The sequence below is a fragment of the Lactuca virosa genome, chromosome 9 (genome assembly GCF_052849685.1).
Source record: "Lactuca virosa cultivar CGN04683 chromosome 9, Lactuca_virosa_CGN04683_v6, whole genome shotgun sequence".
Lineage (NCBI taxonomy): Eukaryota > Viridiplantae > Streptophyta > Magnoliopsida > Asterales > Asteraceae > Lactuca > Lactuca virosa.
Genome location: NC_136434.1, coordinates 235,646,177 through 235,790,355, shown reverse-complemented (window position 1 = coordinate 235,790,355; position 144,179 = coordinate 235,646,177).

Genomic DNA, 144,179 nt, shown 5'->3' with positions numbered 1-144,179 from the left:
GAACAACAAGTAACCTTCTTGCTGTTGTTTCAGGACAACAACCCTACAATGTTAACCTTGATTGACCCGACCACTATTTAGAACATGATTTAACGTCAAGTCTCTTATGCATTAGGGAATATCAAATCTAATAAGGACGAGGTAAGCAGTAAGAAAGGTAGTCAAATGACAAGAACCTATCAGGATTTTCTTAACAGTAAGCCAAGATCTTTTTATGGAGACAGGGGAGTAGATAGTTTGATCCACTGGACAAAAGAGATAGAGAACAAGTATGCTAGTGAACATAGAGTTAAGTTCGCAACATGTACGTTCATGGGAAGATCTCTCCTCTAGTGGAGTATTCAGGTCAAGGCTTTGGGCATAGAAAAAGCCTATGCAACTCCATAGGAAGAGTTAAAGAAGCATATGATAAATGAATTCAGTTCTGGAAGACACGTGGCATGAGCAGCGCATAAATTCAATGATCTGATCACCAAGGAATCACGCCTAGCTTTCTATACGTTAAACTTTGAGTACCTAGTCACCACATGACCTCAGTTAGTCAACTCAAAGATCCAGAAAATCAAAGCATATCTCGAAGGGTTAGCTCCCCATATCAGATTCGAGGTTCAATCACACTAGCCGAATACCTACGAGAACTAAATATTAAGCATTCAGTATCAAGGACCCTGTGCCCCAGAACCCAAGAAGGAGTAAGAAGAAGTAAAAAGAACGTAAGAAGAGGTGGGAAGGAATCATCAAGGGCAAATCTAGTCGACCCTTGTGGAATGAAATAGAAGAAAGGAAGCCTCGTAAGAGATCACTCACTTCACCAAGGGGATACTTAGAAAGACTCACATTGTGCAGTAATTGCGGGTTTCATCAGGGAAAATTTCAGAAGTTTAGGTGTAATAACTACGGAAGAGCAGGGCACATCGCCAACATCTGCAAGAATCAACCAAGCCAGTAGAAGGAAATATTGGGTGTTAAAATAAAGAGGTTTAGGAAAATGTCTCATAGGAACGATTATATTTAAACATGGGAATTGGAAACCCTTGAAATTATATTCAACATTATTATATATAAAGATCTACTTTGAATACATGTAGAGATAGACAAATAATCATAAAAATCCTTCCAAAAATCCACACTAATATAACGATTTAAGGTTTAGGTTTCCTATTGGTGTAAAATAAGGATAAAATCAAATTGGATTTCAAAAGACAAATATTAGATTCTAATGATAAAGTTGACGAATTAGAAGTATGAAACTAAAAAGGAAATTTAGTTGTACAAATAATTAAGAAAAATAAATCGATTCCTAATTAAGAAATTGGTCTCCCCTAATGAGATCTTCATAAGGTCCGAAATTCGGGATTAAATTCCCAAACAGGGGGAAAATGTGACAATTGGGAATTTCCTATCATCAATCGTCACTAGAGATTAACATCAACCAATGTTGATAATAGAACTTTTCATATTGAAGGAAAAATATGATCTGTTAGATAATAATAATAATAATAGGGTCAAAAATGAGTGACCAAATAGTTATATCACTTTTAATAATATAGTCAGTGTATTTGGAAAGTACACAACAACGTGATCCCAAGGACATAACCGTTGTAAAAATCTGACTTCGATCGGACGAGTTATGAATTTATAAAAGATAAAATCAAACGCATAAATAACGCTATTAACGTCAAAATGGCATAAAGAAATCTGTTGAGTTTCGACTAACGTCATAAAAATGAATATGGTAGTAGTCCGAGAGATAAGGACTATGAAAGGAAAATGGTCAAAAATGGAGTTCGTATGAAGGAGATACGATTTTTAGAAAAATATAAACTGCGGGTTAAAAATAATATTTAAAATTTGGCAACGCAGCCTTAAGGAAAGTTGTAATACTAATAGAGAGCTACATAATTATATAAAGAGGGTAAGAAACAAGATTCATATAAGGAATATATGAACTTTAATAAAAGTTTTATTGGTGGACACGAAGTGCGCGCCATGCTTGGCACACACACCTAACACCCAGATACGTCGAGATTATGAGACGTGGACCATCAGAAGTTGACATATGCCAAACTCTGGCTGGAGCCACGAAGCAGGTGTACGTCACTTATGAAGTGCGCCGCACGCATAACCACTATAAATAGAGGTGCTCAGTTTCTAGTTTTCTCACACCCAAAACTCTCTCTTTATCTCTCTATCCTTTTTTAGAAATACTCCCAATGTCATGAAGCTTCGGATGCAATAACTTGGATGCTTCAAAGTACGCTACTAGAGCGAGTTCATGCCTCCAATTTCACTATTTTAAATGTTTTACGAGGAGGAATACATGCTTATCAAATTACTTTATGAAAATATATTTATATCCATAAATGTCAATCGTTTTGTAAAGCTTAAAGCCTTAGGATAATGTAGCTATGGATACTATGCCTAGTTGTAAGCTATGATATAATACCTAAGAGTTATGATGCCCAATAGTCTAGGAAGATGTAATACCTAGATGTTATAATGGCCAAATCCCTATGATAACTTAGTAGCTGGAACTGATGTTGGTCAAATATAGGGATATACACTATACCTAATCATTACTCTGCCCAAATATCCAGTTATCAAATTAACCGTAATTAGGGTATGTATACGTTTCACAAAATAAAATATATACATATAATCGTTAATAATGCGAGAGCTAGGAAGATATGTATAGATCTATACAAGGATTGATACCCCTACCTATGATTGCTAGCTACAATCCCGACATGATAACTTTCTTATTAATGACTATTCGACGTCCGAAGAAGCGTTGTGGTGGGAAAATCACTAGTTAAACAACATCGATTATGGGGGCTCATGGTAATACATTACAACCACCTTAGAGATCCGACTATCATTATGTACGCCTTAGAATAACATACATAATACGTTAGGATTAGTTAAATATCCTACAGAGATATTAAATTAGGATCATAAAACATCCTAAAAGGTAGTAAGACAGGGTCGTTAGATGTCCTACAAAGATAGTAAATTAGGATTAATAAAATATCCTAAAAGATAATAAGATAGGATCGTTAGATGTCATACAATGATAATAATTTATGATTAATAAAATATCCTAAAAGATAATAACATAGGATTGTTAGACATCCTTCAAATATAGTAAATTAGGATCGATTAATAAAATATCCTAAAAGATAATAAGATAGGATTGTAAGATATCCCACGAAGATAGTAAATTAGGATTAGTAGAATGTCCTAAAAAGATAATAATTCCAGAGGTAATATAATAAAACATAAAAAACCAGTTACTTAAAAATCATAAAATTAATAGAACGTTTTCAAAAGATCTTATTGTACATTTAACTCAAAACCAGTGAACTCACCAACATCAAGTAGACGTTTTCAAAAATCGCATGTGTTCCTAGGATGGAGTAGATATAAAATCAAAAAAAGTTAATCATCTCGAAGACATGTAGGTTTATGTTTAAATAGGTAGTTATGGTTGGCGCTCTGTGATTTGGGAAATCTATGTACCGCCACCACTCGACATTTCCGCCAGCGACTGGGGAAGGTGTGACAACCTAGAACATTGCGTTATATTACTATTCGGGCGTTGGAGTTTATATATGTATATATGTATAACCCTATATATGTAGGTTAAGGAATATATCCAACCTAAGAGAGTAAGCCCTAGTCTATAGTCGTGCTTTCCTAAGAAAGTACTATTTCATTATTGCCAATAGCTTCGATACCAATCTGTCACACCGGTAGCCGTCGGCAGAATCATCAAGGTGCACGACATAAATCAGTGGTCACAATTATTGAACTTACATTGAATAGTACAAATATAATCTTCTATTATTACCGAAATAGAAATTACATTGACAATGACTATTGCTAAATCGCGACACATGCCTAACATTTTGGAGTTTACAAAGGTATGCTGCAATAACAAAGAGGTTTCTATGAAAACTCTTTTGACCTATTAATAAACATGAGAATACATGCATTAAGATACATCAACAAAAGTGGTTGGTGAGTTCTATAGGTTTTGACATATTATATTTTATAAGCAAATGTGTTTTATGAAAATTTATCTGGTGAACCAGATTTAACAAATATGTACTTTTCTATCAAAAAATATAAAAATAAATGAATTGTAAAAGTGTATTTAGACTCATTTAGAAATATCATTTGTTCAAATCTGAAAGTACAAAATTGGTGAATATATAGGCAAATCAAACTTATATCAAATTTTCATGGCTCTCATGACCATAATGCATTTTTATATAAAGATTTTTGAATACGAAATTATATAAAAATAAGGCATGGTACCTTTTCTGAAAACATAGAATAACCAGCTTTACTCTATAAATATCGTACAAAATTTTTTGTAGTATATATATATATATATATATATATATATATATATATATATATATATATATATAAAACTCATGGATTTTAAGTTGATAAAACTTGTAAGGTTGTGTCCTAGTAGTTATTAAGTGTTCTCTTACTTAATATGGGAACCGACACTTAAACAGTGGGGCAAAATCATCCCACATAAACATGGTGGTTTTGTGCAAAAACAAAGGGTTTATATAAATAACTTATTATGTGTAAGTTAATAAACCTTGTTCAATCATGTCATGATATTAATTAAGTGTTATGTGACTTAATATCTGGTATTGACACTTATCGTTTTGAGTCAAAAACTATCCCACTAAATACAGTCTCTTTCAACTAGTATAAGTAGACAAAAACACCATATAAACCCAATATCGATTCTGTACAGTAACGAAATAAATCCAAGATCTATAATAAGCTCATAACCGAACTGCAAAACATCTGCAAGAGAACTAAAAAGGGGCGTGCTAAAAGTTCCACAACACTAACATGGACGTGCAAAAAGTTCCACACCAACACTTTATCAATGTCGTGGAGTAAATAATATAAAAATGGCAATGCCAAACTCGTCTCGCAGGCAATGTTTGTAGCTAGTAACATATGGGCGGGATGTCAACCCATATAGATCAGTGTCGTCGATCTATGCTTGACGTTTCGCATTCCATATAGACTAATGGTTATAACACATATGACATTGACTAAGACATGCAGTCTTAGAGTGGTTATAAACATAGCCCATGTAGCTTAGGAAATGATCCTAACTCATAAAGCTTTTAGACACAAACATAGCTCATATAGAACATCCCGAGCGTGTTGGATCCTAACAATGTGTCCAGGCATCCTAAACCTAAACTTTACATTGTTAGTTTATTGAATGCCTATAATTCTTAGATGTTTATGATAACTTATTGATTTAAGTCTTTTAGTATTTCATATCCATAAGACTTAACACATTTCCAAATTTTATTATCTGTCATAATGAAATTTTGACAATATGATGTTTGATGATTTAAAACATTCTAGATTGCTATTTTATAGAATTTTGACCAATAACAAGTATGATGCATTTTATCGTATAAAAACAACAAAAATCATCAAAACCTCGTTAACCACACATGTATTTTTTGGATTAGGTGTCTAAGCCCATAACTATAATTGGTATATACTTGACCCGATAGTAGCATGATCCTTTTGGGTTGCCTCCACCATAGCAATTTAACTGATGAATAATGGAGAAAGAGGTTAATTGTGATTTATTAATATGTTATAAGAATAATATATTAATTGAGACATCATATAATTTAATTAGTATTGATCAGAAATTAATTTGGAATTAATGTGGTGATCAAAAGAGACTAATTGAATTAAGGGGACTGGTATTGCAATTATCTAATAGTTGCAAGGTTGGGCTTGTGGATCCCTAAGAAGGGATGGACGAAAGCTATGTATAATCCACATAGAATTCGTCCATAAGAGGCCTTATGGAAGGATCTATTGGATTGCTTAAGCCCTAAGCAGGGAATCAAGGTTTCAGTCAAATACCTAATTGCTCAGCTATATAAGGAACCCCTAAGGCTCCCAAAATTAGCCACGTGCTTTCCAAGAGAATACCCTAGCCGATTTTGAGCCTCCAACCTCTCTCATATTCTTCCAACTTGCTATTTGGTGTTTGTGACTCACTAGAGGTGCAACATTTGAGGCACTAAGCTCTTGAAGGTCAAGATCTACAAACTACAAGCTAAAAGGTATTCTCCTATCCTTGTTTATGTTATGATTTCTGAAAATTGCATGCTAGTTAGGGTTCATGCTTTGGAGTATTTGATTTGCATGTATAACTTAAGAAAAACATAGATCCGAAGCATTAGGGTTGCATGTACCCATAGGAATGTTGTAGTGCTCAAACCCCATCAGTGGTATCAGAGCTTAGGCTGTTTTTCTGTTGTATTTGATACCATTGGGTATCCCCTCTTACCCACCGCACTCTTGACTAGTGGAGGGTCGTTAGCCGTACGGGTAGGATATAACAACTAATTCCTCATTAATAAGTATAATGATTATTATAAAGTAACTAAATGTTTTCATAAATTCCCAATCTTAGTTACTTTATGCAAAATGTGAAAAATGATGCTATTCCATGAAATTGCACTTTGCACCTTGCCAAGTCGTTAGTGGAGCATGTGTGGTTAACCGGCACACTAACTTGGACTACCAAGGGTGGATAAGGGTAGCTCGATGTTAAAAATAGATCAATGGAACGTGTGTGGTTAAGCAGCACATTGATTAGGTGATAAATGACATCGAGAGTACCGAGCATATTTGCATGGTTATTAACACCTTGTTTGTGATCCTCGGTATCCCAGTCACAAACTTGAAGGGCAAAATCGAGATTAAACATGACATTGAAAATTTCAATGAATCTCAAAGAATCTAGGAATTTCAATTCATTTAAAGCCTAATGTTCATTTTTGTTTTTCATGGTGGAAATTGGTAAATCGTCATTTACCTACTTTCAAATATTTTGCAATTAGATTACGGCATCCCTCTTCCGAATTGTACAATATTGTGTTGGGTCCTAGCCTTAATATTTCATTTGGGTGTTGTATTAAGGATTCTTATCTAATCTAAACTTTGTCTCTTTTGTTTTTCAGATGTCAGGCTCGAACTCCTCCAACACCAACTCCTCGAACCCACTTTCTCTCTTAGGCATTTGTGGGAGGGTCACATTTGATGGATCCAACTTTAACGATCGGATTCGCAACATCCGCATAACCCTAAGGTATAAGGACAAGGAAGAGATACTTGACAAAGAAATCGTCGAGATCAACGAAACTACTGTTACGCCCGAAGAAATCACCGAGTAAAGGGCTCGATGTAAAGAGGCGACAAAGTTGTCGTGCATCATGGTAGCCACTATGACTCCCGAGCTTCAAAATTTTTACGAGGACTATTGGCCTTATGACATGCACCAAGATTTGAGGGAAAAGTACCATCAAATGCACGCCAAGAGAGGTACGAGATAGTTTCCTCGTTAATAACAACCAAAATGAAGGATGGAGAGTCCATCACGACCCATTTGCAAAGAATGCAAAGATACGTGGATCGTTTGCTCAAGTTGAATGTCAACTTCGATGAAGAGCTGGCCAATGATATTATCCTCCACTCTTTACCTCCTTGTTATGAACAATTCAATATGACTTATCATATGAATAAGGATGAGGTGACCTTGAGCAAACTTGAAGGGTTGTTAAGAACTGTTGAAATCGGCTTGAAAGGAAAAGTTGTCGCATCAACTCCTACTGCTGCTGCCCCTATCTTCGCAATTGGACAAGGGAAAGGGAAGAAGAGGAAAACTCCTTCTAAGAGCCAAAAAGGAAAGTCTCATGATGGTTCTTCTTCAAGTGGAACCAAAGGTGGTTCTGCTGCTCCTTCGTCTAATCCAAAAGATGCAGAGTGCTTCCACTGTCACGAAAAGGGCATTAGAAACGAAGCTGCCCGAAGTATCTGCAAGACATCAAGGATAGGAAGATAAAGCCCACCTTTGCAGGTATTTACACTATTCAATCTAATAACTCATCACATGCTAGTTCTTGGGTCCTTGACACAGGGTGTGGTTTTCACTTTTGTTCTGATTTGAAGGGTCTAAGAAGAAGTAGGGATGTGGAGCATGGGAAGATGAATTTAATCAAGGGGAATAGGAAAGTGTCGCCTGTCACCAAGATTGGAGTTTATTCTTTACTGCTTAGTAGTGGGTTAGGTTTAGAGTTGAATAATTGTTGCTACTCACCAGAAATGACGAGGAATATTATTTCATTTCATGGTTTGTATAAACAAGGTTTTAGAAAACTTAGGACATAATGTGTTGCAAATTGATGCTTTCTATAATGGTACTTTCTATTAATGCTTTCTATAATGGTACTTTCTATTTTGAAGCATTGCCTTGTAATGGTATATATGAAACTGTGATGGTTGTAGACAACTTAGGAAATAATGTGTTGCAAATTGATTCGTCCAATGGGTTGGACAAGGCATGCTTGTGGCATTGTCATCTTGGACATGTGAACTAGAAGCGCATAGCCCAACTCTAAAAGGATGTAGTGTTGGAGTCATTTGACCTAAACTCGGATGACACGTGCGAATCTTGTCTGCTTGGAAAGATGACTAAGTCACCCTTCACTGGTACTTGTGAAAGAGGTGAGGGATTATTGGATCTCATACACACCGATGTGTGTGGGCCCTTTAGATCCACCACAAGGGATGCAAACCGCTTCTATGTGACTTTTACCGACGATTATAGCAGATATGGGTATATCTACTTAATCAAGCACAAGTCATAAACCTTTGAAAAGTTCAAAGAGTTTAAGCAAGAAGTGGAGAATCAATTAGGTAGGAAGATAAAGATACTTCGATCCGATCGAGGTGGTGAGTATCTTAGTATCGAGTTCCACGACTATCTTAAGGAATGTGGAATTGTTTCACAATTGACGCCGCCTAGGACACCGCAACTGAATGATGTGGCTGAGAGGCGCAATCGAACCTTTTTGGACATGGTTCGTTCCATGATGAGTTGAGCTTCGTTACCTATCTCATTTTGGTGGTATGCCTTAGAGACTGCCGGCCATATCCTTAATCTAGTCCCAACTAAGAAGGTTGCCAAAACACCTCACGAGATGTGGACAGGGAAGGTTCCCTTGTTGGCACATATCAAGGTTTGGGGTTGCGAGGCTTTCGTAAGATGAGAGACTCGTGACAAACTTGAACCTCGCAGTGAGTGGTGTATTTTCATTGGCTATCCACAGAAGTCCTTTGGATATCTCTTCTACATACCAACTGACAATGTTGTCTTCATTGCGAGGAGAGGGGTTTTCCGAGAGAGAGAACTCATATGCCAAGAGGAAAGTGGGAGTCAAATTGACCTTGAAGAGCTTCAAGAATGAAGTGATGAAGGGACCTCAAACACTAGCACTCAATCCGAGGAGGAAACTCTTGTTGAACCGATTGATGAGTCCTTACCTCTTAGACATTCCAGTAGAGTTGGTGTTCCACCCGTGTTATATGGTTCCATATAATTGCTGAGGGTGATACGTTAATTAGTGATAGTACACTAACAAATATGGATGAACCTAACAACTACAAGGAAGCCATGGCAAGCCCGGAGTTTGCAAAATGGAAAGAGGCGATGGACAGCGTGATTCAGTCCATGTATGATAATAAAGTTTGGAACTTGGTTGACAATGTACCTGGTCGTAAGACAGTCAGGTGCAAGCGGATCTTCAAGAAGAAGACCGACATGGATGCGAAAGTGCATACGTTCAAGGCACGATTGGTTGCGAAGGGCTTTAATCAAACCCCTGGAGTTGGCTATGACGAGACATTCTCACCAGTGGCCAAGATCAAGTCTATAAGGGTTATGCTAGCCATAGTCATGATTATGAAATATGGCAGATAGATGTCAAAATCGCTTTCCTTAATGGAAAATTGACTGAGGATGTTTACACGAGCCAAATCGAGGGTTTTGTGGATGCAAAGTACCCGAATAGAGTGTCCAAGCTTGGGAAATCCATCTATGGATTGAAACAAGCATCTCACAGATGGAATCTTTGTTTCGATGATAAAGTCAAAGAGTTTGGTTTTTTGAGAAGCGAGGATGAGTCCTGCGTATATTTCAAAGCTAGTGGGAGTATAATTAGCTTCTTGGTATTGTATGTGGATGACATACTACTCATAGGGAACGACGTCCCAACCTTGCAGGAGGTTAAGTCCTGGCTTGGGAAGTGTTTCTCTATGAAGAACCTCTGAGAGGCTGCTTATATTCTAGGGATAAGGATATTGAGAAATAGGAGTAAGAGACTAATAGGACTTAGTCAAAGTACTTACTTGGATAAAGTGCTAAAACGTTTTACCATGGAGAATTCCAAGAAAGGGGAGTTATTGATCAAAGCAATACCAAATTGAGTAAGACTCAAAGCCCGAGTACCGATGCTGAGGTAGCGGAAATGAGTCGAGTTCCGTATGCTTCGGCCGTTGGCTCGATCATGTACGCTTTGACATGTACTCGCCATGATGTGGCTTTTTCTTTGAGCATGGTCAACCGATATCAAGGGAATCCTGGTAGAGCTCACTGGATAGCAGTAGAGAACATTCTTAAGTATCTATGAAGGATGAAGAACTGGGTCCTTGTACCTAGTGGAAGTAAAGACTTGAGAGTGACAGGGTATAGTGATGCTAGTTTTCAGACCGACAGAGATAACTTCCGCTCTCAGTCGGGCTGGGTATTTACCCAGAATGGAGGAGCAGTGACTTGGAAAAGTTCTAAGCAGGAGACCATAGCTGATTCAACGTACGAACCAGAGTACATAGCAGCGAGCGAAGCATCGAAGGAGGTTATATGGTTGAAGAACTTCATCAGATACATTGGAGTTGTACAAGCAACAAAAGAGCCTATGGAGATTTTCTACGATAACGAAGGAGCGGTTGCCTTGACCAAGGAACCTAGGGATCATGGGAGATCCAGGCCCATCGATAAAAAATGCCACTTCATGAGACATCGGGTAGAAGAGGGACTCATCGTAGTAAAGAGAGTATCGTCAGAAGAGAACCCAACAGATCCCCTCACAAAGGGTCTGAGCAGGGTGAAGCACTTACAACATGCGAGGAGAATTGGTCTGAAGGACGATATTATTTTTAGTAATTAGATAGTTGTTTAGAAACTTGTAATAGATAAAATGTAATTGACATTTGATGATTGAATAAATGAGTTTTATTTATGAGTAAAGTTACTATCTTGTGTCACTTGTTTACTATTGTTTCACTTTTGCATGTTTTGACTTCCAGAATAATAGGATTATTCGAATCATCCACAGTCGATCATACTTTGGAAGTAGGCTATGAGGTTAGACTGTTATGAATTGGTTTGTAGATTGTCTAAGCGTTTAGACATAGAAAAAGTTTGATGCAACGTTCATGAGTGCTCTTGAAATATGATTTGAGTATTGGATTAAACCTACGCTCATATGAATCACTTCATGGAATTTATCATGAGTGATTGTGAGACGATAATATCGTATAGTCTTTAAATCGAGATATATGAGTTGTTGTTTACAAGTTGGTTGTGCATTGATAGTGCGTAAACGCATCAGTAACTTGATGTTATAAAACATATTGTTATGTACGATTTAATAATTAAATAGTACAAGCACATAAGTCAAATTTCATATGTTCCTTTTATCCTAAGAGGATTAAAAGCGATATGTTGGGCCCCTCAATGATTTTGTGTTGATTTATGTGCCGAGCCTGGTCAGGACTGAATTGATGTGTTCAATTAAGTTCTATATCAAACAAATTAGAAATCGGGAAACAAACTGTTGGACAATGAGTATGATTCTATTCCATGTCTTTGTCCACATGATATCTTGGGAACGGAGGACTACATGACCCCTTACCTAAAGGACGCATTATTGACTAGGTCAGAGTTCGATAGTGGCTTTTAAGAGCTACGATTGCTAATCGAATTTTGAAGTCATACTTGTAGTTATAGTTATTAGACTTATCCAAGTGGGAGACTATTGGATTATGTGTCTAAGCCCATAACTATAATTGGTATATACTTGACCCGATAGTAGCATGGTCCTTTTGGGTTGCCTTCACCATAGAAACTTGACTGGACGAATAATGGAGAAAGAGGTTAATTGTGATTTATTAAGATGTTATAAGAATAATATATTAATTGAGAAATCATAGAATTTAATTAGTATTGATCAGAAATTAATTTGGAATTAATTTGGTGATCAAAAGAGACTAATTGAATTAAGGGGACTGGTATTACAATTATCTAATAGTTGCAAGGTTGGGCTTGTGGATCCCTAAAAATGGATGGACGAAATCTATGTATAGTCCACATAGAATTCGTCCATAGGAGGCCTTCTGGAAGGATCTATTGGATTGCTTAAGCCCTAAGTAGAGAATCAACGTTTTAGTCAAATTCCTAATTGCTCAGCTATATCAGGAACCCCTAAGGCTCCAAAATCGGCCACTTGCTTTCCAAGAGAATACCCTAGCTGATTTTGAGTAACCAATCTCTCTCATATTCTTCCAACTTGCTATTTGGTGTTTGTGACTCACTAGAGGTGCAACATTTGAGGCACTAAGCTCTTGAAGGTCAAGATCTACAAACTACAAGCTAAAAGGTACTCTGATATCCTTGTTTATGTTATGATTTCCGAAAATTGCATGCTATTTAGGGTTCATGCTTTGGAGTATTTGGTTTACATGTATAACTTGAGAAAAACATAGATCCGAAGCATTAGGGTTGCATGTACACCACATGAATGTTGTAGTGCTCAAAACCCATCAGTATTCTCCCCCAAATATGAAAAATGTAAAAGAGGGCTCATAGAAACTCACGTTCGATGTGTGATCTCGATCTAGGCTCGTTTTTGGTGAAGCTTTTTGTGAAAAAACAAAATTCAATAATTCTTGAACATTGAAACACTTTCCGGGCTATATTCTATCAAACTAAACTAAAGGGATTATTTTGTAATGATTTAAATAAGAAGGTTTTTGTTTAAAGCTTTTATAATGACTGGAAGGGCTGATTCTGTCAATAACTGCCAAATAAAGGTTTGTTTTGATCAATGATAATAAAATAAGGGGTTGTTCTTATCAAACCACTCAAACAAGGGGCTGTTGGGTCACATTAACACAACATAGGGTTGCTTTTGATCTTTTAATATCAGTGAGGGACTAATCTAGTCATTTAGACGAACACAATAAAAAAAAGGAAATGGGGAACAGGTTCTCCGGTTCTTCGATCCTCATCTGTAGGGCCGGTCCAAACATATATAGGGACCAGGGCGAAAAGAAAAATAATGGGCCCTTCAAAGACATATATAATAAAGATTGAAAAAAATATCATTTACGCTTCACTATAGACATGTTTAATTTGCAATAATAAGCAAACCAAATTGTTTATCTTTTGAGCTATTTTTAGTTTGAACCAACTTTAGGCTCTAAAAACCATTTAGGTAATAATTTTATATATATATATATATATATATATATATATATATGTATATATATATATATATATATATATATATATATATATATATATATATATATATATATATATATATATATATATATATATATATAGCCCATAAAATTTGGGCCCCTGGAGTTGTGGGCCCTGGGCGGTCACCCGGGTTGCCCATCGTCTGGACCGGCCCTGCTCATCTGACCGAGAAAGAAAACAAACGAATGTAGAAAATGGGGTGGAGCGATGACGGCTGAGAAATCGCGAGGGTAGGGAGAGCGACCAGTTACCGATGGCCCTTTTGTGGTCTTTTGCTCGTCGCCGGTGGCAACAAACCAGAAGGAATAGGTAGCATGAACCATGGGTGTTAGGAGGGTGTTTTGGATATGATATCGATGGAGGAATGAGAGGAAAAAAGAAACAAAGGCTGCTATTGACTATTGTAGTTAAGGGGATTCTCTGACGGCCTCTTAACTGTTCCTTTTCTGATGCTACGACAAACACGAAGGTAGGAGGGTTAAACCCGTCAGAGGCATCACAATAGGTGGAGGGTTCGTGGGTTTGCTCAGCAACCTGAGGAGAGGTTAGAAGCGGCGGTCGAAGCTCCTTGGTTCACTGACAACTTCTTCGATAGGAGGAGCCCTCAACGGGATTTCTAGGAAGACGAGAAAAGCAGCAACGATTATCTCCGATCATGGGGCATTTCTGACTGGCATTGTTAATTAAAAGAAGGAAGACAGGGGGCTGGAAGGTGGCTAGATCGGAGGTAGCAACCTCCCTTCTTCTGTTTTATTTTTCTGGTGAGACAAAGAAGAAACAAGAGAGAGAATCGAGAGGAATTATTGGAGGGTGATGGTTATCATTGAATGCATTAATTGGGAGAGTGATTATTCAGGTTTTTATGATCTTTTGGTACAATGTTATCAAATATAGGATTTGGAGAGTACCCTTGCAATATCTTATTATATTCCGTGCATGTTATCAAATACAAGTGATTCTGAAAAGTGTCAACAATTAAGTTAGTGAGTTCATAAGCGTTTTGTATGAGAGAAATCGGTAGCCTTTCTTTGTAAAATGATAGAGTATGCTTCCAGAAAATCCAATATTTTCTTTAACAATGAGTTGTAAGTCTTAACCCAAGAATAAAAATGTAAGTAGTGCTCTGCTAGAAAAATAATGTTAGATGTTTTTACGAAATTACTTGGATGTACGTGATCCCCATAAACCAAATGTTTTGTTAATACTCCATGTGAGTTATTATAACCATACTAATGCGACTAGTGGTCTGAATGACGTTCTTCGGGCGTCGGAACTATTACGACATTTGTCACCCTAGACTGGTCGGTCTAACTGTAGCTAACAACTGAGGTGCGGGGTTGTCAATCCCGTATAGATCTATACACATGTGTCACGCTCTCCCTACAAGAGCATCTGGTTACAATTCATGACTTCAGTGTGTACTCTGGTAGGTACGGTGAAGCCAAATGTCTCACAAGTCTGTATCAACCGGTTTACGTGTAGCGTACGGAAAATCGTTTTTCTTGTAAATGAGAGTATTACTTTTCTATAATGGTTACATAGTGTAAAAATAATTATACCTTTAAATGATTATATGTTTCTTCCGAAATGATAGTGTAGTATATGTGACTCCCAAACATTACCAATTATAGTTGATTATGTTTGTTTGTTAAAACTATTTATATAATCATTTATATAAATATAGAGTAGATATATTGTCTAGTTCCAAAATGTATGGTCAAAACATCATATTTTTGGGTCGTAGCCCACAAAATGGTGAAGTAGCTAGAATGTAACCCCTTTTGTTAGAAAACTTTATTTTGGTAAAAAGTTTCAAGAACCATGTAGTTTTGCAATCATAATTTTTCTTATGATTTTATAACATAGATTTTGTTTGGTTTTTGTTAGTTTTGCATTTCAAAACTAATATATCACAAATATTTGTATAAAAGCTAGTGATAACCACATCTCATGCACATAATGTGTTATAGTTAACATAAAGTTGAAACATGCAAGTATTTGTGTGATAAACCAAAAATTTTCTTGTATTCCCCCCCCCCCCCCTAAAAACATGAAAAACTAAAAAATGTGGAGGACTGAACTCACCTTGAGTGTGCTTGTGGGTTAATTGAAGAGATGATGTGAAGATCTCCAAGCGTAAACACTTGAATGGGGTTGATGAACTTCCTTGGAAATGATACTATCCTAAGAGTTTTAACACAATATAATGTGTGTAAATAAGATGAAACTAGTGTAAAAGTGTCTAAAAACACTAGATTAACAAGAAAACTTACCAAAACTCTAAGAATAAGCTTGGAGAATTAATCCTTGGAGGCTTTGGACTTGAACCTTGAGAGGATTTGGAGTAAACAGAAGTGAATATAGAAATGGTGGGGGTTTATGGGGTGATCTCATCCAAAGATATGGAGGGAAAGTGAGTTGACATTTGCATTGTTATCTGTTGGGTAAATGCTTGGATAGTTTCTGGGTAACTTTGGTATTGGAAAAGGGTGAACATCAAATCACAAACTCAACTTTCCTTCTCATCTTTTCCAGCCGAAATCTCCATTGGGAAAAAATATCAAATTGGTGATTTCGGCCAAGGCATGACCGAAATCTCCTTGTGCACCACCGAAATCACATGTGATTTCGGTCCTGGTGATTTTGGTCTTGGTGTGATTTCGGCCTAGGGGTGATTTCATCCTAGGCATCTGATGCCGGCCCATCACAACCGAAAACCCCAAAGGCATGGCATAAATCATGCTTCATGTGCTAACTACTTGACTTGTCATGACCTGTTTTGACTTGTTCACTTTCAAAGGCTCATTACGAACATGGTTTTCAAAGTATGTGTATATATATTTACTTATACAAATGATGTCTTTTGGCTTTCAAAGATTTATTGCAACAAAATTATGATGCGGTTTTACTTATACATAGATACATTTTAGGACTTGCTTGATCCATGTAACAACCCGATATTTTTCAAATCAATGTAACATTCAAAAAGTCAAATATAATGAACTATTTGGAATCAACGAAATTAGCGTCAAAAAAATGAAGTGTTCTAAAATCTTAATCGGGATGCATAAAGTGTTAGATATCGTGCCAAGGTTTCCAAAAACGTAAAGAACACTCAAATCCGAGTTATAACGAAGGAGTTATGACCAATCGAAAATCCACGACACACCCGGTAAAACACTGCTAAACGTAAAAAGTGAAACTTCGATAAAATACTTTTTAGCCTTAGGTATCAAAACGAAAGTCGTAGATTTCGTTAAACCGTGAGCATACATAAAAAGAACGCCCAAATCTGACTTCGTATGACGAAGTTATGATTTTTCTAAGTTTCTGAACAGCGGTAGACAGCTAAAAATTCGGAATAAAGATCGAGCGATTTTTTGCCGACGCAACCTAAACGAGAGTTCAAGGTCTCTACAATAGTAGCACAATGGTAAAAAGACAGACGAAAACGGACGTCGGATAAAGAAGTTATGGATTTTTAACGGAATTATCGTGTCCCGGCCTATTAAATAAAATATAGTTAAAAATAAATTCAAAATTTGCCGACGAAGTCTAAATGAAAGTTGTAGAGTATTTTCTCACCTTCGTGTGGATATAGAGAACGTCAAAAACAGAGTTCGTATGCAAAAACTACGGATTTTACAAGTTCGAGGTGCACAAACCGAGACGATTTACGCCCAGCGTACCCTCGTACGGCCAGCGTACTCGGATGCTAGGCTCCGGATCGTCCACGTCGCCCCTCTACGCCTCTATGCCCGTCCCATCCGAAGTCCGGCAGACGAGGATGCTTTAAGCAATGACGCACGGGTACGCCCCGCGTAACCTCGTACGCCCAGCGTATTGAGGGTCTTCAGCCCCTATAAAAGGAATGCGAGGGTTCCGGGCATAAGTGCTCATTTCCTCTCTTTCTCTTGCGTTTTTACTCTGTTTTACGTGCAAGAAATATCCCGAAGCCCCGGTTTTCATACCTCAGCCCCGAAGAAGCTCTGAAGCCCCGAGATTCCCGAGAATCTCACCACTTTCCGGTCGAAGTGCCGCCCGAGAAAAATCTCATTTTCTTCGAATCATCACCCTTTCCAGGTGAGTTCATACCCCTAATTTTTCACGTCTTTTCATGTTGTAGGGGGGGGGGGAATACAAGTGCAATACGAGAAAAACTTATCGTTTTATACGGATTCACATACATCACCTACATTTTTATAAATGTTAAAATAACTTTGATATCAACGTTATACTTTACATGCAAAGTTAGTATTACATCGAGTTCTTATCGCCAAATGGAACACACTTTCGGAAAAACTATAATGGGTATAGTTTGCGGGTTATTCATTACATCTTTACGTAAACATTGTGAAAATGATATTCTTTCATCTACATGAAATATAGACTTTTCTTTTCGTAAATCTATTAAATACTAAGAGTTGTGAGACATTCAGCTTCAACGTACTCTCAAGTATGTATTTCAAGTCCTGTATTATAAACCATAATCTCTTGGAGGGAGAGCGTGATACTTGTGTATAGATCTATACGGGATTGACAATCCCGCACCTAAACTGTTAGCTACAGTTAGACCGGCAGGTCTGGGGTGACAAACGTCAAAACACTACAACGCCTGAAGAACGTTGTTACAGGCAGTCTGGGTCAATAGCATGGTTATAAAACTCACACGGAAGTATTAAAATAAGTTTGATTTACGAGACTTTTGATACATTCAGTAAATACATTATTTGAGTATAAATACACTAATCTATTCGAGCACGAAAGACACCAATGTACTCCAGCCTTTGGAATCTTTTTCAAACTATATGTAGAAAATATTGGATTTTCTGGAAAAAACGTTCAGTTATTTTTACTAAAGGACATACAAATTTCAGTACAAAAACGCTTATGAACTCACCAACTTAATTGTTGACATTTTTTTTTCAAAACTACTTGTATTTCTCAGGGAATCAGTAATACAGGTAACCATCAGCTTTTGGAGAAGGAACGCTAAGGCGTCTATTATCAAAACATTTTAAATCATCATATTTGTAATATTCTTTTGAAACATGTATTACACGCAAAAATGTAAGTTTTTATTATATTTATGATGGTTGTGTTTACTTTCTTTACAATATTCAACTATTATGATACGACGTGAAGTCATCCGCCCTCGAATGTTTCCACCATTCTGGTTTGGGGGTGTGACAGATTGGTATCAGAGCATTGTTTATAGTGAACTAAGTATATCGAACCACATAAGATATACAAACTATAAATGCAAAGGGACCAAAAACCCTCTGACAAAACGTTTTCATAAACGATACTTTTAATAAATTAAAGTGATATACATTTTTTTTATAAAAGTATAAGTACATGCATGCATCGGTCTCGTATCGTAGCAAAATTTTATATAAAAAAAAGTATAAAGGCGAGTTGCGACTATATTTATCCTGATCAACTATATTTATCCTGGATGTGACCAACGTATGTCGAGGAATGGTCGTAGTAAGCAACAAGTCGAAAACTTACCGAATTAAATACTAGAATCAAACTCACGAATTTGAAATACTATAGGAGTATTTTGTAAAAACTAAAAGAACTGTTATAATCATGCAAATCTCGGTATTTAATTAGAAATAGAAATCGTCGAATACAATTTATCCTTATCGAAAATTACCCTTCTTACGCCCGAGTTTTATATATAATTCTCTTGCCCCTATTCTCGATCAGACGAAATGGCAGGTTTTCACATTCCCGGGGATCCCTACTACCCTAACCATGGTAATGGAGGCTGGATTGAGAACGACCCCGAAGAGTATTCCGAAGAGGAAATTCCCGAGGAAGAACCCGAAGAAGAATCCGAAGAGGATCCTGAGGAAGACCCAGACGAAGATACAGAAGAGGAAGGAGATGGTGGGAGCACAGACTCGGAGCCCGAGATCTACAATCCTCCCCGAGGAGCAGCAAATCCCCCAAGGAACTTTCAGGGCCCGGCGCCCCGCTGGGCTGTGGATCTGAAGCGATGGAGCAGGGAACAAGGGCAACGCCCACCTTACGGCATGACACGAGGCTTTTTTAACCTCCACAACGGGGGTTCGACTGACAGGGCACTCCCTGTCATGGTCCGACGCATTGCCAACCAAGGCGAGCAAGCAAGAGCAAATGCCAACCAACTCTTGGACGTTGGGGCCACCGCTGCTGTCACCGCGGTACGTCTTCGTCGTCTGGACGAAGAGCATGAGCGAACAATAGAGCACACCTTTTCCCTGCAGAAGGACATCACTGCTACTAGAACCGAAGTGAGGGAGCTCCGTAGGAGCCAAGCCGCAATGGAGAGGCGCGTCATCGAGGCTGAACGTCAAGTAGCCCGAGCTAAGGCTTCCACAACCACATACCATGGACCACAACGTGCCACCCGCTCAGAGTAGAGCGCGTACTTCTGGCGCTATGTATATACCTATCAAATAAGTGTTTGTGCTACTCTTTCCTTTAAGAATGTAAACCCGACGAATTGTGAGAACGCAGTTCGGGGGTCGGAATGCGGTCAAATTTTCCCATTTTCATTGATGTACCCTAGACCTATATAAGGTCAAATTTTCCTGATCGTTGTATCATGTACTAATATCAATGAAATTGACACACATTTATTATTTCCTTGAGTATTCCATTAAATTCTTAAAAGGATCATACACTCCTTTTTGAAAGTTTCCATTTACATGCGAAAACCAGAACTAAAACTGATAATACTAAAACCTTCCATAATCATTTCTAATGACTTATCAAGAATTCGTCTCTTAACTTGTGGCAGAATCATGCCACCAAGGAGAAATCCCCGACGTTTCAATACAAACGGAGCACCAGCACCACCTCCACCGCCCCCTCCATCAATGGATGCTGCTACCTTTCAGGCTGCTGTAACAGCTGCCGTAACCGCAGCAATGGCACAAATGAGTAACAACGGATCAGGAGGAGGAATAAATAGCTCTACTAATGGCCAAAACCAAGGTCGTTCCGGGGAATGTACCTATAAGGACTTCTCCAACAGCAAACCCATCCCCTTTAATGGAACTGGGGGAGTGATGGCTCTATCCCAATGGATAGAGAAAACAGAAGCCGTGTTCGAGATATGCTCATGCCCCGAGGAAAGCAAAGTAAAATTTGCCGCCTGTACTTTCTCCGAGCGAGCCCTAACGTGGTGGAATGGCCACGTCAAGTCACTAACTCTGGTGGTGGCAAACTCAATGGGTTGGGAGAACTTGAAACGGATGCTACTACGAGAGTACTGCCCAAGGGGCGAGATTCAGAAGCTCGAGCAGGAGCTTTGGGGCCTTACAATGGTAGGCTCGGACATCACAAGCTATACGAATAGGTTCAGTGATTTGACAATACTTTGCCCTGGAATGATGATTATGGAAAGCCAAAAGGTGGAAAGGTATATCTGGGGGCTATCGCCCCAGCTTTGAGGAAGTGTGCTAGCTTCCAAACCCACGACGTTCGACAGCGCCAAAGAACTGGCACAATCTCTCGTTGATCATGGGGTCTGCCAAAGTGTCACGACTGTCGTCCCGGAACCAACCAAAGGAAGCAACAACAATGACAGCAATGCCAACAGCAACAACAACAAGAAGTTTTGGAACAAGAGGAAAGGTCAAACTTCGCAAGATCCTTCAAAGAAACAAATAGTGGCGGTCCATGCCGCTACTGCCTCCACTGCTGTTCCCGCTACCCCTGCGCCGACAAAACAATATGCTGGGAACCTACCAAAGTGCAACAAATGCAATTACCATCACCACGGTAATTGCCGGGAGATGCACTGTAAAAACTGCGACAGAAAAGGGCACACTGCCCGTTTATGTAAGGCACCGGCGCGACCAATCACCCAAGTTCCTGGTACTGGAGTAAGCCAGACATGTTATGGGTGTGGGGAAACTGGGCACTTCAAGAGGGATTTCCCTAAGGCAAAGAATGCTGGCGGTGTAGGAAGAGTGCTGGCAATAGGGCAGAACAAGGCAATAGCCGATCCCACGGTGGTTACGGGTACGTTTCTCCTCAAGGACATTTATGTGTGCATACTCTTTGACTGTGGTGCAGAGAGAAGTTTCGTGAGTCATAAATTCAAACACTTACTTAATCAAAAACCCCAAGCACTCAATAAAATATTCACGGTAGAAATGGCAAACGGTAAAACGGAAAGCACAAACGATATGTACATAGGCTGTACGTTAAATTTAAATGAACACTCGTTCCAAATCGACCTTATGCCGATTACTATAAGAAGTTTTGATGTCATCATCGGTATGGACTAGTTAAGCCTTCACCATGCCGATATGCTTTGTCACGAAAGGGCCGTTCGCCTCAATCTGCCAAGCGGCAAAACTCTTGTCATTTATAGTGACAAACCCAGTACAAATTTACACATCATCTCATGCGTCAAAGCCCAAAAATACCTTCGCAAGGAATATCATGCCTTTCTAGCCCACGTGGTAGACAAGAAACGAGAAGTGAAGGACATTAAAGACATTCCGGAAGTCTGCAATTTCCCCGACTTTTTCCCTGAAGATCTTCCAGGAGTCCCACCAGAACGTCAAGTCGAGTTCAGGATCGATTTGATTCCCGGAGCTACCCCAGTAGCAAAATCGCCATACCGTCTAGCACCGGCTGAAATGCAGGAGTTATCTAGCCAACTGAACAAACTTCTAAGCAAAGGATTCATTAGACCGAGCTTCTCACCATGGGGAGCGCCGGTCCTGTTCGTAAAGAAGAAGGACGGATCTTTCCGCATGTGCATCGATTACCGGGAACTGAACAAACTCACGATCAAGAACCGATATCCCTTACCGCGCATAGACGATCTGTTCGACCAACTACAAGGAGCGAGCTACTTCTCAAAGACCGATTTAAGATCTGGGTATCACCAGCTGCGAGTTTTGGAAGGAGACATTCCCAAAACGGCATTCCGAACTCACTATGGTCACTACGAGTTTGTAGTAATGCCCTTTGGATTGACAAATGCACCGGCGGTGTTCATGGACTTGATGAACCGAGTATGTCGTCCTTTCCTGAATAAATTTGTGATCGTGTTCATAGATGATATACTCATCTATTCAAGGAGCAAGGAGGAACATAGCCAACATCTCCAACAAGTCTTAAAAACATTAAGGACAGAGAAGCTTTACGCAAAATTCTCAAAGTGCGAGTTTTGGATTCGGAAAGTAGATTTCCTAGGTCACGTGGTCAGCGAGGAGGGGATACACGTGGACCCTTCCAAAAACAAGGCAATCAAGAACTGGACAACTCCAAGGACTCCAACGGAAATCCGACAATTCTTGGGCCTCGCCTGGTATTACCGAAGGTTCATACAAAACTTCTCAAAGATTGCTAAGCCACTTACCACCCTAACTCAGAAGGGTGTAACCTTCAGCTGGGGAGAAAAACAAGACGTTGCATTCCAAACACTAAAACGAGCCCTATGTAGTGCACCTATATTATCTTTTCCAGAAGGAACAGAAGACTTCGTAGTCTACTGTGATGCGTCAAACCAGGGACTTGGATGTGTCCTGATGCAACGAGGGAAGGTCATCGTATACGCCTCGAGACAACTCAAGACGCACGAAGTCAATTATACCACGCACGATCTCGAACTAGGAGCGGTCGTCTTCGCTCTAAAGATCTGGAGGCACTATCTCTACGGCACGAAATGTACAATATTTACCGACCATAAAGGCCTTCAACACATCCTCAGTCAAAAGGAACTCAACATGAGACAAACACGGTGGGTAGAACTATTAAACGATTACGAATGCGAAATTCGTTATCATCCCGGGAAAGCTAATATAGTAGCCGATGCACTCAGCCGAAAGGAATACTCGGGCCGCCTAGTGAAATCCTTAACAATGACCATCCACTCACACCTGTCCGCACAAATCAAAGAAGCACAGGAAGAAGCCTTGAGGCCAGAGAACCTGACAGGTGAAGCATTGAGAGGAATGGACAAAAACCTTGAAGTCAGGGATGACGGAGTTCGTTGTCTCATGAACCGGATCTGGACACCAAAATTTGGTGGATTTAGGGATGTTGTCATGAACGAAGCTCATAAAACTCGCTACTCCGTACATCCCGGCTCAGACAAGATGTACTTAGACCTCAAGAAGTTGTATTGGTGGCCGAACATGAAAGCCGAAATAGCTACCTATGTAGGCAAATGTGTGACTTGCGCCAAGGTCAAGGTGGAATATCAAAAGCCCCCGGGATTGTTGCAACAACCGGAAATACCCGAGTGGAAGTGGGAGCGGATAACCATGGATTTCATAACCAAGTTACCCAAGACGGCAAGCGGACTCGACACCATCTGGGTGATCGTCGACAGGCTAACCAAATCCGCGCAATTCTTACCAATCAAAGAAACGGATAAACTGGAAAAGCTAACCATAACATACATCAGAGAGATTGTACGACTGCATGGTGTACCAATATCCATTATCTCGGACCGAGATAGTAGATTCACCTCGAGGTTCTGGCAGTCGCTACAAAAATCTCTAGGAACAAGGTTAGACATGAGTACCGCTTATCACCCACAGACCGACGGCCAGAGTGAGAGAACCATACAAACCTTAGAAGATATGCTAAGAGCTTGTGTAATCGATTTTGGTAAGGCGTGGGACACCCATTTACCATTGGTCGAATTCTCGTACAACAATAGCTATCACACTAGCATCAAAGTTTCCCCATTCGAAGCCCTCTACGGCCGTAAGTGTAGATCACCTCTGTGCTGGGATGAAGTGAGTGACACACAACTAGCAAGAGGAGAAGCAACCGACAGCACTCTCACTGGACCAGAAATCATAAGGGAAACTACGGAGAAGATTGTTCAAATCCGGGAGCGACTGAAGACTTCAAGAGACAGACAAAAGAGTTATGCGGATAAAAGACGAAAAACCCTTGGAATTCCAGGTTGGAGACCGGGTACTACTAAAAGTCTCACCCTGGAAGGGATTAATACGTTTCGGAAAGCGTAGGAAACTAAACCCAAGGTATATCGGACCATTCGAGATCCTTGCCAGGATCGGCCCAGTGGCATAAAAACTTCGATTACCGCAGGAACTCAATAACGTGCACCCTACCTTTCACGTATCAAACCTAAAGAAGTGCTTGTCCGATGAGACCCTCGTTATCCCTCTGGACGAAATTAAAATCAACGAGAATCTCCAATTCGTAGAAGAACCAGTAGAGATCATGGATCGGGAAATTAAAAGGACTAAACAAAGCCGCATACCCATTGTGAAGGTCTGTTGGAACGCCAAGCGAGGACCTGAATACACTTGAGAACATGAGGATCAGATGAGACAAAAGTACCCACATTTTTTCCTAATCCATAAACTCTGTCTTAGATTAAATTTCGGGACGAAATTCCCTCTAACAGGGGGATGATGTAACAACCCGATATTTTTCAAATCAATGTAACATTCAAAAATTCAAATATAATGAACTATTTGGAATCAACGAAATTAGCGTCAAAAAATGAAGTGTTCTAAAATCTTAATTGGGATGCATAAAGTGTTAGATATCGTGCCAAGGTTTCCAAAAACGTAAAGAACACTCAAATCCGAGTTATAACGAAGGAGTTATGACCAATCGAAAATCCACGGCACACCCGGTAAAACACTGCTAAACGTAAAAATTGAAACTTCGATAAAATACTTTGTAGCCTTAGGTATCTAAAAGAAAGTCGTAGATTTCGTTAAACCGTGAGCATACATAAAAAGAACGCCCAAATCTGACTTCGTATGAGGAAGTTATGATTTTTATAAGTTTCGGAACAGCGGTAGACAGCTAAAAATTCGGAATAAAGATCGAGCGATTTTTAGCCGACGCAACCTAAACGAGAGTTCAAGGTCTCTACAATAGTAGCACAATGGTAAAAAGACAGACGAAAACGGACGTCGGATAAAGAAGTTATGGATTTTTAACGGAATTACCGTGTCCCGGCCTATTAAATAAAATATAATTCAAAATAAATTCAAAATTTGCCGTAGAAGTCTAAATGAAAGTTGTAGATAATTTTCTCACCTTCGCGTGGATATAAAGAACGTGAAAAACAAAGTTCGTATGCGAAAGTTACGGATTTTACAAGTTCGAGGTGCACAAACCGAGACGATTTACGCCCAGTGTACCCTCGTACGCCCAGCGTACTCGGATTCTAGGCTCCGGATCGTCCACGTCGCCCCTCTACGCCTCTATGCCCGTCCCATCCAAAGTCCGGCAGACGAGGATGCGGTAAGCAATGACGCACGGGTACGCCCCGCGTAACCTCGTACGCCCAGCGTACCGAGGGTCTTCAGCCCCTATAAAAGGAATGTGAGGGTTCCAGGCATAAGTGCTCATTTCCTCTCTTTCTCTTGTGTTTTTAATCCGTTTTGCGTGCAAAAAATATCCCGAAGCCCCGGTTTTCATACCTCAGCCCCGACGAAGGTCTGAAGCCCCGAGATTCTCGAGAATCTCACCACTTTCCGGTCGAAGTGCCGCCCGAGAAAAATCTCATTTTCTTCGAATCATCACCCTTTCCAGGTGAGTTCATACCCCTACTTTTTCACGTCTTTTCATGTTTTAGGGGGGGAATACAAGTGCAATACGAGAAAAACTTATCGTTTTATACGGATTCACATACATCACCTACATTTTTATAAATGTAAACTAACTTTGATATCAACGTTATACTTTACATGCAAAGTTAGTATTACATCGAGTTTTTATCGCCAAATGGAACACACTTTCGGAAACACTATAATGGGTATAGTTTGCGGGTTATTCTTTACATCTTTACGTCAACATTGTGAAAATGAAATACTTTCATCTACACGAAATATAGACTTTTCTTTTCGTAAATCTATTAAATACTAAGAGTTGTGAGACATTCAGCTTCAACGTACTCTCAAGTACGTATTTCAAGTCCTGTATTATAAACCATAATCTCTTGGAGGGAGAGCGTGATACTTGTGTATAGATCTATACGGGATTGACAATCCCACACCTAAACTGTTAGCTACAGTTAGACCGGCAGGTCTGGGGTGACAAACTTCATAACACTACAACGCCTGAAGAACGTTGTTACAGGCAGTCTGGGTCAATAGCATGGTTATAAAACTCACACGGAAGTATTAAAATAAGTTTGATTTACGAGACTTTTGATACATTCAGTAAATACATTATTTGAGTATAAATACACTAATCTATTCGAGCACGAAAGACACCACTGTACTCCAGCCTTTGGAATCTTTTTCAAACTATATGTAGAAAATATTGGATTTTCTAGAAAAAACGTTCAGTTATTTTTACTAAAGGACATACAAATTTCAGTACAAAAATGCTTATGAACTCACCAACTTAATTGTTGACATTTTTTTTTCAAAACTACTTGTATTTCTCAGGGAATCAGTAATACAGGTAACCATCAGCTTTTGGAGAAGGAACGCTAAGGCGTCTATTATCAAAACATTTTAAATCATCATATTTGTAATATTCTTTTGAAACATGTATTACACGCAACAATGTAAGTTTTTATTATATTTATGATGGTTGTGTTTACTTTCTTTACAATATTCAACTGTTATGATACTACGTGAAGTCATCCGCCCCCGAATGTTTCCGCCATTCTGGTTTGGGGGTGTGACAATCCAAAATTTGCCAGTTGTGACAACATCCCCCCGTTAAAGGGAATTTCGTCCCGTAATTTGCATCTTGGACGGGTTCGTGCAAACTAGAGGAAAATATGTGGGTATTTCTGTTTCATTTGATCTTCCCATTCCCAAGTGAATTCAGACCCTGGCTTGGCGTTCTAGCGGACCTTCACTATGGGTATGTGGCTTTGCTTCGTCCTTTTGACCTCCGTGTCCATGATTTCCACAGGTTCCTCTACGAAGTGTAGTCTCTCGCTTACTTCGATTTCATCGAGTACGACTACAAGAGTCTCATCGGACAGACACTTCTTCAGGTCAGACACATGGAAGGTGGGGTGTACATTACTGAGTTCTTGTGGTAGTCGAAGTTTGTAAGCTACCGGGCCGATTCTGGCAAGGATCTCGAATGGCCTGATATACCTCAGATTTAGTTTCCCACGTTTTCCAAAACGTATTATTCCCTTCCAGGGTGAGACCTTTAACAGAACGCGGTCACCAACCTGGAATTTCAGGGGTTTGCGTCATTTATCTGCATAGCTCTTTTGCCGATCACGGGATGCCTTTAATCATTCACAGATTTGGAAAATCTTTTCCGTGGTTTCTCGTATGATTTCCGGGACAGTGAGTGTGCTATTAGGCACTTGTCCTTTTTCTAGCTGCATGTCACTCACCTCAGCCCAGCATAGAGGTGATCTGCACTTGCATCTGTAGAGGGCTTCGAATGGAGCGGCCTTAGTGCTAGTGTGATAGCTGTTATTGTAGGAGAATTCGATGAGCGGTAAATGGGTATCCCAGGTTTACCAAAGTCTATCACACAAGTTCTTAACATGTCTTCGAACGTCTGAATGGTTCTCTCGCTTTGCCCATCAGTCTAAGGGTGATTGGCTGTACTCATATCCAGTTTGGTCCCCAAGGACTTCTGTAGAGACTGTCAGAATCGTGAGGTGAATCTACTATCCCGGTCGGAGATGATGGATATTTGCACCCCATGTAGTCGTACGATTTCTTTAATGTACATCCTTGTTAGCTTCTCCATCTCGTCGGTCTCTTTTATTGGTAGGAAGTGTGCGGATTTGGTTAACCTGTCAACGATCACCTAGATGGTGTCAAGTCCACCCGATGTCTTGGGTAACTTGGGTATGAAGTCCATGGTGATCCGCTCCCACTTCCACTCGGGTATGTCTGGTTGCTGAAGCCAACCCGAGGGCTTTTGATATTCTACCTTGCCCTTGGCACAAGTCAGGCACTTGCCCACATTGGTAGCGATCTCTGCCTTCATGGTTGGCCACCAATAAAGTTTCTTGAGGTCTAGATACATCTTGTCTGAACCAGGATGAATGGAGTATTTTGTCTTGTGGGCCTCGTTCATGACAACGCCTTTATACCCGCCGAATTTCAGTGTCCTTATTCGATTCATGAGATAATAAGCTCCGCCATCCTTAACTTCAAGGTTTTTATCCATTCCCCGTAAGGCCTCACCTTCGACGTTCTCAGGTTTCAATAGGGGTGTGATAAAAAAACGAAACCGAATAACTGAACCGAACCAAATGATGTTTGGTTTATTTGGTTATTCGTTTAATGCGGTTTGGTTAACCAGATAAGGATAACTTATTTGGTTTGATTTTGGTTAATTTTCATGACTTTGGTTAAATCGAAAAAACCGAAAAAAAACTATTTAATTATTATATATTTTTATAGTTTATATATAAATTAACATTTATACTTTAATTGATAGATATTTACTAAAAAATACTTTTATAACTCATTATTTAATTATTAACCATTCTATATTTATAATTGTTTACATATTGTATAAAAAAACAACTAATTAGCTAAATGTCAATTAACATTCAGTCATTTCTTTCCTCTTCATATATGTCTAAAGTTATATTAACATGCATCTACAACTTGTGTGGCTACATCAATACCTCAAGACAACATATCATGAAAGACTGAAAATAGTATGATGTGTATTAGTGTTTTTTATTCATTTGGTAAACCTTCAGTAATTTTCTTTCTTTTAGTTTAATATTTGTTTTTACATGCCAAATATTATTTGGTTTAACCGATAAACCGAACCGAATAAATCGTAACCGTATTAACCAAAACCGATTAAACCGAACCTTACTTGGTTTGGTCATGGTTAGTTTTAAGATGTAAAAAAACTGATAAAACTGAACCGTTTAAACCGAAAACCAAAAAACTGACCGAATAACACCCCTAGGTTTCAAGGCCTCTAGTTGCGCCTCCTTGATCTGTGTAGACAGGTGTGAATGGATGGTCATGGTCGACGATCTTACTTGGCAGCCCAAGTATTCTTTCCGACTTAGGGCGTCTGCTACTACGTTGGCCTTGCCCAGATGATAACGAATTTCGCATTCGTAGTCATTTAGCAGCTTAACCCATCGTCGTTGTCTCATGTTGAGCTCCTTTTATTTGAGGATGTATTGAAGGCTTTTATGGTCTGTGAAGATGGTGCATTTGGTACCGTACATGTAGTGTCTCCAGATTTTCAGGGCGAATACAACTGCTCCTAGTTCGAGGTCGTGCGTAGTGTAATTGACCTCATGAGTCTTGAGTTGTCTCGAGGCCTAGGCGATGACCTTTCCTCTTTGCATAAGCACACATCCTAGGCCCTGCTTGGAAGCATCACAGTAGACCACAAAGTCTCCGGTCCCTTCTGGAAGGCAGAAGATTGGAGCACTGCACAGGGCTTTTTTAAGCGTTTGGACGGCGACTTCTTGTTTATTCTCCCAGCTGAATGTCACTCCCTTCTGAGTCAAGGTAGTGAGTGGCTTTGCAATATTAGAGAAGTTCTGTATGAATCTTCGGTAGTATCCAGCAAGGCCCAAAAACTAGCGTATCTTCGTCGGTGTTCTTGGTGTTGTCCAGTTTTCAATCGCCTTGACTTTGGAGGGGTCCACGTGTATTCCTTCCTTGCTGACGACGTGTCCCAAGAACTCTACCCTTCGAATCCAGAATTCGCATTTTGAGAACTTCGCGTATAGCTTTTCTGCCCTTAACATTTCCAAGACTTGTCGTAGATTCTGACTATGTTCTTCCTTACTTCGTGAATAGATTAGTATGTCATCGATGAATACTATCACAAATTTATCCAGGTAAGGTCGTCACACACGGTTCGTTAAGTCCATGAACACTGCTGCACATTAGTCAAACCAAAGGGCATCATCCCAAACTCGTAGTGCCCGTAGCGAGTTTTGAATGCCGTCTTAGGAATATCTTCCTCCTGAATTCACAATTGATGGTACCCCGACCTTAGATCAATCTTTGAGAAGTAGCTTGATCCTTGCAGTTGATAAAATAAGTCGTCGATTCGAGGTAGGGGATAACGGTTCTTGACAGTAAGCTTGTTCAGTTCTCGATAGTCTATGCACGTGTGGTACCTCTTGCATAGGTACTTCTGAGCCTTGATGCAAGGGACGGTTCGGAGGTTTGTGTTGGGTTCATTGTCATAGATAACACGGGTTTTGTTATTTGTTAAGTTAAGTTGAAGGGCCTCTTTGTAACACACGATATTGGTATGGTGAGCTCTTAACCAAAACACGTAAATGATCGCGTTGAAGTTTCCTATTGTTACCGATATTAGGTCGATTTAGAAGAAATGTTTGCTTAGAGTTAGAGTACATCCTAGGTACGTGTTGTTGGTGGCATCAGTTCTTCCCCTGGCCATCTCTACCGGGAATATTTTCGTGAATGTTTGAGGGTTTTGATTTAGTATGCAGTTATACTTCGTGACTCACGAGTTTCCTCTCCGCACCCCTATTGTAAAGTATGCATGCATATGAGTTATTTGAGGAGGAAACATTCCAGTAATCATAGCGGGGTTTCTTCTCGCTTACTCATGTCCCGTTGTTGGAAATCCCTCGACGCTTCTGACATTTTTGTTTCTAGTCATTGGGCACTTCCTTTTGAAATGCCCTACCTCCCCACATTTGTAGCATGTCTGACCCACCCTAGCATTTGCGGGTTGAGTGGTTTGTTGTGCTGGCGCCTTACAGAAACGGGTGGTATGCCTCTTTCTGTTGCAATTATTGTAGTGCAACTCTCGGCAGAATCCAAAGTGATGGAAGTTACACTTGTTGCATTTACGCAGGATCCAAGCATATGGTTTCGTTGGTATTGAAGTATTAGGGACAGTGGTGGTATGGGATACCACAGTTTGTTGTCCTTTAGCAGGCTCCTGAGTTGAACGACACCTTTAATTGTTCCAAAAATTCTGTTTCCTGGACATCACCCCTCTATTATCATGGGATTTCTTAGGTTTGAAGTTTGGGGTGTTCTTGCAGGAGCACACTCGCTGGTGTCCTTGGTTGTCACCGGGATTGGAACTGTTGGCACCGTTCCCGTTTCCGTTTGCGTTGTTAGTGCTAAGTTGTACCATGACGGCTGTCACGGCGGCTGTTACAGCGACGATGAATGTAGCAGGGTCCATTTGTAGAACTGGTGTTGCGCCGGTATGCTGGCTACTTCCGCGTGGGAGCATGATTCTGTTGTAAGGTATGAAACGGGTTCGTAAGTAGCTATGGTCATTGCTAGTTGTACTCCGTCTATATTTACGTCTATATACACATAAATTACATGTTTTGGTTGTGCTCCTTCTCTCCCTATCTCTGTCTCTCTCTATCTTAATTGAATTGTGTATGGTACATTCATATTTAAGAAACATATGTGTCTCACCCCCAAACCAGAACGGCGGAAACGTCTGGGGGTGGATGACTTTCGTGTACAGTATCATACCAATTGAATAATAGATATCAAAGCATTACAACCCTCATATTGATAAATAATATGTTTACATTGTACTAAAAACATTGCTTACTTTGTACCATATACATATGCCCAAAAATAAATAACGTGATGTGACGACGTCCCATCCTCCAAAAACTCTTTGGTTACCTATTTATTGAGTTTTTGAGAATACAAGTGATTTTAAAAAGTGTCAGCAATTAAGTTGGTGAGTTCATAAGCGTTTTGTATGAGAGAAATCAGTAGCCTTTCTTTGTAAAATGATAGAGTATGCTTCCAGAAAATCCAATACTTTCTTTAACAATGAGTTGTAAGTCTTAACCCAAGACTAAAAATGTAAGTAGTTTTGTGCTAGAAAAATAATGTTAGATGTTTCTACGAAATTACTTGGATGTACGTTAGCCCCATAAACCAAATGTTTTGTTAATACTCCATGTGAGTTATTATAACCATACTAATGCGACTAGTGGCCTGAATGACATTCTTCGGGCGTCGGAACTGTTACGACATTTGTCACCCTAGACTGGTCAGTTTAACTGTAGCTAACAGCTGAGGTGAGGGGTTGCCAATCTCGTATAGATCTATACACAAGTGTCACGCTCTCCCTACAAGAGACTCTGGTTATAATTCAAGACTTTAGTGTGTACTCTGGTAGGTACGGTGAAGCCAAATGTCTCACAAGTCTGTATCAACCGGTTTACGTGTAGCTTACGGAAAATCGTTTTTCTAGTAAATGAGAGTATTACTTTTCTATAGTGGTTACATAGTGTAAAAATAATTATACCTTTAAATAATTATATGTTTCTTCCGAAATGATAGTGTAGTGTATGTGACTCCCAAACATTACCAATTATATTTGATTATGTTTGTTTGTTAAAACTATTTATATAATCATTTATATAAATACAAAGTATTTTTTTTGTCTAGTTCTAAAATGTATGGTGAAAACATCATATTTTTGGTTCATAACCCACAAAAAGGTGAAGTAGCAAGAATGTAACCCTCTTTGTTAGAAAAATATATTTTGGTAAAAAATTATCAAGAACCATGTAGTTTTGCAATCATAATTTTTCTTATGATTTTATAACATAGATTATGTTTTGTTTTTGTTAGTTTTTCATTTCAAAACTAATATATCACAAATATTTGTATAAAAGCTAGTGATAATCACATCTCATGCAAATAATGTTTTATATTTAACATAAAGTTGAAACATGCAAGTATATGTGTGATAAACCAAATTTTTACTTGTATTCCCCCCCCCCCCCCCTAAAAACATGAAAAACTAAAAAATGTGGTGGTATGAACTCACATTCAGTGTGGTTGTGGGTTGTTTGAAGAGATGATGTGTAGATCTCCAAGCCTAAACACTTGAATGGGGTTGATGAACTTACTTGGAAATGATACTATCCTAAGAGTTTTAACAAATAATAATGTGTGTAAATAAGATGAAACTAGTGTAAAAGTGTGTAAAAATACTAGATTAGCAAGAAAACTTAACAAAACTCTAAGGGGCTGTTTGTTTTTTTTGTGCAGATCTGCGCAACGCAGACATATGTTCTCACAGAGTGTTTGTTTTTTGGAAGTGCGTAGGTTAACAAACGCCTGCACGAGGTCTTCCTAGGGCAGACATGGGCCACTGTCTTCAAAGGTCTTCACGCCTCATTTTAACCTAAACCAAAAAAAAACGTCGCTTATCTTTTTTTCCTTACTCCGCTTCCTATCTTTTTTTTTTTTTGCTGAAAATGACTTCTTTTATGTTTATGACATGAAATTAAGTTTGAAAAATCAGTTTATTTCAGTACCTGGAGACGTTAAAAAACAAACAGACTTCTTATTGCAGACTGCAGACATTTGGTCCACCTCTTCAGTTGTAGAGGCTTGCAGATATGGTCCACAGACTGCATACATTTTGGCTTCAGAAAAACAAACTACACCTAATAATAAGCTTGGAGAATTAATCCTTGGAGGCTTTGGACTTGAACCTTGAGAGGATTTGGAGTAAACAGTAGTGAATATAGAAATGGTGGGGGTTTATGGGGTGATCTCATCAAAAGATAAGGAGGGAAAGTGAGGTGACATTTGCATTGTTATCTGTTGGGTAAATGCTTGGATATTTATTAGGTAAACTTTCGTATTGGAAAAGGGTGAACATCAAGTCACGAAGTCAACTTTCCTTCTCATCTTTTCCAGACGAAATCTCCATTGGGAAAAAGGATCAAATTAGTGATTTTGGCCAAGGCATTACCGAAATCTCCTTGTGCACCACCGAAATCACATGTGATTTTGATCCTTGTGATTTTGGTCTTGGTGTGATTTTGGCCTAGGCATCTGATGTCGGCCCATCACAACCGAAATCTCAAGTTATGGGGTCCCAAAACCGAAAACCCTAAAGGCATGGCATAAATCATGCTTCATGTCCTAACTATTTGACTTGTCATGAATTGTTTTGACTTGTTGACTTTCAAAGGCTCATTACGAACATGGTTTTCAAAGTATGTGTATATATATTTACATATACAAATGATGTCTTTTGGCTTTCAAAGATTTATTGCAACAAAATTATGATGTGGTTTTTCTTATACATAGATACATTTTAGACCATGCCTGATCCAAAATTTGCCAGTTGTCACAATATGCAAGCTTATACCTATTCATATTTATATATATGTAGATCGAGATTTTTGGGGTATAAGGTTGCCAAATTTATCATGTATCTATTAGTACATTAGTACTTGGAGTTACGCCTATATATGTACATACATGTTTATGTGTATAGAAACATGTAGTTGTAATTAGGGTATTTAATAAATAGTTCAAGTTTATGTAACATCCCAAAAATAGTGATAAAATATTTCATTTTAAAACCATCAAATCCAAACATCAGTTGTCTCAAAATCAATCATAATACAGTGTATCACATCATCAGAGTAAAATAATCATCAACGCAGAATAAAATGGGGGATCTTGTGCTATCACGTCAGGCCCTTCCCTTTCGAACTAGAAGTACCTGAAAATGTTAAATCACAAAACTATAAGCACAAAGCTTAGTGAGATCCCCAACATACCAAATAAATGGGCCCTGCCAACATACATATAATGGGCCCAACCAAATAGGCCCAACCCAATAAAAAAATAGGCCTAACCTAAAATAATAATAATGGGCCCAGTGCAACATACAAATCGGCCCAACCCATCATATTAATAATGGGCCCAACCCACCATAATAATAATAGGCCCAACCCAATTTACAAATGCAAGAGTCACAAAGATAACTAGCACAATCCAGTGGGCCGTGATTGGTGCCTTTGACCCACGAGTACAGTGAGAAAACTCACCTGTCATACGGTAATCAACTGCTACTGCTCTCACTTCCAAAAATACTGATTTCATACACAACATATATAGCCACAAAAAGTAAACCCGTAGCCCACCTTCTAAAACTAGGAGTTTGACTAAAAGTCAACTCAAGTATAAAAGTAAACGGTCAACGTTGAATTCAGTCAAATGCCACGTTGTGGCCATCTATGACCATGCCGTGGCCCACAGACGACAAAACATAAGCTGATTCCCTAGTCGCCACGTCGTGGTAGCCTAGGTCCACGCCGTGGGCACTAGGTTCTTAACAACTTCATGGATTAGCCATTTTATTCGATTCTAAGAGCTCTAAAGCTCAGATATGGACCTTTCTATGGTCTAGATGGATTAAGTTTCCAACTTTATACCTTAAGACTCTCCAAGAGATCAAGATTTCAAACCCTAGGTCTAATAAGGCAACTCATGTCAGGGACTTAATCTTTAAGCACTTAATCTTTAAAGTTCTTAGCCCATCAAATCCATAAGGGTTTCCAACATCAAAACTAACCTAAAAGTTGGTGCTTTGTAGACATGCGTGTCCAACATATGTCTTGATTTCATATTAGGTCAAAATCACGAATATGACCAAAATCCCATTCATGGATCAAAAACCAACCATACTTCATATCGAAACCATTAACTACTCCAAAAGACATACAAATTCATAAAGTTGCAACCTTTATGGGATCACACCTTCCTCACTAAAAGAACAAGAAGGAAATGGGACAAAACTAAAGATCTAACACCCTAACAACATAAAGGTGGAGTATTGGATACTTACAATGGTCAATAAACGTGATAGGGAGAGAAATGGGACTTGATTGCTTATTCTTGGCTCACTCCTTTCTTCTTCTTTCTTCAAGATCCACCAAAAGCACCAAAGTAAGCTTCAATAATGGAGGAAAAAGGGATTAGGGTTTCTTCAGAGCAAGGAAGGGTGGTGGAGGCTGAGGATGAGCAAACCCAAGCCTCCTCAGTCCTTTAAATAGGGTGAAAAACCCGGAAAGTTAGGGTTTAAGCATCAAGCCATGGCCACGCCGTGACCTATAATAGACACACCATGGTGGGTCAAAAGAAGTCTGCGACTGAAAATGCCTCGCCATATCATCGTGATCCTTTACTGCGTCGTGGCAACTCAAAAAGCCAAAATTTAATAAAATAAAATGTACCTCATGATTTTAATGTTCCAACTCTCCCCCATTTGAATTATACGTCATCCTCTAAGTCCGTTGCTGCAAACAACTCTAGGTAATGGTCTCTCATCTCCTCATCAGGCTCCCAAGTCCACTTTAAACCCTTCAGATGTTGCCATTGAACCTTAGCTAATCCCACCACCTTCTTGCGCAAGGTCTTTGTCTTCTTATCAAGAATCAAAATCAATATCTCCACATAAATGAGCTGCTCATCCACTTGAATATCATCTAACACTATTACAAAAATACCCTTTAATGACATACAATGCGTGTCGTAAAAGCCATAGTTGACACACAAATACGTGTCAAGGAAGGCCCTGTGATAAAGGAAGACGACACACATTTGCGTGTCATAACCTTACGACGCGTATTTATGACAGAAACTCACGACACACATTGCTTGTCATGGAAGTCCCTGTCATAAAGGAAGACGACACACATTTTTGCGTGTCATAATTTAAGTTGTTTAAAAAAAATTAGATTTACTAATTTTCAAATTAAATGACAACTAATGGATCATAATATAATAGAACATATCATACAAAAAATCCATTTCATAGTATATAATATGTCAAATATAAATAATCATTCTAATTCTAAATAAATGTAATACATTTATATTAAAGGGCTTTCCCTAACTATATAATATGGTATTACATTGTCATATAATTAAGTTGCATAATTTTTGTGTTTTGTCTAGTGTAGAGCCTGATGATGAGGTAAATGCCCAAACTGAAGTGGTTCAACTCCTTTTCGAAATTTCTCATTCTCCCTTGTGTTTCCTAAATACTCTCAGCTTGCTCACGAGCCAACGATGCATAAAAAACGAAAGCTAGAGCAGAAAGAGAAAAAAAATGAAAAAATGGCTATCTTTTTTTTTGTGCACAACCAACCCAACAAGTGAGTACGTGAGTTTCATCCATCCAATTAAAATACTTATCTTCTTAAAATCATGTATCAGGTATATAATATATAATACTAATATCTTAAAAAAATAAAGCTTACCTTAAAAACGTTACTTTTCTCGCTGTAAATAACAAGGAAAAGTGGACTCTAACAGATCTACGAATAATTTCTTTTGTTCGTGCTCATGAATAGGTGTATTGTGAGACATATGATAATAATCATGGACTCAGTTATGAAACTTATCGATTCAAAGTTGCATATGATAAGGTGTTTTTGCAGCACTCGTCTTTTTAGGTTTCTTAGCGGTCGTAGTTTTAGTAGACGGTTCTTCAATCACTGAATCAAAGGAATTCATGGTTAGGGTATAAATTAAAGAAAGAGAATCTAAAATTATAAAATTAAATCTCATTTGTGAAATATAAAGGAGCATACCTTCACTAGGATCTTTGCCATCATAAACATCAAGCTGTAGAAATAGAAATAACAAGTCAACTTGGAATTAAATAAAGTAAAACCAATAACTGAAAAATAGAAAACTATATTTTTTTTATAATATGTGGGTAAAATGTATAGTTTACAACTCTATTCCATACATTATTTCTCTATTCCATACAACCAACAAACTTTCGTTTGCAAAAATAAAAAATTAAACATACTAAACCCCAAATAAGTAAATAAGAAAAATTATTTGTTTGGTTTAAAAACAAAACTATAATATAATGGGTTATTAGGTTAAGCTAAAAAAGTTGGCTTAATGTATTAAAGACACTAACCCCTTACCTAATTGCCTTTCTTTTCTCTTCCCAGTTCCTCTCACATTAAACTTGATCTAGACATACATCATTACCCATACAGGACTTTGTGGGAAAAGAAAAAGAAAGATCACCTAAACAGAAACCTGAACAAGCAAGGCATAAAACATACCTCCATAACAAGTGATGCACTATTCTATATAGTTCTTTTAAAATCACTCCCTTAGTCCCTTCTTTGAAAACCTTTGCACATGCACGACATGCAGCAGGGTAAATCATCATAAACCATGAACTAGTATCTCTAACACCTAATTAATCTTGAAGGACCATTTACCCAACTTTCCCTATAAAATTCAAGAAACATAAACAGATAGCATATATGTTCCAATATTTTATGATTTCAGCCACTTAATTGTATTTGTAGTGGTTATTCACTAATTACAAAAAACGATTATTTTTTTTATAATTGGTTTTCGAAAGAGCAAAATACAAAAATGCACAACATGTTTTCACTATTTTATTGATTTAGCAACTGAACTGTTATTATTTTTAATGATTATTATAATAATAAAAGGTTCACTCCACATTAACTCTAATATAAGTTATATGAGCCTTATAATAATAAAACAAATCCAGATCCTGAATACAAAATAATTTGTGTGTTACCTGTGTTAACCGTCTATTTTTTTGGTTCCCATACAAGAAGAGTAATGATATGCATGTATGTGCAAACAACAAATTATATGTTGAGATTCATGATCCAAGATCCTTCTCTTTATATTATCTGCAAAACAAAACAACACCATTATTTACCTTTAGTTGAAACTGTTTGATTAGGTGTCTAAGCCCCTAACTATTTTGCTATGTACTTGACCCGATTATGAGCATCGTCCTTTTGTGTTGCCTTCACCATAGCAACTGATAGGATGAATTATGGAGAAAGAGAATTAATTATGATTTATTAATATATTATATGAATAATATATTAAAGGAGAAATCATATTGTTTAATTAATATCGATCATGAATTAATTAGAGTTAATTTTGTGGCTAAAAGAGATTAATTAAATAAAAGGGATCGATACTGTAATTATAAGATAGTTACAAAGATTGGGCTTGGGATCCATAAAGGAAGCATGGACGAATTCTATATGAGAGTCCATATAGAAATCGTCCAAGGGCCTTCTGGAAGGATCTTTGGGTTGCTTATGGACTAAGCATCTGGATTAGGGTTTCCTAGTTGATAACCCTAGAAGCCTAAGTATAAAAGGAACCCTTAAGCCTCCAAAAACGTGTCCAACCTTCTAAGAGAAACCCTAGGACGTTTTTGGTGCCTCTTTCCTCTTTCTTGTTCATCTTTGTTGGTTATGGTGTTTGTGATTCTATTAGAGGTGCAACATTTGAGGCACTAAGCTTTCAAGAGTCAAGATCAAGAAGGTTTGTGATTGTTATTGCTACATAACAATCAAGGTAATGATTCTAACCCTAATCATATGTCATATTTCAGATTTGCATGCTAGTCAATTACGGTTTATTGCTTCGGTATTCAATGTTGTATGTTTACTTAGAAAAACTTAGATCAAAGCAATTAGGGTTGCATGAACACCATAGGAATGATGTTATGCTAATAACCCAACAGTGGTATCAGAGCCTAGGTCGTTTTTTCTAGCGAATAAATGCAAAAGTGAACCACCAAAGATCAAGGAAATCGAAAATTTTGGTTTCTGTCTAATAGAATCGCCGATTCCATGTATGGACTCGCGAGTAGGTCCTACTCGACGAGTTCCATAGTGGACTCGACGAGTCCAAGGGTCTGTTGCCGGATTTTTCGATTTTCTTGCCAGATTTTGTTGAGGATTGCTTCCAAAACTCGTTTTTTATTGCCTAAAATTGATTTTTTAAGTTTGGAATGGTTATCCTCATTAAAATTGATGGATTTGGTTAAATATGGATAATATAGGATTATTATTAGTCAAATATTTAACCTAGTAAGTTTGAACAGATTCAATTTACACCCTTTAGATTTTATAGTTTAAATTTGAACTTAAAAGGTTTTAGTTTTTGAAATTTAAATACTTAAACCCTAATCTTTTGAAAGGTTTCAAAACTTGTGATCAAGTTTTGGAATTTAAAATTTAATTAAAAGGTATTAATTTTGAAATATTAAATTCTAAGACCCTAGTATTTTGAAAAGTTCAAATTACACCCTTATGGTTTTATTAAATTAATTAGGTGTTTAATTAAAGTAGATAATTAATAAATCCATAATAATATGGTTTAAATTAATTAAATTAAAAGTTTAATTTATTAATAGATTAAACTGCCTAGTATTTTAAAAGTGTAAAATACACCCTTATACTATATAGAATTAAAAGTTTAATATTATATATGTATAAGTAAAGAGTCAGTCTTACGGTTAGTAGGCCTCATTCACGAAGCTGGTCTCTAAAGTGTGTTTAAGGAAATTACCTATAAAATAGCGATTTAATGGGTATCCACTTATACCCACCGCACTCTTGACTAGTGGAGGGTCGTTAGCCGAACGGGTAGGATAGCACACAAACTTCCCTTACAAGTATAATGAAATACGAAGTAACTAAACACTTTTATAAATTACCAAATCTTAGATACTTTAGGAGAAATGTGGAGTTTGTACCTTGTTGGTCGTTAGTGGAGCGTATGTGGTTAACCGGCACACTAATATGGGACCAAGGAAGGATGGCAATGGGTAGCTCGTAAATTATCATAGATCAATGGAGCGTGTGTGGTTAACCGACACATTGATTATGTGATATGCATCTTCGAGAGTACCAAGCTAATTTGCATGGTTATCCACAACTTGTTTGTGATCCTCGGCATCCCAGTCACAAACTTGAAGGGCACAATCGAGATTTAAACAAGTCATTGAAAAGTTCAATGAATCTCAAAGGATCTAGGAGTTTCAATTCATTTAAAGCCTAATTTTCAATTTTCATTTTTCATGGTGGAAATTCGTAAATCGTCATTTACCTACCTTCAAATGTTCTGCAATTTGGATTACGACATCCCTCTTCCAAATTGTAGAATATTGTGGTGGATCCTAGCCTAAATATTTCATTTGGGTGCTATATTGAGGATTTTATCAACTAACTTGAATTTCTCCTGTTTTGTAGATGTCAAAATCTAACAGCTATGGTTTTCCTGAATCCGTTGGAAAACGTTTTCCGCTTGAAGATGATGTTCCATGATTGGATTGTGGAAATGGAAATCATTCCTCACTTCCTCCACTTCCTCCAATAATTCTCCCCGACCCACATGTTCGAAGACTTGAAAAGTTCAAGGTCACTCAAGCCCTATTGGCAAAAAGACACAAAGATGGAAAGTCTGTATGTGCTCATGTCTTGGATATGAAGTTGCATATTGGTAGATTAGGAATGTTGGGTGTTGATGTCTCAAGGAAGTTGGTTGTTGATTTGGTTCTTCAGTCACTTCCCGAATCATATAGTGAGTTCATTAGAGAGTACTATATGATGGACCACGACGTGACCCTCACTGATTTGACTTATTTGCTTATTGTTGTTGAGTCAGCGATGATTTGGCACACTAGTCAAGCAAATTTGTATGGTAAATCAATATCCCAACCTTCTATGGGAAATGGCAACATTAGAAGTCCAAAAAAGTTTTCTCTACACAAGAGAAAGGCTGAGTCTGAGATAGTCCTGTGTAACATTCCAGAAGAATCCATATGTTTCTACTGCCAAAAAGAGGGGGCATTGGTTACGAAGCTGCCCTGACTACCTGAGAGATCTAAGAGATGGGAGAGTCAAAGTGTATGACTCTGCTTCAGGTAACATCCACTATCTAACTCTATTAAGTTTTCTATTTTAGATTCTTAATACATAATGTGATAAGATTGCATTTTGATGTGTTGTAGGATCGAAGAAAAGAAAGGAAGCTTAAGGGAAGAAGTGAGCTGAGTTTGATCGCGAAGAAATGGATTTCGATCGCATGATTTGATAATCGGATCTTTGGAGCTTCTACTTTTAGAGTTATGATAGATTGCTTAGGAATATGTAATAGCATAGTTTTCATTTGAATTTGCGTTGTAAGGAAAAGTTTTCCGCACCTTTTATAAATAAAAATAAATTTGAGTTTGTCTTATTTATATCTTCTTGCAATGTTATTTGTGAAAATTCATGCTTGTGTGTTGTCACACCCCAAAACCGGAACGGCGGAAATGTTCGGGGGTGGAGGACGTCATGTTCAGTATCACAACAATGCAAAGTAGTAAACAAGCAACAACATCATCCATTGCATTAATAATATAATTTCATACAAGTGTGTTCTGTCAAGTTATATAGACACCAAAAATATACATCAAAAATAAAAGATGAGTCTTGAACGAGCTCCATCTTCTTAGAACCTGGCACCGGTACCTGTCTACTGGTGACCTGAGAATACAAGTTATTTTGAAAGAGTTTATCAGCTTTAAAGCTGGTGAGATCATAAGTATATTAGTGTCTGTAATTGTATGAAAGTGTTTGTAAGTCTGTAATGTATAAGTTTTGTAAAGTTTGTAACTGTTTGAACTCTCCTAGAAAACCCTATGTTTCCTACTAAAAGTAGCCTTCTACCAAGGCATCTAGTATCTGTGTGTGTCTCTTGTAAGAGTGTGTATTTTCCTAAATCTGACTATTATTAACCAAAAATATAGTTCTTACATTATTGTTTATTGTGTGAATATCACAAAGTAAATGTAAAGGGAAAATGAAATAGTACGGTAGTGTTGTATTAAGTAACTACTGCTGTACTAATTACTTTAAACTATTTGTTATTTAAAGTACCATGTGATCGGCCTGTATCCTGCTACCGACTCTATAGTAAAACGACGATGTAAGACGTCGTAAGAAATGACGTTTGGAACCCGTAGACTTGCAAGTGCCACTGTAGCGAGCAGCAAGGTGTAGGATAGTCAATCCAGTATAGATCTATACACAAAATCATACGCTCCCCAATTAAGGAGATTCTAGATACAAAACGGGTCATGATAGGTAGTGCCATGTCCCCCGTTAAGTGGCTCACATAACTGTATGTAATGTATATGTATATGTATATGTATATACTAGCTGTATTGTGTGTTCTTTCTCTGTCTAGCTTGTATGTTTTGTTTCTCATCACTATGTATTATGTTTGTTTCTCATCACTATGTATTACGTTTGTTTCTCATCACTATGTATTATGTTTGTTTCTCATCACTATGTATTATGTTTGTTTCTCATCACTATGTATTATTTTTGTTTCTCATCACTATGTATTATGTTTGTTTCTCATTACTATGTATTACTCATGAATGAACTGACTCATTGTATGTTTCATTGTTCTAGTAATAGTATCTTCCTAAACTATACCTATTATAGTTTACTAGTAATGTTGTTTGTGTATATGAACATGTTTGTATACCTTTGCTACCCAAAGGCATTGAATTGAATGAAAGAAGTAACCTTTTATATCTACACACATATACATGATATATAACTAGGATTCAAACGACCTTCGGACAAATAACCTGAATGCCCTAAGTCCACAACCAAACAAGGAACAGGAAGTAAGGTGAGCTATCAGTCCTAAGTCCTTTCAATCCTACTTATATAACTATATCTATATAGATACATAGAATATAAGTTAAAAGAATTTAAGTAAAAGTATTTATCATGTAAAAGAGTTTGATAAAAGCATTTGGTATGTAAAAGAGTTTGTAAGACAGTTTGAAGTAAAACAGTTTGGTAACACAGTTTGAAAAGTAAGAAATCCACTTGTTTGGTAGTTATTAATCACATGTGATTGATATAATAAATATAATTATTCAACTTGTATTCCCCCCATAAAAGCATTTAAAAACATTTAAAAGGTTAATTAAGGGGTATGAACTCACCTGTAGTGAGTGGTTTGGATGAACGGAATGTATAGGATGCTAGGTGTCAAGTGAAGACTTGTACACACACGATGATCCTAGTTAACATATAATATCACATATATGTATCCAATTAGTCTTTAAACAAGTAATTAAAAAAGTTATGATATCCTAGGACATGTAAAACACCTTATATAAGTGCTATAAGTCTTAAGGATTGCATCTAACTGTTGTAGGACATTGCTATTGAGTTTAGGGTTCAAGGGAACCCTTTATTTGAGTTTACGGTTTTGTGACCATAACTCATTGAGTTTATGGTCGTAAACCCTTGAGTTTACGGCCGTAAACTCATGTTTCTTTGACCATCTTGTGTTCTGAAGCTTTACAAGTCCTTAGAAGCATTTCTACTTGAAGTATAAGCCTTAGGAAGAGATTAGGGCACCATTTCACTCCTAAATGGAGTTTACGGTCCCTCGACCACTTCTCCTTGGGTTTACGGCCGTAAAACCATATGTTTTATGGTCTTTTGATGTTTTCAAGTACTAAAATCATTAAGGAAGGGATCTATGCAAGTTTCCAAGGCTTAGAAGGGACTAGGGCACAATTTGGCACCCTTTTTAGGGTTTACGGTCCAAGGTGTTCTTGGACTGTAAACACCTTTGATCCTTGGTTTCCTTGGTGTTTTCTTGATGTATAGAAGTGTAACAAGCCTTATTATACTCTAGGATAGAAGTACTTACAAGATAGAGGCTTGAAAAGGTGCTAAAAGTCCAAGAACACTAGTGTGTGTTCTTTGTGTTCTTGGTGAAACTTGAAGATCTAACCTTTTGGAATGATTTCACGGATGGAAGTGTGTTAAATAACTAGATTAAGTAATATATCAACTTATTAGGGCTAGAAACACTTACAAGTTGAAGATCTTGAAGAATTGTAGGATGATACTTGAGAGAGAATTGAGTTTGGATCTTGAATTTGTGAAAAATGGTAAATAATGACTAAGTGTCATATATATACCCCCAATTTAGGGTTTACGGCCGTAAACACCTTTGTTTAGGCCGTAAACTCCAAACTCTTGGAGCTTTGGGACTTTATTGTTGCACAATAAACCCTAGAGCATCCTCTCTCCTGGTATCTCCTGAAGTACTAATCTTAAAATACTCAAACTTATTCCAAAAAGCTTGAAAATTAGCAGAAACAGTTTTAACTCCTATTGAAGTGAATGGTTGTACAGAATAGAAATTTCGGGTTGTCACATCATCCCCCCGTTAGAAGGAATTTCGTCCGGAAATTAGAATTTAAGGAAATAAGTAGTTACAAATAACTAAATAAAAAGAAGAGGATATTTCAGTTTCATCTGATCCTCTCGCTCCCAAGTGAATTCAGGTCCTCGCTTGGCGTTCCAGCGAACCTTCACTATCGGGATACAGCTTTGTTTTATTTGCTTGACCTCACGGTCCATGATCTCTACTGGTTCTTCCATGAAGTTGAGGCTCTCATTGATCTCGATCTCGTCGAGTGGGATTACAAGTGTCTCGTCGTACAGACACTTTTTCAAGTTCGATACGTGGAAAGTAGAATGTACGTTACTGAGTTCGCGTGGTAATTTAAGTTTGTAAGGTACAGGGCCGATTCTTGCGAGAATCTCGAAAGGCCCTATGTACCTTGGATTTAGCTTTCCACGCTTTTCGAAGCGTATCAAGCCCTTCTAGGGTGAGACCTTCAATAGAACACGGTCGCCACCTGGAATTCCAACGGTTTCCTTCGTTTATCAGCGTTGCTTTTCTGTCGGTCTCTAGAGGCTTTCAATCGTTCACGAATCTGAACGATCTTCTCTGTCGTTTCCAGAATGATCTCCAGACCTGTGAGAGTGCTTTCAGGAATTCGTCCTTTAGCTAACTGGGTATCACCCACCTCAGCCCAGCACAGACGGGATCTACACTTCCGGCCATAGAGTGCCTCGAATGGACCAGCCTTTATGCTCGTGTGATAACTGTTGTTGTAGGAAAATTCGACAAGGGGTAAATGAGTATCCCATGCTTTCCCAAAGTCGATCACACAGGCTCGCAACATATCTTCCAAGGTTTGGATAGTCCTCTCACTTTGCCCGTCTGTCTGTGGATGGTAGGCTGTACTCATGTCCAGCCTAGTTCCTAGGGAACTTTGTAGCGACTGCCAGAAACCTCGAAGTGAATCTACTATCTCTGTCTGAGATAATGGATATGGGAACACCGTGCAGTCGTAGAATCTCCCTAATGTAAGTTCTTGTAAGTTTCTCCATCTTGTCTGTTTCCTTGGTAGGCAGGAAGTGTGCGGACTTGGTCAATCTGTCGACGATGACCCATATGGTATCAAGTCCACCCGTTGTCTTGGGCCACTTGGTTATGAAATCCATAGTGATCCGCTCCCACTTCCATTCCGGTATCTCTTGGTGTTGTAGTAGACCGGAGGGTTTCTGGTATTCGACCTTGACCTTTGCGTAAGTAAGGCATTTACTTACGAAGGTAGCATCTCTGCTTTCATGTTAGGCCACCAGTATAACTTTTTAAGATCCAGATACATCTTATCTGAACCTGGGTGGACAGAATAACGAGTGTTGTGCGCCTCGTTCATGTCCAAGTCTCTGAAACCTCCAAGTTCTTATCCATCCCTCTCAGAGATTCACCCGCCACATTTTTAGGTTTCAAAGCGTCGAGCTGAGCCTCCTTAATTTGCATGGACAAGTATGAATGGATAGTCATAGTCAATGATTTGACTCTATGACCAGAATATTCTTTCCGACTCAGGGCATCAGCTACTACGTTGGCTTTACCCTGATGATAACGAATTTCGCATTCGTAATCACTGAGTAGCTCGACCCACCGTCGTTGTCTCATGTTGAGCACTTTCTGGTCGAATATATGTTGTAGGCTCTTGTGGTCTGTAAAGATTGTGCTCTTTGTACCGTACAGGTGGTGTCTCCAGATCTTCAGAGCAAACACAACTGCTCCTAGTTCAAGATCGTGGGTAGTGTAGTTGACCTCATGTGTCTTCAGCTGTCTCGAGGCATAGGCGATGAACTTACCTCGCTGCATCAGAACACATCCGAGTCCTTGATTCGACGCATCGCAATAGACAACGAAGTCTTCGATCCCTTTGAGGAGAGATAGTATTGGTGCGGTGCACAAGGCCCTTTTGAGCGTTTGGAACGCTCTCTCCTGCTTCTCTTCCCAGTCACCCTTCTGGGTCAGTGTTGTAAGAGGTTTCGCAATGCGGGAGAAGTTCTGAATGAACCTGCGATAGTAGCCAGCGAGACCTAGAAATTGACGAATTTCTGTAGGCGTCTTCGGTGCTGACCAGTTCTCAATGGCCTTAATTTTGGAAGGGTCCACGTGTATTCCCTCTTCGCTAACCACGTGCCCTAAGAATTCGACTCGTCGGATCCAAAATTCGCATTTCGAGAACTTCGCATAGAGCTTCTCCGAACGAAGGGTTTCTAATACTAGTCGCAGATGTTGATTATGCTCCTCCTTACTATGAGAGTAGATAAGTATGTCATCGATGAAGACGATGACGAACTGATCCAAGTAAGGACGACACACCCTATTCATTAAGTCCATGAATACAGCAGGTGCGTTTGTTAATCCGAACGGCATCACTACGAATTCGTAGTGCCCATAACGAGTTCGGAAGGCTGTCTTCGGAACATCCTCCCCTAGCACTCGTAGTTGGTGATATCCGGACCTTAAGTCGATTTTTGAAAAGAAGTTTGCCCCTTGAAGTTGGTCAAATAAATCGTCAATACGAGGCAAAGGATAACGATTCTTGACGGTCAGTTTGTTGAGCTCCCTGTAGTCGATGCACATACGAAACGATCCGTCTTTCTTCTTGACAAACAAGACTGGAGCTCCCCAGGGTGAGAAGCTTGGTCTTATAAAGCCCTTACTGAGCAGTTCGTTAAGTTGACAGGACAGCTCTTGCATCTCTGCAGGTGCTAGACGATAGGGCGATTTGGCTACGGGGGTAGCCCCTGGAACTAAGTCAATTCGAAACTCGACTTGACGTTGCGGAGGTAATCCTGGGAGTTCTTCCGGAAAGATGTCGGGAAAGTCGTGTACTACTGGAATGTTCTGAATGTCTTTCGTTCATTTATCAGCGTAGCTTTTCTGTCGCCCACCTGGAATTCCAACGGTTTCGTTCGTTTATCAGCGCAGCTTTTCTGTCGGTCTCTAGAGGCTTTCAATCGTTCAGGAATCTGAACGATCTTCTCTGTCATTTCCCGAATGATATTCGGAACTGTGAGAGTGCTTTCAGGAATTCGTCCTTTAGCTAACTGGGTATCACCCACCTCAGCCTAGCACAGAGGGGATCTGCACTTCCGGCCATAGAGTGCCTCGAATGGAGCAGCCTTTATGCTCGTGTGATAACTGTTGTTGTAGGAAAATTCGACAAGGGGTAAATGAATATCCCATGCTTTCCCAAAGTCGATCATACAGGTTCGCAACATATCTTCCAAGGTTTGGATAGTCCTCTCACTTTGCCCGTCTCTCTGTGGATGGTAGGCTGTACTCATGTCCAGCCTAGTTCCTAGGGAACTTTGTAGCGACTGCCAGAAACCTCGAAGTGAATCTACTATCTCTGTCTGAGATAATGGATATGGGAACACCGTGCAGTCGTAGAATCTCCCTAATGTAAGTTCTTGTAAGTTTCTCCATCTTGTCTGTTTCCTTGATAGGCAGGAAGTGTGCGGACTTGGTCAATATGTCGACGATGACCCATATGGTATCAAGTTCACCCGTTGTCTTGGGCAACTTGGTTATGAAATCCATAGTGATCCGCTCCCACTTCCATTCCGATATCTCTGGCTGTTGTAGTAGACCGGAGGGTTTCTGGTATTCGACCTTGACCTTTGCGCAAGTAAGGCATTTACTTACGAAGGTAGCATCTCTGCTTTCATGTTAGGCCACCAGTATAACTTTTTAAGATCCAGATACATCTTATCTGAACCTGGGTGGACGGAATAACGAGTATTGTGGGCCTCGTTCATGACCAAGTCTCTGAAACCACCAAGTTTCGGGGTCCAGATCCGATCCATGAGAAAATAAGCTCCGCCATCCTTAACCTCCAAGTTCTTATCCATCACTCTTAGAGATTCACCCGCCACATTTTTAGGTTTCAAAGCGTCGAGCTGAGCCTCTTTAATTTGCGTGGACAAGTGTGAATGGATAGTCATAGTCAATGATTTGACTCTACGACCAGAATATTCTTTCCGACTTAGGGCGTCAGCTACTACGTTGGCTTTACCCGGATGATAACGAATTTCACATTCGTAATCACTGAGTAGCTCGACCCACCGTCGTTGTCTCATGTTGAGCTCTTTCTGGTCGAATATATGTTGTAGGCTCTTATGGTCTGTAAAGATTGTGCTCTTTGTACCGTACAGGTAGTGTCTCCAGATCTTCAGAGCAAACACAACTGCTCCTAGTTCAAGATCGTGGGTAGTGTAGTTGACCTCATGTGTCTTCAGCTGTCTCGAGGCATAGGCGATGACCTTACCTCGCTGCATCAGAACACATCCGAGTCCTTGATTCGACGCATCGCAATAGACAACGAAGTCTTCTATCCCTTCGGGGAGGGATAGTATTGGTGCGGTGCACAAGGCGCTTTTGAGCGTTTGGAACGCTCTCTCTTACTTCTCTTCCCAGTCAAAGGCCACACCCTTCTGGGTCAGTGTTGTAAGAGGTTTCGCAATGCGGGAGAAGTTCTGAATGAACCTGCGATAGTAGCCAGCGAGACCTAGAAATTGACGAATTTCTGTAGGCGTCTTCGGTGCTGACCAGTTCTCAATGGCCTTAAATTTGGAAGGGTCCACGTGTATTCCCTCTTCGCTAACCACGTGCCCTAAGAATTCGACTCGTCGGATCCAAAATTCGCATTTCGAGAACTTCACATAGAGCTTCTCCGAACGAAGGGTTTCTAAGACTAGTCGCAGATGTTGATTATGCTCCTCCTTACTACGAGAGTAGATAAGTATGTCATCGATGAAGACGATGACGAACTGATCCAGGTAAGGATGACACACCCTATTCATTAAGTCCATGAATACAGCAGGTGCGTTTGTTAATCCGAACGGCATCACTATGAATTCGTAGTGCCCATAACGAGTTCGGAAGGCTGTCTTCGGAACATCCTCCCCTAGCACTCGTAGTTGGTGATATCCGGACCTTAAGTCGATTTTTGAAAAGAAGTTCGCCCCTTGAAGTTGGTCAAATAAATCGTCAATACGAGGCAAAGGATAACGATTCTTGATGGTCAGTTTGTTGAGCTCCCTGTAGTCGATGCACATACGAAACGATCCGTCTTTCTTCTTGACAAACAAGACTGGAGCTCCCAGGGTGAGAAGCTTGGTCTTATAAAGCCCTTGCTGAGCAGTTCGTTAAGTTGATAGGACAACTCTTGCATCTCTGCAAGTGCTAGACGATAGGGCGATTTGGCTACGGGGGTAGCCCCTGGAACTAAGTCGATTCGAAACTCGACTTGACGTTGCGGAGGTAATCCTGGGAGTTCTTCCGGAAAGATGTCGGGATAGTCGCGTACTACTGGAATGTTCTGAATGTCTTTCGTTTCTTGGCTCACATCGACCACATGAGCAAGGAATGCGCGACATTCCTTTCGCAAGAATTTCTGAGCTTGAATGCTCGAGATGATACGAAGGTTCGTGCCGGGTTTGCCGCCATATACTACTAGAGTTTCGCCAGACGACAAATTAAGGCGTACAGCCTTTTCGTAACACATGATGTCAGCACGATGAAGACTTAACCAATCCATGCCGATAATGACGTCGAAACTTTTAATAGAAACCATCATGAGGTCGATCGAAAATGAATGGTTATCAAGTGTTAGGGTACACCCTATGAATATATTGCTAGTGCTCTCTCTCTTTCCATTAGCCATTTCTACAGTGAACGGTTCTTTAAGTGCTCATGATTTTTGCTTAAGTAAATGAGCAAATTTTTGATTCACGTAGCTCCTCTCCGCTCCACTATCAAACAGTATGCATGCATAAGAGTTATCGAGGAGAAACGTACCAGTGACCACTGTGGAGTCGGCAACCGCTTCCTCGTGGCCTATGGCCAGAACTCTTGCCACTCCACCGGCATTCCCTGCCTTCGGGCAGTTCCTTTTGTAGTGGCCCACCTCGCCACAACTGTAGCAAGTTTGGCTCACACTAGCGCCGGGGACTTGGGTGATTGGCCTCGCCGGAGCTTTGCAGAAACGGGCAGTGTGCCCCTTCCTGTTGCAGTTCAAACACTGCATTTCCCGGCAGGCTCCTACGTGGTGGAAGTTGCACTTGTTGCACTTGGGCAAACTTCCAGCGTACTGCTTTAACGGAGCAGCAGCGGCAGGTGCTATCGCAGCATGAATTGCCACGACGTGCTGCTTTTTGGCAGCCTTTGTCTTTCTCTTGTCATCCCAAAACTTCTTCTTGGAATCAGCGGTTCTGACGGGTTCTGAGATGGCCAGGGTTGTTGTTGCCGTCGGGGTACGAACCCCATGGTCTATGAGCCGTTGTGCCAATCGCTTGGCACTATCAAATGTAGTAGGGTTTGTGACAACCGTCAAAATTCGAGTCGGTTCTAGATTTGACTAGACTTAGTTGCACATATAGGCACACCACATATTAGATTTAGTAATTAGAAGCTAAGTTATAACCTACTAGAAACTTGGAAACAATTAGAATCAATGGATAGTGTACTTAGATTTCACATTGATATGTGAATTCTACATCTACTGAGCTGTAGTGACTATCCATATTTGGGTCACTCTTTGACTCGAACAACATTTCATGAATCATATACACACATCATGCACTTGACCTAGAAGTAGAAGTTAGTTCAAAGTCTCATAGAAACTTAAGTCAAAGTTGAAGAGTAGGACTAGTATACTTGATTCCTCAATTTCGCTTGAATCTCGGAATCACTACATAGAATGCCAATAAACCGATAAAAATAAATTACAAACATTATTTATAACTATAAAAGAGTTATAATACCATAAGACAATTTGAAATCTCAAAGATTCAATTTATTTTTATATTCAAAGTTTATTAAACTCCAAAACCCTAAAAGTCATAAAAACTCAAATTTATGAAGTTTTATATTAAAATCTTATAAAATTTTTTTATAAACACTATAATATCAAATTAATATATTTAAAATGTTGAAATATAATCAAGGAAATTAAATTAATTCATTAATATTGACATTACATTTATAAGTTAAACATCCAAGAGTTATGAACAAATTTTATATAAAATGCATATTTTATATAAATTGAAAGAAAATTTATAAAAATTTAGGAATTAATATAAAATAAATAAGCAAAACAAGATAAAATCTCATCTCTCCACTCAAAGGTCGGCCTCATCCCTCCCAAGACCACTCTTCCCCAAAACTCAATCAATTCACTCACTTATTCACTCTACCACTCCATCTTCTCTCTCACTCTACCCCTCATTCTCTCTCACACTCTTCATCACCACCACTCCATTTCTCTCTTCATTTCTCTATACCAACGAAATTTTCCAGAGAATAAGTCCAAGAACACACCTCAAACTCAAAATCTTCATCATCTAGTGGTGTTCATTAAGGTAGAACACGATTTCCTTTCATTTTCCTCCATGTTTTCAAGGTTTTTCTTGCATTTCCTTCTTCTTCTACACCTTTCTCTTAGAAAATATGTGTGCATGTTCATTCACTTCAGTTTTGATGATGATGGTGGTAGGATTTCACCCAAAAAACAACATGCATGTTGTAAATGGTGAAATCCAAGGACCTAAACCTAAGTCAAGATCATGAAAATGCACTTTTCTACAAGTTTTGGTGGAAAATCACCACATGCACTCTAAGTTTTCTTTCAAAAACGATTTTTGAACATTTCAAACTCATGAATGGTCTTCAAACAAACATGCATGTGATGATCTTCAAGCTTAGATGCTAGACCATCAAAGTATGTTGTTAAAAGCTTTCAAATATGTTCATGAAGGATTTATTTCCAAATAAATATCTAAAACTCCTTTTCTGACCAAATCCGATTTTTCCCAGATTCCCATCAACAAAATGAGATGTTTAACAAATTTTCAGAAAATAATTCATTTTTCTCGAATTATTATAATTATTGAAATAAAATAGGACAATAAATCATATAAAATACTTTCGGAGGTCTATAAATCCTAGGTAAATTCGTGGATGACCCCTATGCTAAATAATGACCCCACATTAAATTTCATCGGTTTTTGTTACTGTTTAATATGGTTTTGAATTTTCGTTTTGTTAGCCCCAATAAATCATAAAGCCGCTTTAGATAATTTGAAAAGGGTATATAATAATTTTCGCAGCTTATACTCTCTGTGGAAGACGTAGAAAAATATTTTCAGAATTTTTCATTATGCATTCCTATTTTTCTCCGATTTTTGTATTTATAATGGACTAAAAACAGGAAAAATAGTTTTGCCCATCCAAAAATTATGAAAATGTACCAGAACACCTTGTAGTACATTAGGAGGCTACATAAAAAGTTTGATCATTTTTCTCTTCTGTATAATATTTTTCTCCTATTTTCTAAGATTAAATACACTTAAATACACAAAATCGGATTCCAGTAGATAAAAACCACCTTTGGGATTTTTTCCAGATTATTTACACTGTAAATGAACTTTACAAAAATTTTGGTAATTTACTTTAACTGTTTAATAATTATTCTCCAATTAATGATTATTTAAGAGGATAAAACAAAGAAAAATAGAAAGACTAATTAAAAAATATCTTTTATATTTTTCACAGATTCTACATGTATAATAAAAGTGTTACAAAAATTTTGGGCAATTTTGGAAACTGTTTTCTATTTATTTCAATTTTTATTAGAATAAATGCTCAAAAATCATAAAATTGGGTTAAACAGTTTAGAAATCAATTTTTATATTTTTCCCAACTTAAGAATGTTTAATAACAATATCACAAAAAGTTTGGGTAATTTTGGAAACTGTTTTCTATTTATCCCCATTTTTATTAGAATAAATGCATAAAAATTATAAAATTGGGTTAAACAGTTTAGAAACCCCTTTTTATATTTTTCCCAGCTTAAGTATGTGTAATGACATTGTTATAAAAAGTTTGGGGTATTTTCATAACTGATTTCTATTTTTCATGAATTTGTATCTATTTAGAGAAATAAATATGTGAAAAATGGTTATACATATTCATAATCCATGAAAATTTATCTAGAAGTCTTTTACCTCATTTAGAACCAAAATCTGAAGTTTGGTAATGTTTATTAACTGTTTAGTATTTTTCATGATTTTATGGTTATTCAAGAAACTAAAATCGTGAAAAATAGTCAGACAAATCAAAAATTCAAAAACAATTTATCTTAAGGTCTTTGACTTCAATTAAAACTTAAATGCAAAGTTTGGGAAAGTTTAGAACTAAATTGATTTAGTTTTGAATATTTAATCATTGGAACACCTCTAAAATGTTAAATATTAACATTTCAATAATGGAAATTTTCCACTTAAATTGTTATATAACAATTGATTCTTTGAAACTTAATTTCCACAGAAAAATGTTTGTAACTTATCAATATTAAATTTTGACACATTATTGGCATAATTCTATTGTAGTAGTAAGTATACTAGTGTTAGATTTCGATTAGAGACTCACTAGCGAATACCATTATTGTAGGAATCGGTAGTGGTACACGTGGAACGTAGTTCAAGGCACCATTTGCATCATCTAAATGCATTGTGAGTATTCACCACTCATCTAAATGCATTGTGAGTATCTAAATGCATTGTGAGTATTCACCATTTGCATCATCTAAATGCATTTGCATCATCTAAACTATTTATGTTCGTTGTATTTAATTGACTCGTATAAACTTGGTTGCTATATTTTGCATATTGTGAGTATTCACGCACTCCCCTATTTTCGGTTTTTATGTTTTGGGGTGGATAAGCATGTCCCGAAAAACTATTATTTGAATGTTGTATTTTAATTGATTTGTATCAAACATGATTGCTATTTTATTGCTATGTCTCTCTATGTATGTCTATGCAACACGAAACATGAGAACTTATCGTATTAAGGTCCTTCCCTTATCTCTAACCATTAACTCTTTGAGCCAATGGTCATTATGGATAGCGCTATTAGGAATTGACAACTCCTCACTCGCCCTATTGCTGGAGTGCATGATACCATATTCATCTATGGAACGATAAGCATAGATCTTGATAGGGCTTCAGTCATAGGTTTGGTTGACACTCATTGTTTGCTCATACACATACAAACTCGTTTCTCGTTATAGCAATAAACTTGTTATTAATTATAGCAATGAACTTTGTTTCTCATTACAACAACGAACTTTTATTACTGAAAACTTATATACATGTTTTAGCAATGAAATTGTTTGCTCCTTGTAGCAACGAAATTGATTGCTCATTTTAGCAATGAAACTTGTTTACTCGTTTGAGTAACGAACTTTATCTTCCATGAGAATATGAATGTTGCATCTTATTTGGGCAACATACTTTATCTCTCATGATGACAAAGAACTTTGTTTTTACAAACTTATTTACTCATTTTAACAATATACTTTTATTATTGGAAACTTTTATCAAAACTTTGATTTCAATTCATGGAACAAATATTATTTTGTTTATCTGTGAGTACTCACCAACTATTTTTATAGTTGACGCTCGTTTTACATGCTTTTTCAGGAATCATCGAGTAAGTGGCACTTAGGGACACTTCACTTTTAGGAGCATTCGCATGTGTTGTATTTCAATTTACATTGTAATTTCTTTTAAAAGTTTTTCAAACCCATTGTAAAATTGTAATGATTTTTAATACTATGGTTGGTGTTGTCTTTTAACTTTTGCTATGAAACCCTTTATACTGCCACGCCTCGTGTTTCCGCTTTAGCGGGGTGTGACAGGGTTTGAGGCTAAAACATTTCCCTGGAATGGAGGCACCAGCCCCCATATGAATCTTTCAATCTTCTTCCCCTCTGTATGAACCATGTTGGGACAGAGGGCCACCAGTTCACAGAACCTGGCGGTGTAGGAGATTATGTTGGAGCCCTTCATGGTTAGGCTCCACAGTTCTTCCTCTAGCTTTTGGATTTCACCCCTCGGGCAGTACTCCTCAACCATTAGCTCTCTCAGAGCTTCCCAGCCCATAGCATTTGCCATTATAAGGGATAGTGACTTGACATGGCTATTCCACCATGTTAGGGCTTTTGACTCAAAGGTGCAAGCAGCAAACTTGACCTTGCTTTCCTTCGGGCATGAGCAGATCTCAAAGACCGACTCTGTCTTTTCGAACCATTGCGAGAGGGCAATGACTCCGCCAGTCCCCTTAAAGGACAATGGCTTGCAGTTTGTGAAGTCCTTGTAGGAGCACTCTCTGGAGCGCACAGGGATTTCACCATGAGTAGATAGGACAGGGGTTCCTCCTCCAGTGGAACCAGAAGAATGATATTGTGCCATGGCTGTAGCCACAGCTGCAGCTACAGCAGCATTCAGGGCTGCCGTGTCGAATTGAGGAGCAGGTGGTGTTGGTGCGGGAGGATCGCGTCTTGTCGATTTACGTCGAGGCATCTTTTAACTATAAGTTTAGAAAGATGAAGATATTGATAAGAATTTAATAGGAAGTAGATAAGAATGACTCATGGACTAACTCTCCATAGTCCAACAGCACAAATGAATAGCACGATTGAATAGTATGATTGAATGAAGATCTAGTACTAACAGATGATAGCAATTGGATATTGATTTCCATAAGGTTAGATATCTGTCAATAATACTGAAATTACAGATGTAATGAGTTCGGGAAAAATGACCTAGAAGTAGGTCTTACATCAACCAACATGGAAAATTTTGACAGACTACTACCTAATCAAGACCTAACGGGTCTAAGATTTACAAAGATAGGAAATTAGACTAGAGTTTTTACACAAACTAGGTTATATCCAAAAGAGAAGTCGATAAGACTCTATCGGCGAAGAGAACTACTAGAGTGAGTTCTTGAATCCGACAGAAGGCGTTCTATGTCTCCCATGCGCCTATCAGATCTTGCTTGCTGAGCTCGAAGTTCCCTAACTTCAGCTTGGGTTTCAGCAAGTTCCCTCTGTAGAACTGCATTGCGGACCTGAGTCCTTTCATGAGCAGACTCTAGTTGGCGAATGCAGACTATGTTAACGCCAGAGTTGGCGTCAATCTCCACGACTCGGTCGATAGCTGCTCGACCTTGCTCGGTGTTCCGAGCAATCCTACAGACCATTATGGGTAGGACCCTGTCAGCTGAACCTCCCTCAGTGAGGTTGTAGAAGCTTCTGTCTCCATTGTAGGGTATGGGTTGACCCTGTTCCTGACTTCATCTGTTCAAGTTTGTGGCCCACAGAGGAGTGGGTCCTTGAAATGCTGGACGAGGGTTCAAGTTTGGGTCTTGAGCAGCTGGGGGTAGGTTGTTGACTTCAGGCTCTGAGTCAGAACCATCAGAAAAGCCTTCAGTTTCGTGATCATCCAAAGGGATTGGGTGATCATCTTCTGGCTCTTCTCCCAGCCATCCTGCATTGCCGTTGTTGGGATAGTACGGGTCTCCGGGAAAATGGAATCCAGCCATTATATCTACGTGAGAAAAGGGATAAGGAAATAATTAATAGATGAACTAACTAGATAATTATAAGATGATCTTTATCAGTTACTCCAACATTTGCGTAGTGCATACCAGTCATAGGTAACCTAGACAGGATAGACCTTCGAATAAGTGACCCTAACTCTAAGCCCACAACCAAACAAGGAACAAGAAGTAGAGCAAATATCACAGATTCTAAGTCTATGCCATCCTAGTTACTTATAACCTTAATGTATCCACCCCGCAACTATTGACATACCAATAAAGACCTTTTTAGTTCTCAGATAAGTAATCAATAGACACACAAAATACTCCTATAGTATTTTAAGTTTATGTTCTATTCTATTGTTCTCTTTGTAGTAGTGTTGGTAAGTTTTTAGACTTGTTGCAACCTCACAACCATACTTAGGCACATGCTAATCACTCCTCGGATAATGTAGTTGATCAAGCTACATCTTCCCAGGGTTGACCATATGTCTCTAAGTTTACTTGTGTTGTCCAACAATCGTAAGACTTTTGTTCTGTCCTAGTGACACTGATTTTAGTATGAATGCAGGTATGTATACTTGGTTAAATATTTTATTATTTAAAAGTATAAACTCCTTATCAGAGTATTTTAATCCCGCTGTGTTTATAGTTCGTATATCTTTTATGGGTTGATACACTCGATTCACTATAAACAATGCTCTGATACCAATCTGTCACACCCCAAAACCGGAACGGCGGAAACGTTCGGGGGTGGGGGACGTCATGTTCAGTATCACAACAATGCAAAATAGTAAACAAGCAACAACATCATCCATTGCATTAATAATATAATTTCATACAAGTGTGTTCTGTCAAGTTATATAGACACCAAAAATATACATCAAAAATAAAAGATGAGTCTTGAACGAGCCCCATCTTCTCAGAACCTAGCACCGGTATCTGTCTACTGGTGACCTGAGAATACAAGTTATTTTGAAAGAGTTTATCAGCTTTAAAGCTGGTGAGATCATAAGTATATTAGTGTCTGTAATTGTATGAAAGTGTTTATAAGTCTTTAATGTGTAAGTTTTGTAAAAGTTTGTAACTGTTTGAACTCTCCTAGAAAACCCTATGTTTCCTACTAAAAGTAGCCTTCTACCAAGGCATCTAGTATCTGTGTGTGTCTCTTGTAAGAGTGTATATTTTCCCAAATCTGAGTATTATTAACCAAAAATATAGTTCGTACATTATTGTTTATTGTGTGAATATCACAAAGTAAATGTAAAGGGAAAATGAAATAGTACGGTAGTGTTGTATTAAGTAACTACTGCTGTACTAATTACTTTAAACTATTTGTTATTTAAAGTACCATGTGATCGGCCTGTATCCTGCTACCGACTCTATAGTAAAACGACTCTATAGTAAAACGACTCTATAGTAAAATGACGTTTGGCACCCGTAGACTTGCAAGTCCCACTATAGCGAGCAACAAGGCGTAGGATAGTCAATCCAGTATAGATCTATACACAAAGTCATACGCTCCCCAATTAAGGAGATTCTGGATACAAAACGGGTCATGACAGGTAGTGCCATGTCCCCCGTTAAGTGGCTCACATAACTGTATGTAATGTATATGTATATGTATATGTATGTACTAGCTGTATTGTGTGTTCTTTCTCTGTCTAGCTTGTATGTTTTGTTTCTCATCACTGTGTATTATGTTTGTTTCTCATCACTATGTACTATGTTTGTTTCTCATCACTATGTATTACGTTTGTTTCTCATCACTATGTATTATGTTTGTTTCTCATCACTATGTATTATGTTTGTTTCTCATTACTATGTATTACTCATGAATGAACTGACTCATTGTATGTTTCATTGTTCTAGTAATAGTATCTTCCTAAACTATACCTATTATAGTTTACTAGTAATGTTGTTTGTGTATATGAACATGTTTGTATACCTTTGCTACCCAAAGGCATTGAACTGAATGAAAGAAGTAACCTTTTATATCTACACACATATACATGATATATAACTAGGATTCAAACGACCTTCGGACAAATAACCTGAATGCCCTAAGTCCACAACCAAACAAGGAACAAGAAGTAAGGTGAGCTATCAGTCCTAAGTCCTTTCAATCCTACTTATATAACTATATCTATATAGATACACAGAATATAAGTTAAAATAATTTAAGTAAACGTATTTATCATGTAAAAGAGTTTGATAAAAGTATTTGGTATGTCAAAGAGTTCGTAAGACAGTTTGAAGTAAAACAGTTTGGTAACACAGTTTGAAAAGTAAGAAATCCACTTGTTTGGTAGTTATTAATCACATGTGATTGATATAATAACTATAATTGTTCAACTTGTATTCCCCCCCATAAAAGCATTTAAAAACATTTAAAAGGTTAATTAAGGGGTATGAACTCACCTGTAGTGAGTGGTTTGGATGAACGGAATGTATAGGATGCTAGGTGTCAAGTGAAGACTTGTACACACATGATGATCCTAGTTAACATATAATATCACATATATGTATCCAATTAGTCTTTAAACAACTAATTAACAAAGTTATGACATCCTAGGATATGTAAAACACCTTATATAACCGCTATAAGTCCTAAGGATTGCATCTAAGTGTTGTAGGACATTGCTATTGAGTTTAGGGTTCAAGGGAACCCTTTATTTGAGTTTACGGTTTTGTGACCATAACTCATTGAGTTTACGGTCGTAAACCCATGAGTTTACGGCCGTAAACTCATGTTTCTTTGACCATCTTGTGTTTTGAAGCTTTACAAGTCCTTAGAAGCATTTCTACTTGAAGTATAAGCCTTAGGAAGAGATTAGGGCACCATTTCACTCCTAAATGGAGTTTACGGTCCCTCGACCACTTCTCCTTGGGTTTACGGCCGTAAACCCATATGGCTTATGGTCTTTTGATGTTTTCAAGTACTAAACTCATTAAGGAAGGGATCTATGCAAGTTTCCAAGGCTTAGAAGGGACTAGGGCACACTTTGGCACCCTTTTTAGGGTTTACGGTCCAAGGTGTTCTTGGACCGTAAACACCTTTGATCCTTGGTTTCCTTGGTGTTTTCTTGATGTATAGAAGTGTAACAAGCCTTATTATACTCTAGGATAGAAGTACTTACAAGATAGAGGCTTGAAGAGGTGCTAAAAGTCCAAGAACACTAGTGTGTGTTCTTGGTGTTCTTGGTGAAACTTGAAGATCTAACCTTTTGGAATGATTTCACGGATGGAAGTGTGTTAAATCACTAGATTAAGTAATATATCAACTTATTAGGGCTAGAAACACTTACAAGTTGAAGATCTTGAAGAATTGTTGGATGATACTTGAGAGAGATTTTAGTTTGGATCTTGAATTTGTGAAAAATGGTAAATAATGACTAAGTGTCATATATATACCCCCAATTTAGGGTTTACGGCCGTAAACACCTTTGTTTAGGTCGTAAACTCCAAACTCTTGGAGATTTGGGACTTTATTGTTGCACAATAAACCCTAGAGCATCCTCTCTCCTGGTATCTCCTGAAGTACTAATCTTAAAATACTCAAACTTATTCCAAAAAGCTTGAAAATTAGCAGAAACAGTTTTGACTCCTATTGAAGTGAATGGTTGTACAGAATAGAAATTTCGGGTTGTCACATGTGTTTCTATTATTAGCAATATTAAGTGGATGTGATTCTTAGTTATGTTATTTATGGTAGTGCCGTAATTTTCCAAGTAAGCAAAGATTCCCATCGCCCAAGTTTCAATTGCCAGAAGCTTGGAATCATATGATTTGAGTCATGTGATGTATGGAAATCTTGGTACTTAGAAAATTAAGATTAATTCCTTTTTCACATAAGTATGTGAGTCGAGTGAAAGACTAGGAGATCTGGTACGCAATGTGGTGTACTGGTCAAGTCCACCACAAATAACAATAAGATTATTCATCATGATTTACTAAAAGTCTAGTAAATGTGATTATACTTACAAGATTAAGTGTAATTCTGAATCATTGAAAAGTTTCAATGGATGGCAGAATGAATAAGAAGAATCAATAGGCAGAAAGATAAAAGTTTCTCCAATCTGAAAAGATGGGAGAGTACTTTAGTATCATGTTTTATGATCGTCTTATTGATTATGAAACCATATCACAATTGATCCTCTAAGGACACCTTAGTACACTAGTATGACTAAGAAGAGGAATCGGGAATTGTTGATATGGTTAAATCAAAAGGAGAATCATACTTCGTTCCAAAATCAAGTCTTAGAGTCGTACTCCAAGATTGTGACTTGAGTGACACATCTTAAGAAGCTTTAACACACTCATCAAATGTGGAGTAGAAAAATGTTTTCTTACTCTTGCATGTTTGAAATTGGTAAGTTGTGATGTCTTGATAAGACAAAGACCAACTAAGTCCAAATGTGTGTAGTGTTTGTCTTGATAAGAATCCTCACTAACTCGTGAATATTTGTTTGTTAAGAAATGTTTCTTGACAAGAGAATCTTATATGTCAAGAGGTCAGTGGGTGTCTAAATGATCTTGAAAAGTTTCAAGAACTAATCAAGAGTAAACTTATTAAACTCTAGCACACGACTTGAGTTTTGTAACCTATCGTGTTGACACATTCTTGTTTCTTTGCCCATTCCATTTAGAGTTGACTATGCATGTGAGTCCTATGAATTCTCATTTGATTGCATAAGGCAAAGCACCTTGATCAACGAAAAGTACATTGATATGTAGGGGTGAGCTACTCAATAACATGGAAGCAATGGTGGGACCCTTGAGGGCAAGAAATTAAGAATGAACAAGTTCTGTCCATAAGAGTTTGGATTTGTCACAAACATTATCTTATGATTATGGTTATGACAAATTCACATGGATAGGAACACATACACCATAAAATCTAAGTGATAAGGTTTCTCTCCGCTTCATGAAAATGATTATGACGAAACGCTTTCACTAAGAGAGATTTTAAGGAGATAGCAATTGTGATATTTGCATTCTCAAATTCGATTATGATTACGACATCCCTCTTCATAGTTCGAATTGTGAGATTTGGCAATTAGTCTAAACATTTAAGACTTATTGCTATAAGTTCTGAATTAGTTTAGACATTCATATGATCTATCTAAGGAAAGGTTTATGAGTTTGGGAAGCTTAGATAAAGGCTTATCGAAGCATATCGTATTAGAAATATGTACTTGGGGAGTCAATAAGTATTGATTTCTAGAAGTTCAACTGTTTTCTGAATACGTGTCAAAGCTAGTGAAAGCATAAATGTTATGCTGGTATGGATATAATTATCATGTTAGTGGGAGCATGATTATTATTTTAAGTGTTGCAAGTTAGCAATATTAATTATAGAAAATAAAAGTTTCACTTTGCAAAGTTGTAGGGGTTGAAAAGTTGTTTTGCTATAATTAAGGGAGAGAATATTATACTTCATTTCAAATCTAAAAGATTAGATCGAGAAATTTTTATTAAATTTAGTCAAAAGGACATATATGGATGTTATGTTGAAAAGGTTCAACTTAAAAGAATTCTATATGTGGAAATATTATAGAAAGAAAATGGTAAAGTATCACGTTTTTTTTCATTATGAGTCGTATCCCATACGCTTCGGGTATAGGATCGATTGCATATGCTGTAATATTCGAACGTATAAATTTTCCAAATGACTAGGGCATTAAGAGGGAAAAGAACTGGAACCGGATTTGACTAAAATAATGAAACGACTGTCAAGGACAATCTAAGGTTCGCCAAGGATTGGTCACTTATGGCAGTTAGATGTATAGTAACGAATGCACCATACTGACATTATTATGATTAGATATGATTCTATTAATAATAAGTTGTCGTATGGAAAATATGGAAATGTTTCCATATTGGGAGTTGGATATCGAGAATCTATGTCTAGATTAGAAACCTTTATGCAAGAAGGATGTTCAAAGGAATGTATTTTGAATGTGAGACTTCATATCTATGAAGTTGCCTTGTAACAATCTCCAATAGAGCACTTTGTAATATCATTGGCAAAGTCTTGGTGGCTTTGGTGCTGTGACATTTCGAAAGGATCGTTGCATAAAATGTTAGAATCTAACGTATTCTAATAGTGGCAAGAATTTGGTATTCTTACACTTATGACAAGGATTAGGAGTTGTGAAATGAGTATCATTGGAAATGTGTTCAATTGATCTATTTCGCAGAGTATGGACCATAGGTAAACAGAGTGTGCATGCTTGGAGCATGGGACAACTGTTGTTATATTTCAAGTAATAAGTTGATTATCCGAAACATTATACAATGAATAATGAGTAATCAATATGGTGATTAAATAAAGGTATTTTATTTATACTCAAAAGTTTGGGGCTATATTGGGTTCGATTATTCTTGTGTTTCACTTTGCATGTTTTGACTTCCCGAATAATAAGATTATTCAAACCATCCACAGTCGATAAATACTTTGGAAGTAGGTATTCAAGCTAGACTGTCATGAATCTGACTGTAGATTGTCTAAAGCGTCTTAGACATAGCAAAAGTTTGTTGCAGTGTTCATGAGTGCTCCTGAAATAAGATTTGAGTATTGGATTAAACCCACGCTCACTTGAATCACTTCATGGATTTTATTACGAGTGATTAGTGAGACGATAATATCTTATATTCTTGAAACCGAGAAATGTGAGTTTTAATTTACAAGTCGGATGCACATTGATAATATGTTAACACACCAGTAACTTGGTGTTATAAAACATATTGTTGTGTGTGATTTGATGAGTAGGTACAAGCGAGCATTTGAGTCGAAATTTATCCGTTCCTTTTACCCAAAGTGGGATAAAAGCGATATCTGTGGGCCCCTCGATGATTTAGTGATGACACCCTAAGCGCTTGGCCAAGCCGAGACTAAGTTGATGTGTTCAATTGTAGTCTGTTGTCAGTCGTCATAAATCGAAAATCGGGAAACAACACATAAACAGAGAGTATGATTAAAAGCCATGTCTCGGTTCATACGATATCTAGAATGGAGGAATATATGATCCCTTATCTAAAGGACGCGTTACTGATAAGATCAGAGTTGACAGCGGCTTTTGAAAGCTACGATTGCTGATCAGGTTCTGAAGTCATTTGCAAAATAGTTATTAGACTTATCCAAGTGGGAGACTGTTGGATTAGGTGTGTAAGCCCATAACTATTTTGGTATGTACTTGACCCGATTATGAGCATGGTCCTTTTGGGTTGCCTTCACCATAGCAACTGATAGGATGAATTATGGAGAAAGAGAATTAATTATGATTTATTAATATATTATATGAATAACATATGAAAGGACAAATCATATTGTTTAATTAATATTGATCAAGAATTAATTAGCGTTAATTTTGTGGCTAAAAGAGATTAATTAAATAAAGGGGACCGATACTGTAATTATAAGATAGTTACAAAGATTGGGCTTGGGATCCATAAAGGAAGCATGGAAGAATTCTATATGAGACTAAGCAGCTGGATTAGGGTTTCGTAGTTGATAACCCTAGAAGCCTAAGTATAAAAGGAACCCTTAAGCCTCCAAAAACGTGTCCAACCTTCTAAGAGAAACCCTAGGACGTTTTTGGTGCCTCTTTCCTCTTTCTTGTTCATCTTTGTTGCTTATGGTGTTTGTAATTCCATTAGAGGTGCAACATTTGAGGCACCAAGCTTTCAAGAGTCAAGATCAAGAAGGTTTGTGATTGTTATTGCTACATAACAATCAAGGTAATGATTCTAACCCTAATCATATGTCAATTTTCAGATTTGCGTGCTAGTTAATTAGAGTTTATTGCTTTGGTATTCAATGTTGTATGTTTACTTAGAAAAACCTAAATCAAAGCAATTAGGGTTTCATGAACACCATAGGAATGATGTTATGCTAATTACCCATCAGAAACAACATTCTAAAGAGCTAAAAACTGATATCTTTCCAAAAGTTTCATTGAACCATTATATAATGTAAAAAAACTGGAGTTATAGAAAGAAATCATGTAAATGCTTAGTTTTTCAATTTCTTTATGTTTTTGCATTTTTACAAACACCTCGTATGCACTATGCAGTTCTACATTTCCCATAAAAATAAAATCAAAAATTCATTCTCTACATACGTAGCTAGAACCAAACATCTTTTAGACTGCCATAAATAAACACTCGATTCTTGTATAATATCTATATATGCTGTCGCCCATACTCCCACACAATCACAAGCATGCTTATCATATGGCTTAGTGTCTTGGGAATGACATTCTTTAAGTCGCCACTCAGCTACGATGCTCTGGTTTTGGACCCATGCTGACTGTAATTGTATCCCTTCTAATTCTTTACTAAGTGCTGGATTGGATCTCTCATAGATCTCCCACTATCTCAAAATTTATGAGAATGAAAAGAGCCCCAAATTAAAATAAGAAAACGATAAAGTAAGAGAAAGAAACCTAGGGTGCATACATGGAGAAGAAGAGAATGATATTCAAACTTGGTGCCTCTTCCATTTTCATTTCCCGATTTCCGATGCCTTCAATCTGAGCATGAACATCCGACTTCTAATCCCAAATCTGACCTCCAACCTTCGATTTCTGAACTTCAACCTCCAAATTGAGCCCTATAGTTTCGAAACCCCAGAACTGACCTTTTGAGGAGGAAGAGCGGATATCGTTGTTCTGCATGAAGACGCCAATATAAAAGCGCTAGTTTTGGGTGCACACTTGTGAGGCCCAAAGCATAAAAGCCCTAGTTCTTCTTTGAAATCGGGAAAAAAACCTTAAAATCACCGGCGTTTTGAGTGTGAGGATTCATAGACCCCCAATCGCCGAATCCATGAAAGATATTGTAAGGTCCTATTTTTGGGGAAGGCGGGGTACTTGAATTTTTGGGCGATTTGGTTTCCCCCTTAGTTGTATCAAAGAGGTGACGCGCGTATTGGAATTTTATAAAACGACATCTCTACACGACACCCATTTAATTTAGGTGCCTTGTGTGTTTGTAATTTTTTTCATTGTACATTAATTTTAGGGCACGCACAAATACGTGTACTCTATCCTTCAGATTTTGGAAAAATGACATTATTTTTAGGACACGCAAAAAATGAGTATCGTAAATCAGTGTTTGTCATTGTTTGCGTGTCATTAAAGGGTTGCTTTTTAGTAGTGCAAGGGAACTACTGCAGAATCATCAACTAGACATTTCCATAACTAAGAGACATGGAATGTGATGTGGATATGGCTTAGTGTGACAACCATCAAAATTTGAGATAGTTCTAGAGTTGAATAAACTTAGTTGAACTTGAAGACATGACACATTCTAGACTTAGTAATTAGAATTTAATTCATAACCTACTAGAAACTTAGAAACAAGTAGAAATGAGGGATAATTTACTTAGATTTCACATTGATACGTGACTTCTATAGCTACTTTATATGTAACAACCATCCAAATTCATGTCATTCCTTGACTTGAACATCTTTGCATGAATCATGTAGACACGTCATGAACATGACCTAGTAGTAGAAATTTGGTCTGTGTCTCGTAGGAACTTAAGTCAAAGTTGAAACTAGGACTAGTATACTTGATTCTTCAATTTCACTTGAATATCAGAATCACTACATTGAAATGCCAATGAACCCAAAACAAAAAAAAGCAAATTTCAAGTATTTTTATAACTAGAAAAGAGTTATAAGACTCTAAAATAATTTGAAGTGTAAAGGGTTGTGTGTCATTGTTTGCGTGCCATTAAAGGGTTGTTTTCTAGTAGTGCAAGGGAACTACTGCAGAATCATCAACTAGACATTTCCGTAACTAAGAGACGTGGAATGTGTTTTGGATATGGCTTAGTGTGACAACCGTCAAAATTTAAGATAGTTCTAGATTTGAATAAACTTAGTTGCACTTGTAGGCATGACACATTCTAGACTTAGTAAGTAGAATTTAATTCATAACCTACTAGAAACGTAGAAACAAGTAGAAACGAGGGATAATTTACTTAGATATCACATTGATACATGACTTCTATAACTACTTTATTTGTAACAACCATCCAAATTCTTGTCATTCCTTGACTTGAACATCTTTGCATGAATCATGTAGACACATCATGAACATGACCCAGTAGTAGAATTTGGTCCGTGTCTCGTAGGAACTTAAGTCAAAGTTGAAACTAGGACTAGTATACTTGATTCTTCAATTTCACTTGAATCTCAGAATCACTACATAGAAATGCCAATGAACCCAAAAAAAAAACAAATTTCAAGTATTTTTATAACTAGGAAAGAGTTATAAGACTCTAAAATAATTTGAAGTGTAAATAATTTAAATTGTTTTGATATAAAAATATTTATTAATTCCCAAAACCCTAAAAGCCCTAAAAACCTAAATGTTATAAATTTAACTTATAAAAGTCTATAAAAATAATTATCAACCTTATAATATTGTATTAGAAGAATTAAAATTTTTAAAATATAACTAAGGAAGTAAAATTTAGGTCATTAACAATTTAACTTTATTTTATAAGTCAAAATCCAAGAGTTATGAACAAATATTTATTCAAAGTGCATTTTTTATAAAAATTGAGAAATTTTATAAAAATCTATGGATGGAATTTATAAAATAATGGAAGAGAGAAGAAACTCCTCTATCCTCATTCAAATTTCCGTCCGTTCTCTTTCATCCCTAAAAAAGTAATCATTTTACCATTTTACACACTTCATCTCTCCACTTCTCTCTCAAAAACTTTCACTCTTCCTTTTCTCTAGAGAAATACAAACTTAGAAGAAAAACCAGTGAGAGATTTTTACATTCAATTATTCATGATTTTAAATACATTTCTGTATTTTGGTGACCGATTTTGGTGAAGAGAAGCATGAAAGAGATGACAAGAGAGATTAGGTATCCAGAGAGAAAGAATCTCTCTCTCCTCTCTTTTCATCTCTCTAAAACCCCCATTCTTTCTCTCTATGAATCAGCCCCAAAACCCACGAAGTTCCATATGAATATCCCTTATTTTAATAAAACAATATTCATCATTTTGAAGTGTTCATCAAGGTAAACACAAATATGCTTCATTTTCTTTCAACTCTTGATGATTTTTGCTGTATTTTTTCTCCTTCTACACTCTTCTATGATCAAGTCATGAGCATGAACGTATGAACTTCGAGTTTGATGATGATGGTGGTAGGATATCACTCAAAAACCTCATGCATGTTGCTTGATGGTGAAATTCACGGACCAAAACCTATGTCAAACCCAAAAACTTAAGTATTTACATGTTTTTAGAGATCAAAAACCACATACATTCGAATTTTCTTCTTATAATCATCATTTTGAAAAAACAAAGCCATGCATTTACTTCAAAAGAACATGCATGTGACAATCTTTAAGCTTACATGCTAGATGCTCAAAGTTCATTGTTAAAAAGCTTTCAAATATGTTCATAAAGGATTCATTCACAAACAAATATCTAAAACTTTGTTTATGTCCAAAAATGATTTTTCCTAGAATCCAAACAACAAAATAAGATGATCTGGAAATGTTTAGAAAATAATTTATTTTTCTTGAATTATTGTAAGTTTTGCAAGGAAATAGGGAAATAAATCATATAAAATACTTCTTGATGTGAATAAATCATACGAAAATTCTAGGATGACTTCTACAATGAGTCAACATCTCCCATGAAGTTTCACCAAATTTTGTTACTCTTTCTATGATTTTTAATTTTATTTGTGTTTACTTAAATAAATCATCAACCCAGGTTCTGAAATATTAAATGAATATCTATGAAATTTTACAGCTTCTAGAGCTTGTATAAAACTTAGATAAGTATTTTGAGAATTTTTCATAATATATTTCTATATGTTCACAATTTTTGTGGATTTAATGGACTAAATAGGATAAAAATAGTTATATTTATCCATAATTCTTCAAAATTTACCAGGGCATCTTCTATTATAGTAGGATGCAAAATAAAAACTTTAGTGATTTTTCTTTACTTTTTACTATTTGTATTCTATTTTACTAAGATTAAACATCAATAAATCCAAAAGTCGGACTCCACGGTTTGAAAATCACTTTTGATACGTTTTCCATTTTATAGCATTGTATATTAGTTGTAAAAAAATATTTGAGAATTGTTCTTAACTGCTTAATATTTTCCATGAATTTGAATTGAGAAGTGATTAATAATAGGAAAAATAGATAGACGTATCTAAAACTCATGAAAACTTATCTGGAACTGTTTGACTACATTTGGAACACCAATAACTAGTTTAATGGTTTTTATTTACCGTTTACTATTTAATTAGAATTTCTTGGTGTAAAACACATTTAAATTATAAAAACCTAGTTTTATTGATCAAAAGTGATATTAAATATTTTTCCCAGTGAAGGGACACTAAGAAACAGTTACAAAAAAATCTAAGAATTTTTCATGATCAATTACTATTTTTCTATGATTATTCAACGAATTAAATTTGTGAAAAATGTTGTGGCATATCATACATTCATGAAAAATTACAAGCATGTTCTTAATTACAGTAAAGACATAAATATAATGTTTGGAGATTTTAAATCAGATTTCAATGGGATTTTGAATATCTAATGTTTGGAACACCTCCTAAAATGCTAAATTTTGACATTTCCAAAATGTGGATTTTTCCACTTAAATTGATATGTAAAAAATTGATTCGTGGGAAACTAAATTTCATAGAAAATGTTTGTAACTTAATAATATCAAAATTTTGACACAATATTGGCATTGATCTATTGTAGAAGTTAAGTATACTAGTGTTGGAGTTAAAGTAGAGACTCACTAGTGTTTAACATCATTGTAGGAATTAGTAGTGGTACAAGTGGAACTTAGTTCAAGGCATCGTTAGCATCATCGCGAAATATGTTGTGAGTATTCACAGCCCCTATTTTCGGTTTACGTTTTATAATGGAAAAGCATGTCCAAAATTTATTTATGTTCGTTGTATGTAATTTAATATGTATCAATTTCGTTGCTAAATCTTCATGTATGTGTATGCACTTGTGAAACATGAGGCCTTATCGTCTAAGTCCCTTACACTTCACGTCAACCATTAACTCTTTGAACCAATTGTCATTATTGATAGTGCTATTAGGAAATTGATAATTCCTCACTCACTCGATTGTGGAGTGCATTTTACGATATCCATATATGGAACGATAAGCATAGATGTTGATAGGGCGTCTGTCATAGGTTTTGTTGAGAACTCATTGTTTGTTCATTATACATATACACACTTATTTACTCCTTTTAGCAATGCACTACTGTTTATGCAAACTTATTCACTCATTTTAGCAACGAACTACCATTTATGCAAAACTGTTTACTCATTTCAGCAACGAACTTCCATTCTTAGAAGCATTACACATGTGTTTTTTTCAAATGTATTGTAACTTATTCAAAGGTTGTTTAAAAGTTATTGTAAATTGTAATTCTTTTTAATACTATGGTTGGTGTTGTCTTTTAACTTTTGCAGTGAGACCCGTTGTATTGTTGCATCTCATGTTTCCGCTTTAGCGGGGTATGACACTTAGCTCATCAGACAGGTCCAACTGGTATGCAACCTTTCCTACCTGGGCGATAACCTTGAAGGGACAAATGTACCGGGGGACTAACTTGCTCCGCTTCCGAAATCGAATGACACCTTTCCAAGGTGACACCTTCAGAAGCATATAGTCTCCCACTTGAAACTCGAGGTCTGATCATCGCTGGTCACCATAAATCCTCTGACGACTGTGCTGTGCGCAGTCTACAGTCGAACTCGCATCTGCTGAATCAATTAAGTGGTCTTGAGTACTACCTAAATACTACCCATAAACCGATATCCAACCTCTCCCCAGCACTGGGGGTCCGACACCTCCTAGCGTACGCCATATCTAAAGGTGGTTGATCAATACTATCATGATAGTTGTTGTTGTAGGAGAACTCTGCCAAAGGTAGGTAAGTGTCCCAATTACCACCAAAATCCAGTACACACGCCCTGAGTATATCCTTGAGTATCTGAATAGTCTGCTAACTCTGTCCATCAGTCTAGGGGTGGTACGTCGTGTTGAAATGCAGCTAAGCACCCAAATCCTCGTGAAATTTCCTCCAAAACCTAGAGGCGAAGTGGATATCTCGATCCAAAACCACCGAAACTGGCACCCACGCCGAACCACCACCTCCCTAATGTAGATGACAACCAATTTATATGCGGAAATACTCTCAGTAGTAGGTATGAAATGAGCATTCTTGGTAAATCTATCAACGATGACCCAAATAGAATCAAATCTGCGTTCCTTCCTTGTCAATTTTGTGATAAAATCCATGGTGATCTCCTCCCATTTCCACATGGAAATTGCTAATTGCTGCATCTCGTCCTGGGGTCTATGATGATCAGCCTTGACTTTCCGTCAAGTCAAGCACCACTCCAAGAACCATGATATATCCTTATTCATACACGGTCACCAATAACTCAACCTCAGATCTCTATACATCTTCGTGGCCTGTGGGTTGATTGAAAACTTTGATATATGCGCCTCCTCCAATAATGTTTGTCTAACACTGCTAGCAACCGGGACCCAAACCCTACCGCACTTAGTCAGCAGCCCACGGTTATCCATGACAAATAACAAAATCATACCCCTAATCTTTCCTCCTTCCAATTTTCCTTCTTTAGCCCTTCCACTTAAGCCTTCTTGATCATATCTAATAGTGGAAAAATAATAACCATCCTCAAACATAGATCCCCTAATGGGTGTACATGCGGCCTTGCGGCTCAAGGTTTCAGACACAACCTTGTGTAAGGGTCAAAGACCTGTTGTAATATGTCGAAGACTTAATGTTATTTTACAAGGCATTTTTGTAACGAAGCTTAAATGTTCAGTCCTTGTAATTTTTTGTATGCTTTCATGTTTCCTATAAATAGAGACATTACTTAGAGTTAGATAAGAGTCTTTGTATGAACTTTTCTACTTTCTCTCTGTAAGAATTGAAAGCATAATAGAGCTGAAACCAGATTATATTGACATGATCAGTGGTCTGATCGTATGCAATACTACTTGAATGGAATCGATGAAGAGCTTTGGTCATGCATCTCAGGGAATGTTACTCTTCCAACAAATCTTCAACCAATTGGATCTTCATCTGGTACTACGAGTGTTGATGCTCAAACTGATAGAATGAAGAAACTTGAAAAACAATGCATAAGGGAGTTACGCGGTGCATTGCCTCTAGTTGTGTATAACTATGTCAGAAGTTGTACAACTGCAAAAGAAATCTGGAATAATCTCAAAGAAAAGTTTCAAGATAGCGAGAAGACAAAAATCAATTCAGTTAAGCACTGTTTGATTGAATTGAAGGATTTCAAGCAAAAAGATGGCGAAACGATCGAAAGTTACTATGATAGGCTAAATGAGTTGATTTACAAATGCAATCGTTATGGAATCACAAGGTCTGCTATGGAATTCAATCTCACCTTCGTTATGGGACTCTGTAAAGAATGGAGGAGTGTTAGCATGATGGTGAAAAATCAACATAGTTTCGACACATATTCTCTAAATGATTTGTACAATCAACTGAAAACTCATGAAAGTGAAGTGAATGAAATGGCAGAAGAGTCTAAGCTTAGTCTGGGAGGTCCATTAGCCCTTGTATCTAAAGTGTCTAAAAAGGAAGCAGTCGAAAAAGATGATTCTGATGATGTAGAGGGGTTTTTAATGAATTCGGATGATGAGGCAGTAGCTTTTTACTCAAACAACAGAGTTAAAAAGTTTTTCAAGAAACCTTTTAATCCGAAGATGAAGTTGAGTGAGGGAAAAGGAAATTTCGTGAACAAGGCTGCTGGAGAGAAGAAGAAGAAGAATGAGAAGAATGATGGGAAGGCTGCTGAGGAGAAGGAAGAGAAGAAACTGAAAGGAGATTCGGGTATGGATTGCCATTATTGCAATGGAACAAATCATCTAGCAAATGATTTTATGCTTCGTAAGAAGGATGAAAGAAAGAACAAAGTAAAAGATGAAGCGTATTATGCTAAGAGACTAGAGGAAGTGAGGGCAAAGGCAAAAAGTTTATCTTTGGTGGCTAGAGGTGAATAGGAGGATGATGACACTTATCAAATTTGGTCTTCGGGATCAAATGGTGAAGAAATGCGTAATCCTACGCATGGTTCCATGTATGCGAAGCTGGAGGAAGATTCGGACGAAGAGGTGACGAGCCGATGCTTTGTGTCAAAGTCTACTGATAAGTCTCCAATGACAACAAAGGTACGTAATATTCTTCAATCTTTCAATATTCCTTTGAGTGCATATGATTCTAAAATTGTTGATTTCGATGATACTGTTGCTTATTTTTATAATTTGGTTGTTTCTGCTAGCAATGAAGCTAAGAAATTAAGCAATCAATTGTTAAAGACTCAGAAGAAGTTAGATTCGAAAGTTGTCAAGATAAAATGTTTAGAATTTTAGATTACAAACATTATGTGTGATAGGGATTCGTTGTCTAGTGATGTAAAACTCTTATTAGCTCAACGAAATATATACTGTAATTCTGCTAAACGTCTATATGGGAAACTGACTGCATTGCATCATTCGTGTGAAATTAGCAAGGAGCAACATAGGAAATTATTATCTTTTTTAGCATATGAGAGAGAAGGTTGATAATATTTCGTATGATTGTGAGAAAAATATTGTTGAGTTTAACAAAATTCCTGATGATAGATATGCTTATGGAATTGTTAAAATTGATGAATGTGTGGATTCGAATGAATTAGTTAACATTGTGAATGATACTTTGACTAAATCAGAACAAATCAAAATTTTGAAAAAGACTGAGAATTCAACATCTGATTCTCAATCTAATTTTGCCGATATTGAAGATAATGTTGGGTTTCTGGTATAATACAACATCCTATGGTGCACATACAACCCTAAATACCTTGGATCTATGTTTTCACTAATTATACATGCAAATGGTTTCCAAGGCATTAAACCTATAACTAGCATACATTTGACATAAACCACATAAGATACTAGTTAGGATAACATACCTTTTGATGGAGCTTAAAGTCTTGGTGTATTTGGCCTTAAAGAGCTTAGCCCCAATAGTGTAGAAGCCTCAAATGAAGTCACAACACATCATGGACAAAGGTAGAACTTCAGAGAGAATTCCATGCACCCAAAAACACCCATGAACTCCAAGAATGACTCAAGTGGCATTTTTTAGGCTAAGAGAATGTATTTATATGTGTGGATTCCAAGGGTCATGGGTATAACCCAAATCCATACCCATGGGTTTTATGATCCATGGTTCATGTGGCCCAACTCTTTATGTATCCATACATAAACTTGGTCCAACATGGATCATAAGCCCAACACATATAAATATAACTAATTATCATAATTAGTCCCCATATATTTAATTAGTCTCTTTTGATCACTAAATTAATTCCAAATTAATTATTGATCAATACTAATTAAAACATATGATTTCATATTAATATATTATAACTTATGATATATTAATAAACGATAAGTTACCTTCTCTAAAAAGTCCATCCTAACAAATTGTCCTGATGATATGCAACCCAAATGGACCATGCTACACTCGGGTCGAGTACATACCAATAATATTTATGGGCTTAGACATCTAATCCAACAGTCTCCCACTTGGATTATAATCATTCTCTCTGTCCATTTGTTGTTTCCCGATTTCCGATTTATGACGACGAACTAATTGAACAAATGACATTAGTCCTGGCTTGGCCAAGCACTTCGGGGTGTCATCACTAAATCATCGAGGGGCCCACATATATCGCTATTATCCCTTCAAGGGTAAAAGGAATGGACAAACTTCGACTCATATGGCTTGTTCTACTACTTGTTGAATCATACAGAAAGGCACGTTTTATAACATCAAGTTACCAATGCGTTTTCGTGCAATCAATGTATAACCAACTCATAGTAGCAACTCATATCTCTAGGTTTGAAGAATATAGGATATTATCGTCTCGTGATCACTCGTGATAAAATCCATGAAGTGATTCCAATGAGCGTGGGTTGAATCCAATACTCAGAACTTATGAGCACTCATGAGTGCTGTAGCACCACTTTGTCCAACATCTTAGACCTCTACAAGCCAACCCATGACAGTCTTGATTCATATCTACTTCCAACATATGACCGACTGTGGATGGTTTGAATAACTTAGTCATTCGGGAAGAACTACTTAGTTATTATGGAAGTCAAAACATGCAAAGTGAAACACAAGAATAATCGAATCCAATATGGCTCAGAACTTATGAATATAAATAAAACACCTTTTATTTATCACCATATTGATTACACATTATTCATTGCATACTGTTTCAAACTATCAACTTTATACTTGAATTAAAACAATAGTTGTCCCATTCTCCAAGCATGTACACTATGTTTTTTAAACACTAGTCATGCCATACACCAAGTATGCATACTAAGTTTGTCTATGATCTTTACTTTGTGAAATAGATCGATTGAACATGATTCCAATGATTCTCATTTCATAGTCCCAAATCCTTACTGCAAATGCAAGAATTCCAAATTCCTGCCATTTACCAAAATTGTGACAACCCGAAATTTCTATTCTGTACAACATTTCAATTAATAGAAGTCAGAACAGTTTCTGCTAAATTTCAAGCTTTTTGGAATAAGTTTGAGAATTTTAGGATTAGCACTTCAGGAGATACGAGGAGAGAGGATGCTCTAGGGTTTATTGTGCAACAATAATACCCCAAAGCTCCAAAAGTTTGGAGTTTACGGCCTAAACAAGGGTGTTTACGGTCGTAAACCCTATATTGGGGGTATATATATGACACTTAGTCATTATTAACCATTTTTCACAAAATCAAGATCCAAATCTCAATTCTCTCTCAAATATCATCCACCATTTCTTCAAGATCTTCAACTAGTTAGATCTTCAAGTTTCACCAAGAACACCAAGAACACACACTAGTGTTCTTGGACTTTTTACACCTTTTCAAGCTTCTATCTTGATCATTGAGTGTGTACAAGTCTTCACTTGACACCTAGCATCCTATACTTTCCGTTCATCCAAACCACTCACTACAGGTGAGTTCATACCCCTTAATTAACCTTTTAAATGTTTTTAAATGCTTTTATGGGGGGGGGGATACAAGTTGAACAACTATAGTTATTATATCAATCACATGTGATTAATAGCTACCAAGCACTTGGATTTCTTACTTTTCAAACTGTGTTACCAAACTGTTTTACTTCAAACTGTCTTACAAACTCTTTTTCATATCAAATACTTTTATTAAACTCTTTTAACTTATATTATGTGTATCTATGTAGATATAGTTATATAAGTAGGATTGAAAGGACTTAGGACTGCTAGCCTACCTTACATCTTGTTCCTTGTTTGGTTGTGGACTTAGGGTATCTAGGTTAATTGTCCGAAGGTCGTTTGAATCCTAGTTATATATTATGTATATGTATATAGATATAAAAGGTTACGTCTTTCATTCAATTCCATACCTTTGGATAGCAAGGGTATACAAACATGTTCATACATTACTAGTAAGCTACTATAGGAGTAGTTTAGGAAGATACTAAAACTATTACTAGAACAATGAAACATACAAAGAGTCAGTTCATACATGAAACAATACCATACAGAGTAGATAACAAACAATACCATACAGAGTAGATAACAAACAATACCATACAGAGTAGATAACAAACAATACCATACAGAGAAAGAGACAACAAACCATACCATACAGAGAAAGAGATAACAAACAATACCATACAGAGAGAACATACAGGCTAGACAGAGGGAGAACATACAATACAGCTAGCACATTCATTACATATACATTATTACATTTATGTGAGCCACTAAACGGGGCATGGCACTACCTGCCATGACCATTTTTGTATCCAGAATCTCCTTAATTGGGGAGCGTATGAGTTTGTGTATAGATCTATACTGGATTGACTATCCTACACCTTGTTGCTCGCTACAGTGGGACTTGCAAGTCTACGGGTGCCAAACGTCATTTCTTACGACGTCCTACATCGTCGTTTTTCTATAGAGTCGGTAGCAGGATACAGGCCGATCACATGGTACTTTAAATAACAATAGGTTTAAAGTAATTAGTACAGCAGTAGTTACTTAATACAACACTACAGTACTATTTCATTTTCCCTTTACATTTACTTTGTGATATTCACACAATAAACAATAATGTAGAAACTATATTTTTGGTTAATGATAGTCAGATTTGGGAAAATACATACTCTTACAAGAGACACACACGCAGACACTAGATGCCTTGGTAGAAGGCTACATTTAGTAGAAAACATAGGGTTTTCTAGGAGAGTTCAAACAATTACAAACTTTTACAAAAGTTATACATTACAAGACTTACAAACACTTTCATACAAATACAGACACTAATATACTTATGATCTCACCAGCTTTAAAGCTGATAAACTCTTTCAAAATAACTTGTATTCTAAGGTTGCCAGTAGACAGGTACGGGAGCCAGGTTTTGCGAAGATGGAGCTCGTTCAAGACTCATCTTTATTTTGGTGTATATTATTTTTGGTGTCTATATAACTTGACAGAACACACTTGTATGAAATTATATTATTAATGGAATGGATGATGTTGTTGCTTGTTTACTACTTTGCATTGTTGTGATACTGTACATGACGTCCTCCACCCCCGAACGTTTCCGCCGTTCTCGGTTTTGGGGTGTGACATATTGGTATCAGAGCATTGTTTATAGTGAATCGAGTGTATCAGCCCATAAAAGATATACGAACTATAAACACATCGGGATTAAAATACTCTGATAAAGAGTTTATACTTTTAAATAATAAAATATTTAACTAAGTATACATACCTACATTCATACTAAAATCAGTGTCACTAGGACAGAACAAAAGTATTACGATTGTTGGACAGCACAAGTAGACTTAGAGACATATGGTCAACCCTGGGAAGATGTAGCCTGATCAACTACATTATCCGAGGAGTGATTAGCATGTGCCTAAGTGTGGTTGTGAGGTTGCAACAAGTCTAAAAACTTACCAACACTTCTACAACAAGAACAGTAGAACAGAACATAAACTTAAAATACTATAGGAGTATTTTGTGTTACTATAATTACTTATCTGAGAACTAAAGGTCTTTATTAGTATGTCAATGGTTGTTTGGTAGATACCCTAAGGTTATATGTGCTAGCATATCATAGACTTAGAATCTGTAATCTTTGCTTTACTTCTTGTCCTTGTTTGCTTGTGGGCTTAGAGTTAGGGTCACCTATTCGAAGGTCTATCCTGTCTGTGTTACATATAGCTGGTATGCACTAAACAAGTATTGGAGTAACTGATACAGATCATCTTATAATTATTTAATTAGATCGTCTATTTAGTTATTTCTTACACCTCTTTTCTCGCGTAGAATTAATGGCTGGATTCCATCTTCCCGGAGACCCGTACTACCCCAACCACGGCAATGCAGGATGGCTGGAAGAAGAACCAGAAGATGATCACCAAATCCCTTTGGATGATCATGAAGCTGAAGGCTTTTCTGATGGTTCTGACTCAGAGCCAAAAGTCAACAACCAACCCCCAGCTGTTCAAAACCCAAACCCTCGTCCAGCATTTCAAGGACCCACACCTCTATGGGCCACAAACTTGGATAGATGGAGTCAGGAACAGGGTCAACCCATTCCCTATAATAGAGACCAAAGCTTCTACAACCTCACTAAGGGAGGTTCAGCTGACAGGGTCCTGCCTATCATGGTTCGTAGGATTGCTCGGAACACTGAGCAAGGTCGAGCAACTATCGACCGAGTCGTGGAGATTGACGCCAAATCTGGCGTTAAGACTGTCCGCATTCGCCAGCTAGAGTCTGCTCATGAAAGGACTCAGGTCCGCAATGCAGTTCTACAAAGGGAACTTGCTGAGACCCAAGCTGAAGTCAGAGAACTTCGAGCTCAGCAAGCAAGATCTGATAGGCGTATGAGAGACATAGAACATCTTCTGTCGGATTCAAGAACTCACTCTAGTAGTTCTCGTCGCTGATAGAGTCTCATCGATTCCTCTTTTGGATATAACCTAGTTTGTGTAAAAACTCTAATCTAATTTCCTATCTTTGTAAATCATAGACCTGTTAGGTCTTGATTAGGTCGTAGTTCTGTCAAAATTTTCCCATCTTGGTTGATGTAAGACCTACTTCTAGGTCATTTTTCCCGAACTTGTTACATCTGTAATCCCAGTATCTTTGACAGATATCTAATCTTATGGAAATCAATATCCAATTGCTATCATCTGCTAGTACTAGATCATACTTAAATCATGTTATTCAATTTTGCTGTTAGGCTATGGAGAGTTAGTCCATGATTCATTCTCATCATTTCCTATTAAATTCTTAACAATGTCTTCATCTTTCTAAACTTATAGTTCAAAGATGCCTCCACGTAAATCAACAAGACGCAATTCTCCCGCACCGACACCACCTGCTCCTCAAATCGATACGACAGCACTAAATGCTGCTGTAGCGGCGGCTGTGGCTACAGCCATGGCCCAATATCATTCTTCATGTTCCACTGGAGGAGGAACCCCTATCCTATCTACTCATGTTGAAATCCCGGTGCGCTCGAGAGAGTGCTCCTATAAGGACTTCACAAACTGCAAGCCCAAGTCCTTTAGAGGGACTGGCGGAGTCATTGCCCTCTCGCAATGGTTCAAGAAAACCGAATCGGTTTTCGAGATCTGCTCCTGTCCAGAAGGGAGCAAGGTCAAGTTCGCCGCATGCACCTTTGAAGACAAAGCCCTGACATGGTGGAATAGCCATGTCAAGTCACTATCTCTTGTGGCGGCTAATGCTATGGGCTGGGAAACTATGAAAGACCTCATGATTGAGGAGTACTGCCCGAGGGGCGAAATCCAAAAGCTGGAAGAAGAACTGTGGAGCCTAACCATGAAGGGCTCCGACGTAGTCTCTTATACCGCCTGGTTCTGTGAACTGGTGGCCCTCTGTCCCAACATGGTTCATACGGAGGGGAAGAAGATCGAGAGATACATATGGGGGCTGATGCCACCATACCAAGGAAATGTTTTGGCTTCACACCCCACTACATTTGATAGTGCCAAGCGATTGACACAGCGGCTCATAGACCATGGGGTCCGTACCCCGGCCGCAACAACAACCCTGGCCATCTCAGAACCCGCCAGAACCGCTGATTCCAAGCGGAAATTCTGGGATGAAAAGAAGAAGAAGAAGGCTGCCAAAAAGCAGCAGGTCGTGGCAGTTCATGCTGCGATAGCACCTGCCGCTGCTGCTCCGGTCAAGCAGTATTCTGGAAGTTTGCCTAAGTGCAACAAATGCAACTTCCACCACACAGGAGCCTGCCGGGAAATGCAGTGTTCAAACTGCAACAGGAAGGGGCACACCGACCGTTTCTGTAAAGCTCCGACAAGACCACTCAACCAAGTCCCCGGCGTTGGTGTGGGCCAGGCTTGCTACAATTGTGGTGAGGTGGGCCACTACAAGAGGGACTGCCCAAAGGCAGGGAATGCCGGTAGAGTGGGAAGAGTTCTGGCCATAGGCCATCAGGAAGCGGTTGCCGACCCCACGGTGGTCATTGGTACGTTTCTCCTCGATAACTCTTATGCATGCATACTATTTGATAGTGGAGCGGAGAGGAGTTTCGTGAACCAAAATTTTGCTCATTTACTTAAGCAAAAATCTCGAGCACTTAAAGAACCGTTCACTATAGAAATGGCTAATGGAAAGACGGAGAGCACTAGCAGTATATACATAGGGTGTACCCTAACTTTAGATAGCCATTCATTTTCGATCGATCTCATGTCGGTCTCAATTAGAAGTTTCGACGTCATTAGCGGCATGGATTGGTTGAGTCTTCATCGTTCCGACATCATGTGTTTCGAAAAGGTTGTTCGCCTTAATCTTCCGTCTGGCGAAACTCTAGTAGTTTATGGCGACAAACCCGGCATGAACCTTCGTATCATCTCGAGCATTCAAGCCTAGAAATTCTTGCGAAAGGAATGTCGCGCATTCCTTGCTCATCTTGTCGATGTGAGCCAAGAAACGAAAGACATTCAGAACATTCCAGTGGTACGCGAATTTCCCGACATCTTTCCAGAAGAACTCCCAGGATTACCTCCGCAACGACAAGTCGAGTTCAGAATCGACATAGTTCCAGGGGCTACCCCCGTAGCCAAATCGTCTTACCGTCTAGCACCTACAGAGATGCAAGAACTATCCTGTCAACTTAACGAACTGCTCATCAAGGGCTATATAAGACCAAGCTTCTCTGGGGAGATCCAGTCTTGTTCGTCAGGAAGAAAGACGGATCGTTTCGTATGTGCATCGACTACAGGGAGCTCAACACACTGACCGTCAAAAATCGTTATCCTTTGCCTCAGATAGACGATTTATTCGATCAACTTCAAGGGGCAAATTTCTTTTCAAAAATCGACTTAAGATCCGGATATCACCAACTACGAGTGCTAGGGGAGGATGTTCCGAAGACAGCCTTCCAAACTCGTTATGGGCACTACGAATTCGTAGTGATGCCGTTCGGATTAACAAACGCACCCGCTGTATTCATGGACTTAATGAATAGGGTGTGTCGTCCTTACTTGGATCAGTTCGTCATCGTCTTCATCGATGACATACTAATCTACTCTCGTAGTAAGGAGGAGCATAGTCAGCATCTGCGACAAGTCTTAGAAACCCTGCGCGCGGAGAAGCTTTATGCGAAGTTCTCGAAATGAGAATTTTGGATCCGACGAGTCGAATTCTTAGGGCACGTGGTTAGCGAGGAGGGAATACACGTGGGCCCTTCCAAAATTAATGCCATTGAGAGCTGGTCAGCACCGAAGACGCCTACGGAAATTCGTCAATTTGTAGGCCTCGCTGGCTACTATCGCAGGTTCATCCAAAACTTCTCCCGCATCGCGAAGCCTCTGACAACACTGACCCGGAAGGGCGTGGCCTTTGACTGGGAAGAGAAGTAGGAGAGAGAGTTCCAAACGCTCAAGCGAGCCTTGTGCACCGCACCAATACTATCCCTCCCCGAAGGAATAGAAGACTTCATCGTCTATTGCGATGCGTCAAATCAAGGACTCGGATGTGTTCTGATGCAGCGAGGTAAGGTCATTGCCTATGCCTCGAGACAGCTGAAGACACACGAGGTCAACTACACTACCCACGATCTGGAACTAGGAGCAGTTGTGTTTGCTTTGAAGATCTGGAGACACTACCTGTATGGTACAAAAAACACAATCTTTACAGATCACAAAAGCCTACAACATATATTCGACCAGAAGGAGCTCAACATGAGACAACGACGGTGGGTCGAGCTACTCAGTGATTACGAATGCGAAATTCATTATCATCCGGGTAAAGCCAATGTAGTAGCTGACGCCCTAAGTCGGAAAGAACATTCTGGTCGTAGAGTCAAGTCATTGACTATGACTATCCATTCACACTTGTCCACACAAATTAAGGAGGCTCAGCTCGACGCTTTGAAACCTGAAAATGTGGCAGGTGAATCCCTGAGAGGAATGGATAAGAACTTGGAGGTTAAAGGTGGCGGAGCTTATTATCTCATGGACCGGATCTGGACCCTGAAACTTGGTGGTTTCAGAGACTTGGTCATGAACGAGGCGCACAACACTCGTTATTCCATCCACCCAGGTTCAGATAAGATGTATCTGGATCTTAAAAAGCTATACTGGTGGCCTAACATGAAAGCAGAGATTGCTACCTTCGTAAGTAAATGCCTTACTTGCGCCAAGGTCAAGGACGAATACCGAAAACCCTCCGGTCTACTACAACAGCCAGAGATACCGGAATGGAAGTGGGAGCGGATCACTATGGATTTCATAACCAAGTTGCCCAAGACAACGGGTGGACTTGATACCATATGGGTCATCGTCGACAGATTGACCAAGTCCGCACACTTCCTGCCTATGAAAGAGACAGACAAGATGGAGAAGCTTACAAGAACTTACATTAGGGAGATTGTATGACTGCATGGTGTTCCGATATCCATTATCTCGGACAGAGATAGTAGATTCAATTCGAGGTTGTGGCAGTCGTTACAAAGTTCCCTGGGAACTAGGTTGGACATGAGTACAGCCTACCATCCGTAGACAGACGGGAAAAGTGAGAGGACTATCCAAACCTTGGAAGATATGCTGCGAGCCTGTGTGATCGACTTTGGGAAAGCATGGGATACTCATTTACCCCTTGTCGAATTTTCCTACAACAACAGTTATCACACAAGCATAAAGGCTGCTCCATTCGAGGCCCTCTATGGCCGCAAGTGCAGATCCCCTCTGTGCTGGGCTGAGGTGGGTGATACCCAGTTAGCTAAAGGACGAGTTCCTGAAAGCACTCTCACAGGTACGGAGATCATTCGGGAAACGACAGAGAAGATCGTTCAAATTCGTGAACGATTGAAAGCCTCTAGAGACTGACAGAAAAGCTACGCTGATAAAAGAAGGAAACCGTTGGAATTCCAGGTGGGCGACCGTGTTCTATTGAAGGTCTCACCCTGGAAGGGCTTGATACGCTTCGGAAAGCGTGGAAAGCTAAATCCAAGGTACATAGGGCCTTTTGAGATTCTTGCAAGAATCGGCCCTGTAGCTTACAAACTTAACTTACCGCGCGAGCTCAGTAACGTACATTCTACTTTCCACGTCTTGTAATCCCAGTAGAGATCAACGAGAGCCTCAACTTCGTGGACCGGGAGGTCAAGCAAACGAAGCAAAGCCGTATCCCGATAGTGAAGGTTCGCTGGAACGCCAAGCGAGGACCTGAATTCACTTGGGAGCGAGAGGATCAGATGAAACTGAAATATCCTCTTCTTTTTACTTAGTTATCTTATTTGCTTAAACTCTAATTTCGGGACGAAATTCCTTCTAAGGGGGGGGGGGGGGATGATGTGACAACCCAAAATTTCTATTCTGTACAACATTTCAATTCAATAGAAGTCAGAACAGTTTCTGCTAAATTTCAAGCTTTTTGGAATAAGTTTGAGAATTTTAGGATTAGCACTTCAGGAGATACGAGGAGAGAGGATGCTCTAGGGTTTGTTGTGCAACAATAATACCCCAAAGCTCCAAAAGTTTGGAGTTTACGGCCTAAACAAGGGTGTTTACGGCCGTAAACCCTATATTAGGGGTATATATATGACACTTAGTCATTATTTACCATTTTTCACAAAATCAAGATCCAAATCTCAATTCTCTCTCAAGTATCATCCACGATTTCTTCAAGATCTTCAACTAGTTAGATCGTCAAGTTTCACCAAGAACACCAAGAGCACACACTAGTGTTCTTGGACTTTTTACACCTTTTCAAGCTTCTATCTTGATCATTGAGTGTGTACAAGTCTTCACTTGATACCTAGCATCCTATACTTTCCGTTCATCCAAACCACTCACTACAGGTGAGTTCATACCCCTTAATTAACTTTTTAAATGTTTTTAAATGCTTTTATGGGGGGGGGGGGATACAAGTTGAACAACTATAGTTATTATATAATCACATGTGATTAATAGCTACCAAACACGTGGATTTCTTACTTTTCAAACTGTGTTACCAAACTGTTTTACTTCAAACTGTCTTACAAACTCTTTTTCATATCAAATACTTTTATTAAACTCTTTTAACTTATATTCTGTGTATCTATGTAGATATAGTTATATAAGTAGGATTGAAAGGACTTAGGACTGCTAGCCTACCTTACATCCTGTTCCTAGTTTGGTTGTGGACTTAGGGTATCAAGGTTAATTGTCCGAAGGTCGTTTGAATCCTAGTTATATATTATGTATATGTATATAGAAATAATAGGTTACGTCTTTCATTCAGTTCCATACCTTTGGGTAGCAAGGGTATACAAACATGTTCATACATTACTAGTAAGTTATTATAGGAGTAGTTTAGGAAGATACTAAAACTATTACTAGAACAATGAAACATACAAAGAGTCAGTTCATACATGAAACAATACCATACAGAGTAGATAACAAACAATACCATACAGAGTAGATAACAAACAATACCATACATAGAAAGAGACAACAAACAATACCATACAGAGAAAGAGATAACAAACAATACCATACATAGAGAACATACAGGCTAGACAGAGGGAGAACATACAATACAGCTAGCACATTCATTACATATACATTATTACATTTATGTGAGCCACTAAATGGGGCATGGCACTACCTGCCATGACCATTTTTGTATCCAGAATTTCCTTAATTAGGGAGCGTATGAGTTTGTGTATAGATCTATACTGGATTGACTATCCTACACCTTGCTGCTCGCTACAGTGGGACTTGCAAGTCTACGGGTGCCAAACGTCATTTCTTACGACGTCTTACATCGTCGTTTTTCTATAGAGTCGGTAGCAGGATACAGGCCGATCACATGGTACTTTAAATAACAATAGGTTTAAAGTAATTAGTACAACAGTAGTTACTTAATACAACACTACAGTACAATTTCATTTTCCCTTTACATTTACTTTGTGATATTCACACAATAAACAATAATGTAGAAACTATATTTTTGGTTAATGATAGTAAGATTTGGGAAAATACATACTCTTACAAGAGACACACATGCAGACACTAGATGCCTTAGTAGAAGGCTACTTTTAGTAGAAAACATAGGGTTTTCTAGGAGAGTTCAAACAATTACAAACTTTTACAAAAGTTATACATTACAAGACTTACAAACACTTTCATACAAATACAGACACTAATATACTTATGATCTCACCAGCTTTAAAGCTGATAAACTCTTTCAAAATAACTTGTATTCTCAGGTCGCCAGTAGACAGGTACCGGAGCTGGTTTTGCGAAGATGGAGCTCGTTCAAGACTCATCTTTATTTTGGTGTATATTATTTTTGGTGTCTATATAACTTGACAGAACACACTTGTATGAAATTATATTATTAATGCAATGGATGATGTTGTTGCTTGTTTACTACTTTGCATTGTTGTGATACTGTACATGACGTCCTCCACCCCCGAACGTTTCCGCCGTTCTCGGTTTTTGGGTGTGACAAAAATCTTGTTAGATATTCAACTTATATGCACTGATGCTCTTATAATGATTATGCACAAAGTCACAAAGACTTGTCAACAGACATTAAAGAGTATTCCAATGGAGATCAACTCCATGGAAACATCCTTCTTGCATTAAGTTTTTCTAATCTTACACAAATTGAATAACTTCCATATTCCCATTTTGACTATCACCTTTGAACAAGAGTTGCCTCTTTTCAGAATATGTCAATATGGTCTTTCCAAAATTAACACTATACTTCCAACTGTCCCTGAGCAACCAATCTTTGGTAAACCTTAGATTGTCCTCGACAATTGCTTAATCATTTTAGTCATATCCAATTCTAGACTTTTCCTCTCTTAATGCCCTGAGCATTTGGAAAATTTAGAAAGGATGAATATTATAGCATATGCAATCGATCCTATATCCGAAGCATATGGGACAGGATTCATGATGTCTCACATAAAGACATGATACAAGACCAGTCTTTACTAGACCAGTCTTTTGCTATAATATTTTTATTTCTATTTGCCATGTTTTCAAAATTCAGATTATGAAAAGGGATGCCGTAATCATAATCGAATTTTAAAACGCAAATATTGTTCCCATATATTGAATTTCCTTATGTTGAACCATTCCAACATAACATTCATATATATACTTGACTAAATTTGATTAAAAACTCATGATCTAAGCTTTTAGATTTGAAATTTAGCACAATTTCCTCTCCCTTAATTATAGCAAAACAACCTTTCCCAATTGAACTTTTTTTGTTTTTCTATAATTAACACTTATCATAATTATCATGCTCCCACTAACATGATGATTATTAACATAACACTTATGCTCCCACTAGCTTTGACATGTACTCAGAAATCAGCTGGACTTCTAGAAATCAATACTTTATTGACTTTCTTAACAAAGTTCAGACTTCTGATACGAGATGCTTTGATAAAACTTTATCAAAATCATACGCCTTTCCTTAGATAGCACACATGTGTGTCTAAACAGTTTCAGAACTATGAAAAGGGATACCGTAATCATAGTCTCAATTGTTTAGACCTTTGCCATTTCTCACAAGTCCATGTTAGTGTGCCGGTTAACCACACACGCTCCACCAACGACTTTGAGAATGCAAATATCACAATTGTTATCTACTTAAAATCTACTTAGTGAAAGCGTTTCCTCACCATCATTTTCATGAATCGGAGAGAAACCTTATGACACTTAGATTTTTTGGTGTATGAGTTGTTGGGTTTTGAGCATTCTAACACTCCTATGGTGTACATGCAACCCTATAAACCTTGGATCTATGTTTTCTCTATTATACATGCAAATATTAACTATTCCAAGGTTTCATCCTAACTAGCATATTATGAAGCACCTATACTACAAAGTTCTAGTTAGATGACATACCTTTTGATGTAGCTTGATGTCTTCAAGCTTTAAGAGCTTAGCCCCAATAGTGTGGAAGCCTCAAATGGAATCACAAATCACCAAAACACCTTGGAAGAACTTGAGAGAATATGTATGCACACTAAAATCGGCCCACTCTTATTTTCACACACTTGTCCAATTTTGTGAGCCAAGGACCCCTTTATATATTATGGAGGATTAGGGTTACATCCATGTAAACCCTAATACCCATGACCTTTCATTTACATAGGATCCATGGGTTAAAAGCTCCATGGACCATCCATGAAAGCTTAGCCCAACCTAAATGAACTTGGCCCATTCCATATATATAAGAGTCCATATTTAATTAGTTCTTTTTGATCACTTAATTAATTCTGAATTAATTCTTGAGCAATACTAATTAAATAATATGATTCCATATTAATATATTAGAACTTATAATATATTAATATAAATCATAAATATACTATTATCAAAAGACTATCCATATAAATTGTGCCGGTGAAGTGCAACCCAAATGGACCATGCCGGATCGGGTCAAGTACATACCAAATATAGTTATGCACTTAGACATTAATCCAACAGTCTCCCACTTGGATAAGTCTAAAACTATTATTGAGTATGACTTCAAAACCTAACTGGCAATCGTAGCTCTTAAAGCCGTTGTCAAACTCTGACCTTGTCAATGACTTGTCCATTAGATAAGGGATCATATATTCCTCAATTCTAGATATCATATGGACTGAGACATGGATTATAATCATTCTCTCTGTCCATCTGTTGTTTCCCGATTTTCGATTTATGATGACTGACTGATTGAACAAATCAAATCAGTCCTGGCTTGGCCAAGCACTCACATGTGTCATCGCTAAATCATCGAGGGGCCCACAGATATCGCTTTTATCCCAAAGGTAAAAGGAATGGATAAACTTCGACTCATATGGCTTGTTCTACTACTTGTTGAATCATACACAAAGGCACGTTTTATAACATCGAGTTACCAAATGCGTTTTCGTGCAATCAATGTATAACCAACTCATAGTAACAACTCATATCTCTAGGTTTGAAGAATATAAGATATTATCGTCTCGTGATCACTCGTGATAAAATCCATGAAGTAATTCAAATGAGCGCGGGTTGAATCCAATACTCAGAACTTATGAGCACTCATGAGTGTTGTAGCACCACTTTGTCCACCAACTTGGACCTCTACAAACCAACCTATGACAATCTTGATTCATATCTACTTCCAACATATGACCGACTGTGGATGGTTTGAATAACTTAATCATTCAGGAAGAGCGACTTAGTTATTCTGGAAGTCAAAAGATGCAAAGTGAAACACAAGAATAAATGAATCAAATATGGTATCAAACCCTATGAATATAAATAAACACTTTTATTTATCACCATACTAATTACTCATTATTCATTGTTTCGGTTTTATCAACTTTATACTTGAATTAAAAACACTAGTTGTCCCATGCTCCAAGCATGTACACTATGTTTTTCTTAAACAATAGCGTTGCCATACACCAAGTATGCACTCTCTGTTTGTCTATGATCCTTACTTTGTGAAATAAACCAATTGAACATAATTTCAATGATTCTAATTTCACACCCCCAAATCCTTATCAAAAAATGTGAGAATTTCAAATTCCTATCATTTATCGAAATCTGTTTTGATTTTAAACTTATATGCACTGACCCTCCTGTAATGAATATGTACAAAGTCACAAAGACTTGTCAACAGTCATTATAAGGTATTCCAATGGAGATCAACTCCATGGAAACTAAGTCTCATATTCAAAGTACATTGTTTTGGACATGCTTCTTGCATTAAGTTTTCTAATCTTACATAGATAACTTCCACCTATGGAGACAACTCCATATTCTTATTTTGACTATCACTTCTGAATAAGAGATGCCTCTTTTCAGAATATGTCAATATGGTCATTCCAAAATTAGCACTATACTTCCAACTGTCCCTGAGCAACCAATCTTTGGTAAACCTCAGATTGTCCTCGACAATTGCTTAATCATTTTAGTCATATCCAATTCTAGACCTTTTCCCTTCTTAATGCCTCTGGGCATTTGGAAAAATTTAGAAATGACAAATATTATAGCACATGCAATTGATCCTGTACCCAAAGCAAATGGTACACGATTCATGATGTGTCACATAAAGACATGATTCTAGACTAGTCTTTTGCTACAATATTTTTATTTGCCATGTTTTTCAAAATTTGACTATGAAGAGGGATGCCGTAATCACAATCGAGTTTTGAGAACGCAATATATAGAATTTCCTTAAGTTGAACCAATCCAACATGAAATTCATATATATATTCTTGACTAAAGATGATTAAGGTCTCAATCTAAGCCTTTAGAACTGAAATGAAGTATATCCTCTCCCTTAATTATAGCAAAACAACTTTTTCAATCCCTGCAGCCTCACGAATTGAAACTTTTGTTTTCTATAATTAACATTGCTAACTTGCAACACTAACAATAATTATCATGCTCCCACTAGCATGATGATTATTAGGATAACACTTATTCTCCCACTAGCTTTGACATGTACTCAGAAATCATCTGGACTTCTAGAAATCAATACTTTATTGACTTTCTTACCAAAGTTCAGATTTCTGATACGAGATGCTTTGATAAAACTTTATCAAAATCATACACCTTTCCTTAGATAGCATGCATGTGTGTCTAAACAATTTCAGAACTATGAAAAGGGATGCCGTAATCATAGTCTCAATTATTTAGACCTTTTGCCATCTGCTTCAAATCTACTTGGTGGAAGTGTTTCCTCACCATCATTTTGATGAATCGGAGAGAAACCTTATGACCCTTAGATTTTATGGTGTATGTGTTCTTATCCATGTGAATCGTCAAAACCATAGTCACAAGACAAGGATAATGACAAATCCAAACTCATATGGACTGAACTTCTGCAATCTTAACTTCTTTCCACCTGGCAGTACAGGGTCTGCCATTGCTTCCAAGTTGTTATGCAACCAATTGAGAACTTTCAGAACTCCTATGCAAAGCCAACTTTAACTGGAATGGGCACAGAATATGTCAACACGATAGGTTATAAACCTCAAGTCGTGTGCTAGTGAAGAAGCTCAGGTGTTATTCTTGATTAGTTCTTGAAATTCTTTTTAGGATCTTTAAGACTCCCACTATCCTCTTGACATATAAAACTATCTTGCCAAATATTCAAGAGATAGTGCGGATTCTTTATCAAGACAAACACTTCACACAATTGGCCTTAGTTGGTCTTTGTTTTATCCAAAACATCACAACTTACCAATTTCAAATGTACAAGAGTAGGACACTTTTACTCTTACATTTGAAAAGTGTTTGAAACCTTTCTTTAAGATATGTCACTCAAGTTACAATCTTGGAGTATGACTCTAAGAATTGTTTTGGAACGAAGTATGACTCATCTTCCTGATCTAACCATTTCAACAATTCATGACTCCTCTTCTTAGTCATAAGAATGCACTAAGATGACCTTTAGAGGACTAATTGTGATATGATTTCTAAATCATTAAGATGATCACAAACATGATACTAAAGTACTCTCCCATCTTTTCAGATTTGAGAAACTTTTATCTTTCTGGCTAATTTGATTCTTCCCATTCGTTCTGCCATACATTGAGACTTTTCCAATGTTTCAGAATTATACTTAAACTTGTAAGTATAACCATATTTACTAAACTTTAGTAAATCAAATAGTCTTAACGAGCTTTGTGGTCGACATGACCAGTGCACAAGAATGTGTACTCGATCCCTTTAGTCCTTCACTTGACTCACACATCCATGTGAACAAGTAATTAGTCTTGATTTTCCAATGCTTGAACGTTCTCATTCATCATACTATTCAACTTGCATGATTCCAAGTTTCGGTCCAATTGAAACTTGGGTGATGAGGAACTTTCCTGATTTGGTAAATTTAGACACTACCACAAATGAAAGAATCAAATCCATTTTCCAATATTGCTGTCAGTGGAATCATATAAGCAACAATTTTCCACAAATGCCATTGTAAGGATACTTCAAATAAATAAAATTAAACAATTTTCTTTTATTTTAAAACTTTGCGGAAAAACTTATCCTTACAATCCACATGGAAACTTGTTGTTATCTATTCCTTAGCAATATATCATAACTTCTTAAGCAACTGCTCAAAATTCTGATGCGATCGAAATCCACCATCGCGATCAGAATCAACATATACTTCCTTTAAGATTTCTCTCTATTCTTTGATTCTTAAAACATCAACATGTGACCCAGTCACATCATGTAATGAGGATCTCAGAATAGAACTTAACAGAGTTAGATAATGGGCTCTACCTAATGTAGAGTCAAACTTATTGACTTTAACATCCTTAGGTAAATTTGGCAGCTTTGCAATCAACGCCCCTTCCTTTGGCAAAATAAACATATGGACCCTTTGGTAATGGGACTATCTCAGACTTAGCCTTTCTGTTTACCATTTGGTCAACCGGGTTGACTATGGCCAATCCCTTTCCATTAGGAAGAGAATGCTTTTTCTGGATTTCTAGTGTCACCATTGTCACTGTCCATAAAGTTTTTGGGAAGTTGATCTTCTAATCAAATTTGCTTTACTATCGTTCCAAATCATTGCTGATTCAGCAGCACCAAGCAAATAGATATGATCCTTAAGGTTCATGTCATAGTCTGTTTCATAGTAGTCCCAAAGGAACTCACTATGTGAGTTAGAAAGTGATTGAACATCCAACTTTCTCAAGACTTTGACACCCAACTCTCCCGGCTTGTCAATATGTGACTTCATCTCTAAGATGTGATCACACATAGACCTTGCTTGCATTAGGGCCTGAGTGACCTTGAACTTGTGGGGTAAGGAGAATAATTGGAGGAGGTGGAGGAAGAGAAGTATGACTTCCATGAGCCAAACTCGGGAAGTCATATTCATTAGGAAAGCTTGGTTTGGGAAGATCATTGTTGTCTAAACCAGACATCAACAATGGGAGAAATTCATGTAAAGTTGATTTAAGTCCTTAATATAACACCCAATATGATATATTAAGGCTAGGACCCAACAAACTATTTTATAACTTGGAAGAGGGATGCCGTAATCCAAGCTATAAAATATTTGAAGGTAGGTGAATGACGATTCACCAATTTCCACCAAGATAAACGAAATGTATTATTAGGTTTTAATTGGTTTTGAAACTCCTATATTCTTTTGAGATTCATTGAACTTTTCAATGGCATGTTTCAATCTCGAGTGTGCCCTTCAGGTTTTGTGACTGGGATGCCGAGGATCACAAAACAAGGTGTGAAGTAACCATGCAAATACACTTGGTACCCTTAATATTTACCCCTCAATCGATGTTTCGGTTAACCACACACGCTCCAACGCAACTATGATAAACATTAAGTTACCCTTTGCCTACCTTGTTAAGTCTAGGTTAGTGTGCCGGTTAACCACACACGCTCCACTAACAGCTTAAGCAAAGTGCAAACTGTAATTTTATGGATTAGCACCTTATTCACATTTTCCTAGGTAACTAAGATTGAGAATTTATAAGTGTTTAGTTACTTAGTATTTATCATTATACTTATAATGAAGGGAGAATTATAGTCCTTGTCCTACCTGTTCGGCTAACGACCCTCCACCGGTCAAGGAAGCGGTGAGTGAGAGTGGACACCCATTAAACTGCCATTTTATAGGCAGTAACCTTATACCCCCCTTATAGACCGGCTTCGTGAATGAGGCCTACTAATGGTAAGACGACTTGCTCTTATACATATAATATATTAAACTTTTAATATTATAATAGTATAAGGGTGTATTTTAGACATTTAAAATACTTGGTGGTTTAATCTATTAATTAAACTAGACTTTTAATTTAATTAAACTCAAATCATATATTTATGGATTTAATAATACTCTTTTAATTAAACGCTTTAATTAACTATTAATAAAGTCCATAAGAGTTAATTTGAACTATTCAACAAAACATCATAATTTCAATTATTAAACTCAAAATTAAAACCATTTAATTAATTGTTTAAGTTATGAACCCAAGAGTTTTAGAATTCAATTCTCTTTTTTTCATAAAAAACTTTTCTCAAATTCCAAAACTTGAGGGCAAGTTTTGTAATTCTTGAAAACCTTTGGATTCCATAACTTATGGAATTAATGGTGTTTTATGATGAAACTTTCCATGTTCCATAACTTAAGAACAAGTTATGGAATTCTTTAAAACATTAATACCAAATTTTGTAACTCCATTAAACTTTGAATCAAATTTTTTTTTTAAAAAAACTTTCATATCCATAACTTATGGAAGTTTCAAAAACCATTAACATCACAACTTTAAAAAAACTTTTGAGCTCCAAAATTTTATGACAAAATATGTAACTCCTTAAAACATTTACATCAAACTTTTAAAACTAATAAAATAATCATATCATTTTATCTTTTACTAAATTTGACCTAATTCAACTCATATAACAAATGATTCAAATTTTACAAATAATTCGTTTTTCACAAAACAAGTAATTATCTTAAAATTTGAGAAACGTCATGTTTTTTTTTCCTTTTTTTTTCAACTTGAAAATAAAACATTTGCATCAATATAACAGAAAACAACCCATAGCTCTGATACCACTGTTGGGTTTTGAGCATTCTAACACTCCTATGGTGTACATGCAACCCTATAAACCTTGGATCTATTTTTTCTCTATTATACATGCAAATATTAACTATTCCAAGGTTTCATCCTAACTAGCATATTATGAAGCACCTATACTACAAAGTTCTAGTTAGATGACATACCTTTTGATGTAGCTTGATGTCTTCAAGCTTTAAGAGCTTAGCCCCAATAGTGTGGAAGCCTCAAATGGAATCACAAATCACCAAAACACCTTGGAAGAACTTGAGAGAATATGTATGCACACTAAAATCGGCCCACTCTTATTTTCACACACTTGTCCAATTTTGTGAGCCAAGGACCCCTTTATATATTATGGAGGATTAGGGTTACATCCATGTAAACCCTAATACCCATGACCTTTCATTTACATAGGATCCATGGGTTAAAATCTCGATGGACCATCCATGAAAGCTTAGCCGAACCTAAATGAACTTGGCCCATTCCATATAGATAAGAGTCCATATTTAATTAGTTCTTTTTGATCACTTAATTAATTCTAAATTAATTCTTGATCAATACTAATTAAATAATATGATTCCATATTAATATATTAGAACTTATAATATATTAATATAAATCATAAATATACTATTCTCAAAAGACTATCCATATAAATTGTGCCGGTGAAGTGCAACCCAAATGGACCATGCCGGGTCGGGTCAAGTACATACCAAATATAGTTATGGACTTAGACATTAATCCAACATGAGTTCCTATCCATATGAATTTGTCAAAACCATAATCACAAGACAAGGTTAGTGACAAATCCAAAGTCATATGGATTGAACTTGTGCAATCTTAAATTCTTGCCACCTGGCAGCACAAGGGCGTGCCATTGCTTCCAAGTAGTTGTGCAACCACTTGAGAACTCTCAGAACTCATATGGAAAGCCAACTTTAACTGGAATAGGCACAAAATGTCAACAAGATAGGTTATAAACTACAGGTTTTATTCTTGATTAGATCTTGAAACTCTTTCAGGATCTTTTAGACTCCCACTGTCCTCTTGACATATAAGACTCTCTTGCTAAATAGTCAAGAGTTAGTGCTGATTCTTTATCAAGACAAACACTTCACACAATTGGCCTAGTTGGTCTTTGTTTTATCCAAAACATCACAACTTACTAATTTTAAATGTACAAGAGTAGAAAACATTTTACTCTTACATTTGATAAGTGTTATAAACCTTCTTAAGATGTGTCACTAAAGTTACAATCTAAGACTTGCTTGGGAACGAAGTATGACTCATCTTCTTGATTTAACCATTTCAACAATTCATAACTCCTCTTCTTAGCCATAAGAATGCACTAAGGTGTCCTTAGAGAATGAATTGTGATATGGTCTCGCAATCATTAAGATGATCGTAAAACATGATACTAAAGTAATTTCCCTTCCTTTCAGATTTGAGAAACTTTTATCTTCCTGCCTAATTTGATTCTTCTTATTCGTTCTGCCTTACATTGAAACTTTTCCAATGTTTCAGAATTACACTTAAACTTGTAAGCATAACCATATTTACTAAACTTTAGTAAATCATGACGAATAGTATTTGTGGTGGATCTGATCAGTGCACACCCAAGTGTACCCGATCCCTTCGTCCTTCACTTGACTCACATATACATGTGAACAAGAAATTAGTCTTAATTTTCCAAAGATGGAAGTTCTCATTCTTCATACAACTTCCATGATTCCAAGTTTCGGTCCAATTGAAACTTGGGTGATGAGAATCTTTCCTTATTTGGAAATTATGACTCTACCACAAACGAAAGAGTCAAATCAATTTTCCAATATTGCTATCAATGGAATCATATAAACAACCATTTTTCACAAATGCCACTGTAAGGATATTTAAAATAAATAAAATCAAAACCCTTTTTTTTATTATTTTAAAACTTGCGAAAAAACTTATCCTTTCAATGCAAATGCATATGAAAACTTGTTGTTATCTATTCCCAAGCAATATATCATAACTCTTAAGCAACTGCTCAAAATTCTGATCACCGAACCATGCGATCGAAAACCATCTTCGCGATCAGAATCAACATATACTTCCTTTAAGCTTCCTCTTTTCTTTGATTCTTAAAACATCAACATGTGAACTAGTCACATCATGTATAAGAATATCAAATAGGAACTTAATAGAGTTAGATAGTGGACTTTACCCAAAGTAGAGTCAAACTCTTTGACTTTACCAACCTTATGATCCTTCAGGTAAATATGGCAGCTTCGCAAACAATGCCCCTTTTGGGAAGTTGATCTTCTAATACAATTTGCTTTACTAGTCCTCCAAATCATTGTTTATTTAGCAGCACCAAGCAACTAGATAAGATCATTAAGGGTCATGTCATAGTCTATTTCATAGTAGTCCCAAAGGGACTCACTATGTGACTTAGAAAGTGATTGAACGTCCAACTTTCTCAAGACTTTGACACCAAACTCTCCCGGCTTGTCAATGTGTGACTTCATCTCCAAGATGTGATCACACATAGACCTTGCTTGCCAATAGGGCTTGAGTGACCTTGAACTCGTGGGTTAGGGAGAATAATTTGAGGAGGTGGTGGAAGTGAAGTTCCAAGAGATTTGGGAAGATCATAGATGTCTGAACTAGACATCTTTTGGGAGATATTCAAGATAGTTAATCTAAAGTCCTTAATATAACACCCAATATGAAATATTAAGGCTAGGACCCAATGCAATACTTTTATAACTTGGAAGAGGGATGCCGTAATCCAAGCTATAAAATATTTGAAGGTAGGCGAATGACGATTCACCAATTTCCACCATGAAAACGAAATAATTTAATTAGGTTTTACTTGGATTTGAAACTCCTAGATCTTTTGAGATTCATTAAACTGTTCAATGGCTTGTTTCAATCTCGATTGTGCCCTCTCAAATTTTGTGACTGGGATGTCGAGGATCACAAAACAAGGTGTGAATAACCATGCAAATATACTTGGTACCCTTAATATTTACCCCTCAATCGATGTGTCGGTTAACCACATGCGCTCCAACGATACTATGATAAACATTAAGTTACCCTTTGCCTACCTTGTTAAATCCAGGTTAGTGTGCCTGTTAGCCACACACGCTCCACTAACGATTTAAGCAAAGTGCAAAGTGTAATTTCATGGGTTAGCACCAAATTCACATTTTCCTAAGTAACTAGGATTGGGAATTTATAAAAAGTTTAGTTAGTTAGTATTTATCATTAATACTTTTAATGAAGGGAGAATTATAGTCCTTGTCCTACCCGTTCGGCTAACGACCCTCCACCAGTCAAGGAAGCCGTGGGTGAGAGTGGACACCCATTAAACTGCCATTTTATAGGCAGTAACCTTATACCCCTCTTATAGACCGGCTTCGTGAATGAGGCCTAATAATGGTAAGACGACTTGCTCTTATACATATAATATATTAAACTTTTAATATTATAATAGTATAAGGGTGTATTTTAGACATTTAAAAATACTTGGTGGTTTAATCTATTAATTAAACTAAACCTTTAATTTAATTAAACTCAAACCATATCTTTATTTATGGATTTAATAATACGCTTTTAATTATACGCTTTAATTAACTATTAATAAAGTCCATAAGAGTTAATTTGAACTATTCAACAAAACATCATAATTCTAATTATTAAATTCAAAATTAAAACCATTTAATTAATTGTTTAAGTTATGAACCCAAGAGTCTTAAAATTCAATTCTTTTTCTTTTTTTCCATAAAAAAACTTTTTTTCAAATTCCAAAACTTGAGGGCAAGTTTTGTAACTCTTGAAAACCTTTGGATTCCATAACTTATGGAATTAATGGTGTTTTATGATGAAACTTTCCATGTTCCATAACTTAAGAATAAGTTATGGAATTCTTTAAAACATTAACACCAAGTTTTGTAACTCCATAAAAACTTTGAATCAATTTTTTTTTTATTAAAAAAAAACTTTCATATCCATAACTTATGAAAGTTTCAAAACTCTTAAGATCACAATTTTAAAAAAAGAAAACTTTTGAGCTCCAAAATTTTATGACAAAATTTGTAACTCCTTAAATCATTTAGGTCAAACTTTTAAAACTTATAAAATAATCATATCATTTTATCTTTTACAAAATTTGACCTAATTCAACTCATATAGCAAATGATTCAAATTTTACAAATAATTAGTTTTTCACAAAACAAGTAATTATCTTAAAATTTGACAAACTTCATGTTTTTTTTTCCTATTTTTTTTCAACTTTGACAATCAAACATTTGCATGAATATGATAGAAAACAACCCATGGCTCTGATACCACTGTTGGTTTCTGGTATAATACAACATCCTATGGTGTACATACAACCCTAAATACCTTGGATCTATGTTTTCACTAATTATACATGCAAATGGTTTCCAAGGCATTAAACCTATAACTAGCATACATTTGACATAAACCACATAAGATACTAGTTAGGATAACATACCTTTTGATGGAGCTTGAAGTCTTGGTGTATTTGGCCTTAAAGAGCTTAGCCCCAATAGTGTGGAAGCCTCAAATGAAGTCACAAAACATCATGGACAAATGTAGAACTTGAGAGAGAATTCCATGCACCCAAAACACCCATGAACTCCAAGAATGACTCAAGTGGCATTTTTTAGGCTAAGAGAATGTATTTATATGTGTGGATTCCAAGGGTCATGGGTATAACCGAAATACATACCCATGGGTTTTATGATCCATGGTTCATGTGGCCCAACTTTTTATGTATCCATACATAAACTTGGTCCAACATGGATCATAAGCCCAACACATATAAATATAACTAATTATCATAATTAGTCCCTATAGATTTAATTAGTCTCTTTTGATCACTAAATTAATTCCAAATTAATTTTTGATCAATACTAATTAAAACATATGATTTCATATTAATATATTTTAACTTATAATATATTAATAAACCATAAATTACTTTCTCTCAAAAGTCCATCCTAATAAATTGTCCTGATGATATGCAACCCAAATGGACCATGCTACACTCGGGTCGAGTACATACCAATAATATTTATGGGCTTAGACATCTAATCCAACAGATAAATCTGACAATATTAACGAAATTAGTGATATTGAGGATGTTGATTGTTCTCAGTTGTCTGTCATAAATATTGCATCAAAATCTAAAGGAAAAGAAAAGATTAAGGATTTGGTGGTTGAGATTGACACTGACAAACCTTCAACTTCGAAAGTTTATGATCATGAATTTATGGATATCCGAGATAGTCAAACGGATAGCAGTGATGATGAAAATGATGAAGACAATTCGCACAAAAAGGTCTCATCCAACAAAGATTCGAAAGAAACTGAAATTCCACGTGTTGTTGTTGATCAAGTGTTTGGGGACACTAAAAATTTCGACAAAGTTTTGTCCGAAAAAGGAGCCCATTATTTGCAAACAAATCAAGTGGTGCATCCAAATTTCAAGTGTACAGATGATGTTGTTTTTCCAAATCAAGTGTTTGTCACTACTGGAAATATTGAAAACATTAAACCAGAATTCAACAAAATGGTCGAATATGACAACAAGAAAACAAAAATAATCTAACAAAGAATTCGTATGTTTTTCAAAGACAAAAACCATAACGCAAATGGGTTGAAAAATCTAAAGTTGTGAAAGAAGTTACAAAAGAGGTTGTTGTGGAAAATGAAATTGTTGTCAAATTAAATTCAAAAGAATTTAAAGAACAAATTGACAAGTTTTCAAAAGAAAATGAAATTTCAAAAAGACAAGCACAAAAGAAGATTTTCTGGCAAACCGTCGAGTCTCGAAAGAAACAAAATGGTTTGACATTGAAAACATCTGAAAACACAAAGACTAAATCTGTTGAGAACAAGTTTTCAAATTCAGCATCTTATTCAGATCAAAAGAAAAATCCCGCTCAATCAAACAAAACAAAATCTGAATTTTATCCAAAAACAAACTCTTCGAAATTTCAAAATACAACGTTTTCCACAAATATCAAAAATACCTCAAAGATCTTTCAAAATCAACCCTCAGCACAACGATTTTCTTCTAATCAACAACCAAGATTTTCTCAAAAACGAAAATTTCACAACCGATTTTCTCAAAATGCAAGCGTTGGAAACAATGTTGGAAGTCGATATGCAATGACATTTCGTCCTAAATCAAATGTTGATTTCGTCCCACAAAAACCAAAATTTTCAAATCCTTCAGGGAAACAAACCTTAAAAGTTTCGTACACAAAAAGGTTGTCTCTGGTGCAAAAACATTGATCATTGGCTTGAAGGAAATGGACGAATGTATCAATGAAGGAAATACTCTCAACAACAAATTGAAGAAGCTTATGAGAAGTATGTGAATACTTCGTCAACTGAAAGCTCATCTTCAAAAGATTCGAATGTTTCGGTAAAAACTTGGCAACCGGTTTCGAAAGAAAAGCATGTTCATAAACAATCAAAAAGACGAAGGCATGTGTCAGTGACAATCCCAAACTAACAAAAACTTATGTTTCCCATCCTGTACCTAGTGATGTGGAGTTAATTGATAGTCTCAAAACTAAAGTTTGTGATTGGGTTAAAAGTTCTGCATTTAATTCTATTTTCAAAGCTAATTTCCAAAGACCCAAACAGCCTTGGGTACCTAAATTCTTTCATTGATCGCAGGTGCTATGTGACGAGCAATATGATGAGAAATGGTATATCGATAGTGGTTGCTCACGTCACATGACTGGACGAAAGGAAAATTTGAGAGATTTTCGAAGCTTGGAAAATGCAGATGTTGTGAAGTTTGGAAACAATCATAAATGTCAAGTGAAAGGCTATGGGAAAGTAACGAATGGACAGTTTACTGTAAATCGCGTTGCTTATGTCGAAGGTCTTAAACATAATTTGATAAGTGTTTCACAACTCGTTGTGGGCACTATCAATCTAGTTGTGTTTAACGAAGAAGGGAGTATTATCTCAAAGGTTGAAACGAACGAAGTGTTGCTGAAGTCAAAACGCTATGGCGATATGTTTACTCTTGATCTAAAACCGATTGTTGGTAATTGGCATCGTCGTTTATCACATTTAAAATTTTGAAATTTAAATAAGTTGGTAATTGATGATCTTGTTCGAGGCTTACCGGTTTTAAATTTGACAATGATACCTTATGTGCAGCTTGCGAACAAGGGAAACAACATAGGAAATGACATCCAATTGTGATAGATTCGAAAATTGTGGAACCGTTGGAACTTCTTCATATTGACCTTTGTGGACCATCAACTGTTGAAACTCTCAACAAGAAATGATACATTTTGGTTATTGTTGATGATTTTTCTCGATTCACTTGGGTGTATTTTCTCAGGTTAAAATCTGAAGTCGCTCAAACAATGATTGATTTTATCAAGAAAATTGAGATGAGTTTGAAAAAGAATGTTCGAAAAATCAAAAGTGTTAATGGCTCAGAGTTGAAGAACAATATGCTGGATTCGTACTTAATTGAGAAAGGAATTTCGCATAACTTTTCGTCACCATATACAACACAACAAAATGGTGTAGTTAAACGAAGAAATTGATCACTGTGCGAAGCAGCTAGAACAATGTTAACATATGAAAATCATCCTTAATATCTATGGCCCGAAGCGGTGTCAACAACATGTTTTACTCAGAATCGTTCTTTTATTCATCGTCGTTTTAATATCACTCCGTGTGAAATTATCAATAACCGAAAACCAAATGTTAAATTCTTTTATGTGTTTGGTTATGGGTGCTTTATCATGAATCTCAAGGATAATCTTTCGAATTTGCAAGCGAAGGCTGACGAAGGAATATTTTTGGGATATTCGCACAATTCAGTGGCATACAGAGTGTTAAACAAGCGCACACGAAAAGTCGAATAGACATTTAATCTTACTTTTGATGACTATTATGTCAAACAAGTTGAAAAACATTTCGAACAAAAGCCGATTTTTAATGAATCAACAAATGAATCTGAAATTGTGAGTTCATCTGATTTTGATTATGATTTAATTTTTGGTGTTCCTGACAGGGCTGTGGATGCTGAAGTTCAAGAGAATGATAATCAACAATCTGAATCTACGAAGCATATTGATGACTCCGAATCCAATCAAACTATTGTTGATAGGAATTCAACAACGAATTCTCCAGGAGTTTGCGAAAGTATGCATAATAATCCAGTGGAAGGGGAGAACTTGGATTCCAATACTCTGATTGAGGGGGAACATTATTTCGAGGGGGAGAATGGGAGAATGGATGAAGATGTTGAGGGGGAGTATCTTGTTGAGGGGGAGCATCAGAATGATAATTCTGTCGAAAATGGACAAAATGATAATAAGACGATAAGTCTTGATCAAAATGATGAATTTTATGAAATAAATGATAATCTTTCTGTTGCAGGTTCAGAAAATGAAGAATTATACGAAGATGCACATTTGCATTTTGATCTAGCATATCCACCATTAGATAAATGGACAAGAAATCATCCGAAAGAACAAGTGATTGGGATCCACAAGAAGGAGTATTGACAAGAGCTCAAATTCATGCGAAGAATGAGGTATTGAATACTCATCAAGAATTTTGCATGTTTAATGTTTTCATCTCAAAAATCGAACCAAAGACATATAAGGTTGCAATGGAACACTCTGATTGGGTTGTTGCAATGCAATCTGAATTGGCTGAGTTTGATCGAAACAAGGTTTGGAGATTAACTCCTAAACCTGAAGATGTTTCGATTGTCGGGTTAAAATGGATTTTCAAAAATAAAACCGACAAGGATGGAAATAGTGTACGAAATAAAGTTCGATTAGTTGTTAAAGGGTATTCGCAACAAGAAGGTGTTGATTATGAAGAAACCTTTGCCCCTGTCGCAAGACTCGAGGTTGTTCGAATATTTTTAGCTTATGCAGCTCAAAAAGATTTCGATGTTTATCAAATGGACGTGAAATGTGCATTTTTGAATGGAGAGCTAGAAGAGACAGTGTATGTTGAACAACCTCCAGGTTTTATAAATGAAGAATATCCTAATCATGTTTATATTTTAGATAAGGCAGTTTATGGGTTAAAACAAGCACCAAGAGCCTGGTATGCAACTCTTACCTCATTCTTAAAACAGGCGAAATTTAAACAAGGATCAGTTGACCCCACATTATTTCGAAAGAAAGTTGGGAATCATCTAATGCTTGTTCAAATTTATGTCGATGATATTATATTTGGCTCTACTGACCCTGCTTTGTCTAATGAATTCGAAAATATGATGAAAAGCAAATTTGAGATGAGTATGATGGGAAAAATCAATAATTTTCTTGGTTTGAATATTCGTCAAAACAGAGAAGGAATTTTTATCAATCAAGAAAAATATACGAAGAATCTGCTTGAAAAGTTTGGATTGACGAATAACATGAAATTACGAGTACCAATGGCAACGAGAACAAGGCTTACACCTTCGTTAGATAAACCTGCTGTTGATCTGACTCTTTATAGAAGCATGATAGGTTCGTTACTTTACCTCACGGCAAGTCGACCTGATATTATGTTCTCTGTATGTAATTGTGCTAGGTACCAGTCAAATCCACGAGAACCAGATCTCACTGCAGTCAAGAATATTTTTCATTATCTCAAAGGCTCAATTTCGTTAGGATTGTGGTATCCTTCGAAAACTGGTTTCTTCATACAAGCTTTCTCAGATGCTTATTTGGGAGGTTGCAATCTTGATCGAAAAAGGACGAGTGGAGGATGTCAATTACTTGATGGCAAATTGGTTAGCTGGCAATCGAAGAAGCAAACTTGTATTTCGATTTCCACAGCAGAAGCAGAATATGCTGCTGCTGCAGCTTGCACATCACAAATAATTTGGATTCAAAGTCAATTGTGTGATTATGCAATTAATATGAAGAAAATTCCATTATATTGTGATTCTCAAAGTGCAATTCGTATTTGTCACAATCCTGTAAGACCAAGCATATTGCTCTTCGTTACCATTTCATAAAAGACCATGTGGAGGATGGTAATATTAAAGTGCATTTCGTGAAAACTACTGATCAATTGGCTGATATTTTCACGAAACCATTAGATGAAAAATCATTTGTGAGAATTTTAGGAGGACTTGGAATGATCAAAGGGTATTCTGTTCCAGGAGATAAGGAATATTGGTTTAAATGTGTCGATTCAGAGGCAATAATGGTTCATTCAGAGGCTGATAGTATTAACCATTCAGAGGTCACTGTTCACATTCAGCGCTTCGACACGCTTCGAATTCGACAAATTGCGCATTTTGGTTTTGGGGTACAAATTTTCGTTAGTTTGTCAAAATTTTCGTTAGTTTAACAAATTTTCGTTAGTTTTTCATGTTTTTCTTTAGTTAGTAAAATAGCTTTATTTTCGGAAAATCAAAAACTCCAAAAATATTTTATTTTGCCGTTTTGTTTTCGAAAAATCAAAAACTCCAAAAATATTTTCGTTTGTTTTGTCTTTAATTTTCGAAAAATCAAAAACTCCAAAAATATTTTCGTTTGTTTTGTCTTTTATTTTCGAAAAATCAAAAACTCCAAAAATTATTTTCGTTAGTTTTGTCTTTTATTTTCGAAAACTCAAAATACCAAAAATATTTTTGTTTGTTTTATCTTTTGCTTGTTTTTAGTGTTTTGTTACAGAATTCGAAGATGATTCTTTCTGGTTGATGCTTGTAGTTCTAGGGTCAGGTAAATTTTCGAAAACTTTTCATTAGTTAGGACGTCCCTAAAAGCATGCTGCTGCATGTTGACCGAAGCCTCCATAGACTCAATGTGTGTTTATGAAAGCCTTAATGAAATTTTTCATACGAAAATTTCTTCCCAAGTCAGGCTTATATTCACATTAGTCAAATGAGCTACCTTACTCTTCTCAAATGAGTTAAGAGTTTTATGTTTGATCCGAAAATAACAGAGGTACAATTTGTTTCTCAAATCAATCTTTTTCATCAGAAAATTCTTACACTCTCACACACAATGACATATGTACGAGAGGTCATTGATCAAACCAATCATGACTTAGGCATATCAAAATTATGTGTTAATGATCTAACATCATGAGACCGTGATGAAAGTGAAACCCAACCTTACGAACTCATTTAAGGAAATGACGGGGAGCTAAGTTCTAGTTTTAACGAAACATTTGTTTCTGTACCAATTTTCGAAACTCCAAATCATATTCAAATCTTTTGAGTGGTCTTGATCAAATATTCGAATCCCACGATATTTGTTACCCAACAAGATCCAGCACACAGATTTTATTTTCTTGAGTATGATTTCCGTGTGAGTTTTATTTGTTTTCTAAATCGCATGCAAAATAATTCAAAGCATACTTGTCCGTGACTACACTGGTCAAACATGTAATTTCGGTAACAATTACTCACCTTATGTTTAGGTTGATATGTAACGAAATTGTAAACCACCCACGAAGCCTAGCAAAAGAAGCCCTTCGATACTTCTCTATAAGTATTCGATTGAAATTCACGGGAACATACACAAGCAGTTGATTATCTCTCTAGATAATTAACGAATCAACCTTTGCTCGGGGTTTATCTGCTTTTGTGTCGAAAATTTGTTTTTCGACAACACAGTTCCAAATTTTCGTTAATTTGATTCTGATCTTATCTTTGGCACACTGCACTCACGAAATCCTTGAGGTTCTGAGTACTACCAACTCCGGCTGGTGATTTTGAACGTCTAGCAAATGACTTCGTCTCTAAACCCAAAGACGAAAGAGCTTTACCTCCATCCGAAGGTTTGTGACGGTTAGAATTCTATTGGGAGGAACGAACCAACTGTTTGACAAGACGTTTTGTATTCAGTCTGACTTTCAAGGCGATGTGACAGTTACTTTTTAACGCATGGCTACTTTATCGGCAGAGTGGAGCGAGTTTCAAGGTGCCGCGCCAGATCTCATTTAATGCTTATCCCGCGTTAAATTCAAATTCCAGGGTTACATATAAAAGGGGAATCAATGGTTCTTTCTCAGTTTACGCTCACAAAAGAAAAATTCCCCAAATTGTCTCTGTTCTTCAAAGCTTTAAAACCCTAATCATGGCTGCTCATATTGGTGTTGATTTTGCATCCCGAACAACTGAAGATATCACTTCCCAACCGATTATGAATATTCAAAGCACAAATTATCAAGTCGAGGGGGATGTTTCACTGTATCCAGAAGAGTTGAAGATGTTGATTATCGCTTTGAAAAGCTCTGTTCTTCCGACTGCCATGTTGAACTCGTTTGCTGTTCCTCTTTCATGGCTTTCACAAGCAAGATCCAGTGCTACTTACAGCAAACCAATGGATATTATTACCTTCCAACTGGTGAATGATAAGAAGATACGCTTGACCAAGAATATATTCTGTCAGATTCTTGATATCCCTAATTCTCCACCATATACTGATCTTACTTTTGCTCAAGTTAACTACATGTTCAATGAGATGGGTCATTAACCCCCATTCACCAAGATCAGTGATTTCAAGAAATCTGGACTTCCGACTGTTTGGAATTTTCTCTTTGGAATATTTCTACAGTGCTTGATTGGTCGCAGTGTTGGATTAGATAAAGGTCGAATGGAAGTTTATGCTATGGTTGTTGGATTGTATTATGATGTTTTAGTGGATTACTCAACTCAGTTGTGGAAGGAATTTCAGAAGAGTGTCGAAAACACGAATGTTGTTCAAGGAATTTCGTGTGCAAGGTATTGGAGTTTGATTTTTCGTTATTTCTATGACAAAGAAGGGATTGAGGTGCCTGCTGATGAAGAGACTGCTGAATTCATGAAATATCATTTTCCAAAGGAGGTTTCTGATGATTCTGAGGTGTTTACACACATTGCCAGGATCCCTGATGCATTGTTGAAGCGTGTTGATCCAACAAACTTGCTGTTGGTTGAGTATTTGAAGACTATCAATCATGATGATGAAACATGAAAGTTATTATCCAAAGAGGATGCTGGTTCTTCTAAGAAATCGAAACGTTCGAAGAAGGATGCAAAGGCTACTCCTGAGAAGCCTGTGCAAGAATCCAAGCCAAAGAAGTCACCAAAGAAACAGACGAACCCAGAAGAAGATGTTTCGAATGTTTTGATCAAGCCAGTGGAACCTGTTGTTGATGAACAAGCTAAGGTCACTATTCCATCAAAATCTGGAGTCTTTCGCAGAATTAAGAAAAAGTTTAGTGGTTCACGCAGATCTCCAACTCCAACTATGGTTCGAAAACATCACATTAATCATCACGGAGTTCTGGTTCGTGAGGTTCCAGCTCATGTTTCTCCTTTCTCTAATAAACAAAGAGCTTAAGACATGGCAAAACATATTTCGAAGAAGAAGAAGCTGAAGAAACGAAAGTTGGTTTTACAAGCGGAGTCTTCTGAAGACGAAGAAGTGCCTAAAACACCTGAAGTAACTTTTACAAAAGAAACTTCAACTCCTAAGAAGACAACTGCCATACCATCCGAAGATTCGTTAGCAAAATCATTTAATGAGGAGGTTCAAACTTTAGACATCACTACAAAGGTATCTAATACGGATGTAAATGTCAATATGGGTGAAGGAGATTTGATTCACGAAGCTGCAAAATCAACTCAAGGTAATCATGATTCTTCAGTTATGGATACTTTTGTTTCCTTACCACCGTTTATCATTCCTGTTTCAACCACAACAAATTCACCCACTTTCGAAAACATTCTCAATCAACCTATCACTACTTTGTTTTCATCCCAATCAACCGATCCACCCAAACCTAATGAAGACACTGATACTGACGAAGGAGGTTTTGGGGGAACTTTTGAAGAATTGGGGTTTGATGATGAGGAAGAGAATTTTCCTGATCATATGTTGATGACCATGAAGCAATTCAAAATTCTGAACAAGAAGTTGAATTCGATTATTCAGTCTCAAGCTGACATGGGGGGAAGTCAATCTGTCTCCAGTTTAGAAACTGATGTTATGATGAAAGCATTCGAATCCAGGATGGTTAGCAAAGTTTCTAGAATGATTCGAGACTCGGAGTCTAGAATCTTAGAGAAGGCGGACCATCATGATCAGAACAATGAGATACGAGTGAACTCTAAGTCCGCAAATTTTCTGCGTGAAGTAAAAGAACTAAAAAGTGAGGTCAAAGAAAGACATACCTTATTCGTTCTTGATGTGAAGAAAGTTCGTGAAGATTTAAATCTCAAGCTTCAAGAACTTCGTGAAGATATGGTGAAAGAGATTGCTAAGACTTAGCAAGACTATGCATCTCTCATTCAGAAGGTGGATATTATTTGTGATGATGTCACAAAGTATGTTAAAATGTACGAAAGTTTGAGTCCTCAACTTACTCAACTTTCTACAAGTGATATTCAAAGTTTTGTGGAGGTCATTACTCTGCTAAAGGAGCTGAAAGAATTATCTGTCAAGCTTGTTTCCTCTTCGGTCATTACACCAGAATTCTTGTCTCAGAAGTTTTCTCAATTCGATGGTGTTTTGTATAAAAAGTTGGCTCCATTGTCCAGGATCTCAAATCTTCTACCAACAAATGCCCCATCTGTTAACACAGGGGTGCAAGGGGGAGAAAAAAAGGTTGGTGATGCGAAGGTTAGTGTAATTTTGCATGAAGATGTTAAGACTGTTGGGAAAGTTTATTCAACAATGATTCCAACAACAAAACCAATTGTTTCATCTGCTAGGCCAGTTACTTCAACGATTGTTACCACGATGCCAATTACAAGGCCAATTTCTAAAGGAATTGTGATTGGTTCTTCTGCTGAAGGGGGTAGTAGTTCGAAGCAAAAAGAAGTTGTTGATAGCTCTTCGCTCAAAGACAAAGGGAAAGCAATTGTAGTTGAAAAGACGAAAGAGGAGAAGAAAGCTGAAGCCGAAGCTGAGTTGGAGAAATTAAGAGTGGTTCAGAGTATAATGAGACTTAGTGCAAGTGATCCTCCCGGAATGGACAAGGGAGATCCTGCTAAGCATTATAACTATGAAACAATTGAAGCAAAAGTGGCATTCAATCATATGTATATTTTCAGAAGAAGCATAAACAGAGCTATATAGTTACGAATACAGATATGAGTCAGCTTGACTTTCCAATCAATGAAATGATGTTCATCATGGCTCAGTACAAAATTGCTGAGAAATTTGATAATGATCATGATTACACATATATGAAACTCGGGTTTCATGCTGTTCTTGGGAAAGCTCTAGAGGAAATATGGTCACTTGTGAAGATAAAGAAGGTGATCAGTATTAAGAAGGATGTTATGTTCGAGAACTTGAAGCAAGAATTTTTGTTTCTTTGTTACAAGGGCGAATGGTCAAGTCTGTGATTTTTCTGTGGCTGATTTTCATTTGATGAACTTGTATGATCTTATACAAGTTGCATTGCTTTTAAAAGATAAAGATGCTTCGTATCTTCGAGAAACTGATCCAGAACGTTTTCGCCTTGGGCTTGCTCACATCAAGATATTCATAGACAACTACTATGAATGTTTGGCACAGACTGATGTAGAGTTAACAAATGCGAAGGGGTTGGAAGTAAAAGCTCCCATGGAACCAACAAAGCCTCAAACTGAGTTAAAGAAGTATGCAAATGGGGAGATATACTTGAAGCCATTGGGATTGGTCTTCGCAGGGAAAGATAAGAATGGGAAGGTCAAGAGATTTTTGTTTCAGGCATGCGAAGTAGAGAGATACACTACGTCCTAGTATACAAACTTTATTGTTCGTATGAATAACTGCAAGAAGAATAATCTAGGAGATAAGCAAGAGTTGAAGAAGATTATTTCTTGGTACATAGAAATTCGAAGGGTGATGCTATGCGCCATACAGATTCTTACGAACTGAAGAAGGTCGACATTATTACAAAGGGGGAGAATGTAAGGGTCAAAGACCTATTGTAATATGTCGAAGACTTAATGTTATTTTACAAGGCATTTTTGTAACGAAGCTTAGATGTTCAGTCCTTGTAATTTTTTGTATGCTTTCATATTTCCTATAAATAGGGACATTACTTAGATTTAGATAAGAGTCTTTATATGAACTTGTCTACTTTCTCTGTGTAAGAATTGAAAGCATAATAGAGCTGAAACCAGAGTATATTTACATCTTGTGTTCAAATTACATTCGTGTTACTCTGATTTGTTACATACTCGATTCATCACTTCATCACCCTGGCCTTCCCAGGATGATACAAGATCTCGTAATCATAATCCTTTACTACGTCTAACTATCTCCAATGTCTCATATTTAAGTTTGGCTGATCCATCAGGTATCTCAGGCTCTTGTGTTCAGTATAAATAGTGCACCTGACCCCATACAAGTAATGCCTCCAAATCTTGAGAGAAAAGACCATAAATCTCAGGTCTAAATCTTGCATCGAGTAATTCGCCACTTGAGGCTTCAATAGTCTCGAAGCGTAAGCAATCACTTGGTCCCTCTAAGTAAGTACTGCTCCTAAAATCGGAATTGATGCATCACAGTAAACTATAAAATCATCCATACCGTTGGGAAGAGTGATAATCGGAGCTTCAGATAATCTTTGCCTCAGAGTCTTGAAATTCGCCTACTGATTAGGCCCCCACTAAAAAGTGGCATTCTTCTTCGTCAAACGGGTCAATGGTACTGCAATCTTGGAAAAATCCAGAATAAATCTATGATAGTAGCCCAATAAACCAAGAAAACTCTAAATCTCATAGGGTGTCCTCGGAACCTCCCATCCAATCACCGCGTTAATCTTGGCCGGATCGACCAATATACCCTTCTGGTTGATGATGTACCCAAAAAACTACACCTGGCGCAACAAGTAATCACATTTGGAGAAGTTGGAATAAAGCCTCTTGCTCGTTAGGGTTTCCAAAAACTCTCTCAAGTGCTCCTCATGCTGTTCCCTGGTTTCGAAAAACTCTCTCAAGTTGGCATAAAGCCTCTTCCTCATTAGGTTTCCAAAAACTTGGGAGCGGATAACAGATTTGCACCTTCATCTTGTTCAATTCCTGGTAATCAATACACATCCAGTGTGAACCATCCTTCTTTTTCATGAACATGATTGGTGCCCCCCCATATGGTGGACTACTTGGTCTTATAAATCCCTTGTGTAACAACTCCTGAAGTTGTGTAAACGACTCCTGCATCTCTGGAGGTGCTAAATGATACGGTTCGGTTCCTTGGCTATCGAAGTCGCGCCTAAAATCAAATCAATCCAGAACTCAAGCGGCCTCTCAGGAGGAACCTCAGGTAAGTCCTCCGGAAACACATCAGGAAACTCTCATGTAAAAGGCACATCACCCACGTTCGTCACCACCTCGATTCGAGTATGCATTACGTATGCCAGAAATCTAGAATATCCTTGATGAAGATATCTCCTAGCTCTAGCACGTGAGCAGGTCTATACTGAGCACCATCTTCATGAATATCCAGTTCACCCCCACTTGGTGTTCGAACTCTAAACAACTGGTGATCGTAATCAATCATAGCCAAATGGGGGCCCAAGCAGTCCATACCTACAATGAACTTTGATCCCGCAGGGGAATCAAAGCCAAATCGATCAAATATATGTTGCTATACATATTCCGAACCTAATTCCAATAAACCCTCGAATCACTGACTGAACGATCATCAATGATCTCCACCTCCAAAGGATAATCCAGAGTCCCTAGAGTGTCGCTAAACTTACAGCTAAGCGAAAGAGATACAAAGAATCGGGTACCACCCGAATTGAACAGAACATGTGCAGTCATGCACAAAAAAATGGAAAATAGTAAAATATAAGGCAATGATACATACCAGTAACCACCTCTAGTGCTGCTCGCGCCTCCTCGGTTGTAAACTGAAACCCCCTACTCCTCACCACAGGTGCCTCCGCCTTCCCTGGAAGCCATCGGTGATCCTCAAAGTGGTTGACATAGGTACCACCACTGCCCCTCTTACCAGCCTCGGAAATCAGCCTTTTTATTCCCGGTTTGATTGCGGTGGACGCATATAAATTCTCCCTAGGGGGAATCTCTGCTAAAATGCCCTGACTAGGCACATCTGAAACAACCTCCTCTTTTATCTCGACAACCACCCTCATGTTTCTTCCCACACTTGGAACAATGGCCCTGACCCTGATGGCCAGTCGATCGTGATTTGAATACCTTAGATCTTTTTCCAGTGCCCTTTTTCTGACTGAACCTGAATCGACTTCCTCTTCTTAAGAAGATCAAAATCAATTTCTCATTCCCAGGCCCTAACAGTCATGTCCTCCAATGTCTTGCAGCTGGAGATACTCACAAACTCTTGGATGCCATCCCTTCACATGCCATGGTATCTTGTCTTCTTCATGTCTGTCACAGTCTCATTAGTCTGAAAAAGGTCCTAGTACTCCCTTGCCAACTGTTGCACCTCAATCGCCAGTGCAAACTCAGCCCAAATATGCATCACAAAATACTCCTAGTTCATGATTGCCATGACCACAAATCCGAACGCATAACCATCCTCCTCCCACCATTCATGAGATCCGTTTCTCATAAGGTAGGATGTGAACCCCACCTTCAAACCTTCGGTGTAGAAGCTCGTTAGCTGAGCATTCTCCATGTCAGAGATCCATCGACAGCTAGTAATGGGGTCCTTAGCCCCCAAAGAACTTTGGGGCCCACAAGCCTTGAACTCCCTGAAAAGAAAGAGCCTGAGCCCAAACTCTCCCGTTGCATCTCAGCCCGAAAGGCCCCCAAATGCTCATCCAGAAGCTCCATGATCCCTTCCTTGATGGTACCAAAAATAACATGGTATCTCATCTTCTTAATCTCTTTCACAGTCTCATTAGTCTGAAAAAGGTCCTAGTACTCCCTTGCCAGCTGTTGCACCTCAATCGCCAGTGCAAACTCAGCCCAAAGATGCATCACAAAATACTCCTAGTTCATGAGTGTCATGACCACAAATCCGAACGCATAACCATCCTCCTCCCACCATTCATGAGTTCCGTTTCTTATAAGGTAGGATGTGAACCCCACCTTCAAACCTTCGGTGTAGAAGCTCGTTAGCTGAGCATTCTCCATGTCAGAGATCCATAGACAGCTAGTAATGGGGTCCTTAGCCCCCAAAGAACTTCGGGGCCCACAAGCCTTGAACTCCCTGAAAAGAAAGAGCCTGAGCCCAAACTCTCCCGTTGCATCTCAGCCCGAAAGGCCCCCAAATGCTCATCCAGAAGCTCCATGATCCCTTCCTTGATGGTACCAAAAATAACAGGGGTGACCTCCATGATACCGCGAGTAATCTCTTACTCGATGAACTTGCGCGTCTGCTCATCCATCAGTTCTACACGAGAGCTGGAACAGGAACCAGAACATCCTCCTCGTGTGGTCACCATACTGAAACACAATATACAAAGGTCAAAAAATTATACGTGTGGGGTCTCTAACACCACAAGCTCCTTAGAGTCTAAGAGTCCATCCTTGAGTCGAGTACAGGTCCTGTGCTTTCAGTAGTACTTTCCCAATACTACCTTTCACACCTACCTGTACTTTCCTCAAGGAACATCCCAAATCTTCCAAGCCACTCCACAGAGGCTAAAAGCACACAATTCTATTTACAACATGCTACAATAGTTCCTCACACTCTCTCAGGAATCCTAATCTCACATGCTGCTATACTACTAGGAACTGCTACCAGCACCACCACTTTCCCTATGCATGCAAACTATCACAAAATGGGATCACATAGACTGTTGAATAACTTATTCTATCGTAACCTCATAGCCAGACAAGGAACATGAAAGAAGGCCAAATCAGTCATTCTAGGACTATATGATCCTAATCGTATACAATTTTTAAAGCTTACATTTAGCAATTAACTGAGTTAATATGAATAGCAAGTAATACATAATATCCAATCCCCTCTAGGCTATAAGGCATCACAAAAATCAATCAATTCTATCGTACGATGCCTGGAGGTAACCTTAGCCCTATTTTATCATGTAATTCACATAACAGGCATACTAGTTGTAGTGCTTAGGTATGAGTATTTTGGGAACCTTTTACTTCAGCTCGACTGATTTCACGCATGCCACCATTTTTCTTTGAAGAAATATATTTTAGAAAATACAATTTTATTTTGCAAAGATTATCAATTCCTCAGTTTGAGTTCTGCACGCCTAAGTGTGTGTTTGAATCCCTCAAACCATGGCTCTGATACCAACTTGTAACATCCTGATGTAGCGTACAAAAACAAACAATGATAAACACGAATGAACCTGTTGATTCTAAAATAATAACCAGGAGAATCTCTTCAAAACCATGTTGATTCTACGAATACATTGGGATTAGCTTCAAAATATGGGTTAACACCACATTATTTTGGGAGAAAATTGATAGTACCTAAAATTGATGATCGACCATCCAAATTATATCAGCAACAGTTAAATAAGAAGCATAAATTAAAATGGAACCCTACAGGTCCATCCATGGGCCAAATACAAACCCAAAAATTAAGGAAAAAGAACAAAATTTTTCATAACACCATTTAGAAAGCGATTTCTGGGCTTAAAAAAGGGTAAGTACCTCGTCCCAAGCTTAGATTTGACTAGTCACCGACCCAAAACGGATTCTGGTAGACAAAGTTATGGTTATTTTCATGAAGCCCATTTAGTCACAAGATCGTGGACCTCTAGAATGCAAGGGCCCAATCCTCCACAGTAAAGCCCCCATCACATCTGTAACGCCCGCAGATTCGGGCTAGTTAATTTAAAGTTAATAAGCGTTAAAAAAATAATCTTTTGATAGAAGAATATTTAGGATAAATAATGATAACCAAGTTATAGTATATGTCGCAAGGATTACGTACATATAAAGAACGCTGAAATCCGAGTTATAACGAAGATGTTATGACCCGTCGAAGTTTTACGACTAAACCGGCACGGCGCTGCGTATCGTAAAAAGTGATTTTTTGATAAACTACTTTTAGCCTTAGTAACCTAAATTAAAGTCGTAGTATATGTTAAACCGAGAACTCACATAAAAAGAACGTCCAAATCTGACTTCGTTTGAGGAAGTTATGATTTTTCTAAGATTTAGCATAGTAGTGCACATCCCGAAAATCGAATTTTAGATCGATCAATTTTTAGCCGACACAACCTAAATCATAATTGAAGATCTCATTAATAGGAGCTCATCGATATAAAGACAGTCGAAAACGGACGACGGATGACAAATTTGTGAATTTTTAACGGACTTTAACTGACTAAGCCTGTTAAAATATAACTTTAAAAATAAAGTCCAAATTAGCCGACGGAGTCTAAATCAAATTTGTAAATCACGTCACTACCTACGCGTGGATATAAACAATGTCAAAAATGGAGCTCGTATTCGAAATATACAAAATTTAGAAGCTAATTAATTTTGGGGTTAAGTTCTGTAGGTGACACGTAGCGCCATCTCAACCACACCTTCTTCCCCACGACTAGGTCTCAGGTCGCGACATGTGGCATGAGTACGCCCATCGTAGCTCAGAGTATGCCCAACGTACCATTGCGTACGCCCAGCGTACGCGAGTGCTGCCAGCCTATAAATAAATCTCGTTTCTCCTCACTTCTCCACACCAATCTCATCCATTTATCTCCCAAACACCATCAAACCCTCAAGACTTTTCCATAGCACCTCCTAGGTGTTAGTAGCGAGTCCCAGAGCGCTAGAAGGCCTAGAGAAGAAGAGCTTTCAGCTCAGAAGTTCTGCCCGCGTAGAGCCCGGTTCTTCGCTAAACCCCCTTGTAAGTGAGTTGTGTTTACCATATGTTAAGTATAACTTATGTTTAAGTTCATTATCATTATTATGAACCTATAAACAATATTTATCAGTGATTCAAAGTCATTATATTGATTGATCTACTTACGTGGATGATGTCTAGGTTGTGATTTAGTGTGGTGTTTAAAGTGAGATTTCTAAATAGTATACTTTGTATACCAAACGAACCCTACCTCCGATATGATCCTAGCTGGTTGTTTCTTACTTGATAGATCATGAAAGTATACTTTGAGTTAATGACAAATCTAGACTAATATTTAGTCGCAATAAATATTAGACTAAAATTTAGTGATAATAATACTAGGTTTCATCCACGGAAAAGACAATTGTTAGAAGCAAAGCACTGTCCCGAATTTTGAGTCATCACTTTAACAAGTGAGTGCATAGTTCCTTTCATGAACATGATTTTAATACAAGTATTAATAAAGGTATTAAACATATGTTGACAGTTTATCTGTGAATTATATGCTTATAATATGGAAATATGTGTTATATGTATATTTGATGATATACGCTATGCGAACCAGACATGGTTTTATATGTGTTGAGATGTATTTACATGTTAATAATAATAGAATTATTATAAATGAGACGATAAATGTATGTTAATACTTAATACTCTGTATAAAATATTACACTAGATTAGTATAGTGTTGCCGAATCCGAATTAGTATTGATAGTTGATTATAAGCATTGTAGGCTTGCTTAGTGATGAAATAAAACCTAAAAGAGATGCTTAGTTCAATTAAGTTTCGATATTGGGTAGTATCTTATTAAGGGTACGTATATGATCGGAATAGAGAGTAGAAACTCTGTTCGAGGAGATTGATGATCGGCGGAGTATGTCCTACGTACAAAAGTACTTTCTATGTACCAAGTCTTTTTCAAAGCTGTGTGTCTTAGGTGCTGCTTGTGTCGGGTATTATTATGTACTGGGGTATGAGGCCTACTCATACCAAGGTACTATAATGTGGGAGAAGTACTATCATGTACAAAGTCTTTTTTTAAACTATTGTGTGTCGGGGTACGGGAGCATACAGGAGTACTTTATTCCCCATACTTTTTATTTTGAAGAGCTTTGGAGTCATCGTTTCTTTTACGAAGTGATCGGACGAGCTTCGTGTGTTAGCTTTTCCTTTCACGAATTAACTGAGAGAACTTCGTAGACTGCCTAATATAGTATGTCTATAATAGACCACAACTAGGTATATCTGATGTTGTATTGCCGGATAGAGTGAATCTGGGGGTAAAATACCTCACGGTGTCAGACCCTTGCTAGGCACAATTATCAACATAACCACCCCTGACTTAACTGTCATGTTGTATTTACAAATGGAGGTTCGTGGTGAAACTTATTCCATTCCCCTCATTTGATGTATTTATTGTTATTCGTTTGTTGTTAGGGAATTTCTGAAGCAGCGTCGTCAGTTTGTTGTTCGTATTGATCCTTTAGGCTAGATCTTGTAAGATCGTTGTATATGATATATACGTGGGAATCGACGGGATAGGATAAATTGTTTTAGAGATATGATATATCTGTTTTAATACAATAGTTGGATTTGCATGTTTAAGATATACATTATTATCACATTGTGGGATTGAAATCCCTATCTACTCATCACGTTTCCGAACCTGACCCACTCAGTTTATTGTATCGTAGGTGGCTGTATGAAAGATACATATCGCTGAGATACTTAAGGAGTATTATGCGACTAGTTTAATTATTGTAAGGTTTGTAATATTTCATTATGCTTATGTTTCTGTATTGATGATGAAATCCCAATGTCTTAACATAAATAAAATACATTTCTTCGGAAATGCTTTGATAATATCATTATCATGTTTTCTGGGAACAAATTCCGCAATATTATTCTTCAAAAATGATACTCTGATTTTTAAATAAGCATAAGAAAATCGGTCTTTTCTGGCCGTGAAAATAGGGATGTCACAGTTGGTATGAGAGCATTAGTTTAAGCGAACTAGGAGTAAGGATTTACTTCTATACTTAAACTTAGAATGTTAAGCGATGATTGTGAGATATGTGTCTGCTAAATTTAGGAAGTATGCCTGAATAGACACGAGAATGATTTAAGCTATATGCCTGAATAGACACGAGAAGGATTTACTTGTAGCTTATTTAGGGAAGATGCATGAATTGCTTTTATGAGCTAAATGATTTAAGCTATAATATGCTTTATATGCTTTATGAGGCTATTAGGTCTATGGTCTATTGCCGATCAGATCTGGAAATTTTATGTGTTCAGATTTCTAAATGTTTAATTACGATACTAGAACTGGAATATAACTTTACGAAGTGATAAAGAGATTTAGACGTCTGTCGTAAATAAAGCTTTCCCTATCTTAATTCTCGTCACTGTACACTGAACATCTGAGAGTGTATAGATCGAAATGGTGAGAACTCGCAACGGATTTGGAAATGCTAATGGAAACCAACAGCTTGAACCACGAGTGATTAAGCATGCACCAGAGGAAGCAGCTACACCCCAGCCAATCACGATGTCAGGAGTACAAGCAATGATCCGGGCTATGATGGTCGAACAAAGGAAGGAGATGAGACAAATGTTTCTTAATATTAGGGATGAACCTACTGTACCCATTGCACAACCTGAACTGAACATGGAACAGTTAGAATAAGGGAATTACAGTAGAACCGCTAGTCAAGCTAAACCACGAGTGATTAGCAGAAATAACCAAGATAAAGGAATTGAAAGGAATGGATGCAAGTATATATAATTCACGATTTGAAAACCATCAACTTTTACTGGGAAAGAAGATTCAATCGGAGTTATAGACTGGATCTCTGAGATGGAGCTAACTTTCATAGCATGTGGTTGCAAGGGCAAGCTACACACTACTTATGTTGTGCGTCAGTTTAGGGTTGGGGCTGTTCGTTGGTGGAATACTTTGGGAAAGATCATAAGCCCCAATGAGCCACTACAACTGACATGGGCAGAATTCTTGGTACACTGTAAACGCAAGTTCTTCGTAGCCCAAAACATGCTAGAGTTAGAGAACCAGTTTCTGACATTGAAAAAGGGCAACATGTTCATTGATTAGTATACCAATGCATTCACTAACAAAATGGAGTTTTCTTTGCGAATCACACCTAACGAGCTAAGAAAATCGGTAAGTATACAAAGGGACTACCATGGGAGTACACTGTACCAGTACACCATGCACCTACTCTTGAGGCATCCATCTGGGCTGCTTAGTATGTTGAAGAAATTATCAAAGGCAGAACCGCCAATAAGGTTAAAGTTGGCGAGAAGAGGAAGTTTGAGGGGTCTTCAAGATCCGAAAAGAAAAATAGGCTCCCAAAGTCTGACCCTAAAAACAAGAGGTATGGGGATAGAAATGAAGAAAAGTAGTGTGACAAGTGTACAAGAAAACACATTGGGAGATGCTCTAAAGAGGCGACCTACTTCAAATGCGGGAAGACAGGTCACTATGCCAACGAATGCAAGACTAAGAGAGAAATCTACTTTAAGTGTGGTGAAGAAGGACACTTCAAGCAAGACTTCCCAAAGAGGGAAGGAGATATAAAGACAAACGTACCGCCGAAGCCAAAGGCAAGAGCATTATAGATGATCCTCAATAAAGCATTCTAGATGTTCGAACAAAACCAAATGTAAAATTCACTCCACGAAAACCAAACTTTTCAAATCCATATGTGACACAACCTTCGAAAGTTTCATACATAAAGGGTCGTTCAGATATGAATAACTTAGATCATTGGCTTGAAGGCAAAGGCAAAGTCTACCAATCTGGAAAATTTTCTCAACAACAAATCAAAGATGCCTATGATAGATATTTGAATGAATCTTCAAGTGGAAGTTCTCCTCCAAAAGAATCTAATCCGTTTGTTCAAACTTGGCGACCAATTTCGAAAGTAAAGAATTTTGAGAATCTAACTGAGAAGAAAAAGGAGAATGTCAGTGACAATCCAAAATCTTCGAAAGTTTATGTTTCTGCGACTTTAACTCGTGATGTGGACTTAATTGACAGTTTCAAATCAAAAGTTCGAAATTGGGTCTGAAGTTTAATTTTACACTCTGTTTTTCAAACTAGTCACCAAGGACCCAAACAGCCTTGGGTACCTAAAATTTTCAATTAATTGCAGGTTTTGTGTGACGAGCAATATGACGAAAAATGGTATATTGATAGCGGTTGCTCGCATCACATGACGGGAAAGAAGAAAAATTTACGAGACTTCAGAAGTTTGGATAATACAGGAGTCGTGAAGTTTGGAAACAATCACAAATGTCAAGTGAAAGGTTATGGTAAAGTCACAAATGGGAAGTTTACAGTCAACCGAGTTGCTTATGTCGAAGTGGTGTTCAATGAAGAAGGGAATCAAGTGGTGTTCAATGAAGAAGGGAACTTTATTTCAAATATCGAAACAAAAAAGGTTTTGTTAAAATCTAAGAGACATGGTGACATGTTCACTCTCGACATCAAACCAATTGTTGGGAAACCTTCAGTGTGCTTACTTTCGAAAGCTCCAACAGATTTTAGCTGGTTATGGGACCGTAGGCTTTCTCATTTGAATTTTCGAAATCTAAACAAATTGGTGGTAAATGATCTTGTTCGAGGTTTACCTGTTTTAAAGTTTGAAAATGATGCTTTATGTGCAGCTTGCGAACAAGGAAAACATATCGTCAAGGACATCCAATTGTCATAGATTCGAACATTGTTGAACCGTTGGAGCTTCTTCATATTGACTTATGTGGACCATCAACTGTTGAAACACTCAACAAGAAACGATACATTTTAGTCATTGTTGATAATTTTTCACGATTCACTTGGGTTTATTTTCTCAGGTTAAAATCTGAAGTAGCTCAGACAATGATTGATTTCATCAAGAAAATAGAAACAAGCTTAAGGAAGAAAGTTCGAAAAATCAAGAGTGATAATGGCTCTGAATTTAAGAACAATGTTCTTGATTCATTCTTAACGGATAAAGGAATTTCGCATAATTTTTCTTCACCATATACACCACAACAAAATGGTGTAGTTGAAAGACAAAATCGTTCTCTTTGTGAAACAACAAGAACGATAATGTTTCTGTTGCGGGTTCAGAAAATGGTGAATCGAGATGTCGAAGGGCAGCATCAAAATGATAATGTCGAGGGGGAGCATACTGATACAAATATGTCGAATGTGAATCAAAATGAAATTTTTCTTGATTCAACTGATTAGGTTACTGTTGCAGGTTCAGAAAATGATGAAATGTATGAAGATGCACCAATGGATTTTGATCCAGCATATCCACCCTTGGAAAATTGGACAAGAAATCATCCTAAAGAACAAGTCATTGGAAATCCACAAGATGGAGTATTGACAAGAGCTCAAATTCGTGCAAAGAATGAGGTACTTAATTCTCATCAAGAATTTTGCATGGTTAATGTTTTTATTTCGAAAGTAGAGCCTAGGACAGTTAAGGTTGCAATGGAACACTCAGATTGGGTTGTTGCTATGCAATCTGAACTAGCTGAATTCGAAAGAAACAAGGTGTGGAGATTAATTCCTAAACCTGAAAATGTTTCAATTGTTGGGTTAAAATGGATTTTTAAAAACAAAACCGACAAAGATGGCAACACTATTCGAAATAAAGCTAGGCTTGTAGTTAAAGGCTATTCGCAACAAGAAGGTATCGATTATCAAGAAACCTTTTCCCCTGTCACGAGACTCGAGGTTGTTCGAATATTTTTAGCCTATGCAGCTCACAAGGATTTTGATGTATATCAAATGGATGTCAAATGTGCTTTTCTCAACGGCGAACTTGAAGAAATAGTTTACGTTGAACAACCTCCAGGTTTTGTAAATGAAGAATATCCTGATCATTGTTATATCTTAGATAAAGCTGTATATGGGTTAAAAGAAGCACCAAGAGCCTGGTATGCAACTCTTACCAATTTCTTAAAAGAATCGAAATTTAAACAAGGATCAGTTGACCCCACTTTATTTCGAAAGAAAGTTAGAAATCAGCTAATGCTTGTTCAAATTTATGTTGATGATATTATTTTTGGCTCTACTGACGCTGCTTTGTCCAGTGAATTCGAAAGTTTGATGAAAAGTCATTTGTTAGAATTTTAATAGGTTTGGGAATGATAGAAACAACAACTGTTCCAGGACTAATTTTGAAAAAATGAAAAGCTGGTGTTGAGGAAAAGTGTCGATTCAGAGGTAATGGTTAATCATTCAGAGGTTACTAGGGTTAATCATTCAGAGGTTACTGTTCACATTCAGCGCTTCGACACGCTTCGCTTTCGACATCAAGAATGAAAAATTTTCGCAAGTTTGGTACATTTAAATTATCGAAATTTCTTTGTTATTTCTTTTCAAAAATTTTGAAAACCACAAAAACATTTTCGTTCTTAGTTCTTTATTTTTTTCTTTCTTTCGAAAAATCAAAAAACCACAAAAATATTTTCGTTCTTAGTTCTATATTTTTTTCTTTCTTTCGAAAAATCAAAAATCAAAAAAAATATTTTCGTTATTTGTTCTTTATTTTCGAAAAATCAAAAATACCAAAAATATATTTTTTGTTGTTTGTTTTTCTTATCGAAAAAAAATCAAAAATCATAAAAAAACTATTTTTTTTATAAAATCCAAAAAGATTTTTGTTGTTTGTAGTTTGTTTCTAATCAGTTCATGCAGATTATAATGAAGATTTTTAGGAATCATGCTTGCAGTTCTGGGGTCAGGTATTCTTTCGGAAAATTTTTGAACTAGTTAGGTTGTCCCTAGAAGCATGCTGTAACATGTCGACCCAAGCCTCCATTGACTCAATGTGTATTTTCGAAAGCCTTATTGAAATTTTTCCTTACGAAAATTTCTTCCCAATTAGGTTGTATTCACATTAGTCCCTAAGCTACCTTACTCTTCTCAATGGAGTTAAGAGTTTACTGCTTCGTGCAAACATAGCAGAGGTACAATTGCTTCGAAAACCAATCTTTTTCATCTTAAATTTCTAACACAATCACAAACAAAGACATATGTCCAAGAGATCTTTGATCGAAACCAATCAAGATTTAAACATATCAAAAATTTGTGCTAATGATCTGGGTTCATGAGGCCGTGATGAAAGTGAAACCTAATATTTTGGAAACTTTTTAAGGAGTTAACGGGGAACTTTGTTCCAAATTTTCATGAAACACTTGTTTCAGTACCAATTTTTCGATACTCAAAATCATATTCTTTCGTTGTGAGTGATCTTGATCAAATGTTCGAAACCCACGACATTTGTTTCCTAACAGGATCCAGCTAAAATTTTGTTTTTATGAATATGATTTCTGTACGAGTATCATTCGTTATCTTTGTCAAATTAAAAGTTTTCCAAAGCATACTTGTCACTGACTACACTGGTCAAACAAGTAATTTCGGTTACACTTGATCACACTTATGTTTAGTGCTGAAATGTAACGAAATTCTTAACCACCCAACAAGCCTTATAAAAGAATCCCTTTGATACTTCTTTACAAGTATTCGATTGTAATTCACAGGAAACCACACAAGCAGTTGATTATCTCTCTTGATAATTAACGAAGCAATCTTTGCCCGAGATTTAACTGACTTTATGTCAAAATGTTATTTTCGACATCACAGATCCAAATTTTTTTTTATTGCTTCTTATCTTCTTTCATTGGCACACTACACTCACGAAATCCTGGAGGTTCTGAGTACCACCAACTCAGGCTGAAGATTTCGAAAGTCTGGCATACGACTTCGCTTCTAAACCCAAAAGCGAAAGATCCCAACCTCTATGCCGAAGGTTTTGGTTCTTATCTTCTTGGTACTCACGAACAGTCTGATGTGACCGGTTGGCAAAATGGTGCGAGTTTCAAGGTTGCTTTATCTGACATGGCGTTAAAAACGGCTAGTGATAAGTTTCAAGGAGATACGTGGCTAGTGCTTTGATTAAATCGTTTGGTTTTCAAAAGAGGATACATATAAAAGGAAATTGGTTTATCATTAACACTTTATGCGTTCAAAATTTTCTCAGGTAAAAAAACGATTTAAGCCCTAACTTCTCTCTGTTTTTCGAAGCTTTCAAAACCCTAATCAATGGCTGCTGCTCAAACTCATACCACCGACGATGCTTCATCTCAGCCAATCATGAAGCTTCAGAGCACTAATTACCAAGTTGAAGATGATGTTTTAATGTATGCAGATGAACTCAAGATGTTAATTTTTGCTCTCAAACACTCAGGCTTATCAACTGTGATGTTCAACTATTTCGATGTTCCTATGTCTTGGTTGTCAATGGCGGGTTCCACTGCAACTTATAGCAAGGCCACGAACGTCGTTACCTTCAATCTGGTAAATGACAAGAAGATTCGTCTCACCAAGAAGTTGTTCACTCAAATTCTTGAAATCCCTAAATCTCCGCAATTCTAAAAGGTTATGAATGCTCAGGTTATCTATATGTTCAATGAGATGGGTCATCAACCACCTCTTACCAAGATCTGTGATTTCAAGAAATCAAGCCTGGCCTGTATCTGGAACTTTCTCTTTGGCATTTACCTTCGATGCTTAACTGGTCAAAGTGTAGGGCTTAACAAGGGACGTTTGGAAGTGTATGCTATGGTGGTTTGAATATAATATGATCTGAATGTTGATTATGCTTCGTAGATGTGGAAGGAGTTTCTTAAAAGCATAGAAAATACGAATGTGGTTCAAGGGATATCATGTGCTCGGTATTGGATCATACGTTATGCTTATGAGAAGGAAGGAATTCAAGTTCCAGTTGATGAACCCAAAGAAGAATTATTGAAGTATCATTTTCCGAAGACAGTTGAAGATGATGCAGAGGTATTTCCGAACATTGCAAGAATTTCGGATGCTATGCTCAAAAAGATAGATCTGTCGAATCCTATTTTGGTGGCCTATTTGTAGAAGATTAATCCTTCAGTGGAAACTGGATTTCTTTTATCAAGAAGTGATGAGGGGTCTTCCAAGAAATCCAAGAAGGAAACTGCAGAAATTCCTTCGAAAGAAAGTCCTAAGAAGATCCTGCTAAATCACCAAAGAAGCATGCTGATGATAAAGAATTTTTTTTGAAGAAAGTGGTCAAGCAAATTGAAGTGACTAAAACTGGTTCTTCGAAGGAATTAATACCTTCGAAATCAGGGGTGTTTAAAAGATTGAGGAAGTTGTCACACAAGTCCAAAGTATCTTCTGATGATCACTCTCCTTTAGTTCGAAAAGCGCAATTGAATAGGAACGGAGTTCTTGTTCGAGAAATCCCAGCACCAGTTTCTCTATCCTCAAAGAAAAGAAGAGTTGAAGATGTTGCAAAACATATAGCTGATACAAGAAAGAAGAGAAAGCTGATCACTCACAAAGAGTCATCAGATAGTGAGATTGTCCCAGAAACACCATTGGGATCGAAATCCGCAATCAACACATCTACTCCTACAACAGTTGTTGTAATTCCACCCGGAGTTGTGTTAACTTAGTCATTTAGTAAGGAGGTTCCAACTTCAGGCATTCTTGCGAACGTATCTAATACGGGTGCGAATGTCAACATGGGTGGTGATGTCATGAAGTCAGCTATTTCTCAAGGTATAATCACTTCATTTACTGTTGAAACCACTTCTGTCTTTAACACTTCACTTCCACCATTTATTTCGAAAGTTTTTACCACCACAACTTCACCCACTTTCGAAAACATCTTACTGTTGGATAAGGTGTCTAAGTCCGTAACTATATTTGGTATGTACTTGACCCGACCCGGCATGGTCCATTTGGGTTGCACTTCACCGAAACAATTTGTATGGATAATCTTTTGAGAATAGTATATTTATGATTTATTAACATATTATAAGTTATAATATATTAATATGAAATCATATTATTTAATTAGTATTGATCAATAATTAATTTAGTGATCAAAAGAAACTAATTAAATATGGACTCTTATATATATTGAATAGGCCAATGTTCATTGAGGACGGGCTAAGCTTGAATGGATAGTCCATGGAGTTTTTAACACATGGATCGTATGGAAATGAAAGGTCATGGGTATTAGGGTTTACATGGATGTAACCCTAATCCACCATACTATATCAAGAGGTCTTTGGCACATGAAATGGGACTAGTGTGTGTGAGAACTAGGGTGGGCCGATTTCTAGAGTGCTTCATATTCTCTCAAAGTCTTCCAAGTTGTTTTGGTGATTTGTGATTCCACTTGAGGCATTCACATCATTGGTGCTAGGCTCTCAAAACTCCAAGCAATCAACCACTAGAAAAAGGTATGTCATTCTACTAGATTTTTATGTTACAAGTAACCCATAACATGCTAGTTAGGATGAGATCCTTGGAAAAATCAAATTTTCATGTATATTAGAGAAAAAACATAGATCCAAGGTTTCTAGGGTTGCATGTACACAATAGGAGTGTTAGAATGTTCAAAACCCTTCAGTGGTATCAGAGCCTAGGCTTGTTTTCATTATACTTGATGCAAATTGCTGAAAAAAGTCGAAATTGTGCTCATTGTTCAGTGAACTCGCCGAGTCCATGGGGGGAATCGACGAGTCCAAGTGAAATTTCATCCTACTCGTCCAGTAGGTTCTTGCACTCGGCGAGTAGGAGGCCCAGAGTGCAGAATTTCGAGTTTTGTTGCTGGAATTGGACTAGAATCATTACCCTAAACTGTTTTGGACTTATAAAATTTGTTTTTGATGTGGTAATGATTATGCTAATCCATTTTCAAAGGTTATTATCAAAGTTTCAATTTTTATATATGTTTATATGATTCTTGAAGTTTGTTGATATGTATGTTTATGCTTATGAGTTTTGGTAGATCATAGGAATTATTTGCAAATTGTTTGTTAGTGTAATTCTTGATCTAAATGCCAATTAATGGACTCCATAACTTGTCCTCAAGTTATGGAATTCCAAAAGTCTTTTCTTTAAAACCATTAAAACTCATAAGTTATAGAAATGAAAAGTTTTGAATAGTTTCAAAACTTGCCCTCAAGTTTTGGAAATTGTAAAGTCTTATACACACTTTAATTCTAATCCCTAAAATTTTAAAAGTTTAAAATTCAACGCTTATACTTTATAATATTATAAGTTAATAATATATATGTATAAGATCAAGTCAGTATTACCGTTAGTAGGCCTTATTCACGAAGCCGGTTTATAAGGGGGGTATAAGGTTGTTGCCTATAAAATGGCAGCTTAATGGGTGTCCATTCTCACCCACCGCTTCCTTGACTGGTGGAGGGTCGTTAGCCGAATGGGTAGGACAAGGACTATAATTCTCATTAAAAGTATAATGATAAATATAAAGTAACTAAACCTTTTATAAATTCCCAATCTTAGTTACTTTAGGAAAATGTGAATTTGGTGCTAACCCATGAAATTACACTTTGTACCTTACCAAGTCGTTAGTGGAGCGTGTGTGGTTAACCGGCACACTAACATGGACTAGTAAGAGTGGCAAAGGGTAACTTAATGTTTATCATAGATTGGTGGAGCGCGTGTGGTTAACCGACACATCGATTAGGTGATAAAAATTAAGGGTACCAAGTTAATTTGCATGGTTATTCACACCTTGTTTGTGATCCTCAACATCCCAATCACAAACTTGAGAGGGCACCTAATATTTAAACATGTCATTGAAAAGTTCAATGAATCTCAAAGGAATCTAGGAGTTTCAATCCAATTAACACCTAATATTTATTTCGTTTTTCATGGTGGAAATTGGTGAATAGTCATTCGCCTACCTTCAAATATTTTATAGCTTGGATTACGGCATCCCTCTTCTAACTTATAAAGTATTGTGTTAGGTCCTAGCCTTAATATTAGATTTGGGTGTCTTATTAATGACTCTTTATCTAGTCTAAACTTGTATTTCTTCTTTTCAGATGTCTTCCAACAATGCTTATGGCTCAAACCCTACCAGGTCCTTCTCTCTCATTAATCTTTGTGGGAGAGTCATCTTTGATGGTTCCAACTATAATGATTGGATCAGGAACATCAGGATGGTCACGCGTTACGAGGACAAGGAATAGGTCCTCGACAAGGAGCTGAAGGAAATCGGTGAGTATACTGCTACTCCACAGGAGATCGTTGACTTTAGGACTCATGAGAGAGATGCCACCAAGGTGGCATGTATCATGTTGGCCACAATGACAGTTGAACTCTAAAAGTCCTATGAGGACTTTTACCCTTTTGAGATGCACATGGACCTGATGGACAGATACCATCAGAGTGCTCGTCAAGAGAGGTATGAAATCATCTCTTCCATGATAACATCCCGAATGAAGGATGGTGAACCCATCACGGGCCACATGCAGAAAATGCAAAGGTTTGTGGACTGTTTGCTGAAGTTGAATGTGAACTTCCCTGAGGAGTTGGCTATTGACATCATACTGCACTCCTTACCTAATTGTTATGATCAGTTCTGAATGACCTATCATATGAACAAGGAGGAGGTCACACTCAGCAAGCTTCAAGGACTTTTGAAGACCACTGAAAGTGGTCTCAAAGGTAAATCGGTTGTTACTGCTCCTACTCCTAACACCGCCCCTATTTTGGAAATCGAGCAAGGTAAAGGGAAAAAGAGGAAGACTCCTTCGAAGGGTACCAAGGGAAGGTCTCTTGATGGCTCCTCTTCGAGTGGAACCGAAGGTGGTTCTATCACACCCTCTTCCAACCCAAAAGAAGCTGAATGCTTCTATTGTCATGATAAGGGGCATTGTAACGAAACTGCCCCAAGTACCTGCAAGATGTTAAGGATGGGAAGGTTAAACCTGCCCATGCATGTATTTACACTATATTGTCTAATAACTCACCGCATACTAATTCTTGGGTCCTTGATGCAGGGTGTGGTATTCACATATGTTCTGATTTGCGGGGCCTAAGAAGAAGTGAGGATGTGGAGCATGGGAAGATAAACTATATCATGGGGAATAGAAAAGATTCACCTGTCACCAAGATTGGAGTTTATTCTTTATTGATAAGTAGTGGGTTAATGTTAGATTTGAATAAATGTTGTTACACGTCTGAAATGGTGAGAAATATTATTTATTTTCACGGTTTGTACAAACAAGGATTTACTTTTTCATTTGATAATGAATGTGGTGGTATTAATGCTTTTTATAATGGTGTTCTTTATTTTAAAGCATTACCTTGTGATGGTGTATATGAAACTGTGTCAGTTGTAGACAACTTAGGAAATAATGTATTGCATATTGATTCTTCCACTAGTTTTGACAAAGCATCCTTGTGGCATTGTCGTCTTGGACATGTTAACAAGAAGCACATAGGCCAACTCCAACAGGCTGGAGTCTTGGAATCATTTGACTTAAGGTCAGATGATAGTTGCGAGTCTTGATTACTTGGAAAAATGACTAAGTCACCCTTCACTGTTTCTTGTGCTAGGGGTGAAGGTTTGTTGGACCGCATACACACAGATGTGTGTGAACCATTCAGAACCACCACAAGGGATGCTAGCCGCTTCTATGTGACTTTTACTGATGATTACAGTAGATATGGTTATATCTACTTAATCAAGCATAAGTCAGAAACCTTCGAAAAGTTCAAAGAGTTTAAACAGGAAGTGGAGAATCAGCTGGGCCGGAACATTAAGATTCTTTGATCTGATCAAGGTGGAGAGTATCTTAGTACAGAGTTCCTTGACTATCTTAAGGAATGTGGAATTGTTTCACAATTGACACCTCCCAGAACACCACAGCTTAATGGTGTGGTTGAGAGGCGCAATTCAACCTTGTTGGACATGGTTCGTTCCATGATGTGTCGAGCTTCGTTACCAATCTTATTTTGGGGGTATGCCTTAGAGACTGCCGCCCATATCCTTAATCTACTCCCTACCAAGATGGTTACCCAAACACCTCACGAGATTTGGACTGGGAAAGTTCCCACTTTAGACCACATCAAGATTTAGGGTTGCGAGGCTTTCGTGAGACGTGAGACTCAAGACAAACTCGAACCTCGTAGTGAGCGGTGTATTTTCATCGGCTACCCACAAAAATCTTTTGGTTACCTCTTCTACAGACCTAGTGAGAATTTAGTCTTTGTGGCATGGAGAGGGGTCTTTCGCGAGAGAGAATTTATAAGCCAAGGAAACATTGGGAGGCAAATTAACCTTGAAGAGCTTCAAGAGTCAAGTGGTGAAGGAACCTCAAACCCTAGAAATCAACTTAAGGAGGAAACTGTTGTTGAATCAACTGACGAGTCTGTACCTATGAGGTGTTCCACTAGAGTTAGGAATCCACTTGAGCATTACTATGGTTTCCATATTACTGCGGAAGGTGATACATTTATCAGTGATAGTATATTGGTAAATTTGGATGGACATAAAAAGCTTTAAGGAAGCCACGGCAGGCCTTGAGACTGCAAAATTGAAAGAGGCTATGGACAGCGAGATTCAGTCCATGTATGATAATAAAGTTTGGAACTTAGTTGACAATCTACCTGGTCGTAAGACGGTCGGGTGCAAATGGATCTTCAAGAAGAAGACCGACATGGATGGGAAAGTGCACACTTATAAGGCGCGATTGGTTGCGAAGGGCTTCACCAAAACTTAGGGAGTTGACTATGATGAAACCTTTTCACCAGTAGCGAAGATTAAGTCTATTAGCATTATGCTAGCCATTGCTGCATTTCATGATTACGAAATATAGAAAATGGATGTCAAAACCGATTTCCTTCATGGAAAGTTGGCTGAGGATGTTTACATGAGTCAACCAGAGGGTTTTGTCAATGTAGAGTACCCTGATAGAGTGTGCAAGCTTGAGAAATCCATTTATGGATTAAAACAAGAATCTCGCAGCTGGAATCTTTGTTTTGATGAGAAAGTCAAAGAGTTTGGTTTTTCAAGAAGCAAGGATGAGTCTTGTGTACATGTCAGAGCTAGTGGGAGTATAGTTAGCTTTTTGGTACTGTATGTGGATGACATAATACTCATAGGAAATGACATCCCAACTTTACAGGAGATTAAATTCGGGTTTGGGAAGTGTTTCGCTATGAAGGACCTTGGAGAAGCTGCCTATATCCTAGGAATAAGGATATTGAGAGATAGGAGTAAAAGACTAATTGGACTTAGTCAGATCACCTACTTGGACAAGGTGTTGAAGAGGTTTAACATGCAGAATTCCAAGAAAGGTGATTTACCGATCCAAAGCAATGCCAAAACTGAGTAAGGCTCAGAGTCCGAGTACAGAGGCTGAGATAGCTGAGATGAGTCGATTAACATATGCTTCCGCTGTTGGCTCGATCATGTATGTTATGACGTGTACCCGCCCTGATGTGGCCTTTGCTTTGAGCATGGTCGGCAAATATCAGGGGAACCCTGGCAAGGCTCACTGGACTACGGTAAAGAACATTCTCAAGTACCTGTGATGGACTAAGGATTGGATTCTTACCCTTGGTGGGAGTGATGACTTGAGAGTAGTAGGGTATAGCGAAGCCAACTTTCAGACCGACAGGGACAACTTCCGCTCTCAGTCAGGTTGGGTGTTTACCCTGAATGGAGGAGCGATTACATGGAAAAGTTCCAAGCAAGAGACGGTAGCTGATTCGACGTGTGAATCAGAGTACATAGCAGCGAGTGAAGCGGCAAAGGAGGCGATATGGCTAAACAACTTCATCGGAGACCTTGGAGTTGTACCAGCTATAAAGGAGCCTATGGAGATTTTCTACGACAGGAATAGTGCGGTTGCCCTAGCCAAGGAACCGAGAGATCATGGCAGATCCAGACACATTGACAGAAAATATCACTTCATCAGACACAAGATAGAAGAAGGACTCCTCATGGAAAAGAGGGTATCGTCAAAAGAGAACCCATCAGATCCCCTCACGAAGGGACAGAGTAGGGTTAGGCATTTGCAGATGCGAGGCGCATCGGGCTGAAGGACGATATTAGTTTTACAGATTAGATAGCTATCTCTGAAACTTGTAAAATGTAATTAACATTTGATGATTAAATAAAAGTTGTTGTTTATTTATAAGTAAGGTGTTACTATCTTGTGTAAATTGTTTACTATTGTTTCAACTTTGCATGTTTTGACTTCCAGAATAATTACTTTATTCAAACACTCCACAGTCAATCTTACTTTGGAAGTAGGTATGAATCAAGACTATCGTGAATTGGGCTTGTAGATGTCTAAGGTGTTAGACATAGCAAAAGTTGCTACAACATTCATGAGTGCTCGTAAGTTCTGAGTATTGGATTAAACCTACGCTCACTTGTATCAATTCATGGAATTTATCTCGAGTGATCGTGAGACGTTAATATCATATAGGTCTTCAAACCTAGATATATGAGTTGTTGACTATGAGTTGTTTGTGCATTGATTGTACGAATACGCATCAGTAACTTGATGTTATAAAACATGCCTTTATGTATGATTCAACAAGTAGTAGTACAAGCATATGAGTCGAAGTTTCTCTGTTCCTTTTAGTCGTTGGAGGAGTAGAAGCGATATTTGGGCCCCTCGATGATTTTGTTTTGACCTATGTGTCGAGCCCGGTCAGAACCAAATTGATGTGTTCAGTTTAGTTCTATGTCAAACAAATCGAAAATCAGGAAACAAACTGCTGGACAATAAGTACGACGTTGTTCCATGTATTTGTCTGGCTGATATCTTGAGAACAGAGGATTATATGATCACTTATCTAAAATCGCACTTCATAATTCAACAGAGTTTTAAGAGATACGATTGCTGGTCGGTTCCTGTAGTCATACTTGCAACTATAGTTATCAGACTTATCCAAGTGGGAGACTGTTGGATAAGGTGTCTAAGTCCGTAACTATATTTGGTATGTACTTGACCCGACCCGACATGGTCCATTTGGGTTGCACTTCACCGAAACAATTTGTATGAATAATCTTTTGAGAATAGTATATTTATGATTTATTAATATATTATAAGTTATAATATATTAATATGAAATCATATTATTTAATTAGTATTGATCTAGAATTAATTTCGAATTAATTTAGTGATCAAAAGAAACTAATTAAATATGGAATCTTATATATATATATATATATATATATATATATATATATATATATGGAATGGGCCAATGTTCATTTAGGATGGGCTAATGGGACTAGTATGTGTGATAACTAGGGTGGGCCGATTTCTAGAGTGCTTCATATTCTCTCAAAGTTTTCCAAGTTGTTTTGGTGATTTGTGACTCCACTTGAGGCATTCACATCATTGGTGCTAGGCTCTCAAAACTCCAAGCAATCAACCACAAGAAAAAGGTATGTCATTCTACTAGATTTTTATGTTACAAGTACCCCATAACATGCTAGTTAGGATGAGATCCTTGGAAAAATCAAATTTGCATGTATATTAGAGAAAACATAGATCCAAGGTTTCTAGGGTTATATGTACACCATAGGAGTGTTAGAATGATCAAAACACTTCACTTACAACAACCCTTCACTACTTTGTTCACATCACAATCCACTGATCCACCAAAGCCTACTTCTGATGATGAAACTGGTGGAGGAGGTTTCGGAGTAATATTTGCAGACTTAGAATTTGATTCCGAGGAGGAAAACATTCCAGATCATATGCTAATGTCAGGCAAACAGTTCAAGATACTTAATCGAAAGCTCAACTCTATTCTTCAATCCCAAGCTGACTCAACGGCAAAACATTTAGTTTCGGGTATAGAGGTAGACGTAATGCTCAAGGCACAAGAGTTACGTCTTCAAAAACAGATGGATGTCATGGATAAAAACAATGAGCTCAGAGTCAAGGCTCAAGCTGACTCATTCAATGGTGAAATCAAAGAGCTTAGGATTGTAGCAAAATAACGTCATATTCTATTTGTTAAAGATGTCAAGATTATGCGAGAGGATGTGAATCGCAGGCTTGAGGAAATGAAGGTTGACGTTTCGAAAGAAATCCAAGAGTTGAGTACTACTTACTCTTCTCTTCATTCGAAAATTGATATCATTGTTGGGGCTATTACGAAAGTTGTGGAATACTATCAGTCATTAATTTTTAAGAATGAAGCAAAGGCGAGTGAAGATGTTCTGAATTTCAAAAAGATAGGAGTCTTACTTGGAGAATTGAAGGAAATTGTGTCAAAGTCTACTACGACTTCTTCTTTAACTCCTGAGTTTTTAACTCAGAAATTTAATTCTCTTGAAGCAGCAATAACGAAAGCAGTGGCTCCTCTATCAAAATTTGCAAATCTCTTACCAACTGGTGCCCCACCTGTTGTCACAGGGGTGCAAGGGGGAGAAACGGAGTTAGTTGGTAAGGAAGTGAATGTAAGCAAAGGAGGAGAGGATAAAGCGAAAACATTTTGCAAGGTGATTTCAACTCAAATCCCAATTCCCATTGTTCCGAAACTTACTACAGTGTTGGCAATGAAAACTACGACAAGACCTATTCAGAAAGGGATTGTTATTGGTTCAGAAGTTGTTGGAGTAAGTTCAAGCTCTTCGAAACCAAAAACAACTGAAGCCGATAGAGGAAAGGGAAAGGCAATTTTTGTTGAAAAGTCGAAAGATGAGAAGAAGGCAGAAATTGAAGCAGAAATGGAAAAGCAAAGACAGATACAAAGTATTCTGAGGCTTCGCGAAAATGATCTACCAACAATGGATAAAGGCGATCCAAAGAAACTTCACAGCTATGAAAATATCGAAGCCAGAGTGGCATACAACCATATGTATGCATTCAAAAAGAAGCCAAGAAGAAGCTATTCTATCGAAAATTCTGATATGAATCAGCTTGATTTTCTGATAAATGAAATGATGTTCATCACAGCACAATACAAAATTATTGAGAAGTTTCAGAATGAAGATGATTTTCTCCATATGAAATTAAGGTTTCATTCTGTGGTTGGAAAATATCAGGAGGAGGTGTGGTCCCTTATCAAGATAGTTCGAGTGATAAGCGTGACAAAGGATGTTATGTTCGAAAACATGATCCAAAATATTCGGTATAATGTGGTAAGGGCGAACAACGTGGCATGTCATTTTTCTATAGCTGATTTCCCATTTATGAACTTGAATGATCTTATTCAAGTTGCATTAATTCTTAAGGATATGGATGCTTCGAAAATTCAAGGAACAAGAAAGGAAATTTTGAGACTTAGGCTTGGTCACATCAAAATTTTCATAGACAAATACTATGATTGTCTAGCTTTGACCGATATAGAGCTATCTACTGCACTGGGAAAAGAAGTAAAACTGGATATGGAAGTTGTGAAGTCTCAAGCTGAACTTAAGAAGTTTGTCGATGGAGAAATTTGTTTAAAGCCAATAAGGTTAGTCTTTTCAGGAAAAGATAAGAAGGGAAAAGTGAAGAGATTTTTATTTCAAGCTTCGGAAGTTGAAAGATATACAACAGCTCAGTATACGAACTTTATTGTTCGTATGAACAACTGTAAAAAGAACAACGAAGGAGATAAACTAATGTTCGACACTAATGTTCGACACCGATATTCGAAGGATGGTGCATTTTGCTGCTCAAATTCTCACAAACTAATGTTCGACACTGATTACAAAAGGGGAGAATGTTGAGTCAAATATGTTGTAATATGCTGAAGTTTGTTGAGTCAGTTTCGAATGTTATGTAATCTATTTACTAAGGCATTTTAGTTTCGAAGTCTAAATGTCGAGTCCTTAGTATTTTTTGTATACTTTCAGTTCTCGTATAAATAGGAGATGTACTCTGAGCTAGATAGAACTTTTCGTGTAATTTTGTCTAACACTCTCTTTGTATGTTGAAAGTATAAATGAGCTAAATCCAGATCTTATTTACTTCTTGTGTTCCAATTACATTGTTTTACTCTGATTTCTTTCATACACTCGATTAATCACTTCTACAAGGATCTATAAAGTAGCCATATAAATAGTATCATATGGTGTAGCCTAATATAAGAGGCATAGTATAGTGTGAACTTGAACATCTATGTAATCGTTTCAAGAAATAATATAAACCTTGGTTATGTTATCTGATGTGTTAAGTTGCTATATGATTTTTCTTTTGTGGTGACTTGGAGAACTACGAGACAATACTTGGGACGAGTATGAGTACGTGTTAAAGGTATTAGAGGCCTATATCATCAGAAGCACATGACTCACACTTGGATCAGGGAAATTCACAAGTTAAACAAGGCACTAGTAATTGATTCTGTTTTGTTCAAGTCTGTTGTTACCATCGTTTTAGTAATGACTAAGAAGATGATTGTTATTCCGACCCTGGTGGTCATATCATATCGAGTCCGACTAAGATATGTATTCTACGTGGTTCAATGAGCTAAGATCAATATAGAATCCGACTTGTGCCAGAAGATTGAAGTAAAAGATAATCGAAGCGATCAATAGGAGTGTCACATTTGTTGTTAAAGTAAGAAGCTTGTAGCTAGAAGTGCTACATTCTAGAATGTGATTATATCATGTTAGAACATGAAGGAAAGTATATTCCATTCTAGAATTTGACTCAAAAAGGCCCGAGTCTAAGCATTGCATCGTACGATGTGAGGTCATTAGAACATGACCCATCGGTCTGTTACAATAATCGAAGTAAACAAGTTATCTTAAGTTAAGTCTGTTTTTGAAAGAGCAGGAGTCTCCAATAAAGATCAGGTTTGTAACTTGAAGGTTATGATTGAAAGTCCAACATAGTATGAAGAGCGGGTGCAAGATTACACACCGCCAGCAGCCAAGAAGTCCAAGAGTTGGATACTCATTTGACAAGACAAAAGAGTTACGCTTATCACCTAGGATGAATAGATAACTTATGGAGTCATTATACAAGCCCTGTTTTGTTGATGATTACGGGACGTAATTATCCTAAGCGGGAGATAATTGTAACGCCCGCAGATTCGGCTAGTCGATTTAAATATAATAAGCGTTAGAAAAATGAATTTTTGATAGAAGATTATTTAGGATAAATAATCTTAACCAATTTATAATATATGTCACAAGGATTTCGAACATATAAAGAATGCTGAAATTAGATTTATAACAAAGAAGTTATGACCCGTCGAAGTTTTACGACTAAACCGACACGACGCCGCGTATCTTAAAAAGTTAATTTTTGATAAACGATTTTTATCCTTAGTAACCTAAACGAAAGTGGTATTATACATTAAACCGAGAACCTACATAAAAAGAACGTCCAAATCTGACTACGTTTGAGGAAGTTATGATTTTTCTAAGATTTAGCATAGCAGTGCACAACTCGGAAATCGAATTTTAGATTCATCGATTTTTATCCGACACAACCTAAATGACCATTGAAGATATCATTAATAGGAGCTCAATGATATAAAGACAGTCGAGAACGGATGTCGGATGACAAATTTGTGAATTTTTAACGGACTTTAAGTGTCTAAGCCTGTTAAAATATAACTTTAAAAATAAATTCAAAATTGGCTGACGGAGTTTAAACCAAAGTTGTAGATCACGTCACTAGCTACACGTGATTATAAAGAACGTCAAAAACGAAGCTCGTATGCGAAAGTTACAGAATTTAGAAGATAATTAATATTGGGGTTAAGTTCCGGTGGTGACACATGGCACCATCTCAGCCACACCTTCTTCCCCACGGCTTGGCATCTGATCGCGACATGTGGCATGAGTACGCCCAGTGTAGCTCAGAGTATGCTCATCATACCCTTACATACGTCCAACATACGCGAGTGCTGCTAGAAGGCCCCGAGAAGAAGAACTTTAGGCTCAGAAGTACTGCACGCGCATAGCCCGACTCTTCGCTAAACCCCTTTGTAAGTGAGTTATGCTTACCATACTTTAAGTATAACTTATGTTTAATTTCATTATCGTTATTATGAACCTATAAAAAAGATTTATCAATGATTCCAAGTCGTTATACTATTTGATCTACTTACGGGCATGATGTCTAGGTTGTGATTTACTGAGGTGTTTCAAGTGGGATTTCCAAATAGTATACTTCATATACCAAACGGACCCTACCTCCGATATGATCCTACCTGGTTGTTCCTTACTTGATAGATCATGAAAGTAGACTTTGAGTTAATAATGAATCTAGACTAATAATTAGTCGCAATAAATATTTGAATAAAATTTAGTGATAATAATAGTAGGTTTCGTCAACGGAAAAGACAATTGTTAGAAGCGAAGTGTTGCCCGAATTTCGAGTCATCACTTTAACAATTGAGTGCATAGTCCCTTTCCTGAACATGATTTTAATACAAGTATTAATAAAGTTATTAAATATATATTGAATGTTTATATGTGAATTATATTCTTATTATCTGGAAATATGTGTTATATGTATATTTGATGATATAAGCTATGCGAACCAGACATGGTTCTATATGTTTTGAGATATATTTACATGACAATAATAATAGGATTATTATAAATGAAATGTAAAAATGTATGTTAATACTTAATACTCTGTATAAAATATTACACTAAATTAGGATAGTGTTGCCGAAACAAAGTTTGTATTGATAGTTGATTATAAGCATTGTAGGCTTACTTAGTGATGAAATAAGACTTAAAAGAGATGCTTAGTTCAATTAAGTTTGGATATTGGGTTGTATCTTATTAAGGGTATGTGTGTGATCAGAATAGAGAGTAGAAACTCTGTTTGAGGAGATTCATGATCGGCAGAGTACGTCCTACGTACGAAAGTACTTTCTATGTACCATGTCTTTTTCAAAGCTCTAAGTCTTACGTGCTACTTGTGCCAGGGTATTATTATGTACTGGGGTACGAGTCCTACTCATACCAGGGTACTATAATGTGCCAGAAGTACTATCATGTACAAAGTCTTTTTTTGGGTACTATTGTATGTCGGGGTACGGGAGCGTACGTGAGTACTTTATTCCCCATACTTTTTATTTTGAAGAGCTTTGGAGTTATCATTTCTTTTACGAAGTGATCGGACGAGCTCTGTGTGTCAGCGTTGCCTTTCACAAAGTAATTGAGGGAACTTCGTAGACTACCTAACGTAGTGTGTCAGTAATCGACCGCTACTAGGTATATATGATGATGTATTGCCGGATAGGGTGAGTCTGGGGGTAAAATACATCACGGTGTCAGACTACTGGTAGGCACAATTATCTTCGGAAATGCTTTGATAATATCATTATCATGTTTTCTGGGAACAAATTCCGTAATATTATTCTTCAAAAAGGTTACTCTGATTTTTAAATAAACATAAGCAAATCGGTTTTTTCTGGCCGTGAAAATGGGGATGTCAAAACATCCCAAAAATAGTGATCAAATTTTTCATTTTAAAATAATCAAATCCAGACACTAGGTGCCTCAAAATCAGTCATCATACTATGTATCAAATTAATAGAGTAAAATAATCATCAATGCGGAATCAAGAAGGGGATGTTGTGCGATCACGCGACCCTTCCCTTTAAAACTAGAAGCACCTGAAAATGTTAAATCATAAAACCGTAAGCATAAAGCTTAGTGAGTTCCCCAACATACCACAAACCAAATAAATGGCACAACGCAACATATAAATGGGCCTAGTCCAGCATAATAATAAAGGGACCCAACCCAGCATACAAATATGTGACATCCCCATTTCATGGCCAGAAAGACCGATTTGTTTATGCTTATTTAAAAATCAAAGTATCCTATTTGAAAAATAGTATTGTGGAATTTGTTCCGAGAAAACATGATAAAGATGTTATCAAAGCATTTCCAAAGAAATGTATTTTTATTTAAAACAATGAGATGTCATTGTCAATACAGAAACATAAGCATAAATAAATATTACAAGCCTTACAGTAATTAAACTAATGGCCTAATACTCCTTGAATCTCTCAACGGAATGTATCTTTCATTTAGCCACCTGTCATACAATAAACTGAGTGGGTCAGGTTGGAAAACCTGGTAAGTATATAGGGTTTTCAACCCACAATCATATAATTTTTATGTTTAGTCATCAAACAATTAACCCAATTTCCCATCCACATTATCTTCTTTATTCTTAAGGATCTACACTAAGAACCATATATTCTTCACTTATTTATTCCTAAGGATTGTGCTAAGGAATAGGCACGAGGTCCATCGCTGCCAGGGTTTATCCAACAGGCACTAAGTCCATAGTTGTTGATGTTATCTAATATGCACAGCTACTAATGTTCATTTGTAAGTCACTAAGTCCATAGCTGCCATCGTTTTTAGAGTACATCTGGTGAACACGTAGTTCAAAAACACCTAGAGGTTGCGAGCCTGCTAGCGTTCCACTGGATTGTCTAGAATTGTTTGTGGTCATCATCTATACTCTGCTAGATGACTGGATCAAGTTAGTATATGACATTAGTTTGTGTCGCCTAAAAATTGAAAGTACAGTGAGGAAAAGTCACCTCGAAATGCCAGATCATACTGAAAAACCGCCGACTGCTGGCTCACGAAATTCCTGAACTAACACAATTTGATTATCATCCTTGACTAATGATCCATACTTAGGATAAATGTCCATTTTAGCCTTTCCCTAATCGGGCCAAGCCCCAATCCCAATTCGTGATCCAAAAGGCCTAAATTACGTCAAGACCATTAATTGGCCCAATTTTCCAAACTAGGCCCAACTCCTTATTGGGCATTATCCAAAGGTCTGATCCTCTATTTAGCCCAAAACACACTCATCCAGATGGTCCATTAGGACCCAATTATCAAATCCCAACAGATGGCCCAATACCCAAAGCCCTATGTTCGAAACCCAAACAAAAGGCGTACGCAGGGCGTACCCCTTCGATACGTCGGGCGTACTTCGCCTTGTATTGACCACCATCGGGGTGGTTGACTCAGTATGCAGGGCGTACATCAACCAACGCGGGGCATAAACTCGCAAGGCTTAAAATTTCCATAAGTGCTTAATGGATTAAGCACTTGAGCTCAAAGTTCAGATCCATGATCCTATAGCACTCTAGAACCATAAATTCTCAAAATTTAAGACTTTGGTCGTCCAAAAAGGGCTTAATACATCGTCTTAATCCATTAAGACCTCCTACAAAGAAGAAGGGAACAAACTAGCTCAAGGGACCTCATTTTTATGCCTTAGGACCCATCCTAGTGTAACATCCGGTCTCAGGTACGCATTTAGATTCAAGCCAAGCTTCATATTTTACCCTTGGACTCGGCGAGTTGGAGGCCCAACTCGTCGAGTAGGATCGACTCCGGATCGGGGGACTAAGTGACCTACTCGACGAGTCGGAAGACCAACTCGGCGAGTAGGAGCTGTCTGAGTGAAACCCTAAATCAGAGGGTTTGCACCTTATTTAAATATCTTATGAGGCTTCCACCCCAGCCTCCATCACCTTCAAGCTCTGTCCTCAAAACCCTAATCAATTGTGAGCATTCTTGAGCAATTTGTGCCTTTCCTTGTGATTTGAAGTTAGAAGAAGAAAGGGAAAGCTTAGTGAATCAAGAAGCAAGTCAATGGATCCAGAGTTGTGGTTGCACTTCCAGTTATTTGAGTAAAGAGCTCCTACCTTGACTCCTTAATTGTTAGATCTACTTTGAGGCTTGAATCTTGTCATCATTCGGGGCATTCCAAAGCCATTTCGGTTGTAGAGTGTAATATAGGGTAAATTCTTCAGATCTGGAACCTTGGAGGGTTCTCATAGCATAAAGGTGCCAACTTTATGGCCATGAGAACCCAATGCATGTAATAAACCCTATTTTTGGTCTTTTAAGCTTAAAAGTCCCATACATGGACGTAAAGTTCATGACTTTACGTGTCATATCGACCTTAGGAGCACAGATCTACCCTTTGGATGACATTAGCACCACAGAAATCGAGTTATGGGCATGTATATTAGTTGACTCGACGAGTCGTTCATGGGACTCGGCGAGCCGGGGGTTTGGTTCCCCAACCTTTTCTGATTCGAAGGGATCTAGTTGAGTCTAGAAGGGATCTGGATGAGTCCAGAAGGAGGACTCAAAAAATAGACGTAGTTATGGACCTGTAAACCATGGGACTCGGTGAGTGGATGAACACACTCGTCGAGTCATAGGCAATCTCCCAACCCATGAAGACGGACTCGACGATTTGTTCATACAACTCGGCGAGTCACATACTAGCCATACTCATATGATGAAGATTAACTCGACGAGTTCAAAGGTGAACTCGGTGAGCCAGATGAAGACAATCCCGATGTTATGTTTGAAGGAGAACTCGTCGAGTTCTTACTAGACTCGACGAGTAGAGTTGGGGTTGGGAACAAATGAAAGAATAGGGACTCGACGAGTTGGTGAACCAACTCGGCAAGTCAGGTCAACTAGGTGATGACTTTGACTAGGATGTTGACATTAGCCAGGGGCAAAATGGTCATTTTACCCCAAGAGTAGTTATCAGTTTTTGACTAAGTACCTTTATGGAAATTTATAGCTAAAGAGTCGCCGGAGCGGCAGACACAGATTCCTCACCCAGAGTTGCAGCAGTCAGTCACACGAGGTGAGTTTTTCCTCTAGTAGGAACGGGTCTAAGGCACCAATGCCGGCCCGTTTAAGTAGTAGAGTATGCCAGGGTAAGCCCGATGCCGGGGTTAAGCCCGATGTTGTTTATATGTTTCAAAACCTCGGTCTGATGTCGGGGCGGTCCCGAGAAGTAGTTAAGTATGTGTGATGTTTTTGTGATTCATGCATGTTATATGATATGTGTTAAGTGTTCCGGGCTTCGGTCCGATGACGGGGCAAGCCCGATGTATGTTAGTTACATGTTATGTGTTATGTGTTCCGGGGTAAGCCCGATATCGGGGCAAGCCCGATGTATGTTAGATATTATACTATGCATTATGTGTTCCGGAGCAAGCCCGATGCAGATTATGTAATTATGTTATATGTTATATGTTTCAGGCTTCGGTCTGATGCCGGGGCAAGCCCGATGCAGATTATGTGATTATGTTATGTGTTTATGATATATGTTATGTTGTGTATGTGCCGGGGTGAGCCCGATGCCCGATGCGGTCGGATGCCGGGGTGAGCTCGATGCCGGATAAGCCGATGTCGGGATTCATCCCGATGCAGTTGGGAGTAGTCCCAGAGTTATGTTATTTGTTATATGTGCTTTGTATCGTATGTGGTAGTTTGGGGGAGCTCACTAAGCTTCGCGCTTACAGTTTTTAGTTTGGCTTCAGGTACTTCAGCTAGCAAAGGGAAGGGCTCGAGTTGATGGCATCGCACACACCACAGTTTTATTAGCCTGGGAGCTTACTCTGATATTTTATATTAGACATTTATATGTTGACAGATTTTATGGGATTTTGAGATACATGTTTGATTATTTTATTTTATGGAGATAATATTATGGTTGTTAAATGATTTTAAAAACGAAAATTTTGGCTTGTATTTTGGGATGTTTCAAGTTGGTATCAGAGCCTTGGTTTGAGGGATTCGGGCACACTTTCGGGTGTGTCTGAACTCAAACTAAGGAATTGGTATAGAAATTTTTAAAAGGAAAATCAATTTTCGCAAAAGAAAAGAGTTTTAGAAAAAGCGAAAAGAATTTTTT